General features: G+C 41.5%; 6 protein-coding genes and 1 long non-coding RNA gene across 27 annotated transcripts; 4 read left to right on the forward strand and 3 right to left on the reverse strand.

The window, feature by feature from the left end:
• Nucleotides 1–18,503: 18,503 nt before the first annotated feature.
• Nucleotides 18,504–24,111, reverse strand: LOC106605034 (prolactin regulatory element-binding protein). 3 transcript variants are annotated; one of them, XM_014200265.2, is made up of 11 exons: nt 23,920–24,111; nt 23,295–23,417; nt 22,730–22,906; nt 22,311–22,500; nt 21,706–21,956; nt 21,523–21,603; nt 21,255–21,382; nt 20,962–21,135; nt 19,510–19,582; nt 19,265–19,424; nt 18,504–19,161 (listed from the first exon to the last, which is right to left on the reverse strand). In XM_014200265.2, the coding sequence occupies exons 3-11, from the start codon at nt 22,862–22,864 to the stop codon at nt 19,067–19,069; spliced, it is 1,287 nt and encodes a 428-aa protein (XP_014055740.1). In that variant the 5' UTR covers nt 22,865–22,906; nt 23,295–23,417; nt 23,920–24,111; the 3' UTR covers nt 18,504–19,066. The 3 variants fall into 3 exon arrangements, with proteins under 3 accessions (XP_014055740.1, XP_014055741.1, XP_014055739.1); XM_014200266.2 differs by lacking the exon at nt 23,295–23,417 and having other exon boundaries at nt 21,706–21,953; XM_014200264.2 differs by lacking the exon at nt 23,295–23,417.
• Nucleotides 24,112–26,604: 2,493 nt separating this feature from the next.
• LOC106605024 (adenylate cyclase type 3) lies at nt 26,605–56,009 on the forward strand. 3 transcript variants are annotated; one of them, XM_014200241.2, is made up of 21 exons: nt 26,605–27,030; nt 27,345–28,902; nt 30,228–30,377; nt 38,530–38,672; nt 38,796–38,907; nt 39,292–39,419; nt 39,851–40,009; nt 40,371–40,536; nt 40,907–41,026; nt 41,532–41,674; nt 42,026–42,187; nt 42,301–42,388; nt 45,952–46,068; nt 46,422–46,690; nt 46,927–47,008; nt 47,176–47,334; nt 51,820–51,966; nt 52,166–52,279; nt 52,525–52,651; nt 52,763–52,887; nt 53,371–56,009. In XM_014200241.2, the coding sequence occupies exons 2-21, from the start codon at nt 28,225–28,227 to the stop codon at nt 53,551–53,553; spliced, it is 3,372 nt and encodes a 1,123-aa protein (XP_014055716.1). In that variant the 5' UTR covers nt 26,605–27,030; nt 27,345–28,224; the 3' UTR covers nt 53,554–56,009. The 3 variants fall into 3 exon arrangements, with proteins under 3 accessions (XP_014055716.1, XP_045574263.1, XP_014055715.1); XM_045718307.1 differs by having other exon boundaries at nt 40,910–41,026; XM_014200240.2 differs by having other exon boundaries at nt 26,605–28,902.
• A 715-nt stretch (nt 56,010–56,724) lies between these two features.
• On the forward strand, nt 56,725–69,435 carry LOC106605031 (WD repeat-containing protein 26). 2 transcript variants are annotated; one of them, XM_014200260.2, is made up of 14 exons: nt 56,725–57,413; nt 58,278–58,377; nt 58,574–58,630; nt 59,514–59,650; nt 60,026–60,123; nt 62,448–62,604; nt 64,636–64,774; nt 64,935–65,075; nt 65,319–65,438; nt 65,552–65,697; nt 65,814–65,892; nt 65,987–66,116; nt 66,415–66,609; nt 67,377–69,435. In XM_014200260.2, the coding sequence occupies exons 1-14, from the start codon at nt 57,121–57,123 to the stop codon at nt 67,397–67,399; spliced, it is 1,815 nt and encodes a 604-aa protein (XP_014055735.1). In that variant the 5' UTR covers nt 56,725–57,120; the 3' UTR covers nt 67,400–69,435. The 2 variants fall into 2 exon arrangements, with proteins under 2 accessions (XP_014055735.1, XP_045574264.1); XM_045718308.1 differs by lacking the exon at nt 67,377–69,435 and having other exon boundaries at nt 66,415–67,277.
• Nucleotides 69,436–71,859: 2,424 nt separating this feature from the next.
• LOC100195842 (cornichon homolog 4) lies at nt 71,860–87,405 on the reverse strand. 5 transcript variants are annotated; one of them, XM_014200176.2, is made up of 5 exons: nt 86,716–86,814; nt 82,477–82,570; nt 75,649–75,761; nt 73,091–73,231; nt 71,860–72,897 (listed from the first exon to the last, which is right to left on the reverse strand). In XM_014200176.2, exons 3-5 carry the CDS (start codon nt 75,714–75,716, stop codon nt 72,870–72,872), a joined length of 237 nt encoding a protein of 78 aa, XP_014055651.1. In that variant the 5' UTR covers nt 75,717–75,761; nt 82,477–82,570; nt 86,716–86,814; the 3' UTR covers nt 71,860–72,869. The 5 variants fall into 5 exon arrangements, with proteins under 5 accessions (XP_014055651.1, XP_014055653.1, XP_014055652.1 ...); NM_001140871.1 differs by lacking the exon at nt 82,477–82,570 and adding an exon at nt 86,133–86,201 and having other exon boundaries at nt 71,865–72,897; nt 86,716–86,802; XM_014200178.2 differs by lacking the exons at nt 82,477–82,570; nt 86,716–86,814 and adding an exon at nt 87,137–87,405.
• Nucleotides 87,406–87,832: 427 nt separating this feature from the next.
• Nucleotides 87,833–94,522, reverse strand: LOC106605041 (uncharacterized). Of its 8 annotated transcripts, XR_006769893.1 has the most exons (6): nt 93,599–93,866; nt 91,708–91,751; nt 90,551–90,631; nt 90,337–90,438; nt 88,489–88,516; nt 87,833–88,218 (listed from the first exon to the last, which is right to left on the reverse strand). It is a non-coding gene; the product is annotated as an uncharacterized lncRNA (long non-coding RNA). The 8 variants fall into 8 exon arrangements; XR_006769892.1 differs by lacking the exons at nt 90,551–90,631; nt 93,599–93,866 and adding an exon at nt 93,923–94,514 and having other exon boundaries at nt 87,835–88,218; XR_006769891.1 differs by lacking the exons at nt 87,833–88,218; nt 93,599–93,866 and adding an exon at nt 93,923–94,522 and having other exon boundaries at nt 88,462–88,516.
• Nucleotides 94,523–100,587: 6,065 nt separating this feature from the next.
• LOC106605036 (fasciculation and elongation protein zeta-2) lies at nt 100,588–116,480 on the forward strand. Of its 5 annotated transcripts, XM_014200271.2 has the most exons (10): nt 100,588–101,042; nt 102,030–102,138; nt 102,346–102,462; nt 102,816–102,951; nt 103,053–103,324; nt 103,676–103,756; nt 114,071–114,146; nt 114,356–114,421; nt 114,771–114,798; nt 115,406–116,480. In XM_014200271.2, exons 1-9 carry the CDS (start codon nt 100,735–100,737, stop codon nt 114,779–114,781), a joined length of 1,176 nt encoding a protein of 391 aa, XP_014055746.1. In that variant the 5' UTR covers nt 100,588–100,734; the 3' UTR covers nt 114,782–114,798; nt 115,406–116,480. The 5 variants fall into 5 exon arrangements, with proteins under 5 accessions (XP_014055746.1, XP_014055745.1, XP_014055747.1 ...); XM_014200270.2 differs by having other exon boundaries at nt 114,771–116,480; XM_014200269.2 differs by lacking the exon at nt 114,771–114,798 and having other exon boundaries at nt 100,591–101,042.
• A 9,861-nt stretch (nt 116,481–126,341) lies between these two features.
• On the forward strand, nt 126,342–128,452 carry clec3ba (C-type lectin domain family 3, member Ba). Its single transcript, NM_001141272.1, is given in 3 exon segments — nt 126,342–126,458; nt 126,661–126,759; nt 127,893–128,452. Coding segments are annotated over 3 exon segments (597 nt in total). The 5' UTR covers nt 126,342–126,361; the 3' UTR covers nt 128,294–128,452.
• The last annotated feature ends 8,856 nt before the right edge of the window (nt 128,453–137,308 follow it).

Consider the following 137,308-nt stretch of genomic DNA (forward strand, 5'->3'; position numbering starts at 1 on the left):
CTTTTGAATGTGGTTTGACAAGGATAATGCTATCTAATGTAGCATTCTTTGCCTTAATGCCATACTGTGGGATATCTGTCCTTAAGAAATTCATGATATGAAGGTATCTGAAAAAATGTGTTGCTGGCATTTAAACTTACCCTGTCACTGTTGAAATGAAGCTAAATGACCATCAATGTATAAGTTATTTATTGTTGTGAGCCCCTTTTCCCTCCACACCGTATCATCCAATGCAGGGTGGAAAGCATGATTCAGGCAAATTGGGCTGTCAATGTATACATTGGGTATGTTAAGAAAAGACCTCGTTTCCAGATCCTACGAGTGTGACAAATTACTGGGCTAGAGGCATAAGTGGCTTTTTTAACACATGCTGGGCTATTAACAATTAACAAGTGAGGAGTGTCAACAGGAGGCCCGCTCAATCATAAGCCATATCATTCTGACAGATACCAGGTAAACTTTCCCTCCAGAAAGACACGATGTTCAGATTGGCAGCCCAATAATACAGTTTAAAGTGAGGAAGGCCAACCCCCCCCCTCTATCTTATACATGCATAAATGCTTCTTTGAAATTCTGGCTGCCTTGTTATCCCATAAAAATGGAATTACTATTGAATCCAGTTTCTTAAAATAGCTTTGTGGTATGACATTGGAAGAGGTAACGAAACCTGGCCAAGACAACCATTTTGATAGCGTTTATACGACCAACCAAGGAAATAGGCAGAGTATTCCAAAAATCTATATTTTGTTTAAGCTGCTCAATTTTCATGTCCCAAATCGTTTTCAATAGCTGATCAAATTTTTGTGTCACAACAATGCTAAGGCTTGTGAACTTGTCCATCACAGGCTGTGATATCGGCATCAATTCACTTTTTTTTGCCAGTTTATCTTACAACCAGAGAAGGAGACAAATGTATTTATCAAGTTAAGTAAGGGGGGAATAGAAGTTTTAGGCTTGGATAAAAACAAAAGAACATCGTCTGCATAGAGGGAAATTTTGTGCTGCGTGTCTTTTATCTTAACGGGAGCTATATAGGCACATACACCAATGAGACTAGCGAGGTGTTCCATGGCTATAGCGAAGAGAGCAGGCGAAATAGGGCCCCCCTGTCGACATCCTTTGAACACGCAGACTGCGACATCTCCTGATTGGTTACCACGGATGCCATTGGGTGGGCATAAATAATTCTTATCCAATTCATAAATTCCTTTCCAAACCCGAAATGCTTCCACTCAATCTGATCAAATGCCTTCTCTAGATCAAGAGCAATCACCACTGCTTCAACTTTATGATCATGATACTATGGTATCCCGGGAGGTCTACCCCGGGGTTGGTGATAGAGGGGAGGTGCGTGCCGTATTTGGCCACTTAGCCGGCTGACGCAGCAGTTCTGTATCCTCAGAAAGGGAGCTTGCTTGACAAGAACAGTTCGGCCTTTTTTGGGTTGTCAAATGTACGTGTTGATCCCCGACTGTCACCTTAAACCGGGCTGGGAAGAGGAATCCATATCGGATGTTTGCCGCCCTGCATTTCTTGCACAATTCATCATATTCTTTCTGTTGGCTCCTCACCTCCAAAGTAAGATCTGGGTAGAAAGACACCCTGGCTCCGTTGTAGCTCTTGGGAGATAGCATCTTCAGCTAACTCCTCGTGGGTCGGCGATGTTGACAATTGGATTGTTTTCTGTCTCATCCAAATGATCTTGTTTAGCACCCCCTTTTTTGATTCATTTTCCTTTTGTCATATTGCCAGACAAAGCTTGAAATTATAGGTTGTGACAGATTAAGATAAATATGAATTTGTTTCAAAATTGAGCGTATCTCTAACAAAACATGTCTATTCCATAGCACGCTCTCTAGTGCCCACCGCGTTGCAGTTCTTGACATAAACCAGTGTGCCTGGAACCTAATACCATACTCCATTCAAAGGCACTTAAATGTTTTGTTTTGCCCATTCACCCTCTGAATGGCACACATACACAATCCGTCTCAATTGTCTCAAGGCTTAAAAATCCTTCATTAACCCGTCTCCTCCCCTTCATCTACACTGATTGAAGTGGATTTAACAAGTGACATTAATAAGGGATCATAGCTTTCACCTGGTCAGTCTATGTCATGGAAAGTGCAGGTGTTCTTAATGTTTTGTATACTCAGTGTATCTTATCACGTGCCTTTGCAAATAGAGAAGATACTTTCTTGTCAGTTTTGTGGACAACACACTCAATTACACTGTTCTCTCTCCCTGATCTCTCCTCGCGCACATACTCTCTCCTCCCTCTCCTCTCATTTTGCTCCATTCACCCACTAACTCTTATAACCTGCTGACGAAGTGAAGCAGTAGGATGCCCGAGAAATTGTTCATAATCAGATGGCAACAGAATGCTGTGTAGTCAGTGATAATAATAGCTTGTGTGACTGGCAGACCACCCTGAAGTTCAAAGTATCCAGTGCTTACTTATTTCCGTTTTTTTACTTTTTTGAATGCCTTCCAAAAGGCATCATTGGCAGAGTTTAGTGAGAGGACATGAAAACATTATACCTCCTTTACCCCAGAGGCAGTACACAACCACTGGCATGGAGCCTCCATCCTGGCACTTCTCCATGGGTACGCCCCCCAACATTACACCCCTACCCCCCTGCCCCTCTATCTCCAGGGCACTTTTCCAACATGAGATCATTAAGAGGCTGTTTTAACTTAGCTCATCAGAATTGTTTTAATTCAATTTGTCTGTTCCTGTTGCTAAAGAAGGGGGTGTATGACCATTAACACAACATTAACAAGCCCTTAAAAACCAACTCAATACATTATGCATAAAGCTCTAACCACATAAACAAGCTAACATTACTGTTTGGCAACATTGACATGCAGTTCCAGCAACAGCAAAATACTCCCAAATCGCAGAATGTTTACCATAGGGCATTGACGTTTTCACTGTTCTAGTCCGTTCATGTATTTTGTACAATAATATGATGTCATATTTGATTGAATGATCAGTTAAATGTTTTTTCTGTATTGGACTACTGAAATATTATGTGATTCCCTTGAATCAGTTATATCTGTATAAAGAACATGCAAAGTTTGTAAAAATGGTACCAATAACAACAGAATAAGTGAGATCATTTTGACTTATCAGCCGACCGTTCCCGTATAGTGGTTGCCTCCCATTCAAAGCTATGCTTCCCTACTAGACCATTCTCTGAAAGTAGTAATATATACAGTGGGGGAAAAAAGTATTTGATCCCCTGCTGATTTTGTACGTTAAAATGCAAATCAATTTATAACATTTTTGACATGCGTTTTTCTGGATATTTTTGTTGTTATTCTGTCTCTCACTGTTCAAATAAACCTACCATTAAAATTATAGACTGATCCTTTCTTTACTAGTGGGCAAACGTACAAAATCAGCAGGGGATCAAATACTTTCCCCCCCCACTGTAATGTTGGTGGTATCACCCTTCAATAACTCAATTTGTATGCTCTCTGTCCAAGAAGGCTTGAATCTTTGTTTGATACACATGGCACATGTTATTAAATAGAATAAATAAGATGTGAATACCTTGCTACAAATCAGACTGGTCTTACGATGATGATGATGACACTCGGAGTGGAACTCATAATGCAGGCATTAGTCATCCAGGTTTTTTGGTGTGTGTGTGTGTGTGTGTGTGTGTGTGTGTGTGTGTGTGTGTGTGTGTGTGTGTGTGTGTGTGTGTGTGTGTGTGTGTGTGACAGAGAGACTAGAGATAGAGTGGAGTATGTAGTCTGCTGGTCTGTGTCCACACTATGCTGCCGCTGATAGGCTTTCCTGTGATTCAAAAAGCAGCTGCAGGCGTCCGCCAGCGTTGACTCAGGGCCCCGTGGGGGCCGCCATGTTTTCTTTCACTGTTTAGGGGGCTGGGCAGCTGGAGCACCCAGGGTGACAGAAACTCACCAAAGAAAATTTGACGTCCACTGCTTTATTTGAGCCTGTTTTGGTCATCCCTGCCAGAGAAAACCTTCCTGAAGCGGAGAGTGGGGCCCAAATGCAGGATAAACACTAAACCCTCCAATCACAATATGACCCTCCCTGCTGCTGCTTATTTTGAAGAGGGATCACATTCAAATTTTGCCCTATTAACATTTCAAAGTGTGATCAAATAATGAAATACCTCAAGTTCTCGTGCAAAATGGGTGCACCTTGTTTGAAAGTGAAACCTCGGAACCCAATAGGAGGAGGAAATCTAATTTAATGTCGCTTTTTGTTCGCAATTTCCCCCCTCGTTGTCCATTACAGTGATTCGATTTAAGTGTTTCAAAGGGCCTTTGACATCAGAGAGAGAGAGACACTGAAAGTCCTCTGAAGTTTATACAACTGCCTCGAGTAGGCTCCATCTTTAATAGTGGGCCCTCGTCCAACGTATATATTATTCTAACTTTCTTACTGCCACGAGACAGTGCCTGCTCTGTGCACATAGAGCCCATAGATGGCCCTCCCCATCCGCCACTCTCTGCTCCACACTACTCTACCCAACCTGTCTAATCACACCGCCGCCAGTGGAGCACACACTGATTTGCAGTTCAAACACATTCCGTGTCTTACGCTGGGATGTGGCATTATGCACTTTTCAAGCTAGCCCACTCAGGAGCACACTTGTACATTTTATATTTTCATTTACACGTTCCTTTTCATCATGCTGTTTGCCTAGGAAATACTTAGGTTAATCTAATGTGCAAACAAACGCTGTGCCCTTTCATCTTGAAGCGTTTCGCAGTCATTACAGTGCTGTACAGAAATGTCATGTTATTTAAAACGTGTCTACAGCCACATGGAACTTGAACACAACGTGACTTGTAGACATATCCAGAAATTAATCCTAAAAGTACAAGAGTTGGGGGGGTTCTACTAAGGTAACATATGGAATTGTTTTAACATGGTCATACCATGGATCATTTAGCTATTTAATTTTGAATTTTAGGACCCCTGCAGGTATATATTAGTTCTAGGCCAAACCGTTCGGACGCTACAGACGTTTTCAAGAAAAGACCGATGTCTCCTGGTCTGACAAACAGTGCTGTAGCTCTGCCACTTTCCACCGTAAATGCGGAAAAGCCGACATTGGTGGATTGAGATCCATGCAAAAAACAAATATCTTTCATTTTAAAGAGACGGATTTTTATGGGGATTTTTGTATTATGTTAATTAGATTGACTCACGGGTGCTTCAATCGACTCTAGGTTATTTTTTTTATTATGCAAGGCTCCATAATTTCAAGTCATGAAACAACCAGTCTGTTTGGCTTAAGACTTGAGAAAAAAAGACTTGAGGACTTAAACATACACTTAGGTTTTCTGACCAATCGTGTGGTGTAATGACAAGCGAAGCCAATAGCAGTAGACATTCTAGAATGCACTCCTGCAGTCTGAGACGGTCCAGTCATTGACACACAACTTATGTTTCAGACAGATTGTTCCTGTATTTGTCATGGGGTTTTCGGATGGCTGTCACTTGCCAGATTCAGTGCGCTGTGACATTTGGTGCCATATTCACAGGGGCGTTTAGGGGCGTGTTGTTTACGAGACCACTGATTGTTTTACCAGAAGATCATTTTTTATAGTTTTATTTTATTTATAGAGGAATAGTCTAAACCTGTGCAGTTGCCTCACCCCCCAAAAAATCTATTTAATGTATTTCATATGTTAAAGATGATTACCAACATCTTTTTAAATGCGGTGTAGGATGGGTGTGACTTTTCCTACATGTACACTTCTCCTCATGCAAATAAAATGGCTGTGTATGAGTGTTTGTGTTGTGTTAGTGAGTATGTTTGCAGCCGCCAGTCAGACGCATCTATCAGGAGGTATAGTCCAGGTGAGAATTGCTAGTCAGCTACCTACGTTCCTCTCTGATGCTGAGACTGAGTGCCAGACTACCGGTAGTAGTGTGGTGGTTGTCTCATTCAAATCAAATCCAATTGTATTGGTCACATACACATTGTTAGCAGATGTTAATGCGAGTGTAGCGAATTGCTTGTGCTTCTAGTTCCAACAGTGCAGTAGTATCTAACAAGTAATTTAACAATTCCCAACAACTACCTAATACACACATCTAACAAGTAATCTAACAATTCTCAACAACTACCTAATACACACATCTAACAAGTAATCTAACAATTCCCCAATAACTACCTAACACACACAAATCTAAAGGGGTGAATGAGAATATGTACACATAAGTCTATGGTGAGCGATGGCCGAGCGGCATAGGCAAGGTGCAGTAGATGGTATAAAATACAGTATATGCATGTGATATGAGTAATGTAAGATATGTAAACATTATTAAAGTGGCATTATTTAAAGTGGCATAGCAGGGTTGAAGGGGAGATGTTTGGGATTCAGACCAGATATATTTGGGATCACCACCCCCACTAACACTGTAGGGACACTATCCAGGGAGAGTGGGACTGTACTCTTATTTAATCCCCTGGTCCCTCTCATCCCAGCATGGAGAAATGGACCTCTAGCTAGCCGTTAGCCACGTGTGATCATCACCATCACAGGTGGTCTGCAGACTGGTAACTGACCTCCAAGTAATGAGCCTGACTGCCCACATGTGAGAGCCCCACTGCCCCCCCAGCACTGCTGCCTCCGCCTGTCTCCATCTGGACTGGTCTGATCGAGGAACAGCTGGAAAGACCCTCTGATTTATTTCACCTCACAGAAGTCAAAATGGCCCCTGCTCGTGTTTTCTCTGCTGACTATCCAGTGCTGCGAGAGACAGAGGCCCGCCTGTGAGAGGATGATGTCTCATCACTGCAAACCAAAGCTTAATCGTTGATCTAACTCATCAGCCCTGTGGCAAACGCACACACACATAAACATACATGCTACCTCTCTCATAGCACCACCACCACACAAAAATCATACTCTACTACTTGGGATCAAAACCGCGTCACGTTGAATCACACAATGTTTGCCCTGGGCTAGACATATCATTTCATTGTGCTGCTTGTGTCTTAAAGAGCGGGTGGATGAGAAAGTGGTGCCGTCACCAGCAGGGAGCCCCCCACCACAAGCCCCACAACGTGTGTCTGTGACGCGCCACATATGGCTTTAGCTCCATGGGCTGGCTGACCAAGTTTACCCATATCTCTGTCATCACTGCGAGTTTACCAGGCCAGACTGTGGGTCTGTGAGAGATACCAGAAATAACCCATGATGCAGTAATATATAATTTCGAAATGTTGACAAGTGAAGATGTGAGTCGTTTTAGAAGACTTCAAACTTGTCTGTGGAACATAATGATCCAGTTACCCCTGTCCTGTCCCAGCATCAGTTTTCCCACTGTCTCGCCTCAGCAGGCAAGCCCCATGCTGCTCTATGGGCCAAGACTGTTCAAGTCACCCACATCCAGACAGAGGAAAAGGGAAGGAGGGAGTCAGACAGACAGTCGGACAGAGGGACACAGTTGTTCCACTCACCCTGTCATTTTCTTTGTTTCATTACCCTTTTGTCAGAAACCAAAGCCCTTCTCTTAATGCGACCATGTTGTCTTTTCCATGTTTGTGTTCGGAACTCAAAATGGCAGCAGCAGCAGGGCCAGGGCGTGTGCACCCAGATTCCCAACATCTGTGTTATTTAGTACCCTGTCCCTCACTCGCCCACCATACCCACCACGGTGACAACAACAACAAAAAAGAGACAAAATTATTCAGTCTGGTTTACCGATAACCAGACGCCCCCAAAACTCCCCCACTCTCCCGTGGCACCCTGTTCTCACTAGAGTGGTATATATCAGGCTGGGAGAAAGTGCCTAGACCAATAGATGGGTTGGTTGTTTAGCAACAAAACCGACACGTGTGCAACTATGGGGCAAAACAGATGGGGTTGGCTTACATTGTTCACAACATGTAAACTATATTTAGTCTCCAATGTTAATTGAAAACATAAATAAACACACAGACTTCTGCCACATTGAAGCGTGTGCATTGTTTTCGTGACGCTGTCAGCTAACCCGTCTATGGCCCAGACACACTGTGACTAAATGGGTGGGCAGAACCGTAGTTAAGGTTCGCCACCAAGGCTTTCTTGTAGGCCAGACTCTACGCACATGGCACAATACACAGTATGATTAGAAACAATGACGTGTGACACTCAAACAAACATCCTACTGCTGGTTATATAGTTTGGTTGACATGCAGGGCTTTGCGTCACAGCCTCAATAACATGTCTGTGGCTTTCCGTTCAGCTTGGCTGCCCTGGTCCAGTTCCGCTCTGTGTCTACTGTCTACTGTCCGGTGGGCACGAGCCAGGAGAGTCATAACTTCAACACTGTTCTGCCAGCAAATTCAACATAGTGTAGCTATTGGTTGCGTGTGTGTATGTGGTGGTATGCCAATAAAAAATATATATATTTAGCCTTCTATTTTATATGTATAGGACATGCTTGGTCAGGCATTGCAGGGTTATGCTTTTTTATATCAAAAGAGTTAGAGATTTATTTTGTTTATCTTGGGAGATTTTGTTCATGAAAAGGAAAAACAGATACTTATACATCCTTCATTTCTTGTTTGTTGTTTTTTTCCTCTTGTTTATGTGGCCTTCTATTTGGGCTCTGGCGTATTTACACACACATCCACAGACATGGCTACTTTTGGCTGTGTGTGACAGATTTCCACTCCAGCCGTGGGCCGGCTGACTCCATGGCTGACGTCAGTGCAGAGGGGCCCCAGCGCAGACACTTGTGGTGTGTCTGTGTGTGAGTGTGTGGGATGGGAGACAGGGTTTTCTCGCTGGAAATCCTGGCTTACTCACTGCCTGGCTCATTGTGGCTAGGTCACGACTGGCCTGGGTTTGCTGCTAGGGTAAGAGCTTAGACGCTAGACGAGACTAAGACACATGGGCTTTAGTTATCTCATCAGGTGTCATTCCATCCCATGTAATCTGATTATATTTGACCTCCTGTGGGGAAAGTTATGACGTTTTGAAATGGCATTGACAGATACCATTAGAACACCAATGTTTAGAAAGACATAGGCCTGCCAGGTTTTGGGTAGGACTTGTCGTCTACAGCGGCACACCCCGCTATCAAGTCTACAGCCTATGTCTGTCTGTCTGTGGCTATATGTATATATGCGTGTGTGTTTGTTTAGTCCGTGCCAGCAAGACTGCCTGTTTAGCATACCACCTTGAGTTGGTGAGACGGGTCAGCAGTGTTCAAACAATGGCCGGATGAGAATAAACAGCGCATGACCACTGGACGTATGGGAGGGAGATCGAGATGAAGTTCTAGTCCACATTTAAAAACTGACTCACTTTCTGCCTCCCAGACATGGGGGTGAATCATTCCAGATTAAGGGGCCATACAATTAAAGTCCCTGACACACATATTGGCTATTTTCTTTCCAGCCCATCCCTACAGCTTCTCGTCAAAAACAAACTCTCTTTTTCTTTCTTTCTCTGCCCACCACAAAATTAAACTCAGGGCTGATAACGTTTTACTGTACATTCGACCACCAACAATCTCAAGCAGTATTTTTCTGTTTCGTCTTACGTTGCCATGTGCACAGGGTTGTAAGCCAAATGAACACACACAGACAGATACAGTATACACACACACAGCACGCAGTACACACTCACACACACACACACACACACACACACACACACACACACACACACACACACACACACACACACACACACACACACACACACACTCACAGACAGGGTTGAGCGCAAATTAAAATAAATGTAGAATTTATCTGTGGAATTTAAAGCTAACCCCTAACCCTTCCAATTCAAACTGGTTGTGATAGGAGTGAGTGGGAGTGAAGTAAAGTGTGGGCCGAAACATGCTGAAGCAATAATACTCTCTAACGTGTTCCATCTCTGATAAAGCACTGTACCTGGTGCCACTCTGGCTACCCCTCCACCTCATACAATCACACTGCTAGACTACAGCACTCTCCCAGACACACACAGTCACTCAATCCCCAAGCACATAGTCACTCCATCCCCCATATGCTGTACTCACCTCAAATACACAGCCACACATACAGTGCACTCAAATACATATTCACTCACCACACTGCAAACACACACAGAAAGAGACATAAGCACACTACACTGTTTCAGTTCTATGCCACACAATTACACTCACTCTAACAAACACACATAATCAAAGTCAAACATTTTATACCTTTATTTAACTACGCAAGTCAGTTAAGAACAAATTCTTATTTTCAATGACAGCCTAGGAACAGTGGGTTAACTGCCTTGTTCAGGGGCAGAACAACAGATTTGTACCTTGTCAGCGCAGGGATTCAATCTTGCAACCTTTCGGTTACTAGGCCAATGCTCTAACCACTAGGCTACGCTGTCACCCCAACATGAAATAGCCTACACATGCATGCAGACACAGCCTATTTATTGTACCACTTATGGTGCTGTACAAAGGTATGTTACACATTTTGTTCAAAGTGGTTCCTCGCTCTTTGTCGGTTCCTAATAATGGATGAAAAGACCTTAAGAGCGGTCGTATATCATTCATATAAAACGTTTTATATCTATAGAGAGGACCATATGATAATGAGGAATTCCCTCTCTCCCATCCAAGATAGGGCTGAGAGATGGAGATGAGTAGACAGGAGGTTTAAGTCAAAGACAGCTGGCCTGGCCTCTCCACTGCTGTGCGGTATGCTGCTGTGATGTGGCTATGAAAGGTTAGGCTTCTGGGCTGCAGAGGCTACCAAGAGGGGACGATTGGCGATTGGCCCCAACATTATACACTGGGTTAGGGCCAGGTAGGGTCTGTATTTTCATCAATAACTAGAGTACGGGCAGGGCTAGGGTATCACTAAATTGATCATTAACATTTTGAAGCTGAGCCATTTGCTCTTGCTCTGCTGCGTAGTACAGTCATATCTGACTAAGATCATAACATGGTGTATCAGAAGTGCTTCAACCATGTCAAATATGAGACAGGAGAGATTATTTAAAAGAAAATAATGATGTTCCTTGAGTTTTGTCTGAGTTTAGAGAGACAAAAAGTAGCTAACAGCTAACTGCTCTCTCATGTCTCTTCATTGAGCAGAGCAGCCCAAGTGGAGCTGTTGCTATAGATACTCACAGACTCTGAGCTCCATGAGCAGAGCGCATACAGAGTGAGCTGTGCGCAGGGAGCGAGTGACAGACAGAGAGTAGCAGCTAATGGATTTACTAATGGGGGAAGATATTTCGGGTTTCAGGCAGGGCTGGGCCTTTAAGCAATCCGGCCTGGGTAGGGTAGAGCCTGAACGTCGCGGGCATGGGCTTAAAATTCATGCCTGTGCAGGGCTCTACGTCAAGCCACAGTCAGAGAAAAAAGCTCCAGCGTAGCCTTCTTATGCAATACTCAATTAACCGACCCGTGGGATACCAATGTTCCGATATGGCTTTGATGCACATGATGATCGATGAAGAACACAAGGATGTAAGGGTTGTTGTAGCAATTTGTACAATATTTTACGGATTTTCAAAACATTATTGTTATGAATTCCAATTTTCTGTGGCTAACGTTACCTAAGTGGCTAACGTTAGCCACCCAAAAATGTATTTCATAAATTTTGAAGTCAGGCAGTAACACAACAACATGTGAAATAAGTCAATGGGGTATGAATACTTTCTGAAGGCACTGTATGGGGTTTAGCGTGTGTGTGTGTGGGGGGGGGTCTCTTTTATATCTTAGTTGTTTGTCGTGCTGATAGAGGCAAAGGCAGGTATAATGTTTGCCCTGCTTGTCTGTTTCACATTACCCTTCATGGTTGCTTAACTGTACTACATTTAAGACGGTATTTTATGTGCTTTTGACCCCGGGAAACCTTTTCTTCCGGGAGAATGCATTTTTTTCCTTCCCTAATTTGAAATGCTTGATCTTCAACACACCTGAAGCAGCAACGGGAGAGGCCTGCCTTTATAGTGGAAACATGCATGTTTTATGATTTCTATCTCACATCTTTGAAATCCATTTAAAGGGCTGCTCTCTGATACCATAATTGTATCCAACTGGGTGAGTTTGAAGTGTTTTTTACACTAGAAGCGAAGAGAAGTGCAAAGAAGATCAATGTTTCCCTGTAATTCAACATGACAGTATCTGAACCAGTGGTCCCACACAGCCTGGTCTCATAGACTAGACGTAACATAGTAAATGTAAATCCGGGACCCTCAGATTAGTAGTAATTAGTATGATATGTTACGTTTGTGATGGTTACATAAGACAGAAGGTTACTTAAGTCTAAAACAAAAGTAGGATGGCTGGCCGGGGTGGATGGGTAGGCATATAACGCAAACGTTCAAATCTCATCACGGACAATTTCAGCTAATTAGCAACTTTGCAACTACTTACTACTTTTTAGCTACTTTGCAACTACTTAGCATGTTAGCTAACCCTTCCCCTAACCCTTTAACCTAACACCTAATCTTAACCCTAACCTTAAACCCTAACCCCTAGCTTAGCTAATGTTAGCCACCTAGCTAACATTAGCCACAACAAATTGGAATTCGAAACATATTATGCATTTTGCAACTTTGTAAAATATTGTACGAATTGCAATTCGTAATATATTGTACAAATTGCAATTTGTAACATTTCACACAAATTGTAATTCGTAACATGATATGAAATGGATAATGGACATCCACAAATTAATACATACCATACAAATCATTACATATCATACTAATTGCAGTGTACCGCATTTACATTTGCTATGCTACATCTACCCCTGAGTCCATGTTGTCCCACAAGGTTTGATCCATGAACTCACATATCCATTTATGAAAACAATAGTGTTTTAGTGGTCTCATTTGAACAGGAGTCCCCAAAGCTCTGTGCAGACCAGGCTGACTGGCCAGCCAACAAAACCCATCCACTGAGACACATGACCCTGGTCTGCATTATTACTGTATTATCAGAGGTACGCCAAAACAATCACCATGATGGAACAGATAATCATGGTCACTGGCTTAGTCACCACTATGGAGAATGACAAACTTCCCCCTCTCTGTCTAGCCATTTTGCCCCATGCCATAAGTCAATTCCTTAGACAAATTGAAACCATTTTACTGGTCTGGCAAGTTTAAGCCAGCGGGCCGACAGGGTATGTGCGTTGTTGGGAGGACAGGAGGTGAAAAAAAGAGAAAGAGATGGTGTTTCTTCCTCTTCATGGAGTTTGAGACACTGGCCTGTCTGGGGAATTCATTTCCTGCTGGGCTGCGATGTAGGTAAGAGGTGGGAGTTGGGTTTCCTGCTTTGTGCTGATGTAGGGGCGGGCCGTGGGGTGGAGGAGGCTGGCTGGAGGGCGGGGGTGTATTTGGGGAAATGTCTGAATCGGCTTCACAATTTGGTGAGAAGAATGATGTTTTGGAGGGGCGAGGGGGTTGCGCAAACATGGCTGCAGACCTTTTAGGACCTAATTTTGTCTCACTGATTTTCAGCACAATGATGACTGATTCTTGCCCCTTCGATCTCTCATATAGACAGGTAAACCAGGGATGGCTGGCTGGACAGACAGCATTTAGAGAGCTTCATAATGAAACACACACTGCCATTGTGAAGTGGCCTTGGACTTCTTTGGAGAAACCATAGACCTCTGAGTCTGAGGTCTGAGTCTATCCCCCCAATCTATGATGACTGGCCTGGATGTGTGGGAAGGTTGTGCTGCTTCAACTGAATCAGAATGTAGGTTAGATCAACAACATGGGGACTTTCACCACTATACAGCAATAATTTGCCAGACACACAGTGCCACCTGCTGGCCAAACACACTGTGTGAGTGCACACATGCGCACATACACACGTTTGTTTTCATTGAAAGCCTTAAAGACATGTTCCGGTACTTTAGCGACTAAGTAATTTTTAAACCTCCCACTTTGGGCTGGATGTGTCAATGTCTAGTTCATACTGCTGGAGCTGCAGGAGCTAGGAACACAAGCATTTAGCTACACCCGCAAAAACATCTGCTAAATATATGTATGCGACCAATAAAATTGGATTTGATTTGGTGTAGTTCATACATGTGTAACAGCTGTCCAGCGAAGACGAGATGACTGGTTTCGGCACCAGTAGTGTAACAGATGTGATCGTACTTCGTGACTCTCTTGCATTGTGTTTTTAAAGAAAGGACTGTCCAGCCTGCGATGCCAGTTGATTTGTGTTTATTCTGACTGTAGACACAAGGAAGCGCGTTAGATGTGCAGGACAACAATATGTTTATGGCTGTAGATTTCTTGATTTGTCACTTGCATGTCAATATTAGACTGGGTATTTTGTAATCAAACATCATAACAATGACAAAAATAGTACAAAATACAATAAATGTAAGTACCTGACAATAGACACAAGGAAGCACATTAGATGTGCAGGACAACAGTATGGCTGTAGATTCATGATTCGTCTGTTAGCATGGAAATAACTGTGAATTAGCAGGGAGCTGATGTGACCATTACAATTAGAGCATGCTAGCCAACTCGCTCTTACAGCAATAACATACAAAAGCAGATCCCAGGATTCCCCCAACATCTAACAGTTACCATACACATATACACTGTATATACAGTGCCTTGCAAAAGTTTTCACTCCCCCTGGGCATTTTTGCTATTTTGTTGCATTACAACCTGTAATTTAAATGTTTTTTTATTTGGATTTCATGTAATGGACATACACAAAATAGTCAAAATTGTTGAAGTGAAATGAAAAAGAAATGTTTTCATTAAAAACAGAAAAGTGGTGCGTGCATATGTATTCACCCCCTTTGCTATGAAGCCCCTAAATAAGATATGGTGCAACCAATTACCTTCAGAAGTCACATAATTAGTTAACTAAAGTCCACCTGAGTGCAATCTAAGTGTCACATGGTCTGTCACATGATCTCAGTATATATACACCTGTTCTGAAAGGCCCCAGAGTCTGCAACACCACAAAGCAAGGGGCACCACCAAGCAAGCGGCACTATGAAGACCAAGGAGCTCTCCAAACAGGTCAGGGACAAAGTTGTGGAGAAATACAGATCAGGGTTGGGTTATAAAAAAATATCAGAAACTTTGAACATCCCACGGAGCACCATTAAATCCATTATTCAAAAATGTAAAGAATATGGCACCACAACAAACTAGCCAAGAGAGGGCCGCCCACTAAAACTCACAGACCAGGCAAAGAGGGCATTAATCAGAGAGACAACAAAGAGACCAAAGATAACCCTGAAGGAGCTGCAAAGCTCCACAGCGGAGAATGGAGTATCTGTCCATAGGACCACTTTAAGCCGTACACTCCACAGAGCTGGGCTTTACGGAAGAGTGGCCAGAAAAAAGCCATTGCTTAAAGAAAAAAATAAGCATACACATTTGGTGTTCGCCAAAAGGCATATGGGAGAAGGTACTCTGGTCAGATGAGACTAAAATTGATATTTTTGGCCATCAAAGAAAACGTTATGTCTGACGCAAACCCAACACCTCTCATCACCCGAGAACAACATCCCCACAGTGAAGCATGGTGGTGGCAGCATCATGCTGTGGGGATGTTTTTCATCAACAGGGACTGGGAAATTGGTCAGAATTGAAGGAATGATGGATGGCGCTAAATACAAGGAAATTCTTGAGGGAAACCTGTTTCAGTCTTCCAGAGATTTGAGACTGGGATGGAGGTTCACCTTCCAGCAGGACAATGACCCTAAGCATACTGCTAATGCAACACTTGAGTGGTTTAAGGGGAAACATTTAAATGTCTTGGAAAAGTCAAAGCCCAGACTTCAATTAAATTGAGAATCTGTGGTATGACTTAAAGATTGCTGTACACCAGTGGAACCCATCCAACTTGAAGGAGCTGAAGCAGTTTTGCCTTGAAGAATGGGCAAAAATCCCAGTGGCTAGATGTGCCAAGCTTATAGAGACATACCCCAAGAGACTTGCAGCTGTAATTGCTGCAAAAGGTGGATCTACAAAGTATTGACTTTGGGGGGTAAATAGTTATGCATGCTCAGGTTTTATGTTTTTTTTTGTCTTATTTGTTTGTTTCACAATAAAAAATATTTTGCATCTTCAAAGTGGTAGGCATGTGTAAATCAAATGATATAAACGCCCCAAAAATCGATTTTAATTCCAGGTTGTAAGGCAACAAAATAGGAAAAATGTGGGGTGAACGCAAGCCACTGTACACATCAGGCCATGTGCACAGTGAACTCTTACACATTATAAATATGGAAATAGAATACAGTATTTTAGAACGTGACTTACCACTTGAACGTCAATATCAGAGTGGGAAGAATTTAAATTTGCGATCTCCCCCTATCTGCAGGCATGACCAATAGCATAACACCTTATTGATATGTAAATTCAACCAAGCAGAATGTGTACATAAACATCAAATACATATTTCTGCTCTGTCAAGTAGAAACATAACCAACCCTGTTACACATTCATAATCAATGAGCAGAATGACTGTCTTACCACAATTAGCCACACAATCCCTAGTTTGAAAGCAACTGTTTTCTTGAAATTGTCCCGTGACATTTTCCTTACATTTCCCCTATATGTGACAGCCCCCTAGCAATTTGTGTTCTAGCCAATGAGCTTCAGCCCCTTGCATTTGAGTGACAGCTAGCAAGAGGCCTGCCCAGTGTTAGCATTTGAGGTTGCAGGCCAGGCCCAACGACTCAGTGTTCGGCAGGGAAAGCAATGAGGTGATACACATATCTGCACATAGTACGCAAATTTTCAGTTTTCCCCTCCCCACTCAGACCACTCCCAGACAGTCCTAACAAAAATCTTGCTTGAGAAATTGCTCTTTCCTAATTTTTGGTTCTTTTTTATAATTTTAATTGAAAATAATCACTGTAAGGTACTTAATTGTTACCCAGGAATGATTTGATATTGAAATAAAACCGGCTGCATTCGACCTTTAACAGGTATATTCTGCCTGCCGCTGTAACAGAAATTGAACAGAGGTAGAGAGCACACACTCCTTGAAGTTCTACCCATCAGTGATCAAAGGCCTTGATGTTGAGGAGGGAAAATTGGCAAGTCAATTTTGATCAAAAAAATTGTAATCCAACTGCTGGCTGGCTTAAGGCTAAAACCCCATCCAGTGTGTCGTGTATGCCAAAGCCAAACAATATTGCGGCCAACATGCCAGCAAAGCAAGCCTCTCAAGGTTTCTTGCTTCCTAAAGAAGTGTTTTTGTTGTCACTGGCAAAGCACCTATAAAGGTTATGATGTGAACTGGTGGGACCAAACATTTAAAATGTCCCAGATTACAAAGTTCTTTATTCCACATGGTAGAGAATGTCCATTTATACCTCTAATTGTATCTCCACTATTTTCAACCTTGTGCCCTGTTATTATGCCCCTGGGTCATGTTCAATAAGGGCACACAACAGAAATCATTTTTAAAAAAAGTTTTGCAATGGGAAACTAAAATGTGCCTTTCTTATTGGATAAGTCCAGGTAGTCCCTCCCTGTTTTAGTCCGTCGTCTTCCATTTGGTGCTTAATGAACACGTCCCAGTGTATCACAGCAACCTTTCCATCTCTGCAACAACGCAAGTGCTTAGGCCAGGCATGTAGAGGGATGGTGGTGAGACTAGGGGCCCGAACCAAGCTGGTGGCATTATTTTAAAGAGTGTGAAGAAAGTGGAAGAGAAAATCATTAAAGCTCTTTAGCTGAAGGCCATTAAGCCTCGACAAAAGAGATTCCAATAAAATGTTTAATTGGTTGAAACAAACACAGATGAACTATACAGCTTGATGATAGTGTTAGTCAGCCATTTGAAACAAACCAAGCACTCTCCATGGTGCTTTGGTCTAGAACATGCAGAATGTTGAATGCCATGCTACAAAAGACCATACAATGCTGATATACAGTATGTAGACTCTGCAAGATACAGAAAATCATCACATACACTGGATCATAGCCTGCCTTATCTTTTATTTAGGAACATTATCGCTTTCTTCTATCTTAGCTAAGTAGTGTTAAATGACACGTGAGAGTGGCTAGAGCACTCAGGACCACCGCATTAATATGAATCAGTCGGTCTAGCTCTGACGAATCAGAGCAAGCCCTGGGCCCGGACTGAATGGTTGTACATAAACACATCTACTGAGCTGTGTGGAGCAGAAAAAGACCACTCTTCCACCTGTCAATCTGGTTTAATGACGATTAGAGATACTATACAGGAGCCTTCAGAGAAGAACTCAACTTGCCAGGTCTTTCAACATTGGAAATGGAGCTAAAGGGGAGTCCACAAACACAATTGATTTAGTTTATTCCTGAAGGTCATGATGCCCTGTTGCCTGGCCTGCTTTCCAGTCTGGGATGAACAATATTAGATAAAGCCATATGGTCTATGATGCCCACTAGTGGACAAAGCAGGAAAAACAGGCCTCAATGGAAACTGGTACAGAAAATCCATATGCAGAAATGTTATCCAACCAACTTGCTAAAATTACAAGTGTGTGTTTATGTATGTACAGGACAGATGGAGACTGACAGAGCAATGATTTACATTTTATATTTATAATTTTACATTTTCTTAAATATCTATGATAAAAAGGCCCCACCCCTTGCACATTCATGATGATGATAGAGCTGAAGCTGAGCCCTTAACTTCCCACCATGGTATAAAATCAAAAAGAAGATTGATTGATACAGATCAAGAAAAAAAATGAAATTCTTGAGTCTCGCAGAATTGGGGGTGGAAGGAGCACAGATGGTACACTGGGATGTCCTGAATCAGGGCTAGGGGGTGACAGGAAAGGATGGGGCATACAAATATTGGTTAAGGGTATAGTAATTGATATAGGGAATGTCGTTGGGTTGGGAGGGTTGAGTTAAGAGTGGGTAAATGGCTCTAGTAGATGTAGTCCAGGGTTGGGCAAGTGTGGTTAAAATGTTCCACGGTTTGGTAAGTGTGTTAAGATGGCTATAGGTAGGAGATGGATGCGTGTTCCAGGGCTGAGTTGCATCAGGGGAGTTCTTCAGAGGTTGTGGTTGTTGAAGATGATTGTAGGGCGGTCTGGGATTCTTTCATTCTCCCTCCAATTAACATCCCCGTCAATGTCTAAATGAATCCTGGGAAGAGGTGCTGCAGGAGCAGGACAGCTCCCACCACCATGAGGCCACAGAAGAACAGCACCAACCAGATAGGGAAGGATCCTGGGATGGTGAAGATACAGGGAGAGAGAGAACGAAGGAGGGTGAAAGAAAAGACAATACTGCTCACAATGCTAAATCAATGCTACCAATTCAAACCACTTACTTCGGTTTCGTACAGTGTGCATCTGACAGCGGCTGTCCACAGCCACACTCAACATGGCTGCCTCGTTGTTCCCTTTGAGGCTCTGGCCTTTGAGAGTGTCAGGCAGGAAAGCCAGATCGGTCACCACAATGCCATGGGACTCCTGCACATAGTACAACTTCTACAGAGACAATGAGACAAGATAAATAGGGAGTTACACAGGGATAAGCTAAGGCAGCTAATTATTTGTGTGTGTGTTTGTCTACCTGTAGTGAAAAGGCGACATAGATTGCTACTGATCCCGTCACTGTCCCAAGGCCGAGAAAGGTTCCAGAGTCACTGTGGAACACAGCGAGAATAAAAAAGAGCCACTGACTCCTGGTTAACAGGGAAGAACAAATATCTACAACAATTACATTTATTCAGGGATAGGCGGTATACGGTATTTTCTATATACACCGGTATTGATGCACAGACCAGTTTGAGTTTTTACTTTACCTTCTGTAACGGTATTTCAATGTTTGGTTTGTTAAAATGTGATACGCCACACCGTTTTTTTTATAGTTTACTCCGCAACTTGAGTCGTCCCTCTCCCCAAGCTCTGCCCCGTCACTGAAGGAGCGCAGTTGCTGTTAGACCACGAGATCATTTGCCGACAGTTCACTGCATGGTCAATGCAGCAGATGCAACAATATGTTGATGACAGTGATGCTGCTTTCCACTTTGCTTCTTAATATAAGTGTTCTATAATTACACTATTAGTTTGTATCTTACTGTCTGCAAACAGCTAGTTTGTCTTTTCTTAGAAAGTTGTGGCTAAAATAATCGTGTTAGCCGTTAATGCGAATCGCTAGTTAGCTAATAAATGTACTGAGTTAGAGCAAATGTAGCTAGCTAATACAGCCTGACACCAGTGCTGGTGTCGGCCTAAATCAGCATGTTGTTTATGTAACAGTATTTTCTAAATCAGAGAGGAATAGGCAAAGCATGAATATATTAGCTAGCTACATGAAGTAAGAGAAACTTCTAATGTAGCCAAAGTTTATAGGGTTCCACTCCCATGGGAAACACTGACCAACACTTTGGTTCCTACCCTGTCACAATAACGCCTCCTATTAATATTGAAACTCTCCAGTGAGTGTAGAATAATAATTTCCATGATTCAAACAGTTCCAACACCCAAGTGTTTTGATCTAAATCGCAATTGCAATACTTAGTTAAAAATAAGGCCTTGATTTTTTGTGCATACTGTGCACACCTATGTGGCAGTGTGGAAATTGTCAAATTAGATCAACTTTTGGTTGAAGTTTGATTGTACAGAATAGAGAAAGCCCCTTTGAAAATCACTTAGAATGTATGTGTAGCCACCCTAGGATCATGCACAACTCATAGCTAATTTTAGAACTTTTACTATTCAAAAACATATCATAAATGTGAGAAATATTGTGATATGATATTTTGGCCGTATCAGCCCTACATTTATGACACAGTAACGTCACAGAGAAATACCTGCAATGCAGCAGTTACGCAACCTTATCAGAGATTAACAAATAAGGCTCTTTCTCAATTCATCTTTGCTCAATTCCTCGCATCCTTTCCGATTTGCCTTCTCAAAATGCATTGGAAAAGAAGGTCTGAGGGGAGGGACCTTCTCCAATTCAGAAGGGGGCAAGGAAAGATTAATTGAATCCTAGGTATCATTCTCCATCCTCTCTCACCTGACAGCCAGGGTGGAGATGACCTCAGTGCCGCAGGGGTTCGTCAGCATGGGTAGGAAATTCTGGCCGTCCCATTTAGAGAGGTAGCATTGTGGAGGTTTTCTGTCTCGTTTGTGGGGGATCTGGACGGTGTAGAGCCTTAGGGTGTCTTTCTGGTCCTCGACTTTTCCAAACCTAAACGGGAGAGCGAAAAAACATATGTGGTATGCTAGTGTGGCTATTGGATCAGAGCCATATGTCGGTGATGTAACAGGGTATATGAAAATTCGTAGGAGAAAGGGGTATGTGCTTGCCTGCAAGACATATAGCGGTATGACTTTGCTGCTATCTGAGGCATCTTCTCATGCCAACAGAGGCTCATGGCCAGCTGGTTGCCACTCCATATACTGCAGGCAAAGTCCCGGCCCACCGTCACAAGGTGCTACACAGAAACACAAAATAACAGACACAGGTCAGAAAACACTTACAGTTTAGCTTGCACATTATGTTAATAACCTCTTCATTACTGTGATTCCAACACAGACAGATATCGAGGTCATATACTTATTAGCTGTTTAGTACCTTGTTATTTGGACTGATGTCCAAGTCTTCAATTTCACCCTCGTGGGCTTTGAAGTCCAACTTCTCTTTTAAGGAGGGGTACTGGTGAGAGAGCAGAGGCATTACAGTCAAGCTAAAACCTGCACAGTAACAATTGGGGAGAAGTCGCAACATGGCGGCTATTTTGGCATAACTTAAACTCACCTCCCACACTCTGATGTGTCCGTCTGTCCCGCCAGTCAGTAGGAGGCTGAGATCGGAACTGAACCTCACACACTTCTGGAGGGGGTCCTGGGGGTTGAGGTCCGACTGCACCTCCCCAAACGTGTCAACAGAGATCTGGGTGGTGTTATCATTCATCTCAGACACATTGCCCCTAGCAGCAGCTCCCTCACTACCCTTACCCCCTTTCCCAGCTCTTCTCCTAGCTGTGCCCTGCTCACTTCCACCCCCTGCTGGAAAATAAGGGGCATAGTGATGTGTTAATGTAAGGCAGTGTTGCCCAATCATTCTCCTGGGGACCCAAAGGGGTGCACATTTTTGTTTTTTCCCCCTACCACAAACATACGTGACTTAAATAATCAAAGGCTTGATTATTTAAGATGAATCAGGTGTGTTAGTGCTAGGGCCAAAATAATAATGTGCAGCCCTTTGGGTCACCAGGACCAGGATTGAGAAACACTGATGTAAGAGATTAAATGTAAGATAGGAATGATACAGTAAATGTATCTGTAAAGATAATTTGAACTTTGTGTATGAAGAGGTTTATAAAAGTGAATGGCAGGTTTTTGGGGGTGTCCCTTCCTTACCGTCTTTGGTTGCGGCCTTGCCCCTGGGCTGGCGTTGTCTGAAGCGCATGAGGCTGCATCTGCCGTCCTGCCCTGCGGCGATCACATCCCCGCCTATTGCCAGGTTCATGGTGGCACGCGTGTCTGTGTCATGAGAGTGCACCAGGGTGGCACAGTGCTGGCCTCCTACCAACTCCAAACCCAGGAAGTGCTGAAAAGACAGTCCCAACTTAACTTAGCAAATACTGTACAACATTACTCAGATTTAATTAGATCAAAATCAATTCTGAATCACAATGTCTACAATGTTTCTGCATTTTCACACTTACAGAATACATGCAATGTAAAAGGGTGTGAAGACAGAGAAGCGACTAAAAATGGAGAGATTGTGCCTATAGAGCAAAACCATTACATGATCACCTAAACATTCAGTAGCTTACCACTGCATTCTTTATGCCTGTCTTGGAACCGCCTCCCCCTCCTGCAGTGATCACCCATCCTGTTTTGGGGTCCACTTTGATTGTGTAGAGGGGGAAGGGGGCCCTATACAGGTCTGGCATCCTCCGTTTGCCCATGGCTCTTGAAGGAATCAATCCACTTCAGGGCAAATTCCTTGTCTGTAGAAACAGATGCATGAAAACTCAAAATAGAAGACAAAACAATATAATTACACAATAGTAGCTAGATCCTTGCTTTTAGCAATGCTGGTGTATTTATATACACTAGTGTTGCTTTCAATTGTATTTGGTTGCACAAAACAGTCCGTGGGAAGCCAGAAGTTAAATACAATTTTCGGACAACTTAGGATGCTGCACACCCTTGGCTGAACACGGTTTGCAACATCCTAAATTGTCCGAAAATGGTGGTGGAAAATTGTGTATTAAGACAGTACACATATTTTTCCTGTTTTAGAAGATCCTGACCCTACCATTACAGGTGTTTACACTGAGCTGGGTACATTAAGACCCTATGGAGCCTGCGTGAGATTTGGGCCAGAAAACGTACCTCGATGCAGGGATGGGATATGCCACTGTACTCCAAATTGTACCTTTATCCACACTGCTCCATTGAGAAGATTGAAATACTGCTAGTTTTTCTGGGAAACTGCCCTTCTTGGCTTCATGCTAGCTGAGGATGAAAAGTATATCAATCTTCTCGATGGAGCAGTGTGGATAAATGTAACATTTGGAGTACAGTGGCATATCCCATCCCTGCAATTAAGCAGGTTTTCCGACCCATATCTCGCGCCGACTCCAAGGTGTGTTAATGTAACCATGATTCCGTTACGACCACAGGTGTAAACAAGAGTAACTGTAGGGATGGTATCTTCTACCTGTCAAGCCTAAGGCGCTTGCTGCATCGTTTGCTAACTAACTAGAACAGGTTTTGTTATTTTAATGTTAGCTCGCTAAACATCCCATCGCGAAAGTCTTGTTAGCTAGCTAGCTACATAACTTGAAATCTTAACAATTGTCACTGCACAATAAATCTGTACAAGACAGTTTAACTAGCTAGCTAACTCGCCATCTAAGCTTTTAGCATGCCAGCCAATCATTAACGTTAGCTAATTGAGCTTGAATGGTGCACTGGGTAGTGTATGCTAATGTATTTGAGGTCTTGCAAACTCTACCTGTGTAATCTGCTCCGATTTCTCTTCTGATGCCAATTATTTCAATTAGTTGGCTATTATTCCCATTGTGAGCTGTCACTGGCTGCACATATCTAATGAAAATAACGCTAAAGTTGCTAGCTAGCTAGGTAGCCAGCTTGCTACTTCCCTACATACACGTCAGCAGCGTGCAATCTGAGCGATTACGTCATTACGTACACTGTACGTACACTGTCAGAAAAAACATTTGAACGATCCCTAGATAGACCACACCCTGTCGTTTCCAATGGGCGAAAAGTAATCATAGTGGGCAGAACAAGCAAGGTGGGCAGAGCCAAGCACGAGCTAGCGAAATCCTATTGGTGCGTTCTAGCATGTATTTGCATATTTCCGTTAGGTAACGTCTACTCTGTGAAGTGTGCGTGTGCAATAACTCAATTTGTTCTTGCGCTACTAAACAACGCATTTTTATACATGTATTTTTAACTTTGGCAAAGGGTAAAGTCTACAAAACTTGGTCCACTCTGTTCATAACAGATTCTAGTTTGGGGAACAGAAAACTGTATTAAGATCAAAATCCAAAATCCATCTCACTCCACCTTCTCACACTGCCAGCCACTGGGCTTCCTCTCATAACCATATTTGGTGGTGAGTGGAAATGCCAACCGGAGGTTTCAGATTTATATATCCGGTGAAACATCTATCTCATTGTTCTGTGACACTGTATTGATTGAACTGTATTGTTGTTGTTTTTTCTAAACACAATAAACATTTTAATAGCATTGCAAAACAAGATACAAATATTTGCAAACAAATGTTTTACATAGATGTATTCTATTCTACATAGATCTAAAACCTTCTGTAGATTATGGACAGCAGAAAAGATTTACACAGGCCTTTATTGGCCAAACAATGTATTGATAATAACACTTTCCTCGTGCAAATAATCTGTTTCTTCTTTATCCTCTGTGGCCAATGCCATGGGAAACAATATGCACATCTGATGTTCTATTCTGATTCTGCCCAACAGGGTCATTCAAATAGTTACAGTGTATTGGAGTATTAATCACATAAGAGGGATGATGAAAAAAATGGTCTCTCTAAAACAGTGATACTGAGAGCATGATTGTGATATTGTTATAGGACAATGTTTATTTATGAATCCAGAGAAAACCCTCACATGATGAGAGACATGGTTAGACACAATAAACAGGATTCATTTGTCACTCCCTTCCCTTTCCCATTTCTACTAGGAAGAGATCATTCTGAAAACCGGACTTGTGTAATAAGCTTTAGCAAAGCAATCAATTGTTATGCCTCTGAATAAAATCATGACATTACATAATCATCTGTCAACTGTTAAAGGATGTACCCTAATCCATTGCCTCCCATAATCTGTGTCTAATTTTGCACACCATCATCATCTGTCCTACCTCAGCCTTTGCTGGTGGTAAAAAGCACTGCTTAATAATTATTGTTGGCTGTTCTCTGGGGAAATCTGTCTCTCCACGGCAACATTAGTCTTGGAATCCAGCAATTAATGAATCACTTGTACAGAGTGTTACCTACAAGCCTCATATATTTGAATGGGCTGCATCACTCTAGGCACATATCGGTAGCGGTAGGTTAATTCTCCAAGGTAAAATCAAGGGGTGTGTTTATGGGGGGAGCATAGTGACAAGGGAGAGGACCTTGTGATATGGGGTATCACACACCTCAAACTATAGAGGATGAATACAGGGGGAAGTATGAATGTTCAATTTGGGCCTGAGAGGCAGGGAGATGTTGTTGATGAGTTTGTTTCCTGTAAAAAAAAAAAAAAAGGTCAATGGTCTGGGTATTGATCACACGTTCAATACAGGGTTTCAGTGGAATAATCAATACAGGTCTAATGGCAGTGTCAACGAAAGAAGCCGATCTCGGGCAGGTTCGGCACAGCCAGTAGCGTTTCTGGGACACAAACTAATGACCAGACACAACAACCTGAACGCATCTCATAGTCAAAAAATAATAATGAACAACGACGCCATATGGTGCATGAACAGCCCTGGAGCACCTAGACTAGACTCAGTTCCTGCTCCACACACACACACACACACACACTGTTTGGCATTTTACTGCATTGTTAGGCGCTAGTAACAAGCATTTCGCTGCATGATTTTGCTATATGATTTTTCTAAACTGTGTAAGTGACCTTTGATTTGAAATAGGGTGGGCGTGAGCAAAATAAACTGATGTTGTGTAACGGACTGCTGCTCTTGTTTGGATTGTTCAAGCCGATGCGGGAACAGCTGTCGATAAGTACGCTATCAATTGTTCCCTCCCAAAGACTGGTTCAAGTGACATGCATATTTCTTTTACGGTGTTTGTTGGATCCAGGGGTAGGCCCAGGCTTCGAACCTTTTTTTCTTCTTTTTTTTAAACCTTTATTTACCTATAGAAGTAGATCATTTGATGTGATAATGGTCAGAGTCAATTAGTGCACTCAGACATTGTGGTGGTATGGCCAGGAGGCGGGAAAACATTACGCGAGCTTTAATGGCAATTAATCAATAAAATGAAATCAAGTGTCATATTAGTTCATCCAGTCATAATGAATAACCATATGCTATTTACATTTAGTTATCCTATTTGGAATTGTCTGTCCCTATTTCTGACTTTGTTCATGGGAGGCAAGGGAAGGGTGGGTGGGGGGAATCTAAAGACTGGGACGGGCTTATCAGGGGTAGAAAGTGAAGATCGAGGGCGAAAAAGCAGAGCTGTTCCGTGTTTTCTGCAGAAGGCGAGAGTCCATTGTACTCTATTACTCGTCGAGAGGGACATGTTCATGTTATTCTTATAACAAACACCCCAAATGCACTGTTTTGATTACAAGTGACATCTAATCCTTAAAAGAGCGAGCACCACCTATAGGAGATCGAAAGTGGCTTTTTCATGGCTCTGTAAACGGATGCAACAATATGCGGATGGTTTTTACAGCATCTGGTACAAAATCTCTGTTCACATGCGGCATTTTAAAAGGGATAGATAGACAGGAGATGCCAAACGTCGAGTCACTGGAGAATGAAAACCTACATTGAAAGATCACGTTCATCTTTGGCCATCACCACATGTTAAATGGATACAGAATGGGTAAATAATGACGCTTATTATTTTCAGTCATTCGATCATTTAAGTGGGTATGAAAATAGCAGTCCTCTAGCACCTTTTCAAAATAGAAATGTAGCCACACGATTTAACCCTGAAATCACAGGCAACAAACTCATCAATATGTGTAATGAGGGCAAGAAATATGTAAATATGATGTCCTTATACTGTAGGCTTGAAAACTGGGTTGCTAAATAATACGGCAAAAAAAGACTGTTAAGTATTTTAAATGGATAGTCTTGATGGTGTCATTTTGGACATCCATTTTACAAGTTCTATCGTTTTTCTCTTTTTCATAGAGCGCAACATGTAGCCGATTTCCTGTGTGCACTGTAAAATCAGAAGTCCCGCATAGTGCTCCGGGGTTATTATCAACTGAGGACAGAGGCGCAGTTTTCTCAAGCTAAATATTGGAAGGGAACGACAGACATTGCTCTCGGTATCAGTCTGTCAACTGCAAAGAAGAAACAAATCTAGGCCTCTTTTGCACAACTTGCACAGGCTGTCCATATTTCCCAGTAATTTTCTTAAAAATCCCTGTTTTTCCCAACGTGGATTGCTAGTCAGGCGTTATCTCAGGTGGAGGGGCCACAATTCATGATCAAACAGCATCCCATATTCTTCACTTCTTTTGAGTTTTCACCATGGAAACCCCATGTGAACATTGGTGACGACCTTGATACAATGAATATGGAGAGAAGGGTGGCAATGTAAACAAAGTTTTGTATTCGAAAAGAAACAAAGCTATATTATCACCCCCACTTTATTCTTAGCGAATTTTCCATGGGCTCACTTGAGGAAAATTAACATGGTCCAGGAGACCCTTTAAATCTCCTTTTGCCTTAGGCCTACATTTGGAGAACATTGGATTGGTGAATCAACTGACACTGTCAGAGGCGTGTAACAAATATGTGAGCAAAGCTATTCCAAAGTGCAGATCCTGACAATCAAGACACTACGTGGGATTTAAAGGACATTTGTGACACCTCATGGCAAAGGGTTCAGTTTTACACACAGGAGAATAAAAGGGAACCCAATGAGAGAGCACGATGTAGGCCTACGCTTGAACCTTACAACAGTATTTTGAAGAATTTTACACCTCCTGCAGAACTACAAACAGATTTCCACTTTTTTACGACGAGGTCACAGGAAGAAGAATACAAAACGTAGTCATTATTCATGATGCCTCGCAACAGGGCCTTCTCAGAGCCGGAGTACTCAGCAGAGTATTCGGCGGACTGCTCTGTGACCCTACCATCGGACCCAGGCCATGCCGTGGGGCGCACGCACGAGGTAACAGTTCGCAGCCAAGGGTGCTGCCTCTGCCTCCCACGCTTCATGCGTCTCACCTTTGCACCCGACTCTCTGGAGAACCTCTATCAGACCTATTTCCGGCGGCAGCGACACGAAACCCTGCTGGTTCTGGTTGTGTTTGCTGCCCTGTTTGACAGCTACATCATTGTCATGTGCGCTGTGGTCTACACAGGCGAAAAGCTGGCCTCTGTGGTGGTGGCATCAGTGGGCCTGGCATCAGACATCCTACTCTATGTGTTGTGCCGCTACGGCCTGCTACCCGACCGCATCTCGCGACGTGTGGTGCCCTACGCCCTGTGGGTGCTCATAGCGGCCCAGATCTTCTGCTACCTGGGCCTGAACTATGCCCGCTTCCACCAGGCCAGTGACACAGTGGGCTGGCAGGCATTCTTTAGCTTCTCCTTCTTCCTGACACTGCCCTTGCGGCTCACGCCCATTGTGCTGATCACATCCGTGTCGTGCGGGGTCCACACCCTAGTGCTGGGGGTCACCATTGCTCAGCAGCAGCAGGAGGATATCCAGGGGGCTGCCCTCGGGAGACAGGTGAGAGTGGGGATGGGGCTGATGACACACCTTGGGTGGGGGATGAATTGCAGCGGGAGTGAGAGTGGGTGAGTTGTGATGGGGATTGAAGTTGCAGATAGAGTGGGAGACAGGTAAGAGTGGGGGCTGAGGACACATGCAGGATGGGAAGGAAGTTGCAGGTGGAGAGGGAGACGGGTGAGAGTAGTTCAGGAAACACCTGAGGTGGGTGGACACATAACGAGTTGGATGAAGTTGCAGGTGGAGTTGGAGACGGGCAGGTGTGTGTGTGTGGGGGGGGGTACATTAGATTGTAGGGTGGCAGGTAGAGAGAGGTGAACAGATCTTGTGAAGTAGCTCATAAAATAACTAGGAACAGTGCAACATGCCGTACTTGCAACTCAAGGAATGATGAGCAATTATTATGGTATATACAGCAGATTTAAAAATAGGCTAGATATTGATTATAATGACAGTGCAGGTAAGTCATACTAGCTTTCCTGATCACATCAAATGGTGTGTTGAAATAATTTCATCATGCAGAAGATTAGCCTCCAGTACTATTTATGTCACATTATGCCCTGTAATTGTCTTACAGCATCTACAATGAATTGACATTACTGATGAGTCTGCAAACAGGCTGACTATATCAAATGTTTCGGTGACAGAGCAGAGGCTGAGGTTTCAGTGTCTCTTACCAACTAAAAGAGTCTGAGGTAGAATTATCAATGGCAAAAAAGCCTCTGTGGTTTTGTCATTTGTCTATATTTGTTATTTTAGAGGTCATTCTCTTGTTTGACATCAATACTGTTCTCAAATGGTCCACAGTTTTTGGTTCCCAGTATGCTCATGTCTTTATCATAATGTCACATTAATCCAATGGGAGTCAGGCAGCCCAATAAAAGGCCAACCACCCTATCAGAGCTTCAATCTGAGCGAATCAAAGTGTTATTCAATGACAAAACAGTGCAGTATCCAAACTTTGTTTGAAATTTAACTCATCAGTATCCACCTCACTGGAACCTATAAGAGTTTTGTAATGGTTTAGAATGCTGGTTTCTTTTTGCCTGTCTGCCACATTCATGGCTGCAGCAATTCAGTAAGATACCACTAGCCTAGATCATGATAAGGCTACACAAGAGTCCTCCCCACAGCGTTCAGAGTGTGTGTGCGTGCGTCCATATGTCAAATGAAATTTGTATTTGTCACATGCTTCGTAAACAACAGGTGTAGACTAACAGTGTAAGGCTTACTGTGCATGCCTGTTTGTGTGTTTGTTATAGTGCAGGTGTTGTGTGCATGCTTGTGTGTAAATGTGTGTGTCTAATGACTCTGGCGTTCTCCAGCTGCTGGCCAACATAGTGATCTATGTGTGTGCCATCACTGTGGGCGTCATGTCCTACTACATGGCAGACCGGAAACACCGCAAGGCCTTCCTGGAAGCACGGCAGTCCCTGGAGGTCAAACTCAATCTGGAGGAACAGAGCCAGCAACAGGTGAGATTGACAGACTGAGACAGGGAGGAAGTGTTGGTAAAAACATATGGCGGGAGGACAGAGGGGAATATACAATATAGGGCAGGAGACAACATGTGCAGAGAGATAAAAGTGACAGAGGTTGGTAGGTTTGAGAGTGGGGGGCAATGAGGAGCGTGTGGCAGTGCCAGAGTAGTGCCCTGGTTTGAATGTATGTGATTCTGATTCAGACTTGTTTTATTTATGTTGAAGCCAAAGGGAATTTAAACAAAATTCTTAGTATCTACAGCTCCATTTGATCTACTGTTACAGTACACTTCACTAAGCTAATTACATGTATGTGTGTGTGTGTGTGCGCGCAAACACGCACACAAGTGTCTGTGTGTGCTTGTGCATGTTTTGTCTGTTTGAGTTAGCACTGTGTCAGCAGTCATTTCCCCTCCCTCCCCGTCTCACAGCTGTGGCCATTGGGCATTCTTGATTGCTACTATTTATGGAACAGACGGTCACTGCTATAGAGAGCTCAGAAAGAGGGAGAGCGCTGAGAGGAAAGGGGTGATTATGGAAGGGAGGGAGAGAGAAGGAGGGAGAGAGAGAGAGAGAGACTCTCCCAGAATACTAATGGAGAAGCATGGGCTGCTGGGATACAAGGGCCGCCAGCCAATCAAGGAGCATCCGGTCGCTGCAGGTTACTATGGCGACGGGCCTCCTGAGACGATGTCCGCAGTAATCACTGCTGACTCGCTTGCCCATTTTTTTTGTCTCTCTCTGTCAGGTTTTGATAAGAACTTTTGAAAAACCCTGCCACGTTATTTGTTTTCCTCCCTCCACGTGTGTGTGAACTCAAGGCTTTTGTTTGCCTGATGCGTTTGTGATTTCCAATGTTTATGTTTCTGGTCTTGGGTCATCAAGGGTGGAATCTGTTCAGATGGACTTACGTGGCGATGAGTGATAGTTTTAGGCCAATCAGATTTGTGTATAGGGACAGTGCTTTTAACAGGGAGAAAAGTTATAGGCCTATATGTCTATGTACTGTGTAATACGTGATTATATATCATGTTTGTCCATTGGATGTTTATTATTTTATCAGGGAGTCATACTGAGACCAAGGTCTCTTTTACAGATAAGCCCTGAATTACAGAAATGACAAAATACACACATCAAAATGCAAGCAGAAAGAAAAACATGGTCATAAAAAACAAACACATTCATCAGTAATAAGCCTTTGTCAGGTTAAAAAATAAAAAATAAGGTTCTCAATCAGCTTACTGAATTTCCCTAGAGGCACCCAGATATCAAATTTAAGAACATTTTGAAGATTATTCCATAAATAAGGTGCAATGAAACTAAAAGCTGATTTACCTAACTCAGTAGCAACCAAAGGAATTTCCAGAGTTAGCCATCCCTGAAACCGAGTGTGGTAACTCGTATGTCTAAAGTTAGTAAAGAAGTTAGGTACAGTGGGACTTTTTGTAAAAAGACTTTCTAAATAAAAACATAGCAATGTATGTGACATCAGAGGGCCAACCAACTGTCGGACCCCAGTAAGACTAGCTGTCGCTAATGGGGATCCTAATAAATCAAAAGAATGCAGTGGCGAGTACAAACATTTTAGCCCGTAATAAAGCGCAGTGCACTATGTTAAACTGCATCTAACAGCTTTAATGAAGTGACAGCTGACTTCATATTGATGATGTCGCCATAGTCTAGGACCGATAGGAACATCGACTGAACAATCTGCTTTCTACTATTTAGCGAGAGGCAGGACCTATTTCTATAGAAGACCATTTTTATTCGCAGCTTCTTAACTCATCAATATGCTTTTTAAAAGACAGCTTTAAATCTAACCAGATATTTGTAACCAGGGACACAATCAATATGGACACTATCCAAACGACATGCTTCAATCATCAGAGTTATTTTTATGTGCTCTAGAGAACAATCTACACGTAGTTTTACCTGCGTGCAATACTAATTCCAGGTCAATAAAGTTTTTCTATAATACAATGAAGGCAGACTGTAGTTCAGACAGAGCCTGGTCAACGTTGGGGGTAATAGCATACACAACACTATCATCGGCATACAAGTGCAGTTCTTTTTTAAACATGTCGATATTGTTAATGTTAAAAAGCACAGGACCAGAATCGACCCCTGTAGGACACCTTTCGTAATATCCAGGAAACCGTATTTAACACCATCAGTAGATATACACATTGAGTTTTATCTGTCAATACATTTGTTAAACCAGTTACATGCAATCTGGTCTAGGTCAATTGAGGAAAGGCTCTGAATTAGCCATGAGTGATCAAAAGTATCGAAAGCCTTTGACAGGCCAATGAAGAGGGCAGCACAATGTTGCCTTTTATCCATACAGTTAACTACATCATTTATAACTAGGGATCTAGTAGAGATAGTGCTATGACCTGGTCTAAAACCCGACTGATGTACATTTAGAATACATTTTAAAAATAGGAAAGATCTTACCTGAGAATTAGGTCTTCCCTGTGGCTCAGTTGGTAGAGCATGGTGTTTGCAACGCCAGCATGGTGAGTGCAACGCCAGGGTTGTGGGTTTGATTCCCACGGGGGGCCAGTACCAAAAAATTTTTAAAAAAATGCATGAAATGAAATGTATGCATTCACTACTGTAAGTCGCTCTGGATAAGAGTGTCTGCTAAATGACTAAAATGTAAAATTAATCAAAGATTCTAATATTTTAGCAAGGCAAGAAAGTTTAGAAATAGGGTGATTTAATTATTTAGATCACAAGGGTCTGCACGTTTGTGAAGGGGGAGTACATGGGCCGCCTTCCAAACCTTGGGGATAGTACCAGATATAATTGTCAGGTAAAAAATATGGGTTATTGATTCAGTAATCAGTGGGGCAGAGATCTGCAGCAAGAATGTATCAAGAATATCAGCCCCAGCGGATTTTTTTTTACCAGTCTTAAGCAAGGCATTTAGCACATCACATATAGTAAATTGTTGAAATGAAAACAAAGATTCACTAGAAGTTGAGGCTGGCAGAGGAAGAGCAGTTGATTGACTTACCAGGGTCAATTAAACCACAATTTCTCGCAAATAAAAAGCCTGCTTGGATAATATTATGATTAAAGGCATCGCTTATCCCATTCTTCTCAGTTATGATGCCAGAGTCAGACAGAACTTGCTTAGGCAGGGAAGAAGAGGAATTTGTACGCTTCAGTGCATTTACTGTTTTCCAAAATTTTGAAGGATCACCAGCAGTCGGATATAGAGCTTAAAAGGTAGTTTGATTTAGCTTTCTTAATCGAGATAGTACATCTGTTTCGCAATTGTCTGAAACATTTCCAGTCCTTTTTCCTTGCTTTGGCCCAGGCCTGATTTCGCATCTGAATGAGCTCAGATAGCTCTGAAGATCTAACCCTTGGTTTTCTATCTTTGACTCTGAATTGTTTAAAAGGGGCTTGTTTATATGCCAGAGGAATTACATAAGGAGGATACATTTTCTAGAGCCAACTCTGGGTCAGGAATACAGGAGACAGTGGCTAAATCAGAGTAGAACCATGTAAAGGATTAGTATTTTGCGGTTTCGTATCTCTAATACATACCATGGGATGTGATTATAACATGTACAATGAATTCGGAAAGTATTCAAACTCCTTGACTTTTTCCTAATTTTGTTACGCTACAGCCTTATTCTAAAATTGATTCAATTGTTGTTTTTTTCTCATTAATCTACACACAATACCCCATAATGACAAACCAAAAACAGTTGTTTTTTTTGTTGCAAATTTAGAAAAAATGTAAATGTAAATATCACAAATATCACAAGTAAATGTGGACAATTCTTCCAATATCTTCAATATGCACCTAGGAATTGGATAAGGACGCGTGCAGTTGTATCCCCAATGTGTCTGTCTTCACTTGTAGCCTGTGAGAAAGACCCGATCACATAATGGAGCATGCAGCACTCCATCACAATGGCCACTTGGTGCAAAAGGCATAGATTTTTTTAGGGTGCATTACGGCCACAAACGGGATGCTGCTGTGAAATTCTAGGCATTATCAAGTGCTTATCAAATTGTGAATGGGTGACTGATGTAGTGTGTACAGCCTGCAAAAAAACAAAGCAGAGCTCATGCCTTTCAAGCAACCTTTTTCAAATCATCATTAGAGTCGCATCATGCAGCCTTACAATGTAAACTCTGAAAAAAAAGAAACGTCCTCTCACTGTCAACTGTGTTTACTTTGAGCAAACTTAACATGTGTAAATATTTGTATGAACATAACAAGATTCAATAACTGAGATATAACTGAACAAGTTCCACAGACATGTGACTAACATAAATAGAATGTGTCCTTAAAAAAGGGGGGGGGGGGGTCAAAATCAAAAGTAACAGTCACTATCTGGTGTGGCCACTATTAAAGTCCTGCAGTGCATCTCCTCCTCATGGACTGCACCAGATTTGCCAGTTCTTGCTGTGAGATGTTACCCCACTCTTCCACCAAGGCCCTTGCAAGTTCCCGGACATTTCTGGGGGGAATGGCCCTAGCCCTCACCCTCCGATCCAACAGGTCCCAGACGTGCTCAATTGAGATCCGGGCTCTTCACTGGCCATGGCAGAACACTGACATTCCCGTCTTGCAGGAAATCAAGCACAGAACAAGCAGTATGGCTGGTGGCATTGTCATGCTGGAGGGTCATGTCAGGATGAGCCTGCAGGAAGGGTACCACATGAGGGAGGAGGATGTCTTCCCAGCTTTGAGATTGCCTGCAATGACAACAAGCTCAGTCCGATGATGCTGTGACACACCGCCCCAGACCATGACGGATCCTCCATCTTCAAATCGATCCCTCTCCAGAGTACAGGCCTCGGTGTAACACTCATTCCTTCGACAATAAACCCGGATCCGACCATCACCCCCGGTGAGACAAAACAGCGACTCATCAGTGAAGAGCACTTTTTGCCAGTCCTGTCTGGTCCAGCGACGATGGGTTTGTGCCCATAGGCGACGTTGTTGCCAGTGATGTCTGGTGAGGACCTGCCTTACAACAGGCCTACAAGCCCTCAGTCCAGCCTCTCTCAGCCTATTGGGGACAGTCTGAGCACTGATGAAGGGATTGTATGTTCCTGGTGTAACTCGGGCAGTTGTTGTTGCCATCCTGTACCTGTCCTGCAGATGTGATGTTCAGATGTACCGAACCTGTGCAGGTGTTGTTACACGTGGTCTGCCACTGCGAGGATGATCAGCTGTCCATCCTGTCTCCCTGTAGCGCTGTCTTAGGCGTCTCACAGTACGGACATTGCAATTTATTGCCCTGGCCACATCTGCAGTCCTCATGCCTCCTTGCAGCATGCTTAAGGCATGTTCACGCAGATGAGCAGGGACCCTGGGCATCTTTCTTTTGGTGTTTTTCAGAGTCAGTAGAAAGGCCTAAGTTTTCATAACTGTGACCTTAATTGCCTACCCTCTGTAAGCTGTTAGTGTCTTAACGATCGTTCCACAGGTGCATGTTCGTTAATTGTTTATGGTTCATTGAACAAGCACGGGAAACAGTTTTGAAACCCTTTACAATTAAGATCTGTGAAGTTAATTCGTAAAAATCCAAATATCTTTGAAAGACAGGGTCCTGAAAAAGGGACATTTCTTTTTTTGCTGAGTTTATTAACAATCAAAACATATAGCCCAATGTTTGTATAACAACTCAATTTACAATATTAACTCTAAATTAAGCATATAGGAATACCTATTTCTTTGATAACAGCTCATCACAGAAGAGCCGCATCCGCACTCCCTCAAAGAAAATATCCTTTCTATTTTTTTCAGCTTTGTTCAATTGTATTCTTCATACTATAAAATAATGCCATGGAATTCAAAGCAAATCTTGTCTGCTGAATGGACTAGTGTGGCCCACAGCCATTTGGAATAGCCAGATCAGGACCTAACATAAGGAAAACTCAGAGTATGCTATTCTGTTCTTCTGAAATGTACTACATTTTCTAAAATAGATCATGGATTTATTGTGAAGGTGTAGGCTATATTACATGGATTTATTAAACTTTTTAAAATGTCGATGTTCCGAAGGTCAGCATCAGTGGCTTGTATGTGTGGAAGCCAGGAGATGCTAAATGTGTTTATGTTAATTAGCGGTCAATTACTGTGAGACTGACACTTATTTGCTTGAAAATCAGCTGCTGACAAAATTTTGTGACCGCCACAGCCCTAGTCTCTCCAGAGATGTTCGATTGGGTTCAAGTCCAGGCAGGGCCACTCAAGGACATTCAGAGACTTGTCCCGAAGCCACTCCTGCGTTGTCTTGGTTGTGTGCTTAGGGTTGTTGTCCTGTTGGAAGTGAACCTTCGCCCCAGTCTGAGGTCCTGAGCGCTCTGGAGCAGGGTTTCATCAATGATCTCTCTGTACTTTGCTCTGTTCATCTTTCCCTTGATCCTGACTAGTCTCCCAGTCCCTGCCGCTATTAAAAATCCCCACAGCATGATGCTGCCACCACCATGCTTCACCGTAGGGAGAGTGCCAGGTTTCCTCCAGATGCGACAATTGGCATTCAGGCCAAAGAGTTCAATTGTAACGCGTGTCGTGTGTGGAGGACCAAGACGCAACAGGGAAGTGTATACTCATCTTCTCTTTTTAGAGAAACAAAATAAACACGTATACAATTAACAGAAACGACACTAACAGTTCTGTCAGGTGACAAGCACAAAACAGAATACAACTACCCACAATCCACAATACAAACACACCCCTAATTATAGGACCTTCAATCAGAGGCAACGATAGACAGCTGCCTCCAACTGAAGGCCCCAACACCAATTAACTAAACATAGAAATACAAATGACTAGACAGAACATAGAAATAAACTAACATAGAACAATAACCAAAACCCTGGACTAATAAATCAAATACCCCTCTCTACATGGACACATACACACAACCACCCTGAACCACATAAAACAAATACCCCCTGCCACGTCCGGACCAAACTAAACACTAACAAATAACACCTTTACAGGTCAGAACGTGACATCAATCTTGGTTTCATCAGACCAGATAATCTTGTTTCTCATGGTCTGAGTCCTTTAGGTGCCTTTTGGCAAACTCCAAGTGGGCTGTCATGTGCCTTTTTACTGAGGAGTGGCTTCCGTCTGGCCTCCCTACCATAAAAGCCTGATTGGTGGAGTGCTGCAGGGATGGTTGTCCTTCTGGAAGGTTTTCCCATCTCCACAGAGGAGCTTTAGAGCTCTGTCAGAGTGACAATCTGGTTCTTGGTTACCTCCCTGACCAAGGCCCTTCTCCCCTGATTGTTCAGTTTGTATGAGGGGCCAGCTCAAGGAAGTCTTGGTGGTTCCAAACTTCTTCCATTTAAGAATGATGGAGGTCACTGTGTTCTTGGGGACCTTCAATGCTGCAGAAATGTTTTGGTACCCTTCCCCAGATCTGTGCTTCAAGACAATCCTGTCTCGGAGCTCTATGGACAATTCGTTTGACCTCACGGCTTGGTTTTTTCTCTGACATGCACTGTCAGCTGTGGGAACTTATATAGATAGGTTTGTGCCTTTCCAAATCATGTCCAATCAATTGAATTTACCACAGGTGCACTCCAATCAAGTTGTAGAAACATCTTAAGGATGATCATTAGTAGCAGGATGCACCTGATCTCAATTTCGAATCTCATAGCAAAGGGTCTGAATACTTATGTAAATAAGGTATTTCGTTGTTTTTATTTTTAATACATTTGCAAAAATGTCAAAAAAACTGTTTTAGCTCTGTCATTATAAGGTATTGTGTGTAAATTGATGAGGGGAAACAATTATTTGTATCTATTTTAGAATAAGGCTGTAATTTAACAAAATGTTGAAAAAGTCAAGGGGTCTGAATACTTTCCAAATGCACTGTATGTACTGTTTGAGCACATCTATTGGTTGAAGGGTGATAGAAGTAGATATAAATGGAAGTGGAGGCTTTGGGATGGCAATGGACAGTTTCCTTTGTTATAGAAAGTGGTTTGATCAGGTCACTGAATTTTTATTGATTCTGATTGAGTCATTGATTGATTCTGCTGCCAATCACACAAAAGGAAGTGCCTTTATTGTAAGCTGTGCATGCGTCTATTGAGGCTCTTTAGAGTCTCCTCATATCGACTGAAACCTCACCACTCTCCCTGTCATCCACAGGAGCGTCTCTTGCTGTCCATCCTGCCCAAGCATATAGCAGACGAGATGTTACAGGACATGAAGAAGAAAGAAGCCAGTCAGACTGGACAGAAGGAGATGCAGCAGTTCAACACCATGTACATGTATCGCCACGAAAACGTCAGGTAAGACTATAGACCTATGGCTAGGAGAACATAACTTATAGAGTATACTATGTTGTATAACACAGTGGCAGGATATCCAATAGGATGATGTGATGACTGCATGTAATCCCCTTTCTCCTGCAGTATTTTGTTTGCAGACATTGTGGGATTCACTCAGCTATCATCATCATGCAGTGCCCATGAGCTGGTCAAGCTCCTCAATGAACTGTTTGCCCGCTTTGACAAGCTGGCTGCCGTGAGTCACTCACACACACACACACACACACACACACACACACACACACACACACACACACACACACACACACACACACACACACACACACACACACACACAGGCATAAATATATTACTTACTGACTAAAAATGTATATTTGATGGCATGTATACTAATCTTTTAAACATACTTATTTATAGATTAAAGTTCATTTAAATGAATAGTCACATCATTTCACATACAGATGAAATCACTTATTTGAATGTTCCAGCCTCTCCACTACCTCACTGTGTGTGTGTGTGTGTGTGTGTGTGTGTGTGTGTGTGTGTGTGTGTGTGTGTGTGTGTGTGTGTGTGTGTGTGTGTGTGTGTGTGTGTGTGTGTGTGTGTGTGTTTTGTGTAGAAATACCACCAGTTGAGAATAAAGATCCTGGGCGACTGTTACTACTGCATCTGTGGCCTGCCAGACTACAGAGAGGACCACGCTGCCTGCTCCATCATGATGGGCCTGGCCATGGTGGAGGCCATTTCGTGAGTGAAAATGTGGATTGTAGAAACTTGGTTTGTGGTATAGGCTGCCTGTGTCAAAGGACATCCTATTCACCCACTTATGGTCAAAGGTAGTATACTACTGTAGAACCTATTACTTTCATGTGCTGAAAACAGGTCTGACATCTACAGTATCTGGATAAATGCTGAGAAAATAATACACAATTCATATTTTCTACAAAGGTTTGATGCGCTTTTAAATCCAAACCTTTCAGTATTCCGATTGACTTCCTTTTCAGACGTGTTCACATCTCAGAGGTCCTTCTGTACTTGCGGTGAATAGGGTGTCATTTGAGATTTGCACATAGAGTAGGAATAATGTGATGTGCTGGAGGCAAAACAAATGGTAGGAGAAAGACTGGCTAGGGTGGTTCTTCTTGGCTCTGTGTCACGGTGACTGTGTTGTCCTGTAGGTATGTTCGTGAGAAGACCGGGACAGATGTGGACATGCGTGTGGGGGTACACACTGGCACTGTCCTGGGGGGCGTCCTGGGACAGAAGCGGTGGCAGTATGACGTCTGGTCCACTGACGTCACCGTGGCCAATAAGATGGAGGCGGGAGGAATACCGGGGTAAGAAGGAACTGGTTAAACCCCTCTAAGTTATAACATTTTCCCTAACTCTATTTACAGATCTTTACTACAACCTTAGATGATGCACAGGCAAGATTCACCTGCCTCATGCACTCATATTTGTCAAATGTGTTTCTGCCCAATACAAACCCTGTATACCAATACAAAATTAATTATTGCTAGCAATAAGTTATGAAGTCTGTAAGGAAATGTTGATGTACTGTATATAAAATAAGAGGGTGACCGCAGGAATTATTCAAAGTTTGCAATAGGGAGGACATAGGGTCAGCCCCCACCTGCCCTGCCATTGATATGCCAGGCTCTCTGACCTATAACCTATAACCCCTGACCTTTGCGGCAGGCGTGTGCACATCTCCCAAGCCACAATGGAGTGTCTGCACGGGGAGTTTGATATGGAGCCGGGGAACGGGGGCGACCGCTGTGAGTACCTGAAGGAGAGGGGCATCGACTCCTACCTGGTGGTGGTGCCCAAGGGCCCCCTGGGAAAGAACGGCATCAACGGGGTGGTGAGTATTGCCTCAGCACCTAGTTTTATTCAACCTTTATTCTTACAGGTTCCTCTCACTGAGATAAAACCTCTGTAAAACTTTATTTTACAACCAGGTAGTAGTTACTAAGAAGTAACTTTTGTCTTTAACTTTGGTACCAGTCACCAATTTAGTTGAATTCTTTGAGGTAATTACCAGCATAGTTTCCTAGTTAATACCATGAAAATACCAGGTAAGTAACAGCTTACAACAGGCTGTAAAAGAAAGCGTTACAAAAAATGTCAATATTTTTTTCTACAGATTCCTCCTGTCAACACACCACAGTCACTGTAACACACCTCACATTCTCTCTCTCTCTCCTCCTTCCTGTCTCTTCGTTTCCTATCAGAAGTTGTCTGTGATGTCATCCAATGGGAACTCTCCATTGTTGATCAACACCACTGAGTGTAATGGAAGTGTCCACACAACCTGCACCACACCAGACGAGCCAGAGGAGCTGGACACACGGGTAACATATGACCTTTACTGTAACCCCTAACACACAGGATTGCAACTCTGTGTCCTACAGGTGCACAGTGTGTGCAGGCCTTTGTTCCAGTTTAGGATTAGTACACCTATTCAAATGATTAACTAATTATTGTCTTATATTTAGACCTCGATTTGTAAATTTAGGGGTGTTAGTGCTGGCTAGTACAAAAACCTCCAAATACTTTGGCTGTCTCCAAGACAGGAGTTGCTCCAACGTGTGCTACCTTCTCCACTTCAAACCTGAATGAAGAGTGGCTACTTCCAGATTCTCCACCCTTCTCATTAAGTGTGCACTTGCACACTCCCAATCATGGATCTAAAAGCATTGAATTGGTGTAAGTATTGGCTGGAGAGAGTTTCGACCATTGTTAAATCCATAAGAGGGAGTGTGCAAGTGCACACTTTAGAAGAAGTGTGGAGAATCGGGGTACATCCAGTGGGTGGTGTAATGACAGAACAGGAATGCCACCTTCTTGTGACTCCAGGTGGTGAACCCTTCGTTCCCCAACCCTCGGCGGAGGCTAAGACTGCGGGACCTGGCCGAGAGGGTGATTGATGCCCAAGAGAACGAACAGGAGCTCAACAAACTGCTCAATGAGGCACTGCTGGAGAGAGAGACCGTACAAGCGTGAGTAGACAGAGAGTGAGAGTGAGGGTGTGTGTAGGGTTACAAAATTCCAGGAACTTTAAATAAATTCCCTGCTTTTCCTGAAATCCTGTTTGGCGGATTCTGGATATCATGCTTATTCCCTCCTGATTCCGGGAATCCCCCAACCAGGCATTTTGGGAAAACCAGGGAATTTATTTAAAATTCACAGAAGTTTGCCAGCCTGTGTGTATCTATGTATGCGCGTGTGTGTGATAGTCATAGAGAAACACCCAGTAGCAGAGGGTGTGTGAGTGAGCCATGTGCAGCCAGGTATGAATCCTCTGTTATGTGAGCAGACAGACCGCCTGAACCCTCCCTCTGCCCTGTCAGTTTGAAGGGAAAACGCACCAACCGCCTGTCCCTGCGCTTTGTGGACCCTGAGCTGGAGACCCGCTACTCTGTAGAAAAGGAGAAGCAGAGCGGAGCTGCCTTCAGCTGCTCCTGTGTAGTGCTCCTGTTCACGGCAGCCATGGAGGTCCTCATAGACCCTCGGTGAGTTCACCTAAACTCTCTCTCTCTCTCTCTCTCTCTCTCTCTCTCTCTCTCTCTCTCTCTCTCTCTCTCTCTCGTGTTCCTTATGTTCTGTGTGTTCTTGCGGTTGACAGGATGATAGCAAACTACGTGACCCTAGCTGTGGGAGAGGTCCTGCTGCTCGTCCTAACTGTCTGCTCTCTGGCGGCCATCTTCCCTCGAGTGAGTGCCCCTTCCCCCCGCTCCACTATCACACCTTGCTCAACATCCAACCAGAGAGCAGCTAGCCTTTCAGAGCGAGCAACAGTTAACCCACAGCCAAATCATAATTTATCATAGAACATTTTCCACAACATAAGAAATCTGTAGATATGAAGATATTTGTTGTGGTATACTCTTGAGTAAAAATAACGTAGTTGTGATAGTGGATCAACATACCGTAGTTAAATAACTTAGATGTCTTAGCATCTCATGATGCTGTGCATTTGATGTTACGTCAGCTGAATGTGGTAAAGAATGTGTCTAATCAGCACCCCATACGTTCGTTCTTTTGTCACGCATCAACACTTTTGATCTAACATCATGAGCCAGGTCATGGAAAGTCAAATGTATTGACTGCTACAGACAGTTATGTAGCTACCACTATCGACTGCTACTGTCACCCTAACAGCAACACTCCTCCCCCATCCCCACATTGTCCACAAGGGTTTTGGACCCCATGCACTGTATCTGTGCACCGTGTGCGCACAGATACACACACACACACACACAGACACACACACACACATACAGTGAGTGCATTCAGAAAGTATTCAGACCCCTTGACTTATTCAACATTTTGTTAAGTTACAGCCTTATTCTAAAATGTATGAAAATGTTTCTCCTCATCAATCTGCACACAATACCCCATAATGACAAAGCAAAAACAAGTATTCAGATCCTTTACTCAGTACTTTGTTAAAGCACCTTTGGCAGTGATTACAGCCTCAAGTCTTCTTGGGTATGACGCTACAAGTTTAGCACACCTGTATTTGGGGAGTTTCACTCATTCTTTTCTGCAGATCCTCTCAAGCTCTCTCAGGTTGGATGGGGAGGGTCGATGCACAGCTATTTTCAGGTCTCTCCAGAGATGTTCGATCGGGTTCAAGTATGGGCTCTGGCTGGGCCACTCACGGACATTCAGAGACTTGTCCCGAAGCCACTCCTACGTTGTCTTGCCTGTGTGCTTAGGGTCTTTGTCCTGTTGGAAGGGGAACCTTCGCCCCAGTCTGAGGCCCTGAGCGCTCTGGAGCAGAGTTTCATCAAGGATCTCTCTGTACTTTGCTCCGTTCATCTTTCCCTTGATCCTGACTAGTCTCCCAGTCCCTGCCGCTTTTAAACATCCCCACAGCATGATGCTGCCACCACCATGCTTCACCGTAGGGATGGTGCCAGGTTTCCTCCAGATGTGACGCTTGACATTCAGGCCAAAGAGTTCAATTTTGGTTTCATCAGACCAGAGAATCTTGTTTCTCATGATCTGAGAGTCCTTTAGGTGCCTTTTGGAAAACTCCAAGCGGGCTGTCATGTGCCTTTTACTGAGAAGTGGCTTCCGTCTGGCCACTCTACCTTAAAGGCCTGATTGGTGGAGTGCTGCAGAGATGGTTGTCCTTCTGGAAGGGGTTCCCATCTCCACAGAGGAACTCTGGAGCCCTGTCAGAGTGACCATCTGGTTCTTGGTCATCTCCCTGACCAAGGCCCTTCTCCCCCGATTGCTCAGTTTGGGCGGCCGGTCAGCTTTGGGAAGAGTCTTGGTGGTTCCAAATTTCTTCCATTTAAGAATGCTGGAGGCCTCTGTGCTTTTGGGGACCATTGCTGCAGAAATGTTTTGGTACCCTTCTCCAGATCTGTGCCTTGACACAATCCTGTCTCGAAGCTCTACGGACAATTCCTTTGACCTTATGGCTTGGTTTTTGCTCTGACATGCACTGTCAACTGTGGGACATTATATAGACAGGTGTGTGCCTTTCCAAATCATGTCCAATCAATTGAATTTACCACAGGTGGACTCCAATAAAATTGTAGAAACATCTCAAGGATGATCAATGGAAACAGAATGCACCTGAGCTCTATTTCGTGTCTCATAGCAAAGGGTCGGAATACTTATGTAAATTAGCTCTCAAGTGGCGCAGCGGTCTAAGGCACTGCATCTCAGTGTTAGAGGCATCACTATAGACCTTGGTTCGATCCCGGGCTATATCATAACCGGACGTGATCGGGTGTCCCATAGGGCGGCACACAACTGGCCCAGCATCATCTTGTTTAGGGGAGGGTTTGGCCGGGGTAGGCAGTCATTGTAAATAACAATTTGTTCTTAACTGACTTGCCTAGTTAACAATCTTTTTAAAAATAAGGTATTTGTGTTTGTTTTTTTATATATTTACAAACATTTCTAAAAACCTGTTTTGCTTTGTCATTATGGGGTATTGTGTGTAGATTGATGAGGAAAAAATATTATATAAAAATATAAGGTCACAAAATGTGGAAAAAGGGGAAGGGGTCTGAATACTTTCCAAATGCATTGTACACACATAAACAAACAGATAGACAACTACTATATCGAGGGCGAAATGCATGTCCATGTCAACATGTCTGTGCCTGTCACAGTACAATGTCAACCACATGAACACCAGAAACCACACACACTCACATATACAATTCACCCCAGAGCCTATTAAAAAGAGCTTTCAGTGCTACATAATGAAATGCTTTTACTTTAAGCTATATGGACCAGATTATTGTTCAGCTGATGAGAGAATGTACTGTACCCAATGAGATCAGATCTAACCTTGGAGATCTGAGTCCCCTCGCGCGACAGTAGTTCCACTCCAGTGACTATTCTTTATCTATGGAAAATCAATCCCTGCTCATCATAGATGTTCATAGAGAAGCCCTCTGGTTGGACTGATGCATGACTCCTAATGGCATGATTGATGGTTCAATGAGGAAAACCAATATGTCTTGTCCTCGGTTTGTCACAGCTCATCTGAAATGACCGTTGACAGATACAGCACTATATAGTAGTATACTGTACTGTCACTAACATGAAAGTCACTATAGTACAGATGTATGATCTTAATTTGAACACCCTGTTTTAGTTCACCTTTATTTAACTTGGCAAGTCAGTTAAGAACAAATTCTTATTTACTATGACAGCCTACTGTTGCAGGAGAACTTTCCTGCAATGCAGGAATTGTACAACTTGTAGTGTATTTGAGGTTTAGAAAGGCTTCTGCAGTTTACCACTTTGACATTTCAGACTTGATTTTCTCTTATGAGAAATGCATCAACCCCAACAGAAATGTCCAATAACTATAATCCACATAATCATTTTATTTTTTAATGCTGTAGCAAACTGCCGCAAATTAATAATCTTCATCTGTACAAACTCACTCGGAGAAATACCCTGACCTCTGCTATGGTTTCCATCTGATGATGCATTTGAAAACTGAACATGATTATGATGATGTTTACAATTGTATTACTTTGTTGGTTACAGCGAGCAAAGACGACCGTCACCATCAATCATAGTTAAAACATTTTTAATGTTCCGCCATTGCCCCACATATACCACAGGTGTCATAAAAGAGTGTTGTAAAACATTACTCAAAACCACATCAATACAACAATGGTGGTGGTGGTGGTGGTGGTGATGATGATGATGATGATGATAGATATTATTGGTAGTTCACGTGACTGGTTAATGATATTACTGTTGATGACCAACATGTTATTTTTCCTCCTAGGTTTTCCCTAAGAGGCTAGTGTCTTTCTCCACATGGATCGACCACACCCGCTGGGCACGGAACACTTGGGCCATGGCAGCAATCTTCATCCTCACCATGGCCGACATTGTGGACATGGTGAGAAACGTTCATCGTTAGTCCAGTAGAAAAAAATCACAACACTGAGAACAATGGCTTTCTGGTGTTGAATTATGCAGTAGCATGCCAACACACAAGCCTTCCAAAGAACCTGGGTTTGACTTAAGGGTCTGTTTTTGGTATTGACATGCATGCATACCGTCCATATGGAACAGCACGCATTGCAGTTAAATGTTTTAAATTCATAATAAAGCAACAAGATGGGAGTGAAACCAAGGATTTTTTAACGGGGTCCATGTAAGCTTGGAGGAAGCACTAGAACTCGATTGAGTGGTGGCTCGGGTCTTGCGTTGACATTTGGCCTCTATCCCCTCTCTGTCCACGCCCTGTAGCTGAGCTGTCCCCGTCCCTCAGGAAACGCCACAATTGCCCCTCCTTCCTCTGTTGTCCAATCCGGGGCAGAGGGCTGTCTGGACAACCCCAAGTACTACAGCTACATCGCTGTGCTGGCACTCATGGCGACCACCATGCTGGTGCAGGTCAGCCACATGGTCAAGGTCACACTCATGCTCCTCATCACCATAGCGACGGGCATCGTCAACATCTACAGCTGGAGGGACATATTTGACCGCTACGATATGGCCCGCTTCCAGGACTACAGGTGGATGTGGTTGTGGTGTTATAAGCTGTAGAACAGGTGTGGGTGGTGGTCATCAGTTTATGGATGTGTGGTCATCATTTCTTTTCAATTAGTAAAACTGGAATTGGAATTTCAGTTGACTGAATTGAAATGAAATTGACCTCAACCCTGATTGTCATGTTTAGTGTGATATTGCTGTTCTGTAAACAATGTGAGCATGCCGGTGATTTCTGATTATCTCTGTGCTCTGTTTTTAGGTCTTACCTGGTTCCTTCCAAATATGCCATGACTGTGATGATCTTCATCATGATGATCAGCTTCTACTACTTTTCTCGACATGTAAGTTGCTGTGGCAGAAATCTACTAGTTATATACCTTCCAACCTCACTAAGTCATCACTACCTTCTCTATTTTACACATGTTCTGCTTCCTCGCCATTCTTGTTAACCTCTCCACCTCTATTTGAACCTATTTCCTGTCTCCTGCCACCATGTCCCTGACTTTAGGTGGAGAAGCTAGCCCGTACTCTGTTCTTGTGGAAGATTGAGGTCCATGAGCAGAAGGAGAAGGTGTATGAGATGAGGCGCTGGAACGAAGCGCTGGTCACTAACATGCTGCCAGAGCACGTAGCACGCCACTTCCTGGGCTCCAAGAAAAGGGATGAGGTGAGACAGCTTCACTACTGTAGATGCAGTACCTGGTTCCCCCTTCATGGTAAGCATGCAGTGCCACGAAAAAGTATTTGCCCTTTCTAATTTTCTCTACTATTGCATATTTTTGATTCTGAATGTTATCAGATATTCAACCAAAACCTAATAATAGATAAATGGAACCTGAGTGAACAAATAACACAACAATTACATACTTATTTTATTTATGTCATAAATAAAGTTATGCAACACCCAATGCCCCTGTGTGAAAAAGTAATTCCCCCTCACACTCAGTAACTGCTTGTGCCACCTTTAGCAGCAATGACTCGAACCAAACACTTCCTGTAGTTGATTATCAGTCTCTTACGTCGCTGTGGAGGAATTTTGGGCCGCTCTTCCATGCAGATCTGCTGTAATTCAGCGACATTTGTGGGTTTTCAAGCATGAACTGCTTGTTTCAAGTCCTGCCACAACATCCCAATTGGGATTCAGTCTGGACTTTGACTAGGCCATTCAAAAATGTTGACTTGTTTGCCTTTTAGCCATTTTCATGTAGACTTTGTGTTTTTTGGATCGTCTTGCTGCATGACCCAGTTGCGCTTCAGCTCACAGACTGATGGCCCGACATTCTCCTGTAGAATGATCTGATACAGAGCAGAATTCATGTTTTTTTTTCTATTGAGGCAAGTCACCCAGGTCCTGAGGCAGCAAAGCATCCCCAAAGCATCACCTGTTTGACCTTTGTTATGAGGTTCTTACTGTGGAAGGCAGTGTTTGGTTGTCGCCAGGCATAATGGGACCCATGTCGTCCAAAAAGTTGACTAAAGTTATACTTTTCAGTCATCTGTCCATATAACATTCTCCCATGAGTCTTGCTGATCTTCCAGGTGTGTTTTGGCAAAGATGAATCAACTTTTTGGACGACATGGGTCCCATTATGCCTGGCGAAAACCAAACACTGCATTCCACAGTAAGAACCTCATACCAACAGTCAAGCATGGTGGTGCTAGTGTGATGGTTTGGGGTCGTATCCATTTTTTTGTTATTTGTAAACTCAGGTTCCCTTTATGTAATATTAGGTTTTGGTCTGATAACATTCAGTATAAAACAATTTGCAAAAATATAGAAAACCCAGAGCTCTAAATTACTTTTTTTTTTTTTTTTTAATCGATTGAGATATAGACTACTGTATTGGGCCTTGAAGTATTCTATCTACTTCTGAAGCACACTTTGTGCCCTTGAAACTAATATGTAACTCTGTAAATGCATTTAGGACCATATATGACCAAAATTGTTACACTTTATAGCCCTGACCGCACCTACCATGTTGCTACAATGTAAGTACAAGGGCTGAGACAGTAATGGAATTTTGGATGAAAGTTATTAGTCAGTCAAATAAACGTGTTCACCGTTACAACCGTTCGAATAGCAAAACAATTATAATACATGTACGAAACATGTGAACACTGAGTGTACAAAACATTAGGAACCGCTTCCTAATATTGAGTTGCACCCCCTTTTCCCCTTAGAACAGCCTGGACTCTACAAGGTGTCGAAGGTGTTCCACAGGGATGCTAGCCCATGTTGACTCCAATGCTTCCCACAGTTGTGTGAAGTTGGCTGGATGTCCTTTGGGTTGTGCACCATTCTTGATACACAAGGGAAATTGTTGAGCGTAAAAAACCCAGCAGTGTTGCAGTTCTTGACATACTCAAACCGGTGAGCCTGGCACCTACTACCATACCATGTTCAAAGGCACTTAAATATTTTGTCTTGCCCATTCACCCTCTGAATGGCAGACATACGCAAACCATGTCTCAAGGCTTAAAAATCCTTCTTTAACCTGTCTCCTACCCTTCATCTACACTGATTTGAAGTGGATTTAACTGGTGATATCAACAAGGGATCATAGCTTTCACCTGGATTCACCTGGTCAGTCTGTCATGGAGAGAGAAGGTGTCCCTAATGTTTTGTACACTCAGTGTATATATATTTTTTTAAAGCACATTTTCTCCTCTGCTCCTAACTGCATTGTGCTGCTGCTGCAGGGAGTGGGGTGTTGCCTAGGAAACCGAAGCCTTGTTTGCTACAACACCTTGCATGTTTCAGCAAGGAGCAACACAGTTTCATCACATTGTAGAGTCCATGTTACAGCAGAAACTGACTCAACAGCACGAATGGCCGGCCATCCTGTCTTCAGTCAGCTGGTCGTTCATGTACAGTACCAGTCAAAAGTTTGGACACACCTACTCATTCAAGGGTTTTTCTTTATTTTTTACTGTTTTCTACATTGTAGAATAATAGTGAAGACATCAAAACTATGAAATAACACATATGGAATCATGTAGTAAGCAAAAAAGTGTTAAACAAATCAAAATATAATTTATATTTGAAATTCTTCAAAGTAGCCACCCTTTGCCTTGATGACAGCTTTGCACACTCTTGGCATTCTCTCAACCAGCTTCATCGGGAATGTTTTCCAACAGTCTTGAAGGAGTTCCCACACATGCTGAGCATGTTTGGGAAGACTCATCCCAAACCATCTCAATTGGGTTGAGGTCGAGTGATTGTGGAGGCCAGGTCATCTGATGCAGCACTCCATCACTCTCCTTCTTGGTCAAATAGCCCTTACACAGCCTGTAGGTGTGTTGGGTCATTGTCCTGTTGAAAAACAAATGATAGTACCACTAAGCGCAAATCAGATGGGATGGCGTATCGCTGCAGAATGCTGTGGTAGCCATGCTGGTTAAGTGTGCCTTGAATTCTAAATAAATCACAGACAGTGTCACCAACAAAACACCATCACACCTCCTCCATGCTTCAAGGTGGAAACAACACATGCGGAGATCATCCGTTCACCAACTCTGCGTTTTACAGAGACACGGCGGCTAGAGCCAAAAATCTCTCATTTGTAATCATCAGACCAAAGGACAGATTTCCACCGGTCTAATGTTTATTACTCGTGTTTCTTGGCCCAAGCAAGTCTCTTATTATTGGTGTCTTTTAGTAGTGGTTTCTTTGCAGCAATTCGACCACGAAGGCCTGATTCACGCAGTCACCTCTGAACAGTTGTTGTTGAGATGTGTCTGTTACATTTATTTGGGCTGCAATATGCGGTGCAGTTAACTCTAATGAACTTATACTCTGCAGCAGAGGTAACTATGGGTCTTCCTTTCCTGTGGCGGTCCTCATGAGAGCCAGTTTCATCATAGCGCTTAATGGTTTTTGCGACTGCACTTGAAGAAACTTTGAAAGTTCTTGCAGTTTTCCGGATTGACTGACCTTCATGTCTTAAAGTAATGATGTACTGTTGTTTCTTGTTGCTTATTTGAGCTTATCTTGCCATAAAATTGGCTTGGTCTTTTACCAAGTAGGGCTATCTTCTGTATACCACCCCTAACTTGTCACAACACAACTGATTGGCTCAAACGCATTAAGGAAAGAAATTCAACAAATGAACTTTTAACAAGGCACACCTGTTAATTGAAATACATTCCAGGTGACTACCTCATGAAGCTGGTTGAGAGAATGCCAAGAATGTGCAAAGCTGTTATCAAGACAAAGGGTGGCTACTTTGAATAATATAAAATATATTTTGATTTGTTCAACACTTTTTTGCTTACTACATGATTCCATATGTGTTATTTCATAGTTTTGATGTCTTCACTATTATTCTACAATGTAGAAAATAGTAAAAATAAAGAAAAAACGTTCAATGAGTAGGTTGTGCCCAAACGTGTATATATTCATTTATTTAATGGATATGACAGTTATTTAATTGTCATGATGGTCTTCATCCATAACCATCGGTTATATGGTAATTGTGCCAGCCCTAGTAAATACATATAGTAAATACATAGGTTTTAAGGCAGTCAATGTGAAGTGGGACCAATACATGTATAGTTCCTGAAGTTGAGAAATAGGTATCAGCCACGGTCACTGTGTGCGGTGATCAGCCCCCATGTTATCACAGTGGTAATATCAAGGCACAAGGCGAGACCCAAATGCAGACACAGGAGGCAGATGGTTGGAGTCTTACAATGTTTATTAATCCAAAGGGGTAGGCAAGAGAATGGTCGTGGACAGGCAAAAAGGTAAAAACCAGATCAGAGTCCAGGAGGTACACAGTGGCAGACAGGCTTGTGGTCAAGGCAGGCAGAATGGTCAGGCAGGCGGGTACAAAGTCCAGAAACAAGCAAGGGTCAAATCCGGGAGGACTAGAAAAAGGAGAATGCAAAAAGCAGAACGGGAAAAACGCTGGTTGACTTGGAAACATACAAGACGAACTAGCACAGAGAGACAGGAAACACAGGGATAAATACACTGGGGAAAATAAGCAACACCTGGAGGGGGTGGAGACAATCACAAGGACAGGTGAAACAGATCAGGGCATGACAGGTAAGGTTTGTTTAGCTATATTGCAATGGTTACAGCTGGAGTTATACTCTTGAGTTATCTATGTCTGTACATCTGTTAATCTGAAACATATGCCCCTTCCAGGAGCTGTACAGCCAGTCATATGATGAGATTGGGGTGATGTTCGCCTCCATCCCCAACTTCTCGGACTTCTACACAGAGGAGAGCATCAACAACGGGGGGATTGAGTGCCTCAGGTTCCTAAACGAAATCATCTCCGATTTTGACAGTGTAAGAATCTCATGAATGCATAATTTGATTTTGTGACTTGTAACAGTCGTGCAAATGTTGGAACTAGCTTGTTATAACAATGGAAGTACTGTATGTTATTACTCCCTATTCCCGATGCATGCCACTGTATGGGAATTAAAGATGCTGCCTAACACTTTGAGACTTGACCTTTCAACCCGTGACCTTTAACCTCTGACAGCTCCTGGACGAGTCTCAGTTCCGCTGCATCACCAAAATCAAAACCATTGGCAGCACCTACATGGCAGCATCAGGTGTCACTCCCAACGTCAGCAACGGCTACGCCTGTCTGAAGGTCAGCTCATTACCATGGTCATCAGCCATTGGGTCTGGGTCAGGGGAGGCTTAGTTTAGAGCATCTTCGACTGTTTGTGGTAGCAGGTGTAGAAATGTGATCTAGAGTTTTAGTACTGATCTTTTACAGAGGATATGTTAATTTTATGGGTGATGATGATCATAGTGGTGGCGGTGATCAAATTATATTCACTTAACTTGATGATGGTGATGAAGTTGGTTAAGGTAGAGGGCTCTGTTGTGCAGAAAGAGGAGCTGACTGACAGAGAACGCTGGCAGCATTTGGCAGATCTGGCTGACTTTGCTCTGGCCATGAAGGTCACGCTCATGAACATCAACTACCAGTCCTTCAACAACTTTATGCTACGCATAGGTCAGTGCTAACCTTTCAGCCATATTTTTTAAGGTGAGAGGAGAATGGAGAGCGTGTCCTAGTTTTGTACTGCATGCATATCATGTATCCCATACTTCCTCCTCTCCCCAGGTTTGAATAAAGGGGGGGTGCTGGCAGGTGTGATTGGCGCCCGGAAGCCTCACTATGACATCTGGGGCAACACTGTGAATGTGGCCAGTCGCATGGAGTCCACAGGGGTCATGGGTAACATCCAGGTAAGGCCTCTCCATACAGGGTGCGACGAGATGCAGGATGTGATAAGTAGTGAGGTGACAACCAGACAATCAGTTATAGCTGTAGCGCATTGGCCCGTAAGGTTGTTGATGTACCTGATTTCTGGTGAGGACTGAGCAGGAGCACTTGATAGCCTACAATGATTGATACATTGCAGTCACCTGCATGATCTCAAAACCACATATAGCAATCTGATACCCGACTGCACAGTCGATGATGTGGCATGAAACCATTGGTTGACTGAAATGTAGTCTGCCTGGAATGCAGCCATTGTCTCACAGATGGCTATAATAACACAAGAATAATCCTACTTTGTTTGATTACTATTTAGATCGTGTGATTTGACATCAGGGAATATCTTTAAGTGTATTACCAAATCTGGGCTGAAAACACATGTGTTGGCTGGATCTGTATGCATACTGAGATTCATCACCTAAAATTCAATGTGATTCTGCTTCCCCCAGGTGGTGGAAGATTGCTACCACATCTTGAAGGAGTACGGATTCCGTTTTGTGAGGAGGGGACCCATCTTTGTGAAGGGGAAAGGAGAGCTGCTTACCTACTTTCTGAAGGGTAGAGAAAAACAGGGATCCTTCATCAACGGCTCCTCGGTCACCCTGCCACACCAAGTGGTGGACAACTCCTGACCTGCGTGTCAACGCTCACAGAAACACAAACACACACACATAATCAGAAATATACATTCTAAGGTATAAGTGAGATCTGAATTAATGCTTATACCAACACTCCATCTTTCAGAATTGCAAAGTATGTAAGAGGATATGAACATCTTGCAAAGAGAGAAGATTTGTCCCGCCTCCCCACCCTGCCTGTTCAAATACTTTTTTTGCAATACTACAAAGCTTTTCAAAATAGTGCTCAGCTACTTGCACTACAGACTTATGAACACATATCACGCTACTGTATAGTCACACATATTTACACACATTCTTAGACAAACACTCTTTAGACACACATCGTCTGACAAACACACATTCATGTATTCACTACAATGCCATCACTCAAGCCAGATGCAGCCAGGCTGTGACTAAATGCCTCATTTTGAATACTTTCCCCCTTTTACAAAATACTTTATATTTGGAAAATAATGGATTTCATTGTGTTTGTTACAGTATCTCCAAACTGCTTGGAGATGAAGATGACCTGAGATAAGATGGTAGTGTTTGAAGGTTAATGCAGAGTGTATGTGTGTGCGCTGAATCAGCTTGCAGTGAAAGTTTTCTTTCTCACGTTTTTTCCGATCCGGAATCAAGTAATGTTACCATGCCCTCTTTCTGTTTGCTATGAATTTGGAACACATGCCTTCTCAGTTCTCTGCTCTTCCCCCCTGGGCTTACATTGGCACATTTCACTTCTTTACGGCATCTGAGGCTATTCTGACAGTGGGTACAGGTGTGAGTCCTCAGGTGTGAATTTGGAGACAGGTTGAATGTTTTTGTGTTTTTGGGAGGCATTGCAGGTGTGTGCATGCATGTTGTAAAGCAAGAGTGATTCATGGTATTTTAGAGTTTGTGGTCACCAGGTCTTTGTGAGTAGCTGACACCTGTGGCCATTATGGGTATTCTGGTGGGTAGAAATGCAGTGCCCTGAAAATGTATTTGCCCCTTTTCGGATTTTCTCTATTTTTACATGTTTTTGATACTGAATTAGCAGATCTTCAACCAGAATCTAATATTAGATAAAGGGAACATCAGTTTACAAATAACAAAAAAAATGCATACTTATTTTATTTATTTAAATAACAAAGTTATGCAACTGTGTGAAAAATGAATTGCACCCTTACACTCAATAACTGGTTGTGCCACCTTTAGCTGCAATGACTACAACCAAATGCTTCCTCTAGTTGTTGATCAGTCTCTCACATGGCTGTGGAAGAATTTTCACCCACTCTTGCATATAGAACTGCTTTAACTCAGCGATATTTTGGTATTTTCAAGCATGAACTGCTTTTGTCAAGTCCTGCCACAACATCTCAATTGGGATTAGGTCTGGACTTTGACTAGGCTATTCCAAAACTTAAATTTTGTTGCTTTTTAGCCATTTTCAAGTAGACTGGACTGTTTTGGATTAGATTTGACTTGGCCTAGTCAAAGTCCAGACCTAATCCCAATTGAAATGTGGCAGGACTTTAAATGAGCAGTTCATGCTTGAAAACCCACAAATGTCGCTGAGTTAAAGCAGTTCTGCATGGAAGAGTGGGCCAAAATTCCTCCACAGCGATGTGAGAGATTGATCAACAACTCCAGGAAGCGTTTGGTTGGAGTCATTGAAGCTAAAGGTGGCACAAGCAGTTATTGAGTGTGAGGGGGGAATTACTTTTTCACACGGGCATTGGGTGTTGCATAACTTTGTTTATGAAATAAGTATGTAATTGTTGTGTTATTTGTTCACTCAGGTTCCCATTATCTAATATTAGGATTTGGTTGAAGATCTGATAACATTCAGTATAAAAAATATGCATAAGTAGAGAATTAAAAAGGGGCAAATACTTTTTCACAGCACTGTATGTTTGTTTGTTTGACTGTATGTAAGGTGGATATGTGAACAGTATTGCAGATGCGGGTGAGTTTCCTTTGCTCGTATTGTATCCCCATCAGTGTCTTTTGTCCGAAATTGGATGAAAGCGCAATAGTTTATTCTTCTACAACCCTCTGTCTTCACTTGCCCCTTACACAAATTAAAACATTGCTGGCCCTTTAATTAATATTTTTATAACTAAGTTTCATTCATGCTGAGATTCTATTTAAAGTGAAGGGATAAAGGACTAACGAGTCTGAGTTGTACATACAGTTTACTGTTCATTAAATTAATTTATTGCAGATGTCAGGGACAGATTTCCTTTTTTAAACCAATGTAAAAGTGCCAATGTTGAAGGAATGGCTTTGGTCCCTGAATATGTGGCCAAAATGCAGGTCTTTGCTGTTTCTCTATTTGTATTTTAAAGAACCTCAGGCTTGGGAATAAAATGGCACTTTGAATGGTCTGTAAACTATCTGGGTTTGAGTTTAAAGATAAGTTAATAATGTATTTCATTTAAATTATTTGTCATTTTCAAGTGTATTGATTAAAAAAAGAATTTAAACCATTGTCTCTAATACTTTCTTTATTCAGTGTGTTTTGGGTAGGTCTGTTGTCTCCTCTTTTGATAGCATAAAGTTGTCATGTATGTGTGAGAGTATGATGTCTGATCCATTGCTTGTAGAAGTTGCAGAACCTAATGAGCACAATATGTTGAAAAGACATTTCAACTAACTTTGCTTACTGAGAAGAGGTCCCCTTTTTGATGTAGCTTGAAAAAAACAGAGGGGCAACCTGCAATTGCAACTTCCATTTTTAGACTTAAATTCATGATATATACGGGTGTATATAATAATAATCCATTGATTATTGAAGAATATAACATATTGTCTCATGAGCTTAGGTCAATTGTCATACTCCACCAGAACTGAAAATATAAGCTGTTTTACTCCAATGTTTGTAAACAATGTAATTTGAAACAAAAGCTGTATAGCCTCAACTGGTTAATTCTATTATTTTGACGTCATGGATGGTCAGTCCTTGCATCCATAGCTCTGTCTATGAATTTGAGTGGTTGCGTTGTGGCGCTGTTATTGTTAGAACTGCAGATTTACCCTTTTATCGTAAACAAGTTATTCTTTTCCCGATAGATAATTAATCAATTAAAATATAAAACAAATACATATACATTTAAAAAAGGTATATTAACTTGTGAAACAAACAAAGTTCAGTATGAACTTCAAGGGCACCACCTATAGACTACCCGGACACAAGGGAGTGTCGGAATTTCCGGTGACGTCACTGCGTCTCAATATCCATAATGGGTCTGCAGCTGTCTGAAGAGCAACAATAACAAGAGAAGCTCAGCGACAAAACGAGTTATTGTCTCGTCTCTGACACCTTTGCTAGCCCCAACTTCACATCATTCTGTCACCAACACTCTTGGTGAATTAACTCTGGCCTCCGCTTCCTCTGACTCGGAAACCGGCGGAGCGTCGCCGCCACCGCGGAAGAAATACCGAGCTTCGGTGGCGGAGGGAGCAGGGGGGCTTGGGGCTTCAATTGGGTCAGCGGCCCTGTGTACAGTTGTGGGGATTTTAACTTTTCCCAATTCTCCCGTTGCTCCTGTCATTCGATTCAATCCGCACAGTGTAGCCCACATCAACATTAATAATATGCAAGCCAACGGGGCAGGACAGGGTCAAGATTCGGAGCTGTCCTGCCTAAACAACAGTGCGCAAAACGGAGAGTCGTCCTCCGCCGGGGAAGCTCACACTAACGTTAATGGACTATCCACAACAAACAATGGGAACTCTGTCAGTAACAACGACGGTATCCCAGCCCCAGCAGCATCCAACAACACCGTGTCTTCGGATGCAAACTCCGTGAAAAAGAAGAAACGTCTTTCTCAGTCAGAGGAAGATGTCATTAGACTTATAGGGCAACATTTACACGATTTAGGACTTAAGTAAGTAACGTTAGCCAACGTTTGCTTCCTAGCTAGCTGTCAGCTGATGCTAAATCATGTCCTTCATAATAACCGCGAATAAAGCAAGTCATCATGTTGACAGCGACTAGTTCGGTGAGATAAACAGAGGGGTTTTGTAGAGGTAAATGGAATACAGCACGGGTCCTTTAGAAAATTGATGAAGGGAGAAAGATGGCCCATTACACAATTTAGCTCGTCTTGGTAGGAAGCTAGCTAACGTTAACTGTTACTTTGGGGGTCCAGAAATGGAACTCCATGAAATGACAAGAACATGCAGTTTTCTGGTTAAGTAGCCTAAAGAAACACCAATTCCCGAATCATCAGCCATATGCATACTTATATATTTTTAAGTGTAATTAAAAATATGCTTATAATGACATTACTCTTGGGAGTTGCCAAGACCATGGAAACTGGAAAATCTAGTCCAGAATGCTTTGAGAATGTTTGGTTACGCGATAGTATTTGCATGTCAATCAAGCCACAAGGTCACGTGAAATCGATCTGTTTTCATTAAGAATTTTGAAAATTGAACGGTCACAACATTTGCCTCCAACGTTAAAGATATGTCTACATATTTGATACAGCACAAGTCGAATTGTTTAGGACTTTTGCAAGTCATTGATAAAGATACAATGATCAGGCATTGTGATGTACTTGACCAAGTAATAAGTTAGTAAACATGATTCAAATGAATAACTTTTTTATAACCTGGTCAGGGCTCTTGACAAAATAAGAAATTTAACAAACATTTTAGTGTTGAATGCCTGTACATAAAATAATGCTATTTGCAAATACTTTGTATTTCTCCTTTGCATGTGCTTACCCTCCCACTCTCATCTACAGTCAGACAGTGGACCTGTTGATGCAGGAGTCTGGCTGCAGACTGGAGCATCCCTCTGCCACAAAGTTCCGCAACCATGTGGTGGAAGGAGAGTGGGACAAGGTGATGAAACCATTTTAGATGTTTTTATTTTTAATCATGTAACCTTGGAGGTAAACAACACATCTGTTCTGCTTGTTGGCTTATTTTATTAATTTCCCTCAAACTTTTTAAACAACAATTTCGCTTATTAAGTTGAAATGTACAGTAGTTAGAAAACAGAAAATAACCAGTGTCTATTATTATTTTTTGATTATAGGCTGAAAGTGACCTGAATGAGCTGAAAGCATTGATGCATTCTCCAAGTGCTATTGTGGTAAGCCCAACAGTGCAACAGTTAGTGCTGAGTGATTGGTGCATTTTGAGGTCGGTTTTGATTATATATAAGAAAAGAAAAGAAATTTTTTCAATTCTTGTTTTTTAACATTAAATGTGCTATGCATTGTGGGTTGAATGCTGTAACACAGAATAAAACAATTAATTACTGCTTATCACTTATTAATCATAATCTATTCACATTTAATAAAATATTTAAGTTTTTCTGTATGTTACATTTGTTTTAGGCCTATTTGATTGCTATTATTTCATTCCACGTCATCATCTCTATAGAGCTGATGCTTATGCTGTCTGACAAAATCACTATTTTAGTAGTTCTTCACAGTAAATAAGGCATACTTTTATGACTGCTACCAACTATCAATCTTAGATTTTGTATTTTGAGGTAGCGATACCACACAAAGCAACTGCTCTCTATCCATCTTGATTGTGTGTTCTTCTGTCTCTTGATTATGGTCATTGTAGGTAATTACCATGTTTTCTGCACCAAACTATGTAGAATATTGGCCTGTTGGAAACTCCCTACAACATTGCGCAGTTCGGGCTTGATCTGATTTATCTCTAGAGAAATTGCACTCAGAAAAAAACCCTGAATAAAATGGAATTCAAATAATTGAACTGACATCGGTCAATTAGTTGTTTAAAAAGCGAAAAATAACTGACATTTCGGTTAATCACTAAGCACTAGCTACAGTAGAATGTGGACAAGACATTGACAACTATTGCTTGTCAGAGTAAAAGAGTAGGATGTGTAGGCTACATTTTCTTCATAGACAACCATTTTGATATGTTTTAAGATGCATGTGCTTAACTCATAATGCACTCATATTTTCCTCCCGTCTGTCTTATTTTCTCCTCTATAGCGGATGAAGTTCCTGCTCCTGCAGCAGAAGTACCTTGAGTATCTGGAGGATGCCAAGGTCTTGGAGGCGCTGCAAGTCCTGAGAGCTGAACTCACTCCCCTCAAGTACAACACAGAGCGCATCCACATCCTGAGCGGGTAGCTACCTCTGATCAACAGTCCTAATGCCCTACCACACCATTAAGAAATGGCCTAGATCACAGAGATATAGCTAAGCCTCTTTTGAAATTGAAACCGCTGTCACTTGTAGTGCCTTTTAAAACTAATTTGATGCACGTCCATTGCAATGTGGCAACTAACTATCAGTGAGGAGTGTTTGTGTTGGAGTACAGCCAAATCCTCATTCAGTATGGTCGAAGATATGGATTTGTTAAAGACACATTTTTTGCTTCTCTTTGAATTTTAGCTGATTTTGAGTTAGACAGGGAATCCCATTATTCTAGCTGACTGTCTCCGTGGTGCTGGGGGTGAGTCCTGCAGGGCAGCCTAATACTGATGTCGTCTATTTCCAAGGTACCTGATGTGCAGCCATGCAGAGGACCTGAGAGCAAAGGCAGAGTGGGAGGGCAAAGGCACTGCCTCCCGCACTAAACTCCTGGACAAGTTACAGAGTGAGTGCCATCTTACACGCACACATACTCACACACACATACCACATCCTCACATTCAGCCTTCCCCCTGGTTTTAAGATGAGTGCACCTTTATTATCAAATGAATTCCTCTTGTTGGGTTCTGAGAATATGAAATATACTTATTCATGTCACCGAGGGAGAGTGGGAAATGTAGAACGTTTACATTCTGTCCGGATATGTTATTGTTAGCCATCAAGGATCCTATGGGAGGAGAAAAGACAGTCTGGTACGAGTCAACATGACATCCGTGAGTTGGGAAGGAGTGAGCACTTTGGTGCGGAGGTCAGGTCAGATGAAGTGAGGAAAGAACGGATATCACTAAGGTTCTGTCTAGCAACCGCGATGCATTGACTGTTCAGATGTGTAGGAGGAGACTCAGCATAGGAGGAAGGGTTAAATATCAGATCTTGGGTGAAAATGTCTTACGCAGCTGTATTGACCTAATGGGTGAATTAACTTGGTTTGAGCTTTATTAAGCGTGCGTGAGTTTTAATAGGTTCGTTTAGAACCTAACACTCTCCAGATTAGAAACAGAACTGATGGTATTTAAACACATATTTTCTTCCTCTTCTTATCCGAGTGACATTTTAAGAATAGACTTTCTTTTAAACAATGTACAGTGGGGCAAAAAAGTATTTAGTCAGCCACCAATTGTGCAAGTTCTCCCACTTAAAAAGATGAGAGAGGCCTGTAATTTTCATCATAGGTACACGTCAACTATGACAGACAAAATGAGAAAAATAAATCCAGAAAATCACATTGTAGGATTTTTTATGAATTTATTTGCAAATGATGGTGGAAAATAAGTATTTAGTCACCTACAAACAAGCAAGATTTCTGGCTCTCACAGACCTGTAACTTCTTCTTTAAGAGGCTCCTCTGTCCTCCACTCATTACCTGTATTAATGGCACCTGTTTGAACTTGTTATCAGTATAAAAGACACCTGTCCACAACCTCAAACAGTCACACTCCAAACTCCACTATGGCCAAGACCAAAGAGCTGTCAAAGGACACCAGAAACAGAATTGTAGACCTGCACCAGGCTGGGAAGACTGAATCTGCAATAGGTAAGCAGCTTGGTTTGAAGAAATCAACTGTGGGAGCAATTATTAGGAAATGGAAGACATACAAGACCACTGATAATCTCCCTCGATCTGGGGCTCCACACAAGATCTCACCCCGTGGGGTCAAAATGATCACAAGAACGGTTAGCAAAAATCCCAGAAGCACACGGGGGTCCTAGTGAATGACCTGCAGAGAGCTGGGAGAAAAGTAACAAAGCCTACCTTCAGTAACACACTACGCCGCCAGGGACTCAAATCCTGCAGTGCCAGACGTGTCCCCCTGCTTAAGCCAGTATATGTCTAGGCCCGTCTGAAGTTTGCTAGAGAGCATTTGGATGATCCAGAAGAGGATTGGGAGAATGTCATATGGTCAGATATAACCAAAATATAACTTTTTTGGTAAAAACTCAACTTGTCGTGTTTGGAGGACAAAGAATGCTGAGTTGCATCCAAAGAACACCATACCTACTGTGAAGCATGGGGGTGGAAACATCATGCTTTGGGGCTGTTTTTCAGCAAAGGGACCAGGACGACTGATCCGTGTAAAGGAAAGAATGAATGGGGCCATGTATCGTGAGATTTTGAGTGAAAACCTCCTTCCATCAGCAAGGGCATTGAAGATGAAATGTGGCTAGGTCTTTCAGCATGACAATGATCCCAAACACACCGCCCGGGCAACGAAGGAGTGGCTTCGTAAGAAGCATTTCAAGGTCCTGGAGTGGCCTAGCCAGTCTCCAGATCTCAACCCCATAGAAAATCTTTGGAGGGAGTTGAAAGTCCGTGTTGCCCAGCGACAGCCCCAAAACATCACTGCTCTAGAGGAGATCTGCATGGAGGAATGGGCCAAAATACCAGCAACAGTGTGTGAAAACCTTGTGAAGACTTACAGAAAACGTTTGACCTGTGTCATTGCCAACAAAGTGTATATAACAAATTATTGAGATAAACTTTTGTTATTCACCAAATACTTATTTTCCACCATAATTTGCAAATAAATTCATAAAAAATCCTACAATGTGATTTTCTGGACTTTTTTTCTCATTTTTGTCTGTCATAGTTGAAGTGTACCTATGATGAAAATTACAGGCCTCTCTCATCTTTTTAAGTGGGAGAACTTGCACAATTGGTGGCTGACTAAATACTTTTTTGCCCCACTGTATCTCTCTCCCTCTCTCTTTGTTCCCCTCATTCCTATCTTATCACACTGTGCCTCATTCCCTCCCTTCTCCTGTCTGTAGCGTACCTGCCTCCCTCTGTGATGCTGCCTCCGCGCCGGCTGCAGACCCTGCTGAGGCAGGCTGTGGAGCTGCAGAGAGAGCGTTGCCTCTACCACAACACCAAACTGGACAGTGGCCTGGACTCTGTGTCCCTCCTCCTGGACCACGCCTGCAGCCGGTAAGGCTCTTCACTCTATACTCTGTCTATATTTACAGTGGGGCAAAAAAGTATTTAGTCAGCCACCAATTGTGCAAGTTCTCCCACTTAAAAAGATGAGGCCTGTAATTTTCATCATAGGTACACTTCAACTATGACAGACAAAATGAGAAGAAAAAAAATCCAGAAAATCACATTGAAGGATTTTTTATGAATTTATTAGCAAATTATGGTGGAAAATAAGTATTTGGTCAATAACAAAAGTTTCTCAATACTTTGTTATATACCCTTTGTTGGCAATGACACAGCTCAAACGTTTTCTGTAAGTCTTCACAAGGTTTTCACACACTGTTGCTGGTATTTTGGCCCATTCCTCCATGCAGATTTCCTCTAGAGCAGTGATGTTTTGGGGCTGTCGCTGGGCAACACAGACTTTCAACTCCCTCCAAAGATTTTCTATGGGGTTGAGATCTGGAGACTGGCTAGGGCACTCCAGGACCTTGAAATGCTTCTTACGAAGCCACTCCTTCATTGCCCTGGCGGTGTGTTTGGGATCATTGTCATGCTGAAAGACCCAGCCACGTTTAATCTTCTGATGGATGGAAGGAGGTTTTCACTCAATCTCATGATACATGGCCCCATTCATTCTTTCCTTTACACGGATCAGTCGTCCTGGTCCCTTTGCAGAAAAACAGCCCCAAAGCATGATGTTTCCACCCCCATGCTTCACAGTATGTATGGTGTTCTTTGGATGCAACTCAGCATTCTTTGTCCTCCAAACACGACGAGTTGAGTTTTTACCAAAAAGTTATATTTTGGTTTCATCTGACCATATGACATTCTCCCAATCCTCTTCTGGATCATCCAAATGCTCTCTAGCAAACTTCAGACGGGCCTGGACATGTACTGTTTTAAGCAGGGGGACACGTCTGGCATTGGAGGATTTGAGTCCCTGGCGGCGTAGTGTGTTACTGATGGTAGGCTTTGTTACTTTGGTCCCAGCTCACTGCAGGTCATTCACTAGGTCCCCCCGTGTGGTTCTGGGATTTTTGCTCACCGTTCTTGTGATCATTTTGACCCCACGGGGTGAGATCTTGCGTGGAGCCCCAGATCGAGGGAGATTATCAGTGGTCTTGTATGTCTTCCATTTCCTAATAATTGCTCCCACAGTTGATTTCTTCAAACCAAGCTGCTTACCTATTGCAGATTCAGTCTTCCCAGCCTGGTGCAGGTCTACAATTCTGTTTCTGGTGTCCTTTGACAGCTCTTTGGTCTTGGCCATAGTGGAGTTTGGAGTGTGACTGTTTGAGGTTGTGGACAGGTGTCTTTTATACTGATAACAAGTTCAAACAGGTGCCATTAATACAGGTAACGAGTGGAGGACAGAGGAGCCTCTTAAAGAAGAAGTTACAGGTCTGTGAGAGCCAGAAGTCTTGCTTGTTTGTAGGTGACCAAATACTTATTTTCCACCATAATTTGCAAATAAATTCATTAAAAATCCTACAATGTGATGTTCTGGATTTTTTTTCTAATTTTGTCTGTCATAGTTGACGTGTACCTATGATGAAAATTACAGGCCTCTCTCATCTTTTTAAGTGGGAGAACTTGCACAATTGGTGGCTGACTAAATACTTTTTTGCCCCCCTGTATCTGTCCTTTCTGTGTTCATTCCCTTAATTTGGCCGTCAAAATTGCCTTGCCTTGGACCGTAGCTGTAATGGTCTTACTTCCCAGTAATAGTTTGTTTTGCTTCTATTGTGGTTATGTTACAAAATTGTATGTATAGATCATATGTATTCACGCGCCATTGACTAATGTTCGTTTTCTGACGTTCACATTTTCTAACTGGGAAGGAAATTAAGTGCTTCCTTTAAACCAATGCAAAACCTTAGCGCATTGTCATTATCTGCCCTTGTTTAAAAAATAAATATTAGGTACCCACACTAGCTGGGTAGAACGTTCAGGGTGATAAGGTCTATTCCTGGAATTAACAAAAACTTATTCTCTCCTATATGTCCTCTCTCCCTGACGTCTGAGTGTTGTTATCTGCAGGAAACAGTTCCCTTGCTACACCCAGCAGGTCCTCACCGAACACTGCAATGAAGTGTGGTTCTGCAAGTTCTCCAATGACGGCACCAAACTGGCCACGGGATCCAAAGACACCACAGTCATTGTGTGGCATGTCAACACAGTAGGAACCTTTCTCATTACAGATGAACCATTATCATGCTGATAAGTTTTAGTAAACAGAGCATAAGAGAGGGGGATTTCAAAGGGGTGGCGGAGGCGGGAAGATGTGAACTTTGGGGGAAATTATTAGCTGAGGTGATAACTGTGCTGCTGATTGACAGGAGAGTCACCAGTTGAAGCTGATGAAGACTCTAGAGGGCCACGCCTACGGTGTCTCATACCTGGCCTGGAGCCCTGATGACACTTACTTGATTGCCTGTGGCCCCGATGACTGCTCAGAGCTGTGGCTGTGGAATGTACAGGTAACGTGGATTTACTTTTTATCCAGAAAGCTTGCTGTTGGAAAGGTCAAAAAGTCCTCTGCAAAGTTCTATTCGTCAATGATTGTGTTGCGGGTAAATTACAAATTACTTCCACATCTTACTCTCACCAGGATGAAAATGGTAGTTGTTATTGTCATGTTATTACTAGGCATTACATTGTTTTTAAAGGTTTTTAAAATAGTCCTCCCTGCTCACTCACCCATGTCTCTTGTCATTGGCCAGACGGGTGAGTTGCGGACAAAAATGAGCCAATCACACGAGGACAGTCTGACCAGTGTGGCCTGGAATCCAGACGGCAAACGCTTCGTCACAGGAGGCCAGAGGGGCCAGTTCTACCAGTGTGTGAGTGTCTTCCATCAGCGTGTGACCTGTCTGTCTCAGCATAAGGGCTGATTGAGCTATTGTGTGTGTTGGGACTAATCAGTGCATTGAGGTTGATATAACCTTATCCCCAGGATCTGGATGGTAACCTGCTGGACTCGTGGGAAGGAGTAAGGGTTCAATGCCTGTGGTGCCTGGGTGACACTCGGACCGTCCTGGCATCAGACACACACCAGCGTATCCGTGGTTACAACTTTGAGGACCTTACGGACAGAAACATGTGAGTTAGTCCCATCCATTGTCATATCTAATCATTGTTTCTATATGTACGAGGCCCATCCTGTGCTTATGCAAGTTCTGTCATTTTAATTTTGTGTTTGTGCTGCACTTCCACAGAGTCCAGGAGGACCATCCAATCATGTCTTTCACAGTTTCAAAGAACGGGAGGTTAGCTCTGCTGAATGTGGCTACTCAGGTGAGTGGTTTGGCATTTCTTTGGGGGGGGGGGTTGGTTAGAATTACGTCGAGCTGTCTGAGAATGCACCGGTCAATATTCTGTCTGTCTGTAGGGTGTGCACCTGTGGGACCTACATGACCGGGTGCTGGTGAGGAAGTATCAGGGTGTGACACAGGGCTTCTACACCATCCACTCCTGCTTTGGAGGACACAACGAAGACTTCATCGCCAGTGGGAGTGAGGGTAAGGCACCGTCCTCTTCTAGTTGATGTGTCCAAATTATGGTTTGACATTACTTTCAGTATTATAACCACACTAACTCACTCACACATCAGGGCTGTTTATTAGCTCATGCAACAGAAATCCTTTTCAAACAGTTTGCAAAGGAAAATGAACATTTATTTTTGTAAGGCCAGGTAGTCCCTCCCTGTTTGTCTGTTTTCTTCCATTTGTTGCCTAATGAACATGACCCAGGAAAAGGTAGAGGCGAATGTGTAGCACTCACATGGTCTGGTTTATACTGTGTGTCCTCCATCTACAGATCACAAAGTGTACATCTGGCACAGGCGCAGTGAGCTGCCCATCGCGGAGTTGACAGGTCATTCACGTACAGTGAACTGTGTGAGCTGGAATCCTGTAGTGCCCGGTCTCCTGGCCAGCGCCTCAGACGACGGCACCGTCCGAATCTGGGGGCCCGCCCCTTTCCTTGATGTCCAGGACGCTGAGGGGCTAAGCGGTACGGATTTATTTGACTGGTCATCATACTTTAACTAGTGGCCTAGAGCCCTCTTTATATCTGCCATATGTTTTTGGGTTCAGTGTCTATTATTACCATAGCCTCTACACTGTAATTATGAGACACAGTGGTGTAAAATACAATTTGTAGAACAATTTGAATGGTTTTTAAGTCTATTGTGTAGGGGTGAACCAAGAAGTTAAGGTAATATACATGCAAGTGCTCTTGTATAATTAACTCTACATACGGCATTGTTGGGAGATTGGGAAAGCCATAATCAATCAACAATATAATTGTACTTTGGGTAAAAATATGTATCTTTAACATACAATCTGTAGATCCTATAGGATTAGACAGGTTCAGAATTTATGTGAAACAGCACAGTTGAAAAATATATGGCACATGGAAATCATACAAGGGCAGTTTACAGCGATAAGTGGGATGGACTGCGAGTAGCTGAGGGGTGGTTTTAAAAGCTCATGTTTTATAATAGTTATGACTGACCGCAATGTATAATAAGTACTATTCTATATAGATGTATTGTATATAAAAATGTCAAATAATTTTATTCTTGCTATGTAACTACTGTAAAAAGAAAAAAAAAGTGGCATCTATGTAAAACGTGTGTAGACTACATGTAACAAGAAAATAAAAAACTAAGAACAATGTTTATTTTTGTCATCTGAAGAAGGGGATGGGCAAAAATAAATGTTCAAAAAATAAACAATAAATGAAAATGCTGTTCTGTTTCTCTCTCTCCCTGAAAGAATGTTGTAGCATGGACAGCTGATAGTAACCTTGGAGCAGAAGACACTACTTCTTGAATCCAGGAGAAAAACACTAGACTCTAACGAACGAAGCAGAGAAACTATTGCGTTTTGACAGCTGCTTTCTGAAGGTTTGGCTCTGGGGCTGTGCTCCAGCGGCAGGTGCTAACGTCACACACGCGGAGATGTCAGACAAATCACAAATTAACTGATTACCAAGCAGCCACCTTGACTGACCTCCCACCTCCTCTTACCTGCCTCTCACCTCTTACCTGTGTGGCTCACAGTGTCTGATGTCTTTTGCACCTCCTGTGTTCAGCCAGGCCCCATCCTCTTTCGTCTTGGAGCTAACCCCAGGACTGCCACCTTTCACCTGCCTCGTCGAGAGTTTATTATTTATTATTGATAATATTTATTGTCATGATTAGTACGTTGATATATAGAGAGAGGGCTGTAGTGGTGGACAGTGGTAAGGGTATATACAGTGCTGTGAAAAAGTATTTGCCCCTTTTTAATTCTCTACTTTTGCATATTTTTGATACTGAATGTTATCAGATCTTCAACCAAAACTGAATATTAGATAAAGGGAACCTGAGTGAACATATAACTCAACAATTACATACTTATTTCATAGCCAAAGTTATACAACACTCAATGCCCTGTGTGAAAAAGTAATTGCCCCCTTACACTCAGTAACTGGTTGTGCCACCTTTAGCTGCAATGACTCGAACCAAACGCTTCCTGTAGTTGTTGATCAGTCTCTCACGTCGCTGTGGTGGAATTTTGGCCCACTCTTCCATGCAGAACTGCTTTAACTCAGCGACATTTTGTGGGTTTTCAAGCATGAACTGCTCGTTTCAAGTCCTGCCACAACATCTCAGTTGGGATTAGGTCTGGACTTTGACTAGACCATTCCAAAACTTCAAATTTGTTGCTTTTTAGCCATTTTCATATAGACTTGATTGTGTGTTTTGGATCATGTCTTGCTGCATGACCCAGCTGCGCTTCAGCTCACAGACGGATAGCCTGACAATCTCCTGTAGAATTCTCTGATACAGAGCAGAATTCATGGTTTGTTCTATTAAGTCAAGTCACCTAGGTCCTAAGGCACCAAAGCATCCCCAAACTATCACACTACCACCATCATCCATTTGGAATGGATTAGTCAAAGTCCAGACCTAATCCCAATTGAGATGTTGTGGCAGGACTTGACAAAAGCAGTTCATGCAAGAGTGGGTGAAAATTCCTCCACAGCGATGTGAGAGTCAGATCAACAACTAGAGGAAGCATTTGGTTGAAGTCATTGCAGCTAAAGGTGGCACAACCAGTTATTGAGTGTAAGGGTGCAATTGCTTTTTCACACAGGGTAATTGGTTGTTGCATAACTTTGTTAATACATTTTTTGTAAACTCGGGTTCCCTTTATCTAATATTGGGTTTTGGTTGAAGATCTGATAACATTCAGTATCAACAATATGCCAAAATCACGAAAATCAGGAAGAGGGCAAATACTTTTCACGGCACTGTATATCTATGTTGTTCTTCCAACAGGAAAGTCATTTTTTATTGGTTTATTCATTGCCTCTAATAAACCTCTCAACGTATATGAGATTGGAGTTTTCACACGCTGAAAATAATGACGTATTTTATTTCACCTCAAACTTTTAGCTATTTTTAAATGACAGGACTTACAGGCATTTTAACTGAATCGGATGGATATAAAATCGACAAATCTAAGTGAATCTTGGAGATGCTTGTATGGTTATAATGATTTACGTTTGTTTAGTGTTTTTTAACACAGTAAAATACCCTTTTAAATTGGATGTAGCTTTGTTTCCCCAAAGGATGGGATGGTGAGGTTGATGTGCATGTTGCTTAGGCCTCACTGCTGCCAGAAGAAACCATTTTGACCACCTGTGGTTCATAGCTAAATAGCTTTTGATTATATGGTGGCTATGCTCTTACTCTTCAGATTCCATGCTAGACCTAGTGAAGCACGTGCTGAGGCTAACTTTCTAATGGGAATGTTTAGGAGGTTATAAACTGAGCAAAAAAAGAAACGTCTCACTGTCAACTGTGTTTATTTTCAGCAAACTTAACATGTGTAAATACTTGTATGAACATAAGATTCAACAACTGAGACAAACTGAACAAGTTCCACAGACATGTGACTAACAGAAATGGAATAATGTGTCCCTGAACAAAGGGGGGGTCAAAATCAAAAGTAACTGTCAGTATCTGGTGTGGCCACCAGCTGCATTAAGTACTGCAGTCCATCTCCTCCTCATGGACTGCACCAGATTTGCCAGTTCTTGCTGTGAGATGGTACCCCACTCTTCCACCAAGGCACCTGCAAGTTCCCGAACATTTCTGGGGGGAATGGCCCTAGCCTTCACCCTCCGATCCAACAGGTCGCAGACGTGCTCAATGGGATTGAGATCCGGGCTCTTCACTGGCCAAGGCAGAACACTGACATTCCTGTCTTGCAGGAAATCACGCACAGAACAAGCAGTATGGCTGGTGGCATTGTCATGCTGGAGGGTCATGTCAGGATGAGCCTGCAGGAAGGGTACCACATGAGGGAGGAGGATGTCTTCCCTGTAACGCTCAGCGTTGAGATTGCCTGCTATGACAACAAGCTCAGTCCGATAATGCTGTGACACACCGCCCCAGACCATGACGGACCCTCCATCTCCAAATCAATCCTGCTCCAGAGTACAGGCCTCGATGTAACGCTCATTCCTTTGACGATAAACGCGAATCCGACCATCACCCCTGGTGAGACAAAACAGCGACTCATCAGTGAAGAGCACTTTTTGCCATTCCTGTCTGGTCCAGCGACGGTGGGTTTGTGCCCATAGGCGACGTTGTTGCCGGTGATGTCTGGTGAGGACCTGCCTTACAACAGGCCTACAAGCCCTCAGTCCAGCCTCTCTCAGCCTATTGCGGACAGTCTGAGCACTGATAGAGGGATTGTGCATTCCTGGTGTAACTCGGGCAGTTGTTGCCATCCTGTACCTGTCCCGCAGGTGTGATGTTCGGATGTACCGATCCTGTGCAGGTGTTGTTACACGTGGTCTGCCACTGTGAGGAAAATCAGCTGTCCGTCCTGTCTCCTTGTAGCGCTGTCTTAGGCGTCTCACAGCACGGACATTGCAATTCATTGCCCTGCCCACATCTGCAGTCCTCATGCCTCCTTGCAGCATGCCTAAGGCATGTTCACGCAGATGAGCAGGGACCCTGGGCATCTTTCTTTTGGTGTTTTTCAGAGTCAGTAGAAAGGCCTCTTTAGTGTCCTAAGTTTTCATAACTGTGACCTTAATTGCCTACCGTCTGTAATCTGTTAGTGTCTTAACGATCGTTCCACAGGTGCATGGGAAACAGTGTTCAAACCCTTTACAATGAAGATCTGTGAAATTATTTGGATTTTTACAAATTATCTTTGAAAGACCGGGTCCTGAAAAAGGGATGTTTCTTTTTTTGCTGAGTTTAGTTGTGGAGAACTTAGGTTGTGGAGAGGTTAGGTAGTGGAGAAGGAATTGCTTCTTGCTGTTTGAACTGGGTTGTATCACCCTTAACAGCAATGGGGTTAACTGGGTTTTCCTTGACTTTGATCTCATTTGTGTGTCCACCATTGTGCTGTTTTCATTTTACCTCCATTTCCCTCATCTTTATCGCTTACATTTTTGGTATATCCACTTTTTCTCTAGCTGTGGTGAAATTAGCATTTATTTGCTGCTTTGTTTGTTTTTCCTTTTCCTGATTTATGTATTCAATACAGACTGACATGTCTTTTGTTACTATTGTTTTCATTTGTTTCTCATTTTCCCTGTACTATCATTGGCCTCTTCAACCATTTATTTTTCCACAATTTAACATGTATGTATAATGCATTTGTATCAGATAATTCTGAACATGTACAAATTGTTCCTGTTGGACGGTCAAGCAAAATAAGCTTTTCTGATGTGCTATATATCTGTTATGGCATGTATAATGAGTGTAAGAACAGCGTATAGGCTAAGCATTTTTCTATGACACAGATCGCGCCTGCCCACAGGTCATTACAGCCACCACCAGCTTGTTCTATTACAGAAGACTGATAGATATAAAAAAATGTAGCCACACACCTCAGTACAGATCAAACACAAACAATCACAGATGTGTTCTAGGTTCAGCTTATGCAAGTTGTTCTTTTGAGACGTACCTTATTTTGGGGCTTCTTATTTCCCTCTCCTTGCTGTAAACGTTTGGCGAGGTGAGAAGCCATTATTAGGTTTGGAAGAATCCGTTTTGCAGTTAAGTGTTATTACAAAAAGTGATTGTACTGTTATGTACGTGCATATTTTCAATAAAGCATTCAGGGTTTTAAGACCGTGATGGCTTTAATGATAAACAGCTTACGAAACAGTTATTCTCAGAACATGACTTTGGACTACAGTATTAGCCCTACCTCAATACAATCTCACAAGAAAAAAAGACACCAATTGTTCTCTTTCAAGTTTATTTAAGAAACCGCACAAATAAAAAGTAATTTTAGTTTGTTTAAATCAATCTGAACACACACCCTTCCCCATAGAGAAATACATTTGTCTGGAACATGGTCATTCTCAAACTGCACAAATAACATAGTGATGTGTAGTAAATGTGCTTTTGTCATACATAGTGAAATGTAATACAACTATGATACAGACAAGGGATTTGATTCAATCTGAAGCACTACACAAATTTAAATGCAATGTTACATGTCAGCTCAATTGGAAATTACCTTAAATGAAATCACGCTACAGCGTAGCTCTTCAGTGCTACGGATTGAATCAAGGTTATATTGCCCATTGATACACAGTCGAGTGATAAAAATAGGGTTGAAAAACATTTTCCAATCCAGGTGCATGTATTCCCCTGAGTACACTTTTTTATTTTATAATACCAATCAAATGTGTGCCTTTCAGCAGTCAGGGGATGTCAGATCTATGTTGATGTTAAGAGACTGCAAGAAAATATAATAGAAATAGATTGCCAAAACACAGGTTAGTATTCTGCAAAAGGATATTCAATTCAAGGATTTTCCAGCATGATGACAAGAGACAAAAAAATAAATATGACAATCAAATATGGCATTGACATATCAAAGATGATGTTCGGCAGGCTGCAAGAGGATGTGCTAGCTGTTGTGATTGGCTGAAAATGCGTTAGCCAATCGTATGCACCATCTAGCCTGTACGATTGTCATGTTTTCCATCTGCCCAGAGGAGCAGTGCACGGACAGCATTGTTGGACACAGGCTGAACAAAAGCACACGCACACACAATTCCAGGGCAGTTATGAGAACACAGAGGTATGTAATGGAGGGGAGGGGGGTCTGAGCATTGATTAGGTGTCCAGAGGAGTGTAATGTCAGGTGACTCCAGCTGAGCAGAGGACTGAGAACATATTGAACACCACATACTGAATAGTTTGTGATTCGGCCGATTGAATTAAAACGGCCATGGGCATCTCAATCGTTGATCAGTGCCAGGATCATGCTGTGGAGGAGAAAGGAAGCGTGTGACAAGTGAAGAAATTACTTTAATAACAAAACTTAAGCTCAGGCTAAACATAAAAGTTATCCTGTACTAAGCAATAAATAAATGAGCAGTAAGATTAGCTATGTTAGTACTGTAACATATGACAGCAGCTAGCATATAGAATCCCAGACAGCAAGGGACAATCTCTTACCTGTAAAGGTAGATGAAGAAGCAGAGCAGGTGGAAGCCGAGTTTGATCATGGACTCCTTCATGTGAGACTTTAGTTGTCCCCGGTTGTGGATCTCAGTGGGGTCAAACACCCCCATGTTTCCCATGGGCACCTTCCAAACCCTGTCAGATAAACAATAGGTAGACAACACACGAGACATTAGAACAACCATAGCATTGTAGGTAACAGCTTGGGTCTGGGCTATATCTCTAAGAACTGGGGAGTTTGTAAGGGGCTTACATGGGTTAGGGTAGTTATAGTATTACTTGTGGGTGCTAGACTTCCTGCTGAGCAGGGGGCAGCATGTCAAGTTCAACAACATCACTTCCTCTGTGTATATCTACCGGTTCCCAAAAAGGAACTGTCATCTCTACAGTGCTATTATTCATATGCACCAATGACCTGAAAGGCTCTGATGGGAACTGCTTGGCAGTGAAATATGCAGACACCACCAGGCATCCTCAGATGACACACTGCATTTCCAAACAGACGTAAACAGGGTTCATCACTGGTGCAATAACTACATCAAACGCAACAAAACTGCTTACTGATTTCATGGGGAAGGCAGACTCAGTGAGCCACCTAGTCCTGATTGGTGAAGAGATAGTGTTGAGTTGTAGGGACCTGGGAACCATCATGGACAGCACACCCTTTTAATGCCAACACTCAGAACATCAATAAAAAATACCAACCACGACTGTACCTCCTGCGCAGACAGACAACTGAACGTCAACACCTAGACACTCCACCTACTACACCTGCCATATAGAGAGAGTGCTGACTTTCTGTTTCCTGGCCTGGTACGGTGGGCAGTCAGTGGCTAATAAGGGTATTCTCAGGCGGACTGTGAACCTGGGGTCCAAGCTCTACGGGCTGCAATGCAGGGGTCTTCAGAGCCACTATGATAAACTGGCAAGGGACAAGGCCAAGAGCATCATAGAGGACCCCACACACAATCTTGCCCAATGATTTGAGCTGCTGCCCTCCAGAAGGAGATTAAGGGTCCCACTGTTCAGTAATAATAGGAGCAAGGCCTGTTAAACAGTGGGACATAGGACAGATGCAGGCCCAATACACTGTCGGACAGTATAATATGTGAAAATGTAAGTGGGTGAATCGTATACTAACTTTCCAGTTTTCAGTACCGCATGTAATACAGTTGAAGTCGGAAGTTTACATACACTTAGGTTGGAGTCATTAAAACTTGTTTTTCAACCACTCCACAAATTTCTTGTTAACAAACTATAGTTTTGGCAAGTCAGTTAGGACATCTACTTTGTGCATGACAAGTAATTTTTCCAACAATTGTTTACAGACAGATTATTTCACTTATAATTCACTGTATCACAATTCCAGTAGGTCAGAGGTTTACATTCACTAAGTTCACTGTGCCTTTAAACACATTGGAAAACTCCAGAAAATGATGTCATGGCTTTAGAAGCTTCTGATAGGCTAATTGACATCATTTGAGTCAATTGGAGGTGGACCTGTGGATGTATTTCAAGACCTACCTTCAAACTCAGTGCCTCTTTGCTTGACATGCTGGAGGAAACGGGCACAAAAGTATCTATTTCCACAGTAAAACGAGTCCTATATCGACATAACCTGAGAGAGGCTTGCAAGCTGAAGAACACCATCCCAACCGTGAAGCACAGGGGTGGCAGCATCATATTGTGGGGGGTTCTTTGCTGCAGGAGGGACTGGTGCATTTCACAAAATAGATGGCATCATGAGGCAGAAAAATTGTGTGGATATATTGAAGCAACATCTCAAGACACCAGCCAGGAAGTTAAAGCTTGGTCGCAAACGGGTCTTCCAAATAGACAATGACCCCAAGCATACTTCCAAAGTTGTGGCAAAATGACTTAAGGACAACAAAGTCAAGGTATTGGAGTGGCCATCACAAAGCCCTGACCTCAATCATATAGAAAATGTGTGGGCAGAACTGAAAAAGCGTGTGTGAGCAAGGAGGCCTACAAACCTGACTCAGTTACACCAGCTCTGTCAGGAGGAATGGGCCAAAATTCACCCAGTGTGTGGGAAGCTTGTGGAAGGCTAACCAAAATGTTTGACCCAAGTTAAACAATTTAAAGGCAATGCTACCAAATACTAATTGAGTGTATGTAAACTTCTGACCCACTGGGAATGTGATGAAAGAAATAAATCATTCTCTCTACTATTATTCTGACATTTCTTAAAATAAAGTGGTGATCCTAACTGACCTAAGAATTTTTACTGGCATTAAATATCAGGAATTGTGAAAAACTGAGTTTAAATGTATTTGCTAAGGTGTATGTAACTTCCCGACTTCAACTGTATATTGTGTTGTGTTCGTATGCTGACGTCGCGAAATGAATTTCAATGTAAAATGAAGTATATCTTATCGTAAGGTTTACAACACAGCCACTGATGACAGCTCTGAGCGGAACCCCTCACTCCTCAGACACAAAAGTGTCTTTAGTGCTCACATAGGAAAAGAAGATGCCGTTGGTCATTAACATTCAGTCGTCATAACAAACAACAGGTACAACGTACTTACCTGTACATGTTCCAGGCGGCCACAGGCAGGTTGAGTAGGAAGACAAACCAGTGCAGGGAGACAAGCATCAGCACTGTTGCCAGGGCCTGGCCTACCAGCTCTGGTACAACCCACTGCAGATGCACATTATGAAAAGTATATGAGCACAAGCATACAGGACACAACAAAAGACAATGGGCCACAGAGGTATAAGTCAGGAAGCTGAAAGTTACATGTAGGGTAAATCCATTTGAATTCAATAACTTTTTGACTGCACACCTTTTGATTTGAACGAAACCTTCCATACATAGGCCTATTTAACCATTGGAGAAGTGCTCAGAAAGTGACTTTAGGGACCTGAATTCCAAAACATTCATGAGATAAAGGTGCTCAAAGTTAACCCATTTTGCATACCCCACCATACCATGTCGTCGTCACTGGAAAAGATAAAACAGTTGAGATTTATATAATTTAAAACCTTACAAAACAGGGTTGTCAAATTGTTGGACAATTTCTAGATTTATTTTTATAATGTCCTTTAACCTATTGGGGCTAGGGGGCAGTATTTGCACGGCCGGATAAAAAACGTACCCGATTTAAACTGGTTACTACTCTTGCCCAGAAACGAGAATATGCATATAATTAGTAGAATTGGATAGAAAACACTAAAGTTTCTAAAACTGTTTGAATGGTGTCTGAGTATAACAGAACTCATATGGCAGGTCAAAACCTGAGAAGATTCCATACAGGAAGTGCCCTGTCTGACAATTTGTTGTCCTTCTGTTGCATCTCTATCGAAAATACAGCATCTGTGCTGTAACGTGACATTTTCTAAGGCTTCCATTGGCTCTCAGAAGGCGCCAGAAAGTGGAATGGGGTGTCTGCTGTCTCTGGGCAAAGAACAGCAGCAGAATTTGTGAGTGGTCAGCCTGGGGACAGTGACACTGAGATGCGCGTTCACGAGACTACTCAATTTTTTTCTTTCAGCCTTTGAATGAATACAACGTTGCCCGGTTGGAATATTATCGCTATTTTACAAGAAAAATAGCATAAAAATTGATTTTAAACAGCGTTTGACATGCTTCGAAGTACGGTAATGGAATATTTTGATTTTTTTTGTCACGAAATGCGCTCGCGCGTCACCCTTCGGATAGTGACCTGAACGCACGAACAAAACGGAGCTATTTGAATATAACTATGGATTATTTGTAACCAAAACAACATTTGTTGTTGAAGTAGAAGTCCTGGGAGTGCATTCTGATGAAGAACAGCAAAGGTAATCCAATTTTTCTAATAGTAATTCTGAGTTTAGGTTGTCCCAAACTTGGTGGGTGTCAAAATAGCTAGCCGTGATGGCCGAGCTATGTACTCAGAATATTGCAAAATGTGCTTTTGCCGAAAAGCTATTTTAAAATCTGACACCGCGATTGCATGAAGGAGTTCTGTATCTATAATTCTTACAATAATTGTTATGTATTTTGTGAACGTTTATCATGAGTAATTTAGTAAATTCACCGGAAGTTTTCACTGGGTATGCTAGTTCTGAACATCACATGCTAATGTAAAAAGCAGTTTTTTGATATAAATATGAACAAAACATGCATGTATTGTATAACATAATGTCCTAGGAGGTTAGTGCTGCATTTAGCTGTGGTTTTGGTTTTTGTGACATATATGCTTGCTTTGAAAATGGCTGTGTGATTATTTTTGGCAGGGTACTCTCCTGACATAATCTAATGTTTTGCTTTCGCTGTAAAGCCTTTTTGAAATCGGACAATGTAGTTAGATTAACTAGAGTCTTGTCTTTAAAATGGTGTAAAAATAGTCATATGTTTGAGAAATTGAAGTTATAGCATTTTTGAGGTATTTGTATTTTGCGCCACGCGATTCCACTGGCTGTTGACTAGGGTGGGACTTAATTATCTAAAAACTCTAATCGCATATATTGTACCTTAGACCCTATTTTACATAGTCTAAGATGTTTGTGTTGTGTCATCGGTTAAGACAACATGCTCTTGAATACAAGGTGGGTGTCCTGTTTTGGCTGATAAATGTTCAAATATGGGAATAAAATTGAAATGTCAAATTTTGAATGGTACCACAAAGATGGTTGGAGGTCCACACATCAGAGAATGTTGACTTGAATGGGAATATCTGTTGTTTTAAATTATACTGTCAATCATCCATAGGAAACCTATTGAAATCATAGAAATATAGATAATAGAATAGACATGACTAAGTTGACAGTCGACGATGGGCGGTCACAAATTTCAATTCATTTTAAATGTCAATAGCTAAAAAAAAAAAAATCTATCTTGCGACTTGTGACGGCCGGCCGCCCAACAACCTGCCCGCTTGACCCTATCCCCTCCTCTCTTCTCCAGACCCTTTCCGGAGACCTTCTCCCCTACCTCAACTCAACTCATCCTTGACCGCTGGCTACATCCCTTCCGTCTTCAAGAGAGCGAGAGTTGCACCCCTTCTCAAAAAACCTACACTCGATCCCTCCGATGTCAACAACTACAGACCAGTATCCCTTCTTTCTTTTCTCTCCAAAACTTGAGCATGCCGTCCTTGGCCAGCTCTCTTGCTATCTCTCTCAGAATGACCTTCTTGATCCAAATCAGTCAGGTTTCAAGACTGGTCATTCAACTGAGACTGCTCTTCTCTGTGTCACGGAGGCTCTCCGCACTGCTAAAGCTAACTCTCTCTCCTCTGCTCTCATCCTTCTAGACCTTTCTGCTGCCTTTGATACTGTGAACCATCAGATCCTCCTCTCCACCCTCTCCGGGTTGGGCATCTCCGGCGCGGCTCACTCTTGGATTGCGTCCTACCTTACAGGTCGCTCCTACCAGGTGGCGTGGCGAGAATCCGTCTCCGCACCACGTGCTCTCACCACTGGTGTCCCCCAGGGCTCAGTTCTAGGCCCTCTCCTATTCTCGCTATACACCAAGTCACTTGGCTTTGTCATATCCTCACATGGTCTCTCCTATCATTGCTACGCAGACGACACACAATTAATCTTCTCCTTTCCCCCTTCTGATAACCAGGTGGCGAATCGCATCTCTGCATGTCTGGCAGACATATCAGTGTGGATGACTGCTGAACCTCGGCAAGACGGAGCTGCTCTTCCTCCCGGGGAAGGACTGCCCGTTCCATGATCTCGCCATCACGGTTGACAACTCCATTGTGTCCTCCTCCCAGAGTGCTAAGAGCCTTGGCGTGACCCTGGACAACACCCTGTCGTTCTCCGCTAACATCAAGGCGGTGACCCGATCCTGTAGGTTCATGCTCTACAACATTCGCAGAGTACGACCCTGCCTTACACAGGAAGCGGCGCAGGTCCTAATCCAGGCACTTGTCATCTCCCGTCTGGATTACTGCAACTCGCTGCTGGCGGGGCTCCCTGCCTGTGCCATTAAACCCCTACAACTCATCCAGAACACCGCAGCCCGTCTGGTGTTCAACCTTCCCAAGTTCTCTCACGTCACCCCGCTCCTCCGCACACTCCACTGGCTTCCAGTTGAAGCTCGCATCTGCTACAAGACCATGGTGCTTGCCTACGGAGCTGTGAGGGGAACGGCACTTCCGTATCTTCAGGCTCTGATCAGTCCCTACACCCAAAGAAGGGCACTGCGTTCATCCAGCTCTGGCCTGCTCGCCTCCCTACCTCTGTGGAAGCACAGTTCCCGCTCAGCCCAGTCAAAACTGTTCGCTGCTCTGGCACCCCAATGGTGGAACAAGCTCCCTCACGACGCCAGGACAGCGGAGTCAATCACCACCTTCCGGAGACACCTGAAACCCCACCTCTTTAAGGAATACCTGGGATAGGATAAAGTAATCCTTCTAACCCCCCCCCCCCAAAAAAAGATAGATGTACTATTGTTAAGTGGTTGTTCCACTGGATATCATAAGGTGAATGCACCAATTTGTAAGTCGCTCTGGATAAGAGTGTCTGCTAAATGACGTAAATGTAAATTACAGTGGTCTGAAGGGTTGATTCCATTCTATGAATAATATTTCTATGATTGAAATGACAACCACCCTGTATTCAAGAGCATGTTGCGTCTCAACCAATGGTGGGCACAACACAAAAACCTCAGATGATGCGAAATATGATATATGAGAATATGAAGAAAACTTATTTTTACACTTTTTTTGGATAATTGATGTTCAAGGTTTCAAAATGACATTTTTAATTCCAAAAATATTTGTCCAATAAATAAAATAGTTTAACACTGTTTGTAAGCTTTTAAAATGATATCACACTGAACTATCTTTTCCAGTGAAGAAGACATGGATGTCTCATGGTATGGTGGGGTATGCATAATTGGTCAACTCTTAGCACCTTTATCTCCTGAACCTTTTGCCAATCAGGTCCAAAAAGTCACTTTCCGACCACTTTCTCCATGGGCAAACATGTATGGAAAGTTTTACTTCAATCAAAAGGGATCCTGCCAAAAAGTGATTTGAATTCAAATGGATTTAGGGATGGATCGACATTTATAGAACTGTTACCTGGAGGAAAATGGGGGAGGGTTATGCTTTTTCAATTAGTCAAGTGGAGGGTTTAGTATTTTATTAATCTAGTCCAGAGGAGGGTCATGTAATTTGTAATTGATTGAAATGTCAATATTCCTCAGTGTTTTAGAAGTAGTTGCTTATTAGGCTATAAATCCATGTGTGCCTGATGCCGCCCCTCATCTCGGTTTCTCCCCTGGGCACTCAATATCAAGTGCGCCTATAGGCTATTTAGTGTGTTCTCAATTAAACGATCAATAGCCTATAGGCTACGAAGTGCATGCTCAAAAAACACAGAGCAAAGTTATATTTCTAAGATAGCTGCTGGGATGGTGTAAATGAAACTAGGCTGCATTACACACTGCAATGGATAATCCAAACCTGAGCCCTGGCCTGCTCTGCTCTTGCTAATCAAAAACATTTTTGTGTGCAGTTTAACCAATGGCTGTGCTGTGTAGGACTATGGGGGCAGTTCAGGAGAGTCAAAGTTGCCATCTACTTTATGTTTTTATTATTTTGGGTACAGGGGAGGGTTGATTTTTTAAAAACTTTTTTTGAAGCGTTCAGGGAGGGTTTTTGTAAAATATATTTTACTGAAGGTAGGGCCATCCATTTTCATTTCAGAGAGGTCCGATTTTCTCCATGTAAACCTTATTTGAAATATCGTTCACTCCCTTAACCTATACCAACATTAACAAAATATGACATTCTTTCTCATGTCTGCTCTGTACTCAGGTGCACAGCTTGTACTTATCATGAGTCCTATAGAATACCACAGTATGAGTCATAATACCCATGAAACCTAGCAGTCGAACAGGGAAACAGTTCCAATAATTTTTCCACCATTCATTTTTCCCCATAGGGAATTTTAGAAACACTTCAAATAAAGGCTGTTTCTTATGTAGGCTTACCCTTGAGTGACTTCTTGATAACTGTGTAAATCTCTCTAGGACAGGCCTGGGCAATTATTTTCCATGGAGGGCCACATTAGAATATATTTTTGCCATCGTGGGCCAGAATCATATTACAGGATTATACATCATGTGTATGACTGTGTTGACAGATATCTACTGTAAATCACATCCAGATATGCTACTTATTTTACTTTTTTAAAATGCACAGAAATAAACCACATCCATGTTCTCCTTTTGGTAGGTATTTCCATTAATAAACATGCAATGCACTACAGGAAACTGAACATTCAGCGCCACAGACAGAACTCTTGTTAACGGGTATGTACAAAAACACAAGAGAGAGCTCAACATTCCATTTCAACTACCGTAATTTCCGGACTATTAAGCGCGCCTGAATATAACCCGCAGCCACTGAATTAAAAAATATATATTATTTTGAACATAAATAAGCCGCAGGTGCCTACCGGTACATTGAAACAAATGAATTTTACACAGGCTTTAACGAAACACGGCTTGTAACAAAAAATAAAACATTAGCAGTAAGCTTTAGTTGTCTTTTTGCACTGAGTCAATTCCTCACGCTGCTGTTTCCAACGTCTTATCATCGACTCATTAAGACCAAGCTCCCGTGCAGCAGCTCTATTTCCTTTTCCAACAGCCAGATCAATCGCCTTCAACTTGAAAGCTGCATCATATGCATTTCTCCGTGTCTTTGCCATGATGAGGGTGACAAAATGACTACCGTAATCAGAATGATGGGAAGTTTGAGAGCGCTCGATTTAATCTAAACAGTAAACAAAAACGTTGTTTGACCTTAACCCGTTCGCCAATTTCATTGGTCTAATGAAAGCTTCATGCCGCCAAAAAACTGAGCACGTCACAGAATGTGTTTAAAAAAAAAAAAAATCCATATATTAGCCGCGTCATTGTTTAAGCCGCGAGGTTCAAAGCCTGGGAAAAAAGTTGCGGCTTATAGTCCGGAATTTACGGTACTCAATCAGTGTGGAGTGAAGTCTCTGATGGGCATTGACGAGAGCAGTGCAGTCAGGTTAAGTTTCTGACGTCGCTATGCGCAGGATTTCTGAGAGGTGCGAGTCAGTAAGAGATGATCTGTGCCTTCACTTGTTATATTTCATCACTGAAAATGTCTGTTCACATACATAGGTTGACCCAAACAGTGCAAACATCTTCTGAGCATCACTCCTAATCTTTGGAAAGTTTTGTTCATCGAGAGATGCATAGAACCTCGTCAGGGACATTGTTCTGAATAGTTCCCCAATCACTGCATCAGACTGAAGATCGATAAGCTCAAGTTGCAGGTCAGTGGGAGCGTTATCCACATTGAAGTTGAAAGGAAACCAACAGCATGTCATTTTCCAACATCTGAAATACTCAAAACGACGAGAAAACTCACCGTTCAAAGTACGCAGCAGCGATGTATACTTCTCCCGCTGGTCATCTGATAGGGAACAGACTAGTAGTCGGAAGGTGGGTGAGATTGTTGGTTTCTACGTGGCAGGTCAGGAAGAGTAACTTTCCCTTGAAGGCTTTGACAAGGCTGTACATCTGATGTGCAAAAAGGCCCTTCCCTTGTAGTTTGGAATTCAGTTCATTCATGAGGGCCATGATGTCCACAGTGAAGGCAAAAATCAGCCAACCATTCTTTATCTTGCAGTTGATGGAAATCCACATATTTTCCTTTTAATTTGCAAATACTCAGCAATCTCCGACTTCAGGTCCCACACCCTTTTAAGCACCTTTCCCTAACTGAGCCATCTCACGTTTGTGTATAAGGGGAAATCTGCATGATCCGACTGTCTCTTCCAACAGTGAGAAACTGCCTGTGGTTTAAATATTTTGCTCTTACGAAGTTTACCACTTTAGTGACTGTATCCACAACATGGCTCATTTTCAGAACACATTTACAGAGCACCTGCTGATGAATAATGCAATGCAATGCAAGAAAAGAATGTTCTGATCTGGTTCAGCTCAGCTACTTGATCTTGTATCATTTTCAAAAGGCCAACGTTTTTTCCTGTGAAGTTTGGGCACCCATCAGTGGTCACACTGGTTAACTTTTCTAAACTCAGTCCCAGCTTTGCCACACACTTATTAACCTCCTCCAATGAATATTTCACTGTGGTTGTGCTCTTCATTGACTGCACCGAAGTAAGCTCCTCTGCAATTACAAAGTCTGGGGTTATGCCTCATAAGAATATCAACAACTGCGGCGTGTCACATGCATCACTGCTCTCATCCAGGGCCAAGGAGAAATAGGTGAAATCCTTTACCTTGTCTTTCAACTGTTGTTCCATATTCTTTGTGATGTCCTCAATATGCCGTGTCACCGTTCGTCTTGACAGGGAAACATTTTTAAATAGCTTTCTTGTCGGGGCAAAGTATTGCTGCAGAGTCTATGAAACATTCTTTAATGAATTCATCCTCAGCGAATGGCTTGCTATGTTTAGCAATTGTGTAGGACAGTACTTAGCTAGCACTCGCAATTCCGTCGTTTGCTGAATGCAGTTTTGTGAGAAGTACTTTCTGTTTTTGCAACTGAGAAAGCAACTATTTCGATGCACTTGCCCTCTGCTCAGAAGACATATTCCTATATTTCTCTGCATGCTTCGTCTGGAAGTGTCGGGACAAGTTGTAGTCTTTCAAGACAGCGATGCTCTCCTTGCACACAGCTTTCCCTGATACCTCAATAAAGAAATATTTCGAAGTTCACTCTTGCTGGAACACCCTACATTCATTGTCTATTTTCCTTTGGAAAAACTCATTTTAGCGCAATTTCTAGCTAGCTACTATTTGTTATGTGTGTGTCAGCCTGTCAGTCACTGCCTGTCCTCGTGCAGTTGTTACTTATACGTGCGTTCAAAATAAATGTCCCACAAGCGGTCGGAGTTAAATCATTACACAAAGGCGAGTATTCATTATGCTTTTAATTTGAATAGCAAGTACTTTACTATCGCAAATTCTTTATGTGATCTGAGCATGAGTCCGCGGGCCATATTGAATCAGGTCGCAGGTCGGCCTTTGACACGCCTGCTCTAGGATAAAAAGTTACTTTTATCAATATATTTGCCTGTATTTGCCACCCCCCAAAAAATGAAAGGCTAGTTTGCTGCTAATGTGGCTATCATAAAGAACTACAAATGCCATGATGATCTGGACGAGACTGCCGAATCAAGGCAAAATGTAGGATCTCTAGATTAACTATCTAATGTTAGGTAAATGCACTGCACCTGTACATAGCCCATCTATAATTTAGCCCAAACAACTACCTCTTCCACTACTGTATTTATTTATTTTATTTTGCTCCTTTGCACCCCATTATCTCTATTTCTACTTTGCACTTTCTTCTACTACAAATCTACCATTCAAGTGTTTTACTTGCTATATTGTATTTACTTTGCCACCATGGACTTTTTTTGCCTTTACCTCCCTTATCTCACCTCATTTGCTCACATTGTACATAGACTTATTTTTCTACTGTATTATTGACTGTATATTTGTTTTACTCCATGTGTAACTCTGTGTTGTTGTATGTTGTCGAACTGCTTTGCTTTATTTTGGCCAGGTCGCAATTGTAAATGAGAACTTGTTCTCAACTTGCCTACCTGGTTAAATAAAGGTGAAATAAAAAAAATAAAAAATGTAGTAATGAATAAATTGGCTTAACTTCTTTAAATGGACAATTCTGTGAACTGTCTCGTGCAAGTTTTAAATTGACACAGTACCTGTTAGCGAAGGTGTCAGCTTGCGGTGGTCTGCAGGTGCTTGCAGGGATTTGTAGTTTTGCATGATGTCTACTTTGATCTTAATTAGCATTTTCGAATCAGAGTTAATGGAACAGAATATATTGATAAATCACCTTGTCCGAGATAGAACATGGTTATGAAAACATCACGCCAGGGTAAGCCTACACGAAACACAGCACTTATTTTAAGTGTTTCATTTTTCCCATAGGGGATTTTTAGATTGGTGGAAAACGATTGGAACCACTTTCCTGTTTGACCGTTTAGGTTTTGGGTATTATGACACCTCCACTGTTGGGCTCTATGGCATTCCACGTCCTTTTTGCAGTGGGAAATGTCCTTACCATACCCAAATGCTCTGTCTAAACATAAATACGCCTCACTTGCGATAGGGTTTTGGAAATGTTTGGAACTTAATAAAAATGTCAGTTTCTGACAAAACAGCAAGTTTAGTGTAGAGAATCATTGTACCATCTAAACAGCTGTGAAATATCTTCCATAACCAAAAATATTGTAATTTCATTTGTTTGAATGAAAATGGTGTACAAAACCTAAAGTAAAGACGCAAAAACGAAACGGAAGCACAGAATTCGCACATAACACATAATCTACCTCTTCTTAGACTTGCTTTCAATGAGAATGACAGATCTATAACACACATTTATGGGAATTTGACCCAGTGACCAAAAAGTTACATATTGCAGCTAACTTTCATATCAACGACGAAAAAAACTAAAAAAAAATACACTTACTGTACACAGTTTATCAAAGTTAGACCCTGCTGTGTAAAAAAAAAAAAAAAAAATCCAATGGAGGGAGTTCGATTTAGGTAGGGGTGTTTATCCGTGTAAAAAATTATTGCATTCGTTTTGACCACAGGCTGCCTCCCGGCTTTGTGGAGTGGGTAACAAGGTGGGATATCTCGCTTTATTAGCTGGGTGCTCTGCCTTATAACAATTACTTAAAACGAATCCGAAATTCAAGAACATTGGGAAACGTCGGTACACGAAAATGTGGCCCGGTGATGCTCGATTTGCGATTCACAAATGTATCTTTTGGAATTTGAAATATTATTTATTGCTGATGTGAAAGTTAAGTCCCAAATGTTTCCAAAACCTTATTGCAAACGAGATTTGATGTTTCGAACCGTTAAAACAGTGTCGGGATTATAGTTTACAGTGAGCCAGTTGGGGTCTACACCTTTAACCGAAAGCCCTAAAGGGAAGCTATGTTCTTGAGAGCTAGCTAGCTGTGTGTACATGCAAAAAAATATATTTGAAAGGAAATTACCCATGACAACTGTGCTTACTCTGTTTAACTTCGAACAGCAGGCTCGTGCATTGATGTAGTCACATTCTAGATCGGAGAGGGTAATTACCTATTCATGAAGTTAAGGTATGTAAACTGTCTGGACAGAGATGTATAAGGCTAACGTTTAGCTATACTGTAACAGTTTCTCTATATTCTGAATGTCAGCTAACGCAAGCGAGGAAGCCATTGAATACTTGGGAATGTGTGAGTAACTAGGACTGGCAGTCTGTTTAACCACTGAACTTTTGCTAGGAAAAAACAAGCAGCAGACACTGCATCTAAAATATGTCAACACTGCTGTTGACGCCAGAAGATCGACATTTTAAAGTGCAAAGGACGAACAGGGCGTTGGCTAACTGGCCCTTGCTGGCTAGTTCGCTAACGTCCGTTTATCAAGACACAGCAGTAGGGATTGGATTGATACGTTTGATCATGGTTAAATCACCGCCACCGTTAACTAGCACTTGTCTGCCACAGACAGGTACCCACAAAGCACGAGCGCTAAAACGTATTGATTGTAACAAAGATAGTAATAGAGATCCAGTACACAACGTATTAGCTAATGTTCAAGAAAAGGATACGAAGTACACCGCCAGAAAAATCAAAGCACAGCAGTCGACTAGCGATAGAATGAACACAGCCGCCTCCATCTTTCGTCTTCCGCATTCACTGCTATTTCCGGGTATTTTGACATTTGTGCAAAGGGTCAGGTTTTACCTATACTGCCACCTCTCGTACTGTAGTAGATAGTTTGGAAGGGAGTGGAGCACCGCAAGTTTAAGACCATAACTTAGTCCTTGTTCTCCCTCTTTACGTCTGGTCTTAACAAGAGATGGGTCACCTTTGTTTGATACTGTTTTCCTTGATTTATTTGGCGTGGGCTACGGCCAAACAGTAGCCTGTGATGAGTTTGGTTAATAAATCGTGAATTCGTAAACGCAATCCTGTCTGGACATTTGTTCATTTAGGATCTAGCCAGGTCATTACAATATTTTTACTCACCAGAATATAACGTTTTTTTTCTGACCACCATACGACCAGTTGGTCATAATTGTGACCACTATATTATGCAGCCTACTGGTCATAGTTAAGATCTCATCATAACCTGGAAATGACCACCTTGCTACGGCTTATAACCTACACTTTTTTTCTAAAAGGTTCCGAAAGGGTTCTTCAACTGTCCCCATAGGAGCAGTGGCTGTTCTAGACCATTTCAACTGGGGGGGACAAGCTGGGGCCAGTTGTACTGTTAGAGGGGCCAGTTACATTTGACGTTATTGTTGTCATATCGTTTTGCATGTGGTACGATACTGTTGTGTTCCGCCTAAAGCCGTCCCTCTAGAAAATGTGTGGGTTAAATTAGTGTCCCGCTTTGCCACTGTCTAATAACGGATGTAAAAAAAGAACGATAGCAAAAATGAGTTATGTAAAAAAATATTTCATACTCCACATTTAGGGGGGCCACAAGGGGGTCCAAAATTGTTGTCACAGGGACACTGCTCACCCAGAACCGCTAGTGAATAGGAGAACCCTTTTTGGTGCCAGGAAGAAGCCTTTTTGGTTCCACGTAGAACCCTCTGTGGAAAGGGTCCTACATAGAACCCCAAAAGGTTCTACCTGCAACCAAAAAGGGTTCTTCAAAGGGTTTTCCTATGGGGACAGCTGAATAAACCTGTTAGGTTCTAGATGGCACCTTTTTTTCTAAGAGTGTACTGTAAAATGCATTGCTGAGGATAAAGTTGGATATTGAAAACATTGTTCATTACATTTATATTTGTTTCCATAGTCACCAATTAAAGTTAATCTGCAACATATTCTTACATTTTAAATAGATCAAGCAATGGCAAAAACAAATCTACATCACCATTTTTTGTTACATCTGCATATAGTAATTGTTTCAAAATTCACCCACAGACATTACATGAATAGAAAGACTGGGATACATAGTATATAAAGGCCCATTGTCTTATTTGATTAATGATTAATAAGCATGGTTTGATGGGGCAGAGCCTCACAAGGTCCTCTGAGCACAGAAGGCGATCTGGATCATAGTGGCTCTCGAAGAGTCGTGTGATGTGTCAGATCTGCAATGAAGAGAATCAGCACATTACATTTATATCAATTTTAGATTTTAAAAGAAAACTAGAAAAGGACATTCTTGAAGAAACTTTGTGGAATCAGCTGCCTACAGGCATTTCCATGGTGCTAGTTGACACATTTTGTGGCACTTATAGCTTAAAGATGTCTTTAAAAAAGAGCAAGGTGCTCATATACATAGTTTGCATCCTTCTACACCACTGCAGTCAAGGGCATATTTTAGTACTTTCCAGAGGGTCCGCAACAGATCAACCTACTGAGTTTTCTGGCTTTTCATGGCACTTACTGTAAGCATAAAAAGAGAAGAAAATAAATTAATGATAGGCATAATGTGGGCATGCAGGACATTGTCGTGACTTTACCTTCAGTAATCTGATTATTTATTTATTTATTTATTTAATCCACTAACTATGTTGAATTGTTACCTGGTTAAATTAATCATGTAACAATTAACTCATTAGGATTTGGGGCACCATGGAATAAGTTGTTTAAAGAGTTACCATCTCCCGATTAAAACTCTATAAAGGTACAGTTGAAGGTGGAAGTTTACATACACTTAGGTTGGAGTCATTAAAACTCGTTTTTCAACCACTCCACACATTTCTTGTTAACAAATTACAGTTTTGGCAAGTCGGTTAGGACAGCTACTTTGTACATGACAAGTAATTTTTCCAACAATAGTTTACAGACAGATTATTTCACTTATAATTCACTGTATCACAATTCCAGTGGGTCAGAAGTTTACATACACTAAGTTGACTGTGCCTTTAAACAGCTTGGAAAATTCCAGAAAATTATGTCATGGCATTAGAAGCTTCTGATAGGCTAATTGACATCATTTGAGTCAATTGGAGGTGTACCTGTGGGTGTATTTCAAGGCCTACCTTCAAACTAAGTGCCTCTTTGCTTGACATCATGGGAAAATCAAAATAAATCAGCCAAGACCCCATAAAAAACAATGTAGACCTCCACAAGTCTGGTTCATCCTTGGGAGCAATTTCCAAATGCCTGAAGGTACCACTTTCATCTGCACAAACAATAGTACGCAAGTATAAACCCCATGGGACCACGCAGCCATCATACCGCTCAGGAAGGAGACACGTTCTGTCTCCTAGAGATGAACGTACTTTGGTGTGAAATGTGCAAATCAATCCCAGAACAACAGCAAAGGACCTTGTGAAGATGCTGGAGGAAACAGGCACAAAAGTATCTATATCCACAGTAAAACGAGTACTATATCGACAACCTGAAATGTCCTCTGGTCTGATGAATCAAAAATAGAACTGTTTGGCCATAATGACCATCGTTATATTTGGAGGAAAAAGGGGGAGGCTTGCAAGCAAAAGAACACCATCCCAACCGTGAAGCACGGGGATGGCAGCAGCATATTGTGGGGGTGCTTTGCTGCAGGAGGGACTGGTGCACTTCACAAAATAGATGGCATCATGAGGAAGAAAAATAATGTGGATATATTGAAGCAACATCTCAAGACATCAGTCAGGAAGTTAAAGCTTGTTCGCAAATGGGTCTTCCAAATGGACAATGACCCCAAGCATACTTCCAAAGTTGTGGCAAAATGGCTTAAAGACAACAAAGTCAAGGTATTGGAGTGGCCATCACAAAGCCCTGACCTCAATCCCATAGAACATTTGTGGGCAGAACTGAAAAACCGTGTGCGAGCAAGGAGGCCTACAAACCTGACTCAGTTACATCAGCTCTGTCAGGAGGAATGTGCCAAAATTCACCCAACTTCTTGTGGGAAGCTTGTGGAAGGCTACCCAAATACGTTTGACTCAAGTTAAACAATTTAAAGGCAATGCTACCAAATATTAATTGAGTGCATGTAAACTTCTGACCCACTGGGAATGTGATGAAAGAAATAAAAGCTTAAATAAATCATTCTCTCACTATAATTCTGACATTTCACATTCTTAAAATAAAGTGGTGATCCTAACTGACCTAAGACAGGGAATTTTTACCAGGATTAAATGTCAGGAATTGTGAAAATCTGAGTTTAAATGTATTTGGCTAAGGTGTATGTAAACTTCTGACTTCAACTGTATATATATATTTAATCGATAAACAGTCACCTTATTAATCATTACCTCTTATCATATTCATCATTCTGAACCTCCTCCTCGTGTTGATTATTCAGGGATCAGGATTCCGACCACTATGGACATGAGCTGCAGCTCTTCGTCTCTGGTCTAAAGGAAGAGGAGTTTATTTCTTCACCTCGTGTTGAGGTTCAAAGTTCCAACCATTTCAGAAGTGTAGCGATTGCTCCACACTTTTCTGGTCTAATGTGAATTTCATTACCAAGACTTGTTAAGCACTCTGGCCAAAGGGACGGCTCCTTCCGTCTGACACGCTCTTCTGACCTCACTCAGGGTGTGGCTACTTAATGTGCAAAGGGTATGATTAGAACTTATCTCTTATGACTCCTAAAATCAAATCCCTATCTTAACAAAAATACTTTCATCATTGTTCATATCCTATGCACAACGTATTGGATGGAAACTTGACAGATAAAGGGGGTTTCCTTTTCAAGTTACAGAATTTCGTCCATCCAGTTTTTAATGACATCACACAATGAAAAACAATATGACATTCGTTTTCTACATTTCCCCACTGACCATACCCAACATTCTTTATGTTAGAATTATTGTTCCATTATCCACTTTTTGGACGTTAGAGTTTTGGGTGGGCAAAAGTCTCTGGAGACAAAGGGACATTCCTTTAGCCAATACTGGAGGGTAGAGAGAGAGCCCTCTCCTGCTTAATTTACGACCGGGTGTGGAGGTATCATCAAAACACCCACACCAGTTCCATCCTCCCCTCTGCGAGTGGGAGAAGGTCTGGTTATTGTCAGCCATTTCCAAGCTGATCTGACCCATTGTGATCCTCACAAGACAGTCATGACAACACGACAGAACAGTAACGCACAGTAAAATATCTTTAACAGAATCGACAAAAAGTCATAGCAAAGGCATGTTTGCTCCTCTGTCCCTTCATATTGAAGTGGGAATTTAATGAATTAGTCATCAATCTGAAACATTTTAAGAAAGAGGATATCAACATTAGACAAAAGTTGGATAATGACAATTTTTAACCCATTTTAAATGGTAAAGTTTTGCTTAATCCTAATACATGTTGTGATATTCATACAACTTTTTAGAAACACACACTCCATAATCCTGAGGACATTGTCCCTGACAGAGGTTCTCCCAATTGAGGACAGCTTGGTAGTCTTAAAAAAAGAAAGCTACATGTAGAAATGTAAGTATGTGTAAAGAGGCAATAACATATCTTGTTCAAAAGTTGTCTGGCATATCATTTCTGCAACAAACATTGTTAGAAATGGGTGTTATTGGCAAATCTCTTCCTCTTCTCTGCAACTGCGCACGTATGTGAGTTTGAGTGAGCGACAGGGAGAATGAGCAAGAGAGAAAAGGAAGAAACTTTACATGACTCACCAAGGTCTGTTGAATCAATACAAGGGTTTTGCACCTGAAAAAAACTGGCGAGATAAAATAGGATTTTATTTGCTTTACAAAGTTATTCTATTAGAAGCGGTGCTATATCAATTGGATCTACCTACACTACACTGTTACCGTAATTTCCGGACTATAAGCCGCAACTTTTTTCCTACGCTTTGAACGTCGCGGCTTAAACAATGACGCGGCTAATATATGGATTTTTCCCGCTTTCAATTTTTTTCTCTCCAAAAAAAACACATTCTGTGACGTGCTCAGTTTTTTGGCGGCATGAAGCTTTCATTAGACCAATGAAATTGCCAAACGGGTAAAGGTCAAACATATTTTTTGTTTACTGTTTAGATTAAATCGAGCGCTCTCAAACTTCCCATCATTCTGATTACGGTAGTCATTTTGTCACCCTGATTCCTGGGGGTACAACAAAGTATTTGCAGCCACTCGACATCAGTGTAAATCGTGCATTTAAGGTGGCGGTCCGTGTTCAGCAGGAGGCTTGGATGACAAGTGGGGAGAAATCCTTCACTAAAACGGGTCGCATGCGAAGAGCAACTTATGGTCAAGTCTGCCAGTGGGTCCTGACAGCGTGGAGCATTGTCAAAAAATCCACTATCATCAACGGGTTTCGAAAGGCTGGACTGCTGCGTGTTGAAGAGGGCTCAGCGGGGGATTTGCCTCCGGATGAAAGTGACGAGAGCGACAATGAAAACGATCCAATATCGGATTAAGCAATTCTGAGGCTATTCAACTCCGACACCGAAGGAGATGACTTCAGTGGTTTCAGTGCACAGGAGAAGGAAGATGGTGACCAATAACTTTCTTGGTAGGCTACTGTTTACTGCAAATGTTTTATTTTTTGTTACAAGCCGTGTTTCGTTAAACCCTATTTATTTTTGTTACAAGCCGTGCTTCTTGAAGCCTATTTATTTTTGTTACAAGCCGTGTTTCGTTAAAGCCTGTGTAAAGTTCATTTGTTTCAATGTACCGGTAGGCACCTGCGGCTTATAGACATGTGCGGCTTATTTATGTTCAAAATATATATATTTTTTAAATTCAATGGGTGCGGCTTATATTCAGGTGCGCTTAATAGTCCGGAAATTACGGTAGTGTTCCAAAAGGGTTCTTCGGCTGTCCCCAAAGGTGCACCCTTTGAAGAACCCTTTTTGGTTCCAGGTAGAACCCTTTGGGGTTCCATGTAGACGCCTCTGCGGAAAGGGTTCTACATGGAACCAAAAGGTTCTATCTGGAACCAAAAAGGGGTTTTCAAAGGGTTATCCTATGGGGACAGCCAATGAACTCTTTTAGGTTCGAGATGCAATTTTTTTTTTTTTTAAAGGTGGTAAATCAACTCAGCCAAATCTCAGTTCTATTTAACCAGGTCAGCAACTCGGTTGCTTTGCAACAACACAACTGCTATTATTAACATTATTAGCTAGCTAGCTTGCTTGTCCAAAGTCCAGCAGCTAACCTCTGTAGCTAGCTAACACCAGTCAGCTAGCTAGCTAACGAAAAAGCAAAGAAAGGGAGTTAGCTATATTTGTTTATGGAAGGTTTGTTACACAAATAACTTCAGCCATTAGCTAGCTAGCTAGAACCAAACAACAACTGCTGACCTTGACACAGAAGCTAGCTAACGTTAGTTTACATCCAAATGCCAGTCCTACATTTTTGTAACACTACTAGTAGCTAGTTACTCCATAGTCCAAGTTACAGTAAGAGCTAGCTAACTTAGCCACATTTCACTGTCAGACAGGACACTACTCAAACTGCTGAGAAAACAAATTGCTTGCTAATGATATTAACAGCGCCTCTGGCTCTGTTGCACACTGACTGTAGTGTGCAAATGCGTGTTTGGTAGCATCAAAAAACTCACCAGTTTAACATCCATAACATCCGTCTTAGCTCTTATTGCAGGACTTTGACTGTAGGAAATCACCTTTCCAATCAGTCTATTGTGTGTATTGACCGTTCATACTGCTCTCTGCAGCCTAATCTATGAATTGTGCACCCGTGAAATGGGGTATCCGCCTACTTAGTGACTCTCACAGAACACAACTGTGTAGAGTTTACCACAAATATTAACGTCTTAGCTCTTATTGTGCTGAAAAACACAAATTAGTATAACAAAGAGAAACAAAATAATCATAGCAGAGTGTCCACAACATAAACACATGAAGAGTAAGAAATATGTACTCACATTTCTGAAAGACGCACACTGGCCTTGGCAAAAACAAAGAATGCTAACTAAAGGAAATAACCGGAGATGACTGGAACTTGTAACTTTTGTCAAGTTACTTCCTTCTCCTCGGAGCTGGAGATCGCTCAACATGCTCTGCTCCACTTTTCTACAAGTAAGGTGACACAGTGGGAGGGACATTTTTAGAGAAAGTGGATCCCTGCCGTTTGGCTTTAGTCTCAGGCTGGGTAGAAAATGATTTGGGTACTGTTAAATCTGTAAAGGTAGTTCGAAGTGGACTTGTGATGTTTTTCTGTGCAGAGGGAGTGGATGTCTTGCTTCATGTGACTAGGGACAAGACCTGTGACTTGCTTTGCTTTTCGGAGCAGGAAGCCTTTGAAAGGAGTGATTACTGGGGTGGCGTTGAGGTGGAGCAACTGAAATGGAAAATTCTCTGTGTCTGTGACGCTCTCTGATTGGTACGACGCAGACCCGGTGGTGAAACTGAGAAGACATTGTCTGTCCTTTTGAGTTTTGAAGCAGAATCTTTACCTGATAAAGTCATGTTAGAATATGTCAGTTATCCAGTCAGTCCAAATAACTTGTGCCGAACCCACTAAGGTGCCAAGCTTATGGTCATGTTGCAGCAGTGTGTAGGAGGGAGATTAGGAAATGTGAGAAGTGTGCATGAGGGCATTGGACAAACTAATTTGTTGTATCGGCGTAAAAAACTGTGTCAATTGTGGGGATGCCCATGTTGCTGGGGATCAGAAGTGCCCAGTGTGAGAGAGAGAAAGGTTGAGGTTGCCAGGGTCAGATTAGAACAGAAGGTGTCGTATACGGAGGCAGTGAAGAGAGTTGAGGATGATTGGTCAAGGGTGAGTAGTAGGCCTAGGTCAATACAGTGTGATACAAATTTGTTCATCAGTAAGTTTTGCTTCTTAGCGTTCATTGCCATGGTTATCAGCTGCAGAGAAGTACTTGGGTGTACAAGGTTTTACTGCAGAAGAGTTTCGAGGTGTGTTGAACGAGAGTCCCTTTCTCCCAGTCCGTTGGCCTGGTGTAGGATCAGTTAGGGACAAAGTAGTGGAATGTGGTGGGGATTTAGATTTGTATTAAATAGTGGTGTATATACAGTACCTGTCAAAAGTTTGGACACCTACTCATTCAAGGATTTTTCTTTATTTTTACTGTTTTCTAAATTGTAGACATCAAAATTACACAAAGGGAATCATGTGGTAACCAAAAAAGTGTTAAACATGTTATAGTTTAGATTCTTCAAAGTAGCAACCCTTTGTCTTGATGACAGCTTTGCACACGCTTGGCATTTTCTCAACAGCTTCATGAGGTAGTCACCTGGATTTATTTTCTAACAGTCTTGAAGGAGTTCCCACATATGCTGAGCACTTGTTGGTTGCTTTTCCTTCACTCTGCGGTCCTACTTATCCCAAACCATCTCAATTGCGTTGAGGTCGGGTGATCTGATGCAGCACTCCATCACTCTACTTCTTGGTCAAATAGCCCTTACACAGCCTGGAGGTGTGCTTTGGGTTGAAAAACAAATGATAGTCCCACTAAGCGCAAAACAGATGGGATGGTGTATCACTGCAGAATGCTGTGGTAGCCATGCTGGTTAAGTGTGCCTTGAATTCTAAATAAAGCAAAGCACGCCCACACCATCACACATCCTCCTCCATGCTTCACAGTGGGAACTACACATGCAGAGATCATCCGTTTACCAACTCTGCATCTCACAAAGACATGGCGGTTGGAACCAAAAATCTCAAATTTGGACTCATCAGACCAAAGGACAGATTTCCACCGGTCTAATGTCCATTGCTCGTGTTTCTTGGCCCAAGCAAGTCTCTTCTTATTATTGGTGTCCTGAGTCACACAGTCTCCTCTGAACAGAGATGTGTCTGTTTCTTGAACTCTGAAGCATTTATTTGGGCTGCAATTTGAGGTGCAGTTAATTGCTAATTTCTGAAGCTGGTAACTCTAATGAACTTATCCTCTGCAGCAGAGGTAACTCTGGATCATCCTTTCCTGTGGCGGTCCACATGAGAGCCAGTCATAGCGCTTGATGGTTTTAGCGACTGCACTTGAAAAACTTTCAAAGTTCTTGACATTTTCCAGATTGACTGACCTTCATGCCTTAAAGTAATGATGGACTTTCATTTCTCTTTGCTTATTTGAGCTGTCCTTGCCATAATATGGACTTGGTCTTTTACTAAATAGGGCTATCTTCTGTATACCAACCCTACCTTGTCACAAGACAACTGATTGGCTCAAACGCATTAAGAAAGAAAGAATTTATGGAATTTCTTTAACTTAACAAGGCACACCTGTTAATTGAAATGCATTCCAGGTGACTACCTCATGAAGCTGGTTGACTGGTACTGTGCGTGTAGGGTTAGTTGGTGGTGCAGTATTTTCCTTTCCCCCTTTCTTTTTTATTGTTTTATCACAAAATGTAAGTGATTGACCACACAACTACAGTAGGTGGCGGTATGCACAATCAAAATGTGCGAACGCCATGATAGCAAAGAAGAAGAAGCACACCTAAGGCTTTGCATTTAGTCCAAAAAGTGTATTCCTATGCTGTGTTTTTTTGCATATTACTTTAGTGCCTTGTTGCATACATATGCATCTTTTTTCTTTTCTTTTCACTCTGTTAAGTCAGTATTGTAGAGTCACTATAATGTTGTTTATCAGTTCTCAGTTTTCTCCCATCACAGCCATTGAACTCAACAATAAAATCACCAATGGTCTCATGGTGAAGCTGTTTCCTTCCTGTCCTGCAGCTGAGATCAGAAGGACGACTGCATCTTTGATGTGTCTGGGTGGTTTAATACATCATCCACAGCATAATTATTAACTTCACCATGCATAAAGATATGTTCAATGTCTGATTTGTTATTCTTACCCATCAACAAATCACTGCCGTTCTTTATGAGGCTTTCGAAAAGCTCCTTTGTCTTTGTAGTTGAATCTTTGCTTGAAATTCAATACTTGACTGAGCGAACTTACAGATGTTGTATGTTTGGGGGACAGAGGGAGGGGTAGTTATTAAAAAATCATGTCAACCCCTATTATTTCATACAGAGTGCGTCTATATAACGTATGTGATTTGTTAAGCCAAATATTACTTCTGAAATCATTTAGGCTTGCCTAAAGAAATGGTGATAAATACTTATGAAATGACTATATTTTAGTTATTTAATTTGTAGAATTTGTAGAATTTTCTTTTCACTTTGACATTATGGAGTATTTTGTGTAGATTAATGACAAAAAATGCAATTAAATCTGTTTCAATCCCACTATGTAACTCACATTTTTGTTTTTTTGTTCAAGGGGGTGTAGACTTTCTATAAGCACTGTATGTATGTATATACACTACCGTTCAAAAGTTTGGGGTCATTTAGAAATGTCCTTGTTTTTGAAAGAAAAGCACATTTTTTGTCCATTAAAATATCATCAAATTGATCAGAAATAGACATTGTAGACATTGTTAATATTGTAAATGACTATTGTAGCTGGAAATGTCAGATATTTTTATGGAATATCTACATAGGTGTACAGAGGACCATCATCAGCAACCATCACTCCTGTGTTCCAATGGCACGTTGTGTTAGCTAATCCAAGTTGATCATTTTAAAAGGCTAATTGATCATTAGAAAACCTTTTGCAATTATCTTAGCACAGCTGAAAACTGTTGTCCTGATTAAAGAAGCAATAAAACTGGCCTTCTTTAGATTAGTTGAGAATCTAGAGCATCAGCACAGGCTCAAAATGGCCAGAAACAAAGAACTTCCTTCTGAAACTCGTCAGTTTAGTTTTGTTCTGCGAAATGAAGGCTATTCCATGCGGGAAATTGCCAAGAAACTGAAGATCTCGTACAATGCTGTGTACTACTCCCTTCACAGAACAGCGTAAACTGGCTCTAACAAGAATAGAAAGAGGAGTGGGAGGCCCCGGTGCACAACTGAGCAAGAGGACAGGTATATTAGTGTCTAGTTTGAGAAACAGAAGTCCTCAACTGGTGGCTTCATTAAATAGTACCTGCAAAACACCAGTCAATATAGTTTCAGCTTTGTGAACAAGGAGAGACAGAGTTTGCTCTCTGAAAGGTTTCTTCAGTCATTGCCTGTATATCGGTCTCAAAACACAGGTTGGTCAAGCAATCTTTCTATTTCCCACACTCTATCTAGACAGGCATATTGTTTGGCTACTTTTCACTCTCATATGCATCACAAATGCCATCGTAACATTTATATGAATAAATACCTGTCGCAGTAGTACAAATATTAGACTGTGATTGCATTGTTTGATTAAATGTTTTTATTAGTAAAGTGAACAGTGAAATTTCCTGCCACCACACCCATTCTCCATTACTCTTAGTGTATTTTGGAGGTCAGAGATTCCATTGCAGAGCAGTACGCAGCCTTGCTTGAGTTACAAAGTAAATGTACCTTGAGAATAGAAATGACACATGGCGGTGCCAAAGTTGCAGGTATTGGTACTGCTTTGTTTATTGCTGGCAACTATAAGCATACTGGGATATAATGTCCAGCTAGAGGCCAATGAAGCTATGGCCTTTGCTCTGGGCTCATTCAACCAAAAATCTAATGAGGAGTATCTCTACAAAGTTTTTAACTTCAAGTACAAACTGATTCAGGTGAGCTCGCCAGAGTTTCCCCTAAAATTGGGAGTGTATGCTGAGCACACTTTTTGGTTGTATGGTTATAGAAATTGTGTAAGGTTCTGCTGTTTATATTTTCAATTGGTCATGCTGTAATGATAATGGTTGTCAGGGATAGCTGTAGCCTACTGTATGTTGTTGTCTAATGTATGATTGTTACTGAACCAATGAACTTTTTCTTGCCATTAATGCAGATTATGATTGGAAAGGAATTCATCTTGAATGCACGGATCGGACTAACCAAGTGCAGAAAGATAGTTTTTACCATTGCCAGAGGGACTAAGGTAAAGTGTTTATCACTGCAAAGATTACTCAATTATAATAGCACCAGACCAACAACAGTAATAAACTATAGGACAACATAAATAACAATAACAACTTTACTTGACACCCAGCATCATAACACGTTATGACACGGTCATAACCATGTCATAATATGTCATAACAGCTGACATAACTTGTCATAATATGGCCATAACACTGTCATGACACATATATTTAAACCTGTTGTGACAATATTGGGTTGTTTTATGGATGGTTATGACACCTACATAAGAGTGTCAAACCCCATAAAACATACCATGGTAGTTAGTTTATGGCTGCTTATGACACCTACATAAGAGTGTCAAAACTCACAAAACCTACCACACAAGACAAACCTTTCCATTTCCATTTTACATTTGAGTCATTTAGCAGACGCTGTTATCCAGAGGCGACTTCCATTATATCATAGCCTACTTGTCAACATTATGTTTGTTATATAACATTTACTGAAATTACCATATTAAATTATTAATTGTAATTATGCCTAAATTGATGTCAGACATGCACCTACCCCAATGCTCTTTTGCTGGGATGAATGCAGGAGCAGATTTCAGAAGCAGGACAAGACACCCTTTTTTTGACTGATGACTGACATAAGGGCATGTACGTGATAGGCCTATATGATTATGATGGTCATAATGCTTCTTGACAGTGTCATAAAGCGTATTTTCTTAGTCCAAGTAAAGTGACATCGGATGGTCATAAAGCTTCTTGACAGTATCATAAAGTGCATTTTCTTAGTCCAAGTGAAGTGGCACAGGATGGTCATAATGCTTCATGACAGTGTATTTTCTACAAGTTATTTAAAATATGATGAAAAAAACATGACTGTAAAGAATTCCTTACAACAAGAACAACAAAGGACTTAAGAAACACATTTTCAAACAAAAGGAAACTTCTTGGCAGGGAAAAATACATTTGAATAAATGTGGGTTTTGACACTCTTATGTAGGTGTCATAACCAAACATAAAATAACGCAATATATGTCACAACAGGTGTAAATATATGGGTCATGACAGTGTTATGACCATAATATGACAAGTTATGTCAGCTATTATGACAGGGTTATGACTGTCATAACATGTTATGAAGCTGGGTGCCAAGGAAAGTGTTACCTAACAATGGGCTAATTAGTATAAAAGAATTATGTTGTAATGCATGTGTTGTGCAGTTGAACATTATGTCATTCTTTCTAAGGAAACCTATTTCTTCTGTTTCAGATGTTTGGATGCTGCTTTGTAGTGTTGCTATACAAGAGCAAAATGGTGTTGGCTCAGAATCTTTGCAAACCAATGTAAAATTAGTCCCTGAAGCATCAAAATGTCTAGTCATTCTCTGGTGACTGGTCTGAATTTGACTGGAGCCTAGCTTATCTACTATTATTGTGTAAATGTCATTAAATTCCATAGTTTGTGTCTTAGGACCACAAATTATTTAATGTTCTAGATTATTGAAAATAATGTGTCAAAGGGTCATTTTGTGAGAGGGAAGCCCGGACTGAAAGTAACCCCTGGCTCCATTTTCCTTTGACCTTAGTGTTCAGTGATTGCAGATCTGTAAAACCCAGAAGGGTGTAAGCAATAAGGCGTATGCTCCCCGAATGTTGTTATATTACCATATTGCTTGCACCTATCCTGTTTTTATAGATCTGCAAACACCAAGAAGTTAAGACCTTGGAGGTGGCGAAAAATAGTTTTAGGACCGGTCCACAGAGACACAGCTCCCACTGGAGGATGCTGTGTCCTGACATTCCATCGCCGCAGACATCATTCATCAGAGGCACATAGGGTGTTTCGCGCGGCAGCCATGGCGGTGTCCCTTGCGCATTTCGATGATGAGTGGCACGATTTTAAGGAATTTGAGCCGATTTCAGAGCAGGGGACTCGGATGGACCGAGTAAACTTGGTTGTCGAGCAGGTGACAGGCGTGCTGAAGGTCCTTCCAGAGCTCAACAACAGCTTTTCGGGCGAAATAGGCAGCTTAAAGTCCATGGAAGATCTGGTGAACAATTTCGACGATAAATTGACAGTGTGTTTCCGAAATTTCAACACCAAAACTGAGAACATTGCCCCTGTAAACATTATCACCGAGGATACAACACTGAGGAACGACGAGTGAGTATGCGAAGTGACTCGTGGCCGAAGTTAGTTCGTCCTTTGCAACATACTATCACATTTCAATGTCTCGCTCTGCATAATTGCGTTCCTCTCATACATGCAGTCACGTGTATTGATAGTTGATGCAAGCTGCCAACATTCAACATTGTAGTAGATAGGCGTATATCATATATACACCTGTTCGAGAATATTGCTATAGGCTTACAGTATTGCTACATACATTTCACAGCAGTTTACGTTTATAAGTATGCTTTTCATGCATTATTGTTGCGATGCACACTGTCAGTTATGCTGATGACTTGTCAATAAGCAATGTTATCAGTGGTCATGTGACTTCTCCGTCAAACTAGATTTTAGAACTCACATAATGTCAGTTGAAAACATGTCTGTGCATGGTGTCCCAAATATGCCTAACAAAGACATCCCACTAAACTCTGGATTAGAATGTTGACCCAAATACCCTTCCCAGGAGTTCGAATAAATAGGACAATTCACATTTATCCCCTCCTAAAAGATGAAAGATTTGGATAATTTCTTGGGTAGAGATAGTTGATCCCACTGATCTGTTTGTGGTTAATAAATAGTTAGCCTAATACTATGCTGTTTATAAATGATACATGAGTTATTAATGTCTCACCCTTCCCCTTTTCACTATTCATCATACTGTCTTAAAGCAGTGCGGCTGTAGCATTATCAACAGCCCAAACATATCGCACAGCTGGAGGATTAGTCCTCATTTTACTGCTTCCAATGTATGTTTTTGATTGAAAATGTACAGTATCATCTGGGTAAATCTTTTGTAAGATGTTTGTGACCTTTGTGGCATCTGTCACTTGGTAACCAATATTTGGCTACATGCACAGTGCAGTGTCATTATCACAAATATAACCACTGTTGACCATTATTAGAAGTTAGTTATCACTTCTCTACATGAGCTTTGGACCTACACACGTTTATGTGTCTCTCATCTCATTTCCCCCACAGGATCTGGAATGCTCTTGCAGATAATTATGGTAATGTCATGGCAGTGGACTGGAAACAGTCTAGAACGCGCTCCCTCCATCTCCCCAGTCTAAACCTCGAAAACAAACCAGTGAGTCAAGTTCTTGCTTCATAGAGGGCTCTCTCTTTGCCCCTTTCCTTCCACCCCCACTCTCTCTCTTTTTCCCTATATCCCTACCACTCCCCCTCTCCCTGCCCCTACCTTCCTGTTCAATCTGTTTATCGCTCCAATCTAAAAATCAGATTTCATTGTGCCAGGATTTAGTTTTGATTAAATCCCCTCCCCCTGACCCGTCAGAGGGTGGATGATGTAACACTGGAGCTGTCCGACGATGAGGAGCTGAGGGAACAGATGGACATGCACACCATCATCGTCTCCTGCCTCAATGACGAACCCCTCTTCACCGCAGAACAGGTAGGGCTACCCACCAATTTACCAACCTACCAACCCACAGCTCTGCCTAGAATAGACCAAGACTGACCTGCACTTTATCAAAGATAGAATTCAGTGGAGCAGAGCTGGGTATGGGGCTTGTGCCTGTTGCTTGAATGTGCTTCACATAAACAGATGACAGGTGGACTGAGCCAGTGTTTGTGTGATAACCAGAGTTGGGGTCTATTCTATTGACATTTCCAGTCAATTCAGGAATAAAATGTCATTCCAAGGAATGGAATAGCACTACATGGAGAAATTATATGTCCAGTGCAACAGACAGGAATAGAAATGGAATTGATCCCAAATGTGTGGTGTTACCGTGTGTATTGTAGGTTATTGAGGAGATAGAGGAGATGATGCAGGACTCTCCTGACCTGGAGGCAGAGCAGAACCACCCCTCTCAGTCAGACGTCTCCATGCTCTCTCTAGACATCCAGCGCTCCAGAACAAACCACAGCTATGAAGAGCGTGAGTATATCTCTGTCAGTTAGGTGTGTGCGTGTGTAAATGGTGTGAGGGAGGTTGAAAGTGTGTTTGCATTCTTATGCTACATTTCTGTGTGTGTGCAGGAGAGAAAACTCTGTGTGTATCAGAGCTGAATGAGCGGCTAGAGGAGGTGGAGACGGCCATCAGACGTTACAGTGAGGAGCTGATTCAACACCTGGCCCTCAGGGACGAACTGGACTTTGAAAAAGAGGTGAAGAACAGCTTCATCTCTATCCTGATAGATGTGCAGAACAGACAAAAGGAACACAAGGAACTACTGAAGAAAAAGAAAAAACTCAAGAGTGGTGCCGGGGCCCCGCAGGGCCGACCAGAGAGAACACAAGCACTAGGATCAGTGAGTGACACCATCCATGCTGTGCGTGCACACACACACAAACACACACACAATGCCTACTGATCCACTGTTTTATGGCATTGCTTACATTCAAAGTGGACAGTTTTAGTAACCTTTTGAAATGTATTCAAACCTTATACAACTTATTTCTTGCTTGTGCAGATGTCCCCCCTTATTACTATCTTGATACCTTATTACTTGGCTCTTTTTACAAACTAAGTTACTGGTTCCTTGTTTTGGGGATATTGACCTTTTAAACCTTGCATATGGTTCCTTCTCTCTTCACCTGCTTGTTTCCTGTTTGTGTGCCTCTTACTTCCCGTTTCTCTGCATCACTTCCTTCCTCTCTAGCGCTTCAGCATGGAGGGGCTCTCCTCTGCCATTCAAAATGGCTTCCGGCAAACTTTTGGGAGTGGTGGCATTGAAAGACAGGTGCCTATATTTCTCTCTTTCTCTCTGTCTGTTGCCCTCTTCATTAGTGCTGTGTGTGTTTTTGTTGGTCAACTAGATGGTAATTGTACATGAAGTACAATTGGTGGGACTTGCTTTAACTCTTTAAAAGTCTTTTTGTGTTAGTGGTAGAAGTTTAAAACGTTTTACTTTACTATTTAAAGCAACACAGTTGCATATAGCCAAAGTTTATTGTAGTAAAATAATTACTTTGATAAACTACTACATCAACCATATTAATTTGGATTGTAGGGCAGTTAGATCACAAAAATGTCTCAACTACAGTTGCTGCATGTGAAAACTAAAAGAAGAAACATATAGAACAAAACATTCTTTTGTTAGAAGATGGGAATTAAAAGCAGGATCATGTGGACAACACTCTTAGGAAAGCAAAGAAACTCTGAATCAATCATGCTGTGGGTTTCAGATAAATAGATGCACGATTTACATTTGAAGTTTGATTTTAGGTGAATGATGATGTAATGATTAGAAAGTTGTAAGCTATTATTTTGGGAGAGAAATATCTAGTGGTGACAACTCTTTAAAAGTATTTGTGGTAGTTGAAGAACTACAGTGCCTTCAGAACATATTCATACCCCTTGACTTTTTCCATATTTTGTTGTGTTACAGCCTGAATTTTAAATGGATTAAATTGAGATTTCGTGTCACTGGCCCACAATACTAGTTACTCCACAATATTAACCTAAATGACAGAGAATAAAGAAGGAAGCCTGTACAGAATACAAACATTCCAAAACATGCATCCTGTTTGCAATAAGGCACTATATTAAAACTGCAAAAAATGTGGCAAAGAAATTAACTTCAAGAAATTAACTTCATGTCCTCAAACACAACACATCATTTTTAAGCATGGGGGTGGCTGCATCATGTAATGGGTATGCTTGTCATCAGCAAGGACTAGGGAGTGTTTTAGGATAAAAAGAAACGGAACAGAGCTAAGCACAGTCAAAATCCTACTAGAAAACCTGGTTCAGTCTGCTTTCCTACAGACACTGGGAGACAAATTCACCTTTCAGCAGGACAATAACCTAAAACACAAGGACAAATCTACACTGGAGATGCTTACCAAGATGACATTGAATGTTCCTGAGTGGCCTAGTTACAGCTTTGACTTAAATCGTCTTGAAAACCTATGGCAAGACTTGAAAATGGCTGTCTAGCAATGTTCAACAACCAACTTGACAGAGCTTGAAGAATTTTAAAAAGAATAACATGCAAATATTGTACAATCCAGGTGTGCAAAGCTCTTAGAGACTTACCCAGATAGACTCACAGCTGTAATTGCTGCCAAAGAGGATTCTAACGTGTATTGACTCAGGGGTGTTAATACTTATTTATGTAAATTAGATATTTCTGTATATAATAAAAACATGTTTTCACTTTGTTGTTATGGGGTATTGTGTGTGTAGATGGGTGAGAAAAATAAATATTTAATTCATTTTGAATTCAGGCTGTAACACAACATAATGTGGAATAAGTCAAGGGGTATGAATACTTTCTGAAAGCACTGTATTAAGGCTGACCCCAATTAGTCGACTGGTCGATTGTTTGGTTGATAGGCTGTTGGTCGACCGAGATTTATTTAGTCGAGCAGTGGCAAATATACACTACATGACCAAAAGTATGTGGATACCTGCTCATCGAACATCTCAATTCAAAAATCATGGGCATTAATATGGAGTTGGTCCCCCCCTTTGCTGCTATAATAGCCTGCACACTTCTGGGAAGGCTTTCCACTAAGGCTGGGCGATATGGCCTAAAACTCAAATCTCGATTTTCTCAAATATATATCTACATTTAAAAAAAATGTTTTCTCTAAATAAGCTTTGTTGTACAATGTAAAGGTAAAATACACTGTATTCTAAACAGTCAGCAATAATCTAATGAATTCAGAGCTTGTGAAGTTATACCTAGGCTGAATATATGCCTTCAACAACCATAAGACCCACTAATAATTTAATTATTTTATCAGAATAGTTGTACCTTCTTTTTTTGTAATAATCACTGATCTGGCTTTCAGGTCTGTCTATAAAAATGCCAATTTTGATTAAAATTTAACCAGAACCATGCATAATGCACATCAACTAATAATGTATCAGGCATTGTTGAAAATGAACACCGGTCTCATAAACAATCTCTCAAGCACAAGCCCACGTGTTAGTAATTAGCCAGCTAATATTTATATTTAAAGTTTAGCCAAATTGGATCTAGGTATAATTTCACACGCTCTGAATTCAGCTGACAAGGCAAAACAGTTGAATTGTTACGAATACAACCTTCTGTCCGTCTCCAACTATTTGAACAGATGTTCAACATTAATTAAACATTAATTCGATATATAGCCCAGCCCTATTTTCCACTAGATGTTGGAACATTGCTGCAGGGACTTGCTTCCATTCAGCCACAAGAGCATTAGTGAGGTCGGCACTGATGTTGGGCGGTTAGGCCTGGCTCGCAGTCTGCATTCCAATTCATCCCAAAGGTGTTCGATGGGGTTGAGGTCAGGGCTCTGTGCAGGCCAGTCAAGTTATTCCAAACCAATTTCGACCGACCATTTCTGTATGGACCTCGGTTTGTGTACGGGGTCATTGTCATGCTGAAACAGGAAAGGGCCATGCCCAAACTGTTGCCACAAAGTTGGAAGCACAGAATCATCTTGAATGTTATTGTATGCTGTAGCATTAAGATTTCCCTTCACTGGAACTAAGGGGCCATGAAAAACAGCCCCAGACCATTATTCCTCCTCCACTGAACTTTACAGTTGGCACTATACATTCGGGCAGGTAGCGTTCTCCTGGGATCAGTCAAACCCAGATTCGTCTGTCGAACTGCCAGATGATGAAGCATGATTCATCACTCCAGAGAACGCAATTCCACTGCTGCAGAGTCCAATGGTAGCGAGCTTTACACCACTCCAGCCGACGCATGTCATTGCACATGGGGATCTTAAGCTTGTGTGCGACTGCTCGGCCATGGAAACCCATTACATGAAGCTCCCGACGGACAGTTCTGGTGCTGAAGTTGCTTCCAGAGGCAGTTTGGAACTCGGCAGTGAGTGTTGCAACCGAAGACGGAGGATTTCTACGCGCTACACACTTCAGCACTTAGCTGAGCCTTTGTTCGCGACTGAGCCGTTGTTGCTCCTAGATGTTTCCACTTCACAATAACAGCACTTACAGTTGACCGGGGCAGCTCTAGCAGGGCAGAAATTTGATGAACTGACTTGTTGGAAATGTGGCATCCTATAACGGTGCCATTGTTGAAAGTCACTGAGCTCTTCATTCTACTGCCAATGTTTGTCTATGGAGATTGCATGGCTATGTGTTCGGTTTTATACACCTGTCAGCAACGGGTGTGGCTGAAATAGCTAAATCCACTAATTTGAAGGGGTGTCCACATACTTTTGGCCATGTAGAGTATATAAACAAATTATTATTACCAGTAGTACATTTACTGTTAAGTCCCATAATTTCTAATCTACAATGTTTGTTTGGCTACGGTAATTACTGTTAATGCACTCAATATATTATTATTATTATTACAGTCTTACCGTTGTCATTGTAGGAGTGGACACATTGTTTGCAGAGTGCACAACTTAGGCGGTGACAAAAAAAACGTTATGGTTTATTTCATTCCATTTATGAGTTGTCAATTTATTAATTGTCTTTTGTTTGGAGCACTCCTGTCAATCTTGAGTAAGGGACACACAACTGATTACGCATATAGAAGTAGGAGTAGTCTACTTGGTCTGCGAGCAAATGTAGGTCTATAATTATTCCCATTTGAGGATCTAATACTGTTTATGATTGTCTTAACTCACCATCACTGTGGAATTTCTGAAAGTAATTTTTTCTTCGCATCAAGCAGCAAGTAGACAAAGTCTGTTTTTACATCCATTGAAAATGACAGTTGTTCCTCAACACAGCCTATTTGAAACATCTTTCCAGCTCACTCCCTTTCGATTACCGCTCAGCATGAAAGGGGAAGAAATGTCATGCTCTGATCCGGTGGAAGCGTCATAAAATAGGTCTACCTGATTACTTCTTATCCCTTGTGCAAAATAGCCTGCAGCTGTGTCTGTCTGTCTAGATTTCACTGGAGCTGGAAACTCTGAGGACCCAGAATATTTTATACAATGTTGCAAGTTTGCTAGCAGGAGCTTCAGGCCAGACCAAGTTAATATAGCTGACACAATACAAGTTCCTTGCAGACAGGTCATGCATAGCCAATGTGATTTAGATTATATTTATTTTTATCAGGATATTTTCTACCTGCAGGTTGCAATGTTTTTATTTGTTGTCTTTATGTAGGCTATTTTTACATATTGGCAATGAAAATAAAAGTTACTTGTGCCATTTTCATTTAGGTATAATTTAGATTTACCACATAACATTAATTTTGAGATATGAAGACTATTATAAAGTACATTAAATTAAAGTTCCATGTAAATGTGCATATAAAAATTATAACTGGCATGTAGATCACTAGAAATGGTATGATAACTTGGCACTCCAAATGGAAAAGGTTGCCGACCGCTGGTGTAGCCCATTACCGGCAACTTCAGGAGCTTAACAGCAGAGACAGAATCTGAGAAAGCCAGCAACAACGGGAGGAGGAAGGTCAGGAACAGGTGTTTTTCTTCTGGGTGGCTATATTGATCTCTGGCTCTCTCTTTAGTAATTTATGTCTTAATTTTTAATCGCAGTGCTTAAAGCATCAGACAAGCTCAGTAGCCTACGTATAGTTGATTTTATTCAAACAAAGGATGTGGAAAAATACAATTTTTTTGTTGTTGTTGACCAATCAGACGACTCTTGGTCAACTAACTTTTGTTTTAGTCTGGGACAGCCCTACACTGCATGTAGAATAGATTTGTATGTAGACCTACTGATAGCTAGCTGTAATTCTAGCTAATAAATCATTTTCATGCTAAAAGTACATTTCCTGAAGTAAACGTGGTGTGTTTGCTAACTTGTTTTATAGTGTGTATGGTTTTGAAATATGTTATAGTAGTTGTAGTGGTTGTAGTAGTAATGGTGGTGACTGGTTATAGTTGAAAAAGTAGGTAGATGAAAAGCTAGGATAGTCTGAACATATGAAAGTTGGTTTGGTGTATCTAGCTTGAACGGTTCAGAAGTTGCTGTTGGTGGGTTCTTTTATGGAAATGTATGCAATTGTATATACTGTAGTTATAAATTAGGAAAGCCTGAACATGTGAAAGTTGGTGGTAGTGTTTGCAGTAGTAATGGTGATGACTGGTTATAGTTCAAAAGGTAGGTAGATGAAAATGTTGTTTGATTGGTTAGTTGGGAGGTTAGGATAGCCTGAACTTGTGAAAGCTGGTTTGGTGTCTCTAGCTTGAACGGTTCAAGAGTTACAACTATTGTTGGTGGGTATTATATGCTAATTTATGCTAATTTAAGTGTTTATAATTTATAGTGCAGACCAGAGCTAGTGCGAACCAGAGCTAGTGTCACGGTTGTCGTAGGACGGAGCAGACCAAAGTGCAGTGTGTGTGTCATTCCACATTTTATTTTCACTGTGAAACTAAGCAATACATATACATAACTAAAGAACAAAAACAACAAACCGTGACGCAGAGGTGAAACATACACTAACTCAAAATCAATCTCTCACAAACCCAGGTGGGAAAAACACCAACTTAAGTATGATCTCCAATTAGAGACAACGATGACCAGCTGCCTCTAATTGGAGATCATCCCAAACAAAAACCCAACATAGAAATACAAAACTAGAACATCACAACATAGAAAATCTAAACTAGAAAAAAAACCTGTCATGCCCTGACCTACTCTACCATAGAAAATAACAGCTTTCTATGGTCAGGACGTGACAGCTAGCTAGCTACACCCAGGACCAGAGCTGGACCAGCGCTAGTGCAGACAAGAGCAATAGTTGTGTGGTTGTGGTCAGTAGTTGTGTGGTTAGTAGTTGTGTGGTTGTGGTCAATAGTTGTGTGGTTGTGGTCAGTAGTTGTGTAGTTGTGGTCAGTGTCTAAACTACAGTTGTTGCATGTGAAAACTGAAAGAAGTGAAATGAGAAGCAGGGTTGCCAGGTCAAGCTATAATTTCTAGCCCAATGACCACTCAAAACCCGCCCAAATGACCTGAAAACTAGCCCCAATTTTTTTTTTTCAGCAAGAGAGTTGCCATATCTAGACAATAAACCCTTTTTCCATAACGTTATTGAGACAATTAAGGAGGAATATCATACTAACTTGTAAAATTCAGATTTCCTCAAAATAATAATTATTGCAAGCTATGACATGACATAAAGGAATAGTAATATGTGACAAGAGAAAATATAATTCCATTAGCCGTGGTATAGTGGCCATATACCACAAACCCCCGGGGTGCCTTGTTGCTATTATAAACTGGTTATCAACGTAATTAGAACAGTAAAAAGTAATGTTTTGTCATACCTGTTGTATATGGCCTGATATACCACCGCTTTCAGACAATCAGCATTCAGGGCTTGAACCAGGTGTCACGCCCTGATCTATTTCACATGTCCTTGTGCTGGTTTCCACCCCTTCCAGGTGTCACTTATTTTCCCCGGTGTATTTATCCCTGTGTTTCCTGTCTCTCTGTGCCAGTTTGTCTTGTTTGTCAAGTCAACCAGCGTTTTTGTGCCTCAGCTCCTGCTTTCCCAGTCCCTCTTTTTCTCGCCCTCCTGGTTTTGACCCTTGCTTGTCCTGACTCTGAGCCCGCCTGCCTGACCACTCTGCCTGCCCCTGACCTCAAGCCTACCTATCGTCTTGTACCGTTTGGACTCTGACCTGGTTACTAAACCCCTGCTGTCCTGTTTATGACCCCGCGCCTGTACCCGACCTGCCTTTTGCCTACCCCTTTGTTATAATACATATCGGAGCTCAACCATCTGCCTCCTGTGTCTGCATTTGGGTCTCGCCTTGTGCCCTTTATACCAGGTTTATAATTGTAAGTAAATAAATCCCCTTTGTGTATGTGCATAACTATAGATAAATCCTACAGGAGTTTGAGTGATGAAAGTTGAATAGAGGATCTCGAAATCTCTGAGCAAGAAACACTTGGATGAACATAAAAAAAATGAATGTTAGGCTCCTTTCTATTGTGCTGTTATCATGTGCCAGATGTTAAGACTACAAACCACCATTGACTTGTCATTTCAATAGGCATAGGCTTCAGACTAAAATCTGGGTTTTTGATTCTAATTCAATTTTACCACAGTTTGCTCAGATAAAGCCCCTGATAGGCCTATATCTAATTTCAGATAGTCTACAGTATCCTAGACAAGATGTAGGCAAGATGTAAACTGAACGATTTAGCAGCTTGCTTCGTTCAAATTCAGACTAATTTATTCAACATTAATAGTGAACAGTGGCAGTTGTTTTCCAAGGCAATTTCGCAATAAGAAGTGCTTCTTTCCCCAATAGTCTGCTGGAATAGGCTACAGAGAATGGGGTCATAATTTCAATCACTGAATTAAATATTAATAATAGATATATGAACTTAATGTGCTTGTCAACAACAGCCAGAGTTTATTTTTTTGAATGTGTTTCACCTGTAGCCTAATATGACTACTGTTCATAATAACACAAGGCTACAACAAAGTTATAGGCTATTTATTAAATTGGTTCGCCAGCTCCAGATGGGCTACACAGGTTGCACAAATTGATTTGCAATGACTCCAGTGATATCGTCATTTCAACATATTTACTGTATAAAATGGTAGCCTACAATGGCATATATATATTACTAGGTTTACTTGATGGCCAACAGAGGCAAATGTATAATTCTCCACATTTAGCCTAATGTCAGTTTCATTGAGGATTTTTCCCATAAAAAGAACCAGGCGAGGAAGTTCCATAACTACCATTAAAAATGTCCACTCGGGCAGCCCCCGAGACACATGAACTGAGCATGCATAAAGCACTTTGCTTGATACCTAAGCAGTCAACTTTAGAATGCAGTTTAAACCAAGCGGATTTATGTCATTTGTTTCCAGTGCTTTGTCTCCATTATTTGTTGATGTGCATCAGTTCTAGAGTATGGACATATTTTTTGGAAACAGGTTTGGAAATAGGTGGCTCCATAATGACAATCTAAATAGCCTACCTACAACTGGTAAAAAGTTGTCACAACGTACGCGCGTGCTGCTCTCGTTCCTCTCGCTCACCTGACTCAGCCAATACCTGTAGTGCTCTCTCAGCACACACACCCCTCCTGATCTTTCAATCACTCAGCAACAGCATGACTCACTGCCTGACAGTCAGGAGCAGGTCACAGTGAAATATATATGTTTGAAGAAAAATGCCATGGCGGCTGCGGTGCAATTTAGAAATATCCCAAAAACCAGAAACCCGCGACCAGTACATTTTCACCCGTGACATCGTTTTCCAAGTAGCCCAAATTGGCAAGGAAACCGCGAACATGGCAACACTGATGAGAAGTGGGAGAAGAAAAAAAATGATGAGAAGTGATTGGGTGAAATATGAAGAGTGAACAGTGGCAGTTGTTTTCCAAGGCAATTGTTTCTAGGCAACAGTTGCCTTGGCAGGCCTGCTCCCTCCATGGCGAAAGCCAGTGTGAAAAACATGCTAACAAACATTTGTGCTTTGAAACGAAATAAATACCGCACCCTGACCCACACAACTTATTTGCTAGATTCATGATAGTGTTGTTAGACAAAGCAAGGAAAGTGAACTTCAAAGCGTGATTGAGTTTTAATGGAATATGCAGCTGTTGGTAAGTAATGAACCTGCTAGCTTCTGACATGACTAACTGCATCTTTAAAGAGATCACTTGATGGGTTACTAAAAAGCTCTATCTATTGATTGGTAGAAGCTATTCCTAATCCGTTGCCAGATTTGAATAGCAGAGAAATAGACAAAGATGTCATACCCATAACCCTTTGTCTAAAGTGGTACAAATTTCAGTTGTTTATAAAAGGTTTCAGAAAATGTTGTTGATGCAGTTACTAAAACAGCTGTAACTTTGTATCAGAATAAGATATTTTTGTTTTGCATTCAGATTTGAAAAGCAGAGAAGTAGATTAAGATTTCATATGCTCTAACATTTTGTAATAGTTGACTAAATGGTTAAATTACATGATTTGTGTAAAAAGTTGCATTGATTCATTTACAGTGAATGGAATGTTGGAATTGATGATGTCACAATGGGGCCTTTAGAATGTTGAGGAAATTGCCATGAAAGTGGATGGAGGACAAAAAGAAGGTCAAAAAAATTTGCAATTTTTAAAAAGTATAAAATGTATTTTAAAAAAAGTATTAATTAAATATATATATATTTTAAAGTTGTATGTAAGCACACTGGTTCTGACCAGTCTACATGTAATGTTTCAACGACGTTTCTAGCTTGAATAGTGTAAGTGGAGTAGCGTGCTAAATAATAATAATAATAAAATGTCAGAAGTATGACGAAGATTTAAAGTCTGGACTTTTGCTTCGCAAGTCCCACCTAAAAATGCTGATCCACCCAGCGTCACATTTCCATAAACTGAACATGAATTACTCGCTGTCTCACCTCTCTGCTGTATTTAAGAAGGAGTCTTAAAAAAACATCACTAATTGCCTTTCTACATTGGAGCAGCAATTGAACAATTGTATTTAGCATGTACAGTGCCTTGTGAAAGTCTTCACACCCCTTGCACAGTTTTCACATGTTTCTGCCTTAAAATTACACGTAAAAAGGGATTCAATTAGATTTTTTTCCCCCGACCAATCTGCACAGCCTACTACACAATTTCAATGTAAAGGAAAATTATAGAAAATGTTCTTAATTAAATAGAACAAAAAACAAAGATGCCTTGATTGCGTTTGTCTTCACACACCATAGTTAATACTTGGTGGAAGAACTTTTGGCAGCCATTACAGCTGTGAGAGGAACATTTGTGTAAAGCAGAGAAGTAGATTAAGATTTCATATGCTCTAACAAGTTGGTAGGATCTCATTCAAAATGATTCACAGCTGTAATGCCTGCCGATGGTGGTTCCACCAAGTATTAACTCTGGGGTGTGAAGACATATGCAAAGACTTGTTTTTTTATTTGTATTAATTTGGAAAATGTTCTATAATTCTTTCACTTTGAAAATGTGGGATAGGTTGTGTAGATCAGTTGGAAAACAATATAATGTGTAATTGAATTTTTAAGGCAGAACATTTTGAAAAGTGTACAAGGGGTGTTTACACTTCCACTAGGCACTGTACTTATTCTCTCTTTTTCTGTATTGTTTCTACCCCATGGTCTATCTTAGTATCTGACCACAGTCATCCCATATGAGAAGAAAGGAGGTCCTCCATCGGTGGAAGATCTTCAGATCCTGACCCAAAGTAAGTGGCACCTTAGTAAGTGGTACCTGTAAGGTGCAGAGCATTTATCCCCCACCCATCTCATGAATCTTAAATAAATAAAAACATTTGTGCTACTTGAAGTACAGGGTACAGTTGTTTATCTAGTGTTATAGTTGGTTGACATACCCTGGTCAAATACATTCCTGGAATAAATACATTTTTCTGATTGGTTTGTGTTTCTGTTGCAGTCCTGCAAGCTATGAGAGATGACAGTGACAAGGTGCCCAGCCTTCTGACAGACTACATTCTCAAAGGTGAATATACTCAGCCTCTCTCTATGTACATTTTAACATTAGTAGGCTATATTACAGTGAGTTATGTGTTGTTGGCATACGGTTGTCTCTGCATTTTTGTATAGTTGTTGTCTCTGCATTTTTGTAGAATTCAAGAACATAACGTTTATTGATAACTCATGATTTTCACATTAGGCTATTTTAAGCTAGGCTTTTCTACTGTTTAAGTTGTTGTGCTTTTTCTTTTGTGTGTATGGTACAGGGCAATTTACAGTTGAGTGATCTCCTTTTTCCTTCATTCATTTCTTTAAAAACAATTCTCTCCATTCTTAATTTTCTGTTCAATGTCTCGCTGCATTGTACTTGCTAGCTCTGGTGTGAGAGCCATGGACAGAGAGGTTTGTGACACACATTCAGACACTGTACTGTGTGGTGTAGCTCACTCATTGCGTGAGAGCACCCCTAGTGGCCACTGAGCTTTAGTGTAATGTAACCATACCCTGCCGTTGTGTCCTGTCACTGCCCTGCCCCACCCCACCCCTCACTGTCACACTACTGCTGTTTAGGGTATGGTAGACCCCGTTGCTGCTCCCGTTGGTGTCACAAAGTTATCCCTGACCCACGATCTTGCTTTGCCTAACCCTTCACATCCTCAAGTGATCCCAAATGGACCTTACGGGTTCTACTAAAACGCTCCCTGGGAATCACTACTTTTACAACCATTGGAACCGATTTCTCTTTCTGGACTCACTGAATACTAAATGGCTGTATTGGCATATTGTGTATTGTTGCCGTATCTATTTCAAGTGTGTTTGGATTCCTTAACTGTTTTCCTGATCAAACCTAGATACAGGTACTTGGTTATTTTATTTCTCCTGTTTTACTATTTCATTCCTTTTTCTCCACCCAAGCCTGTTCTATTTCTTACTTTGTATTTTCCCGTAGTAGCCTAACTGGCATTCACACCTAGTCCCAGCCATACTCATTAATGTGTTTTTTCCACAGTGCTTTGCCCAACATAGACTGGAAGGACGATAACTGACATTTTGATAACGAGGTGAGGGATCTGGTTTCAATGTCAACAAGCAAAATGAAGAGGACTTGCTCAGAGTATAAAAAATAAAAACATGAGCACACTTAATTTATTCTTAATGATGCATGGTATTTTACCTCAAGTTGCTCCTTTTTATGTAACACCCATAGATGTTTTATAGCTCATTCAGTTTTATTTTCTCCGTGTTGAGCATGGTGATTTCACAAACCTTGTGTATTTGACTACTTCAAGTATTTTTTTTAATTGTTTTTACTTTAAGTACAGTGTAAAATTCAGTACCCAAAGTCATAAGAAAGATACTCATACATTCTAGTGCTAGCATCTACTGTATGTGGCTGATATCAACAGCCTTTTGGATGATAGGGAGCCTTACATTTTTGCCCTGAAGTAAGATCGAAGCTACTCATATCCAAAGGTTTGTGTCTTAATTGGATTAACCTAATCTGAAGGTCTCAGAAACAACTGAGCTACACTCCACAGCACTTGTAATATCAGGGATATGAAACATTTTAGGTTAGTTTAAAAGTGCTTAAATACATTTCATTAATAAAATAAACCTTGAACTAAATACTAACATTTTTCTACACAACTCAGTCCACCATTTGGCCTCCCTAAAAGCACTGCACATATATTTTTTAGTCATAGCTAAATACTGTAGTAGTACCATTATTGTCATACTTAGAAGGAATTGCAAAGGTATGTGAACAGAACTGTAATTAATTACAGAGCACTGATGTGACTACTAGCTATGCATTTGAGTAAATAATGACTCACTGAAGCCCTGAATCAGAGGCACCATGCAGCCCAGACCTGGCCAGTCTGTGAAGGCTGTGCACATAAGCTGGGCATTATTATATTTCTATACACAAGAAATTAAGATGCCTTTGTATTTGCCAGAATTTTTTGTACATTGACTTATTTTTAACCAAATGTTATACTAAGCTACTTATCTGCTAAACTATTAATTTATTTTGTAAATATTTTATTTCGAATAAATGTATAAAGTCAATGAATAACCCAATTTAATCTGGTTTTGTTTCATTACTGAGTCAACTCCATTTTTTTCTCCTTGCTCATACAGCATACTCCAGCTATTCATCAATGACAATGATATGGAACAACATAGAAAACTTATTTAGTTATGCAAACTCAACCTTGCTTTTAGCCAATACCCTAGGCCAATACTTTTAATATTGTAACAGGGAGCCATGCTCTTTCAATGCCGCTGTAGTCTAATCCTCATTGGAACATGGGAAATCATAAAGCTGGTGTTATATTGAACACAAAACATTGACAGTTAACACATTTTTCCAACTCCAACTAGGAGAAAAACATTGGAAAGAGGAACAACAAATGGTTTGTGCAAATGTGAGAGAGATGGCTCCTTTGGTACCAGTGTCTTTCACCTCAGCAGTAGGCTTCTTGATACTTGAGGATAAGAGTAACTCACACGTGCATATAATACACGTGAAATACAAAAACACACTCCAAAACACACTGTTGTTTCATTATCAGCTGGCCATGTGTCAGCCGAACCATATCCAGCTAGCTGAGAGGAACTAGATGAAATAAATAAATGAAAGGATATTTTGGCAGCTAGGTCAAGCTAGTAGGTAGCTACCGGTGGGAACATGATTGCATGATGAGTGGGATGATATATACCAAATTAGGCCATGTGACAACTAAACCAACACATGGCACCCCATGAAGAACTTAAAGATACCACAAGAATATCACTATTGTTTGGAATGAGAATGAAACACAAAGATCATGTCTAGAGATAATATCACTGCTTCATATTATATCCAAATGGAGTTACATTTCAAGATAGGAAACTGATATATCTAAGATCAAATTTTCATCATGGTAAACTGAGATAAACTCATTCACTATTGCTAAATGGAGCATATGAATGGAGACATGTCATGACAGAATATCTCATGTTTAATAGAGGCCTCATCTGCAAAAAAACATGAAGAGTTTCATACCAAAATGATATATTATTTACCATATATACATGTCGGTAAATTAACTTTTATTGTTTAAAGAAATTAAAAGAGATTGGTGTGTTTTTCACTATCTAATCATGGCATGGTGTGGTTCAATGACAGACATGTATTTGTTAAAAATCTATCACTTGATGATTTCATTTCAGAGACAAATAGTCATGTTTTTTTTTTGCAAAATGCTGTACATTCACCTCACTCAGTGAAATAAGTAGTACTGCTAGGTTTTACATAGTCAAATGTAATAAATAACATTTTTTTCTCCCCAATTTCATGTTATTCAATTGGTAGTAGTTACAGTCTTGTCTCATTGCTGCAACTCCTGTATGGACTCAGGAGAGGCGAAGGTCAAGAGCCATGCATCCTCCAAAATACGACCCAACCCACACTGCTTCTTGACACAATGCACATCCAACCCGGAAGCCAGCCACACCAATGTGTCAGAGGAAACACCGTACACCTGGCGACCTGGTCAGCATGCACTGCGCCCGGAACACCACAGGAGTTGCTAGTGAGACAAGGATATCCCTGCCAGCCAAACCCTCCCTAACCCGGACGACGCTGGGCCAATTGTGCGCCGCCCCATGGGCCTCCCTGTCACGGCCAGCTCCGACAGAGCCTGGGCTCGAACCCAGAATCTCTGGTGACACAGCTAGCACTGCGATGCAGTGCCTTAGACCACTGCGCCATCCGGGAGGCCATAACTCAGTTTTTAATAAAGAAATGTACAAATTATACATTTGTGACAGCTACACTACATATACAAAAGTATGTGGCCATCCCTTCAAATGAATGGATTTGGCTATTTCAGCCACACCCGTTGCTGACAGGTGTATAAAATCGAGCACACAGCCATGCAATCTCCATATTCAAACATTGGCAGTAGAATATCATTACTGAAGAGCTCAGTGACTTTCAACGTGACACCGTCATAGGATGCTAACTTTCCAACAAGTCAGTTCGTCAAATTTCTGCCCTGCTAGTGCTGCCCCGGTCAACTGTAAGTGCTTTTATTGTGAAGTGGAAACATCTAGGAGCAACAATGGCTCAGCCGCGAAGTGGTAGGCCACACAAGTGCTGAAGCACATAGCGCGTAAAAATCATCTGTCCTCAGTTGCAACACTCACAGCCGAGTTCCAAACGGCCTCTGGAAGCAAGTGTTTGTCGGGAGCTTCATAAAATGGGCAGCAGCACACAAGCCTAAGATCACCATGCGCAATGCCAAGCGATGGCTCGAGTGGTATAAAGCTCGCCGTCATTGGACTCTGGAGCAGTGGAAACGCTTTCTCAGCAGTGATGAATCCCGCTTCACCATCTGGCAGTCCGACGGACGAACCTAGGTTTAGCGGATACCAGGAGAATGCTACCTGCCCGAATGCATAGTGCCAACTGTAAAGTTTGGTGGAGGAGGAATAGTGGTGTGGGGCTGTTTTTCATGGGCTAGACTCCTTAGTTCCAGTTACATTTTTTATTATCGGGGGGGGTAGATCAGCTTTAAAATTGCGGATAGATTGCAGCTTCCGTCAATGTAATTGTCTGCATAATTTCCAATCCCCCATATATTTTTGGGGTAAATAATTATATATATATGTGGGTATATATACACTGCTCAAAAAAATAAAGGGAACACTAAAATAACACATCCTAGATCTGAATGAATGAAATAATCTTATTAAATACTTTTTTCTTTACATAGTTGAATGTGCAAAATCACACAAAAATAATCAATGGAAATCCAATTTATCAACCCATGGAGGTCTGGATTTGGAGTCACACTGAAAATTAAAGTGGAAAACCACACTACAGGCTGATCCAACTTTGATGTAATGTCCTTAAAACAAGTCAAAATGAGGCTCAGTAGTGTGTGTGGCCTCCACGTGCCTGTATGACCTCCCTACAACGCCTGGGCATGCTCCTGATGAGGTGGCGGATGGTCTCCAGAGGGATCTCCTCCCAGACCTGGACTAAAGCATCCGCCAACTCCTGGACAGTCTGTGGTGGATGGAGCGAGACATGATGTCCCAGATGTGCTCAATTGGATTCAGGTCTGGGGAATGGGCGGGCCAGTCCATAGCATCAATGCCTTCCTCTTGCAGGAACTGCTGACACACTCCAGCCACATGAGGTCTAGCATTGTCTTGCATTAGGAGGAACCCAGGGCCAACCGCACCAGCATATGGTCTCACAAGGGGTCTGAGGATCTCATCTTGGTACCTAATGGCAGTCAGGCTACCTCTGGTGAGCACATGGAGGGCTGTGCGGCCCCCCAAAGAAATGCCACCCCATACCATGACTGACCCTCCGCCAAACCGGTCATGCTGGAGGATGTTGCAGGCAGCAGAACGTTCTCCACGGCGTCTCCAGACTCTGTCACGTCTGTCATATGTGCTCAGTGGGAACCTGCTTCCATCTGTGAAGAGCACAGGGCGCCAGTGGCGAATTTGCCAATCTTGGTGTTCTCTGGCAAATGCCAAACGTCCTGCATGGTGTTGGGCTGTAAGCACAACCCCCACCTGTGGACGTCGGGCCCTCATACCACCCTCATGGAGTCTGTTTCTGACCGTTTGAGCAGACACATGCACATTTGTGGCCTGCTGGAGGTCATTTTGCAGGGCTCTGGCAGTGCTCCTCCTGCTCCTCCTTGCACAAAGGCGGAGGTAGCGGTCCTGCTGCTGGGTTGTTACCCTCCTACGGCCTCCTCCACATCTCCTGATGTACTGGCCTGTCTCCTGGTAGCGCCTCCATGCTCTGGACACTACGCTGACAGACACAGCAAACTTTCTTGCCACAGCTCGCATTGATGTGCCATCCTGGATGAGCTGCGCTACCTGAGCCACTTGTGTGGGTTGTAGACTCCGTCTCATGCTACCACTAGAGTGAAAGCACCGCCAGCATTCAAAAGTGACCAAAACATCAGCCAGGAAGCATAAGAACTGAGAAGTGGTCTGTGGTCCCCACCTGCAGAACCACTCCTTTATTGGGGGTGTCTTGCTAATTGCCTATAATTTCCACCTGTTGTCTATTCCATTTGCACAACAGCATGTGAAATTTATTGTCAATCAGGGTTGCTTCCTAAGTGGACAGTTTGATTTCACAGAAGTGTGATTGACTTGGAGTTACATTGTGTTGCTTAAGTGTTCCCTTTATTTTTGTTGAGCAGTATATATATATATAACCCACATACTGTACATACCCATACATATACATACATAAACATTCATACATATACACATATATACATACATACATACATACATACACATACCTACTTAGATATGCATACTTATTTTAGAATACACCTTTATTATTCCCCGCAAACCACCCTTCCCCCAATTGGAGTAAACTAATAAACAATAACACTTAGGCTTCTACCTACAGTTTATACATATTATAGACATTTTACAGACACAATCTATTTTACGATAGTTATATTTTGTTTGTTTTTAGTCCTTCCTCTATTTCTGATGTCCATACAGGTTGATTTCTATCTGTAACTGTGCTATTTCACAAAATTTCTGAACCTATATACATTTTACAGACCCCGTGTGTTTTACATTGGCTATCTTGTTATTAGTCCCACCCTTTCATCTCCATTCAACCCCTCCCATCTATCTCTTAAACCTGTTAGGGACAGACGTTCCGCTAGCGGAACGCCTCACCAATATCCAATAGTATAGCGTGGCGCGAAATACAAACACCTAAAAAATGCTATAACTTCAATTTCTCAAACATATGACTATTTTACACCATTTTAAAGATAAGACTCTCGTTAATCTAACTACACAGTCTGATTTCAAAAAGGCTTCACAGCGAAAGCAAAACATTAGATTATGTCAGGAGAGTACCCTCCCAAAAATATGTCACAAAAACCAAAACCACAGCTAAATGCAGCACTAACCTTTGATGATCTTCCTCAGATGACACTCCTAGGACATTATGTTATACAATACATGCATGTTTTGTTCAATCAAATTCATATTTATATAAAAAAACAGATTTTTTACATTAGCATGTGATGCTCAGAACTAGCATACCCACCGAAAACTTCCAGTGAATTTACTAAATTACTCACGATAAACGTTGACAAAAAACATAACAATTATTTTAAGAATTATAGGTACAGAACTCCTTTATGCAATCGCGGTGTCCGATTTTAAAATTGCTTTTCGGTGAAAGCACATTTTGCAATATTCTGAGTACGTAGCCCGGCCATCACGGCTAGCTATTTTGACACCCACCAATTTTGGCACTCACCAAACTCAGATTTACTATAAGAAAAATTGGATTACCTTTGCTGTTCTTCGTCAGAATGCACTCCCAGGACTTCTACTTCAACAACAAATGTTGTTTTGGTTCGAAATAATCCATAGTTATATTGAAATAGCTCCGGTTTGTTCGTTCGTTCAGGTAACTATCCGAAGGGTGACGCGCCGGCGCATTTCGTGACAAAATATTCCATTACCGTACTTCGAAGCATGTCAAACGCTGTTTAAAATACATTTTTATGCGATTTTTCTCGTAAAATAGCGATAATATTCCAACCGGGAGACGTTGTATCCGTTCAAACAGTGAATGAAAAAAATGGACTCGTCTCGTGCACGCGTGCGCCAGTGTCATTGTTCCCAGAAGGACCACTAACAAAAACCCCTGCTGTTTTTCGCCCAGAGACTGCAGAGCTATCATTCCACTTTCTGCCGCCTTCTGAGAGCCAATGGAAGCCTTAGAAAATGTCACGTTACAGCAGAGATGCTGTATTTTTGATAGAGAGTCTACAGAAGGACAAGAAATGGTCAGACAGGGCACTTCCTGTATAGAATCTTCTCAGGTTTTGGCCTGCCATATGAGTTCTGTTATACTCACAGACACCATTCAAACAGTTTTAGAAACTTTAGAGTGTTTTCTATCCAAATATAGTAATTATATGCATATTCTAGTTTATGGGCAGGAGTAGTAACCAGATTAAATCGGGTACGTTTTTTTCCGGACGTGAAAATACTGCCCCCTATCCCTAACAGGTTTTAACACCATCCATTTTGGATTTATATTTGCCATATATGTTTCAACTGCGCTGTGATGTATCACAAAAGTATCTACAGATTGTAAATTAAATAAACATTTTTGCTAAAACAATTATTATATTATTGATTGATTGACTATGGCTTTTCAAATCACCCAGTATTGCTATCTGCAGCGTTAGTTCTAGGCAAATGTTGCAATTCTTCAGCCATTGCTGGACCTATGACCAAAAACAAGCTACATGTGGACAGTACCAAAATAAATGATCTAATGACTCTGCCTCCTCACAGCAAAATCTGCAAAGCTGGGAAGATTGTATCCCCCAAAATTCTAACATTCTATTGGTTTCAAGAATTTTGCGTAGTAATTTAAATGGAAAAATTCCAAGTTTTGAATCCCTCGTTGTTTTGCGCCTCAATTCATAAACCATGTGCCATGGAATGGCTACATCGAAAATATCTTCCCAACTATTTTGCAATTTATATGGCACAGCTGTCAATATTTTGGTCCTTAAATGATATTGGTATATGTTTTTATTTACCACACTTTTCTGTAAACATTTATGTTCTTTAATGCAGGGCCACCTTCTACTTACTTACCTCTTCCATTTTTGTGGTAATGCTGCAATTAGTTGGTTGTAATTTTGGGTAGAGCAGACATTTCCATATGTCTGTGTTAGCTGCATGTGTGACATAACTCCACCAGTCCTATTTATGATATCATTCAGTAAAATTATACCTTTTACATTTCATCGAAAAATAATTTAATGGACCAAAAATGTGCTTTTCTTTCAAAAACAAGGACATTTCTAAGTGACCCCAAACTTTTGAATGGTAGTGTATATATATATATATATATATAAAATAAATAATTAAATACAGTAATATGAGATCTGTATATGAAACATTTAGCAGATGCGCTTATCCTGAGCGACTAAGTGCATTCATATTAAGACAGCTTGGTGAGACAACCACATATCACAGTCAAATATACAGAAAACAAATATTCCATTCCACCGAAACAATGGATATACAGCGCCTTCAGAAAGTGTTCATACCCCTTGACTTATTCCACATTTTTTTGTGTTACAGCTTAAATAAAATATGTATCAAATCTTTTTTTAAATCTCACCAATCTACATACAATACCCCATAGTAACAAAGTAAAAACAGCTTTTTAGAAGTGTTTGCAAATGTATTGAATAAAATACAGAAATGTCTCATTTACATAAGTATTCAAATCCCTGAGTCAATAGTTTGTAGAAGCACCTTTGGTAGTGATTACAGCTGAGTCTCTCGGTAAGTCTCTAAGAGTTTTCCACACCTGGATTGTAAAATATTTGCCCATTATTATTTTCAAAATTCTTCAAGCTCTGTCAAATTGGTTGTTGGTCATTGCTAGACAACCATTTTCAAGTCTTGCCATAGATTTTCAAGTAGTGTAAGTCAAAACTGTAACTCAGCCACTCACGGAATATTCACTGTCTTCTTGGTAAGCAACTCCAGTGTAGATTTGAATTCATCTCCCAGTGTATCGTGGAAAGCAGACTGAACAAGGTTTTCCTCTAGGATTTTGCCTGTGCTTAGCTCCATTATGTTTCTTTTTTATCCTGAAAAACTCTCCAGTCCTTAACGATTACAAGCATAGCCATAACATGATGCAGCCACCACTATGCTTGCAAATATGGAGAGTGGTACACGGTAATGTGTTGTATTGGATTTGCCCCAAACATAACACTTTGTATTTTTGACAAAATGTGAATTGCTTTGCTTTATTTTTGCAGTATTACTTTAGTGCCTTGTTGCAAACAGGATGCATGTTTTGGAATATTTGTATTCTGTGCAGGCTTCATTATTTTTACTATGTCATTTAGGTTAGTATTGTGGAGTAACTACAATGTTGTTGATCCATTCTCTGTTTTCTGCTCTCACAGCCATTTAACTCTGTAACTGTTTTAAAGTCACCATTGGCCTCATGGTAAAATCCCTGAGCAATTTCCTTCCTCTCCGGCAACTGAGTTAGGAAGGACACCTGTAACTTTGTAGTGACTGTCCAAAGTGTAATTAATAACTTCACCATGCTCAAAGTGATATTCAATGTCAATTTTTTTAACCCATCTACCAGTAGGTGCCTTTCTTTGCAACGCATCAGGAAATCCTCCCTGGTCTTTGTTGTTGAATCTTTTTTTGAAATGCACTGCTCAACTGAGGGCCCTTACAGATAATTGTTTGTGTGGAGTCCCGAGATAAGGTAGTCATTCAAAAATAATGTTAAACACTATTATTGCACATAGAGTGAGTCCATGCAACTTATTATGTGACTTGTTAAGCCAATTTATACTCCTGAACTTATTTTGGCTTGCCATAACAAAGGGGTTGAATACTTATTGACTCAAGACATTTCAGCTTTTCATTTTTTATTCATTTGTAAAGATTTCTAAAAACATAGTACCACTTTGGCATTATGTGTAAGGTGTGCATACTGGCGGCAGAGAAGTCAGATGCAGGAGAGCAAAAACTGTGTTTCCAACGACACAGTTTAATAATAAAACCCACCGGAAAACAGAACAATCAATAAATGGGTACAAAACCCGATGCCCACCAGACATAACATGCACAAGCACTTACAATAAACAATACTGGACAAGGACATGGGGGGGAACAGAGGGTTAAATACACAACATGTAATTGATGGAATTGAAACCAGGTATGTGGGAAGAGAAGACAAAACAAATGGAAAATGAAAGGTGGATCGGCGATGGCTAGAAGACCTGTGACGTCGACCGCTGAATGTCGCCCGAACAAGGAGAGGGACTGACTTCGGAGGAAGTCATGACATTATGGGGTATTGTGTGTAGGCCAGTGCAAAAAATCTAAATTTAATCCATTTTAAATTCAGGCTTTTTTTTAAATCTATTAATAACAAATCTGAGAGCAGTAATATTTTACACACACACGAAGGTACCATAAGTAATCATTTCTGATGAAAAAACACAAATGTGAAAAATGTGTTGATAGCGTTTTGGAAATAAACTCTTCTTATACTCCCCACAGCAATGAAGTGTGAGATATATTTGCATTTTGGCGTGGCCACAAGTTTGAGACAATGGGAATCTGTGGTCTGTGCATGTGAAATACAAAAACAAACACACACTCCAAAGCACACTCTTTTTTCATGGTGTAAGGCTGCCACGTGTCAGAAAAAAACTTGTCCAGCTAGCTGAGAACAACCAGATGCAGGGTCGATGGAGCTCCCAATCCACCCAACCCATAGACCATTGGAGCCCCTGGAACAAAGGAAACATACTCCCTGGACCTCAGCCAGTATTCTACTACAATTATAACAGATGTCTATAAAGAGTGCCTGTTTACTAATACGACTTTGTCACATTTTGTTATGGTAATAAATGCATTGGCTAACAGTTATAGGCCTAATGTTTACACAAGATTATACTAATGCTGCTTTGATCATTTAATTCTAATAGCCCGACAACTTGTTGTTCAATTTAGAATACAAGGTGCAGGGGAAATACATAGGCCAATGGTAAAATAGAAAATGGCCTTTAAATGTTTTATTATGGCAACCGAAAAGGAAGCACATGGGTAACCTATGTTAACACAAAGAACTAATGTCACTCCCGCCTCAACAGGGTTAGAAAGTCATCAATGAACATCCTGCGCCACCCCTTATAAAAATAAAAAGGGAATAGAAGAACAAACGCCAGTTTGACATCTGTAAAACATTTGTTCTCTCAAAGTTGAGATTTCCTCTGTCAACTCCCACAGTGCCAATTCTCGAAACATATTTTTCCTGGCTAGTAGTGGAAATATAAACAGTCATTTACACATCACAGCAGTGGAAATATAGTCTACTAAGATATACACCATGCGTGTCAGTGGTGTGCGTTTGTTGTTTTGCCTTCTCCTCCTCGGGCAATCCACATTCCAACAGACCTCATCTAAGAAAAAGGGCGGAAAGAAAGGTAGGACACATATTTTATCTCTATGTGGAAAGAATAATATTTTTTTTTATAAATGCTCAATATGTTTGAGTCAATGTTAGTTTATCATTTACTTTGGGTAGATAAGAGGTTGAGCACAATACTGCACAACCATGAACCATCCTCCTTGCTACAGTTTTAGTTGTAAAACTTTGTTGATTCTTCTCCAATTTCTTCAACATAGATGCTGAAAATAATGCTGCCATTGAGGAGCTGAAGAAACAGATTGATAACATAGTGCTGGAGTTGAATCTATTGAAAGAGCAGCAAGCCTTGCAATCAGGTAAGGGATATGTTACTGTTGATATTGAAAATGTACTCTAATCTCAGTGAAGCATGAGTGATCTGGTTGTCCTATTATATTGTGGTGCCCTAAAGTGATCTTAGAGACCACTTCACATGACAGGGAGCACCTGTGCCCTGCAACAGGGAATGTATTGCATTGGTCAAGGGAAGTTGTTTAGTCTGCATTCAATTTGGGGTGTTGCCTTAACATGAATATTTAAAGTACTAACAGAAGAATATGTTATGTTCAAACAGTTGGTCTCGATTATAAAGTATGCCCATAAAGCATGCATGTATTGATATGTACAGTGCCTTCAGAAAGTATTCATACCCTTTGACTTGTTCCACATTTTGTTGTGTTACAGCCTGAATTTGTTTGTTTGTTCTCATCCATCTACACACAAGACCCCATAATGACAAAATTATGGTTTTAGAGATTTTATCACATTTATTGAAAATTAAATACAGACATATCTAATTTACATCAGTATTCATACCCCTGAGTAAAACATGTTAGAATCCCCTTTGGCAGCGATTACAGCTGTGAGTCTTTCTGGGTAAGTCTCTAAGAGCTTTGCACACCTGGATTGTACAATATTTGTGTCACGGATCCCCCCGGTACTGCTGCTCATTCCGTTCACCAGCTCCGGAGGTCTACGTCACCGGCAATCTAAGCGTCACTGAACGGGATTCATTACCACCAACCCCGGACTGTCTTGTGTGTGTATATATATATACACACACACACACAGAGGGCACATATATATATGTGCCCTCTGTTCTCCATTGTCCTTGTCGGTTATTGTTACCATGTCCGTTGGTCTTGTGAGCACCTGTGCTGTTGCACTTGTTTTACGGGTCTCGTCCCGTGTATTATTTAGGTTTACACCTCGCTCTTTTGTTTGGGGCGAGAAAATTAAACCCCCTATTATTTAAATTCAGGCTGTAACACAACAAAATGTAGAAAAAGTCAAGGAGTGTGAATACTTTCTGAAGGCATTGCATGGCAGTACAATACATATGAACGGATCTGAGAGCCACAGTCTCTGCTATTATCTTGTATTTTAATCCAACGTGTTGTGGATATTGGGCTGTAAAAATAATCCAACTATGATATACATTTTCTTACAGTTTGCCTGAAAGGCATCAAGATTATTGGCAAGTGTTTCCTGGCTGACACCGCTAAGAAGATCTACCACACAGCCTACGATGACTGCATTGCTAAAGGGGGCACAATCAGCACCCCTTTGACAGGGGATGAGAACGATCAGCTCGTCGACTACGTCCGCCGGAGCATTGGCCCTGAGGAACACATTTGGCTGGGCATCAATGACATGGTGACCGAGGGGGAATGGCTCGACCAGGCGGGCACCAACCTGCGCTTTAAGAACTGGGAGACTGACATTACCAACCAACCAGACGGTGGACGTACCCACAACTGTGCCATCCTTTCCACCACTGCCAATGGAAAGTGGTTTGATGAGAGCTGTCGTGTTGAGAAGGCGTCTGTTTGCGAGTTCAATATCGTCTGAGAGCCAACCACTTTTGTTCAGTTGTATCAGTCTTAACATCTACACTATATGGAAATATAATGCATGCACAATAATCTTTGTAATATCTGGATTATAACCTGTCTCAGCACTGAAATGTGGAAATGTGGAACCAACATGATTAAAAGAAACCTATATTACACAAAAAAATCCATTGCTGCAAGGTATGCTGCACTGTTTATACGTTAATATTTTGTGTATTTTATTAGGATCCCCGATGGCGACAGCTAGTCTTACTGGGGTCCGACAAAAAAACGAAAAAGACATTACAGAAAAAATACTTTACAATTTACATACATGTAAAAAATATTAACATGTAGTGTGCGTGTGTGATTGCATCTATCATTTACACATACATGTCAGTACATACACAACAAGTAGGTCACATGGGGGATAGGCGTTGTGAGGTGTTGATTTATTCAGGTTTTTTTAAACCAGGTTTGCTGTTCACTTGTGCTATATGAGATGAAAGGCAGTTCCATGCAATCATGGCTCTTTATAATACTGTACATTTCCTTGAATTTGTTCTTTACATGGGGACTGTGAAAATAACCCTGGTGGCATGTCTGGTGGGGTAAGTGTGTGTGTCAGTGCTGTGTGGAAGTTGACTATGCAAACTAATTGGAATTTCCAACATATGAATGTTACTTATAAAAACAAGAAGCGATGCAGTCCTTACTCAACTCTTAGCCTAGAGAGACTGGCATGCATATTATTGATGTTAGCACTCTGATTACAATGAAGAACAAAACGTGCCGCTCTGTTCTGTGCTAGCTGCAACTTAACTAGGTCCTACTTTGCAGCACTTGACCATCTGACTGGGCAATAATCAAGATAAGATAAAACTAAAGCCTGCAGGACTTGCTTTGTGGAGTCTGGTGTCAAAAAAGCAGAGCATCTCTTTATCACAGACAGACCTCTCCCCATCTTTACAACCATTGAATCAATATGTTTTGACCATGAAAGTTTACAGTCTATGGTAACACTAATTAATTTAGTCTGCTCAACTTGCTCAACAGCCACACCATTCACTACCAGATTCAGCTGAGGTCTAGAACTTAGGGAATGATTTGAACCAAATACAATGCTCTTAGTTTAAGAGATGTTCAGGACCAGTTTATTACTGGCCACCCATTTTAAAACTGTCTGTAACTCTTTGTTTAGGGTTGCAGTTATTTCACCATTTGTTGTTGTTGACGCCTATAGGGTTGAATCATCAGCATACATCGATGCACAGGCTTTGTTTTTAAAATAATACCCTCTCTGTTCTATTAGATAGATAGCTCTGAATCCACGATATGGCAGAGGTTTAAAAGCCATAACACATACGTTTTTTCAACAACAGGCTATGGTCAATCATATCAAAGGCTGCACTGAAATCTAACAGTACAGCTCTCACAATCTTCTTAATATCAATTTCTTTCAATCAATCATCAGTCACTTGTGCCAGTGCAGTAAATGTTGAGTCCCCTTCTCTATACGCATGCTGAAAGTCTATTGTTAATTTGTTTACATAGACATTTGCTAAGAGCTGGCAGCAAGCTGACACAGTAGATTGACTGTTAGAACCAGTAAAGGCCACTTTACCGTTCTTGGGTAGCAGAATGACTTTGGCTTCCTTCCAGGCCTGAGGACAAACATTTTCCTCTAGGCTCAGATTAAAAATATGACATATAGGCGTGGCTATAGAGTCAGCTACTATTCTCATAGCTTTTCCATCTAAGTGGTCAATGCCAGGAGGTTTATAATTATTGATAGATAACAATAATTTTTCCACCTCTCCCTCACTAACTTTACAAAATTCAATCTTACAATGCTTTTCTTTCATTATTAGTTTTTTATGCATGAATACGATGGCTCACTGTTTGTTGTTGGCATTTTCTGCCTAAGTTTGTCCATTTTGCCAATGAAGTAATCTGTCACGCCTGCTCCCGCTCTTCCCCCCCTGGCGCTCGAGGGCGCCAGGCTCCCCAGCATTACGCACTCCTGGCACCATCATTACGCACACCTGCCTTCCCCCGTCACGAGCATTAGCGATTATTGGACTCACCTGGACTCAATCACCTCTGTCATTACCTCCCCTATATCTGTCTGTTCCCCCACTCTGTTCCCCGCTTCAGCATTGATTGTCATATGTCCTTGTATACCTGTGTGCTGACGCTGTTCCTGTCTTGTTCCATGTCTGTTCCGATTAAATGTTTGACTCCCCGTACCTGCTTCTGTACTCCAGCGTCGGTCCTTACAGTAATCATTCAAATAACTGGCAACATCAAATGGTTTTGTGATGAATGAGCCATCTGATTCAATTAAAAATGTAGTTGAATTTGTCTTTCTGCCCATAATTTCATTTAATAAAGTACTCCAAAGTTTTTTTTTCTCCATAATTCTTTATATTATTGATCTTGCAACTACTCTTCCCGGGGTCCAGCAAAATTAAGGCAGTTTATATAATATTATAAACATTACAATACATTCACAGATTTCACAACACACTGTGTGCCCTCAGACCCCTACTCCACCACTACCACAAATCTACAGTACTTAATCCATGTGTATGTGTGGGTGTATAGTGCGTATGTTATTGTGTGTGTGTGTGTGTGCAGGTGTCAGTGCCTATGTTTGTGTTGCTTCACAGTCCCCAATAAGGTGTTTTTTAAATCTGTTTTTTAAATCTAATTTTACTGCTTGCATCAGTTACTTGATGTGGAATAGAGTTCCATGTAGTCATGTCTCTATGTAATACTGTGTGCCTCCCATAGTCTGTTCTCTTGTGGGGTATGCATGGGTGTCCGAGCTGTGTGCCAGTAGTTTAGACAGACAGCTCTGTGCATTCAACATGTCAATACCTCTCTTAAATACAAGTAGTGATGAAGTCAATCTCTCCTCCACTTTGAGCCAGGAGAGATTGACTTGCATATTATTAATATTAGTTCTCTGTGTACATCCAAGGGCCAGCCGTGCTACCTTGTTCTGAGCCAATTGCAAGTCCTTTTTTGTGGCACCTGACCACACGACTGAACAGTAGTCAAGGTGCGACAAAACTAGGGCCTGTAGGACCTGTCTTGTTGACAGTGTTGTTAAGAAGGAAGAGCAACGCCTTATTATGGACATACTTCTCCCCATCTTAGCTACTATTGTATCAATATGTTTTGACCATGACAGTTTACAATCTAGGGTTACTCCAAGCAGTTTAGTCATCTCAACTTCCTCAATTTCTACATTATTTATTACAAGATTTAGTTGAATCATATCAAATGTTATTTGTCACATGCGCCGTAGACAACAAGTGTAGAGCTTACAGTGAAATACTTACTTACAAGCCTTTAACCAACAATGCTTTAAGAAGTTTTAAGAAAAAATAATAATAAGTGTTAAGTAAAAAATAGATAAGTAGAAAATAGAAACAAATAATTAAACAGCAGCAGTAAAATAACAAGCCAGGCTATATACAGGGGGTACCGGTATAGAGTGAATGTGTGTGGCCACCGGTTGGTCGAGGTAATTGATGTAATATGTACATGTAGGTAGAGTTAAAGAAACTATGCATAGATTATTAACAGAGAGTAGCAGAAGCATAAAAGAGGGGTCTGGGTAGCCCTTTGATTAGCTGTTGAGGAGTCTTATGGCTTGGGGGTAGAACCTGTTATGAAGCCTTTTGGACCTAGACTTGGCGCTACCAATACCACTTGCCGTGCGGTAGCAGAGAGAACAGTCTATGATCAGGGTGGCTGGAGTCTTTGACAATTTTTAGGGCCTTCCTCTGACACCACCTGGTATAGAGCTCATCTGTAGTGCCTTGCGGTCGGAGGCCAAGCAGTTGCCATACCAGGCAGTGATGCAACCAGTCAGGATGCTCTCGATGGTGCAGCTGTAGAAACTTTTGAGGATCTGAGGACCCATGACAAATCTTTTCAGTCTCTGTTGTGGAATAGGCTTTGCCGTGCTAGTTTGTTGGTGATGTAGACACCAAGGAACTTGAAGCTCTCAACCTGTTCCACTACAGTCCGTCGATGAGAATGGGGGCGTGCTCGTTCCTCCTTTTCCTGTTGACCACAATCATCTCCTTTGTCTTGATCACGTTGAGGGAGAGGTTGTTGTCCTGGCACCACATGGCCAGGTCTCTGACCTCCTCCCTATAGGCTGTCTCATCGTTGTCGGTGATCAGGTAGTAAAGGAGAGGACTGAGCACGCACCCTGAGGGGCCCCCATGTTGAGGATCAGCGTGGCGGATGTGTTATTCCCTACACTTACCACCTGGGGGCAGCACGTCAGGAAGTCCAGGATCCAGTTGCAGAGGGAGGTGTTTAGTCCCAGGGTCCTTAGCTTAGTGATGAGCTATGAAGGGCACTACGGTGTTGAACGCTGAGCTGTGGTCAATTAATAGCATTCTCATGAATAGCATTTTGTCCAGGTGGGAAAGGGCAGTGTTGAATGCAATAGAGATTGCATCATCTGTGGTTCTGTTGGGGCGTTATGCAAATTGGAGTGGGTCTAGGGTTTCTGGGATAATGGTGTTGATGTGCACTATGACCAGCCTTTCAAAGCACTTCATGGCTACAGACATGAGTGCTATGGGTCGGTAGTCATTTAGCCAGGTTACCTTTGTGTTCTTGGGCACAGGGACTATGGTGGTCTGCTTGAAACATGTTGGTATTACAGACTCAGTCAGGGACTGGTTGAAAATGTCAGTGAAGACACTTGCCAGTTGGTTAGTGCTCGGAGTACACGTCCTGGTAATCCATCTGGCCCTGGGGCCTTGTGAATGTTGACCTGTTTAAAGGTCTTACTCACATTGGCTACGGAGAGCGTGATCACACAGCTGGTGCTCTCATGCATGTTTCAGTGTTACTTGCCTCAACGCGAGCATAGAGGTTATTTAGCTCGTCTGGTAGGTTCGTGTCACTGGGCAGCTCGCGGCTGTGCTTCCCTTTGTATTCTGTAACAGTTTGCAAGCCCTGCCACATCCGACGAGCTTCGGAGCCAGTGTAGTACGAATTATGGTCAGATTTGCCAAATGGAAGGCGAGGGAGAGATTTGTATGCGTCTCTGTGTGTGAAGTAAAGGTGATCTAGAGTTTTTTTCCCTCTGATTGCACATTTAACATGCTGGTAGAGATTAGGTAGAATGGATTTGAGTTTCCCTGCATTAAAGTCCATGGCCACTAGGAGCGTTTTCCAGTTTGCTTATGGCCGTCTACAGCTCATTGAGTGCGGTCTTAGTGCCAGCATTGGTCTGCGGTGGTATATAGACAGCTACGAAAAATATAGATGTAAACTCTCTTGGTAAATAGGGTGGTCTACAGCTTATCATGTGATACTTTACCTCAGGCGAGCAAAACCTTGAGACTTCCAAAGATTTTGTGCACCAGCTGTTGTTTACAAATATACAAAGGCCGCCACCCCTTGTCTTACCAGAGGTATGTTAGCTGTATATTAATCATGTCGTTATTCAGCCACGACTCGGTGAAACATAATATATTACAGTTTTGAATGTCCTGTTGGTAGGATATACATGCTCGTAGTTTGTCTATTTTATTATCGATTGATTGTACATTGGCTAATAGGACCGATGGTAAAGGTAGATTACCCTCTCATTACCCTCTCGGCGATGGATCCTTACAAGGCACCCGGACCAGCTTCCACGATATCTCCGTCTTTTCCTCCTGCGAATGACGGAGATGAGGGCCCTGTCGGGCGTCCGAAGTAAATCCTTCATGTCCGACTCGTTGAAGAAGAAGAGTTCCTCCAGTATGGGGTGAATAATCGCTGCCCTGATATCAAAAAGCTCTTTCGGTCATAAGACACGTTGGCAGAAACATTATTTACAAAATTAGCTACAAATAATGTGAAAAAACATACACAATAGCACAATTAGTTACGGGATTGTAAAAACCGGCAGTCATCTCCTTCGGTGCCATTATTATTAAGGTTTAGGGTTTAGTGAATGATTTGTCCAAAATACAATGCTTTTCGTTTTAGAAATATTTAGGGCTAACTTATTCCTTGCCACCCACTCTGAAACTAACTGCAAATCTTTGTTAAGTGTTGCAGTCATTTCAGTCGCTGTAGTAGCTGACGTGTATAGTGTTGAGTCATCCTCATACATAGACACTCTGGCTTTACTCAAAGTGAGTGACATGTTGTTAGTAAAAATTGGAAAAAGCAAGGGGCCTAAACTGCTACCCTGGGGAATTCCTGATTCTTCCTGGATTTTGTTTGAGAGGCTTCCATTAAGGACCACCCTCTGTGTTTTGTTGGACAAGTAATTCTTTATCCACATTATAACAGGGGGTGTTAAGCCAAAACACATTTGTTTTTCCAGCAGCAGACTATGATCAATAATGTCAAAAGCTGCACTGAAGTCTAACAAGACAGCCCCCACAATCATTTTATCATCAATTTCTCTCAGCCAATCATCAGTCATTTGTGTAAGTGCTGTGCTTGTTGAGTGTCCTTCCCTATAAGCGTGCTGAAAGTCTGTTGTCAGTTTGTTTACTGTGAAATAGAATTGTATCTGGTCAAACAATTTTTTCCAGAAGTTTACTAAGGGTTGGTAACAGGCTGATTGGTCGGCTATATGAGCCAGTAAAGGGGGCTTCACTATTCTTGAGTAGCGGAATTACTTTAGCTTCCCTCCAGGCCTGAGGGCAGTCACTTTCTAGTAGGCTTAAATTGAAGATGTGGCAAATTGGAGTGGCAATATTGTCTGCTGTTATCCTCAGTAATTTTCCATCCAGATTGTCAGACCTCAGTGGCTGGTCATTGTTGATAGACAGTAATACTTTTTTCACCTCTTCCACACTGACTTTACAGAATTCAAAAGTACAATTCTTGTCTTTCATAATTTGGTCCGATATACTTGGATGTGTAGTGTCAGTGTTTGTTGCTGGCATGTCATCCCTAAGTTTGCGTATCTTGCAATTGAAAAAGTAATTAAAGTAGTTGACAATATCAGTGGGCTTTATGATGAATGAGCCATCTGATTCAATGAATGATGGAGCCGAGTTGGCTTTTTTCCCAAAATGTAATTTAAGGTGCCCCAAAGCTTTTTACTATCATTCTTTATATAATTTCTTTGTTTCATAGTATAGTTTATTTTTATTTTTATTTAGTTTAGTCACATAATTTCTTCATTTGCAGTACGTTCACCAATCAGTTGGGAAGTCTTATTTGCCAGATCTTTTGTCTCATCCCTCTCAACCATACAATTTTTCAATTTCTCATCAATCCAAGAGGATTTAACAGTTTTTACAGTCATTTTCTTAATTGGTGCGCGCTTATTAGTAACTGGAATAAGTAATTGTGTAAATATGTCAAGTGCAGCGTCTGGTTGCTCCTCATTACACACCACAGTCCAGCAAATATTCTTTACATCATCAACATATGAATCACTACAAAACTTATTGTATGACCTCTATACGCTATATTAGGCCCAGCCTTTGGAACTTTGGCTTTCCTAGATATGGCTATTATATTGTGATCACTACATCCTATGGATTTAGATACTGCTTTAAAGCAAATTTCTGCAGCGTTAGTAAAGATGTGATCAATAAATGTTCATGATTTAATTCCTGTGCTGTTTGTGACTACCCTGGTAGGTTGACTGAAAACCTGAACAGGTTGCAAGCACTGGTTACAGTTTGACGTTTTTTCTTGAGGGGCAGCTTGATGATAGCCAGTCAATATTTAAATCACCCAGAAAATATGCTTCTCTGTTGATATCACATACATTATCAAGCATTTCACACATATTATCCAGATAATACAGTTTCATAATACAGTTTCTTCTTCTTTTTGTTGAGTTTAGTCACAGAATTTTTCAATTGGCAGTAAGTCAGCCAGTCAGATATGCAGACAGACTTATTAGCCACTCCTTTTGCCCCATCTCTTTCAACCATTCCATTTTTCAATTCCTCATCAATCCATGGAGCTTTAACAAATCTAACAGGCAGTTTCTTAACAGGTGCATGTTTATCATTATTGGAAGAAGCAATTTCATAAATGTATCAAGTGCAGCGACTGGATGCTCCTTTTAAATCATATCAGATATTTTTAACATCATCCACAGCTAAATATTTTAGGCCCAGCTTTTGGGACCTTGGCTTTCCTGGATATAGCCACTATATTGTGATCACTGCATCCAATGGGTACCGATACAGCTTTAGAACAAAGTTCAACAGTATTAGTCACATTTTTCTCAATATATGTGGATGATATAGTTCCTGTAGTGTTTGTAAACAGCCTGTTAGGTTGATTAATAACCTGAGCCAGATTACAGGTATTGGTTACAATGAGAAGCTTCCTCTTGAGTAGAGAGCTTGATGAAAAACAGTCAATATTCAGGTCCCCACGAAAGTACACCTCTCTGTTTACATCACATACACTATCAAGCATTTCACACTTATTAGAATAGAGCAAATACGGACTGTTAGCCCCTATAGCAACCTATAGCAACACCCTAAAAGAATTGGCTTTAGATGAGGCAGGTGAACCTGCAATCACAACACTTCAATAACACTTGACGTAAGATTTTCTCTAAGCATTACAGGGGATATGGCTCTGAATATATACAGCAACACCAGTGGAGGCTGGTGCCCTGAACAATTGAGGAGGATGGGAGACCCACGGTATAGGCGTGGAACGCACGGAGATGACAAAGTGTGTTTCAAAAATCGTCAAAGACTTATTATTTAACCTGTTGGGGATCTTATCCCGGTATAGGGATTCATTGTCAAGAGACCATGGCGGGAAATTCAAAACTGCAAGAATCTAATAATTTCAATTTCTCAAACAATCAACTATTTCTCACAATTTGAAAGATAAACATCTCCTAAATCCAACCAAATTGTCCGATTTCAAAGAGGCTTTACGGCGAAAGCATAAAGTTAGGTTATGTTAGGAGAGTACATTGAAAATAGCTGTGTGTAATGTTTTGTCAATTCAAAGACAGGCGTCACCAAAAGCGGATAACCAGCTAGAATTATGCACTAACCTTTGA

This window comes from Salmo salar, chromosome ssa05 (assembly GCF_905237065.1).
Source record: "Salmo salar chromosome ssa05, Ssal_v3.1, whole genome shotgun sequence".
In the NCBI taxonomy this organism is placed as follows: Eukaryota; Metazoa; Chordata; class Actinopteri; order Salmoniformes; family Salmonidae; genus Salmo; species Salmo salar.

Excerpts from the sequence above, each read along its gene's own strand:
- LOC106605034 (XM_014200264.2), bottom strand. The coding sequence starts at position 22,864 with ATGGGCAAACGGAGGATGCCAGACCTGTATAGGGCCCCCTTCCCCCTC. Across the intron at positions 21,957-22,310 it reads CAAGGCCGCAACCAAAGACG|CAGGGGGTGGAAGTGAGCAG; the intron begins GTAAGGAAGGGA and ends CTTATTTTCCAG. Across the intron at positions 19,425-19,509 it reads ATGTCGCCTTTTCACTACAG|AAGTTGTACTATGTGCAGGA; the intron begins GTAGACAAACAC and ends TTGTCTCTGTAG.
- LOC106605024 (XM_014200240.2), top strand. The coding sequence starts at position 28,225 with ATGATGCCTCGCAACAGGGCCTTCTCAGAGCCGGAGTACTCAGCAGAG. Across the intron at positions 40,537-40,906 it reads AGAACGGCATCAACGGGGTG|AAGTTGTCTGTGATGTCATC; the intron begins GTGAGTATTGCC and ends GTTTCCTATCAG. Across the intron at positions 52,652-52,762 it reads CAACTTTATGCTACGCATAG|GTTTGAATAAAGGGGGGGTG; the intron begins GTCAGTGCTAAC and ends TCCTCTCCCCAG.
- LOC106605031 (XM_045718308.1), top strand. The coding sequence starts at position 57,121 with ATGCAAGCCAACGGGGCAGGACAGGGTCAAGATTCGGAGCTGTCCTGC. Across the intron at positions 59,651-60,025 it reads CGCATCCACATCCTGAGCGG|GTACCTGATGTGCAGCCATG; the intron begins GTAGCTACCTCT and ends TCTATTTCCAAG. Across the intron at positions 65,698-65,813 it reads GACCTTACGGACAGAAACAT|AGTCCAGGAGGACCATCCAA; the intron begins GTGAGTTAGTCC and ends GCACTTCCACAG.
- LOC100195842 (NM_001140871.1), bottom strand. The coding sequence starts at position 86,784 with ATGGAGGCGGCTGTGTTCATTCTATCGCTAGTCGACTGCTGTGCTTTG. Across the intron at positions 86,202-86,715 it reads TTTTTCTGGCGGTGTACTTC|GTAATTACCCTCTCCGATCT; the intron begins GTATCCTTTTCT and ends CTTCATGAATAG. Across the intron at positions 73,232-75,648 it reads GCCGCCTGGAACATGTACAG|GGTTTGGAAGGTGCCCATGG; the intron begins GTAAGTACGTTG and ends TTTATCTGACAG.
- LOC106605036 (XM_014200269.2), top strand. The coding sequence starts at position 100,735 with ATGGCGGTGTCCCTTGCGCATTTCGATGATGAGTGGCACGATTTTAAG. Across the intron at positions 101,043-102,029 it reads ACAACACTGAGGAACGACGA|GATCTGGAATGCTCTTGCAG; the intron begins GTGAGTATGCGA and ends TTTCCCCCACAG. Across the intron at positions 103,757-114,070 it reads GTGGTGGCATTGAAAGACAG|TATCTGACCACAGTCATCCC; the intron begins GTGCCTATATTT and ends GGTCTATCTTAG.